The 110,171-nt window shown below is 39.7% G+C and overlaps 1 protein-coding gene across 4 annotated transcripts; it reads left to right on the forward strand.

Annotated features, from left to right (window-relative positions):
* Positions 1-239: 239 nt before the first annotated feature.
* OSBPL11 (oxysterol binding protein like 11) lies at positions 240-93,681 on the forward strand. Of its 4 annotated transcripts, none has more exons than XM_057739056.1 (13): positions 240-400; positions 25,214-25,282; positions 31,889-32,064; positions 32,903-32,982; positions 34,561-34,737; positions 40,537-40,738; positions 45,086-45,231; positions 49,914-50,054; positions 56,457-56,955; positions 60,638-60,824; positions 70,195-70,377; positions 85,938-86,091; positions 91,903-93,676. In XM_057739056.1, exons 1-13 carry the CDS (start codon positions 267-269, stop codon positions 91,966-91,968), a joined length of 2,214 nt encoding a protein of 737 aa, XP_057595039.1. In that variant the 5' UTR covers positions 240-266; the 3' UTR covers positions 91,969-93,676. The 4 variants fall into 4 exon arrangements, with proteins under 4 accessions (XP_057595039.1, XP_057595043.1, XP_057595040.1 ...); XM_057739059.1 differs by lacking the exon at positions 240-400 and adding an exon at positions 879-900 and having other exon boundaries at positions 91,903-93,675; XM_057739060.1 differs by lacking the exon at positions 85,938-86,091 and having other exon boundaries at positions 264-400; positions 91,903-93,681.
* Positions 93,682-110,171: the final 16,490 nt, after the last annotated feature.

The raw sequence follows: 110,171 nt of genomic DNA on the forward strand, positions 1-110,171 counted from the left end.
GCGCCCTCCCCGGAGCATGCGGCCAGGCCGCCGGGCGCGGGGACGCTCGCTGGCCGCGCCCTCCCCGGGGGAGGCCCGCGCCTGAGGGCGGCTGTTCTCCGCGCCGCCGCCGCCGCCGCCGCCCCCGGAGGGCGTCCCTCAGGGCGCCTCGCGCTGCTCCCGCGGCCCGGGGCCCCGCCGCCCCAGCCGCCGTCTCGGGAGGCAGCGCGGGTCGCCTGCAGGTCGGAAGCCGCTGCCCAGGGTTGTCCCCTGGCCCGGGAGGGAGGATGCAGGGCGGCGAGCCCGCGGCGGCCGCGAGAGTCCCGGAGGGCGAGGGCAGGCTGGAGGGCGCGGGCGCCGCGCTGACCCCGAGCAGGAGCGGCGGCGGCCGAGGCGGCGGCGCCAAGGGCTGGCAGTACAGGTGAGGCGCCGTCCCCGCGCGGGTCCGGAGGCGGGAGGCGGGCCCCGCAGGTGCTGAGGGCGCCCGTCCGCGCGACGCCCCGCACTTGGACGGGGTGGCGTGCAGCCGTGCGTCCGTTCAGCGGGTGTTTGTTGGCGGCCTTTTGGAGACCAGCGCTCTGGAGTTCATCTTCCCTCTGGCTGGTTTTCCTGTGTGCTGCTCGTGCGCACGGAGGCCGCCTCCCTGTTAACTCGGCTCTCTCCGGAGGCCGGCACGTGCGGGCGCCCGGACGTGTCTGTCCGGCGGGGGCGGGTTCATTCCGTCCGCTTTGTGAGTGAGGAGGGGAGAGGTGCGTGAATAACCTGAATCCAGGGGCGAAAAGACAGATGCTGGTGCCTCCGATCCTCTGAACTCGGGAGGTGTTTCGGCGTTGAGTTGATCAGGCCGCTCACACCTCTGTCTTTGGGAGATTTTACTTGGATTGATTTTCATCGGTATGAATGAAAAACAAGGAAGAGGAAGTGAGTACTGGAGAAGCAATGGTAGCTTTATTTTTTCCTTTTGATATGTAAAGGATAGGTGGAGATAACCATCCAGAATCTTTTTTTTCAAATTGAGGAATGTTCGACCCCTAACATTAGGTTAGGTTCAGGGGTACAGCGTAAAGATTCAATATCGCTATGTATTGTGGAATGATCACCACAATAGATCTAGTGAACATCTGGCACCACACAGAGTTAATTTTTTTTTTTTTTTTTGGATGAGAACTCTCGTAGCAACTTTCGAATGTTTGATACAGTATTATCAGCTGTAGTCACCATGCTGTGCATTACATTTCCAGGACTGATTAATTTCATAACTGGAAGTTTGTACCTTTTGATCACCCTCACCCATTTCACCCACCCCTGCCTCTGGCTACCCTCAATCTGTTATCTGTATTTATGAGTTTTGCTTTGATTTTTAGATTCCACACGTAAGAGAGATCACACAGTGTTTGTCTTTTCTCTGTCTGACTTATTTCACTTAGCATAATGCCCTCTAAGTCCTTCCGTGCTGTTGCAAATGGCAAGATTTCCTTCTTTTTTTATGGCTGAATAATAATATTCCATTGTGTATATATACCATGTTTTCTTTATCCATTTGATGGACACTTAGGTTATTTCCATGCTTTTGCTATTGTAAGTAATACTGCAGTGAACATGGGGATGAAATATACATGACTATATTAATATATAGAAACAAAGTGTAGAAGGTTATAACTTTTTTATTGGTAAGTGATTATACAACAGGAAACTATATTTAGTTGCTGTGAGATGTCTAGGCTCACTTTTGGAATGCATGATGCTTTTTTTTTTGTGGTGTAAGACTAACCATATAAAATTATCAGTGACTTGGTAGGGCTATTTTGATATGACTTAAGGAAGCAAGATAAAGTAATATTTCATGTAGCCATAGGTCAGTCTTCTGGTTGATATCCTCAACTCTTTGAAACCCAGTCTTAACTGAATTGAAAAGTGAAACAGGTTTGATACTGTCATAAAGCCATATACTTTACTTGTATACTTTACTTATATACTTTGATTCAGGACCCTATTATCCCTTACTTAGGGTATTATTTAATGGTTATATAATTTTCAAACTAGACTGTTGGAAGCACAAATGAAAAAAGTTATCTGGGGAAGTATAACAGGAAGTGACAAGTGACAACATAGAACATTCAAAGATTTGAAAAATTAACATGTAAACTCAGCTATATTACTTCCTAGTAATGTAATCATAGTTACAGTAACCTTAAGTCATCCAGGAAAGCACAATCTGTTTAAGAAGGCAGAGAACTGTATGATATAGTCGTGAACAGTTTCAAGGAGAATAGCTAAAATTAAAAAAAAAAAGCTTAAGTATCTGGAAAATTCAGTTATGTGGAACTCTTCACCAAGGATGCAGATATATAACACATTACTGCATTTACATACTGACATATCTTTTTACTTAAAAGAGGCTTGTTCAAGGCTAATCCTCCAGCCTGCCTCTCAGTTGAATTTATCCCCTTGTCCTCAAGAACATCGATCAAACAATTTTCTCCATTTTCCAGCATTGTTCCTTCTTCCCTGACTTCTTCCTCTGAGGCCCCAAATCTCTGGACTTTAGAACAACAACAGCAATAATGAAAACTAATCTAAATCTTTTCTTCTTAAGAACAGTTTACACTCAACTGCCTCCATTTCCTTAACCCTCATTTATTGTTCAACCCATGACAGTTGGCTCTGTCCTTACCAAGCATATGAGTAAAAAATGATGTTTTCATTTTTATGTTTTTTTAAAAATATTTATTTATTTATTTTTGGCTGCATTGGGTCTTCGTGGCTGCCTGTGGGCTTTCTCTAGTTGTGGCGAGTGGGGGCTACTCTTCATTGTGGTGCAAGGGCTTCTCATTGCGGTGGCTTCTCGTTGTGGAGCATGGGCTCTAGGTGCACGGGCTTCCATAGTTGTGGCACTCACGCTCAGTAGTTGTGGCTCATGGACTCTAGAGCTAAGGCTCAGTAGTTGTGGTGCGTGGACTTAGTTGCTCCGCGGCATGGGGTATCTTCCTGGGGCAGGGATCAAAGCTGTGTCCCCTGCATTGGCAGGTGGATTCTTAACCACTGCGCCACCTAGGAAGTCCCCAATGAATGTTTTTAGATTCTTATTCCAGTTGATATCTCTTTAAGTGTACCTGTTATTATTCTTTTCTTGACTTTTTTGGCATTACTTTCCCTTGGTTTCTCCTTTATTCCTCTGTTGTCTAATTGCTTCTTTCTCATTTCTTTGGTTGGCTCTTTTCCTTTGGAAGCGGGTGTGATACTTCATCATCCTCTCTTCTTAAGCTCATGTTTTTGGCCTGTTATCTCATCCTGTTCCATGGCCTCACCGGCTCTCTCTGGATCTTGAGAGCCATAGAGCCAGCTGCTTACTTGTAATTTGCTACTGTCCCATTTTTAAAAATGGAGCTTTCAGGTTGTCTTAGGAAGTGGTTGAAATTTAGTAAGGACTGTGTGGTTCAGACCCTGGGCTTTATTTTGCAGACTTAGAGAATTAATTAGCATAATGCTTTCAAGGTTCATAAATGTAGCATATAGCAGTACTTTATTCCTTTTTGTGGCTGTCTAATGTTTCATTTATGAATATACCACGTTTGGCTTATCTGTTCATAGGTTGCTGGACATTTGGCTTGTTTCCATTTTGTGGGTATTATGAATAATGCTGCTTTGAGCATTTGTGTTCAAGTTTTGTGTGGACATATGTTTTCATTTCTCTTGGGTATATAACTAGGAGTGGAATTGCTAGGTCATATGGTAACTGTTTAACTTTTTGAGGAACCATCAGACCATTTTCCAAAGCTGCTGCACCCTTTTGCCTACTTATTAGCAGTGTATTAGGGTTTTAACCTCTTCACATTCTCATCAACACTTGTTATTACCTGTCTTTTTGGTTTTAGCCATCCTAGTGGATATGAAATGGTATCTCATTGTGGTTTTGAATTGTATTTCCCTGATGATGAAAAATGTTGAGTATCTTTTCATGTGCTTACTGGTCATTTGTCTGTCTTTGGAGAAATGTCTCTTCAGAGCTTTTGGCCATTTTTTTTAATCGAACTATAGTTGGTTTAGAATATTGTGCTAGTTTCAGGTATACAGCAAAGTGTCAGATATATATACGTATATATATGTATATACACATACATATACATACATACATACATATATCAGATTCTTTTCCATTATAGGTTATTACAATATATTGAACATAGTTCCGTGTGCTATGCAGTAGGTCCTTGTTTATCTATTTTATATATAGTGTCTGTTAATCCCAGGCTCCTAATTTATCCCTCCCCCCTTTTCCCTTTTGATAATCATAAATTTGTTTTCTTTGTCTGTATTTCTGTTTTGTAAATAAGTTCATTTGTATCTTTTTTTAGATTCCACATATGAATGATATGATATTTTTCTTTCTCTGTATGACTTATTTCACTTAGTATGATAATCTCTAGGTCCATGTTGCTGCAAATGGCATTATTCTTTTTTATGGCTGAGTAGTATTCCATTGTATATATGTACCACATCTTCCTTATCCATTCATCTGTCTGTGGACATTTAGGTTGCTTCCATGTCTTGGCTATTGTAAATAGTGCTGCTGTGAACATTGGGGTGGATGTATCTTTTTGAATTATGGTTTTCTCTGGGTATATGCTCAGTAGTGGGATTTCTGGGTCATATGATAATTCTGTTTTTAGTTTTTCAAGGAACCTCCATACTGTTCTCCATAGTGGCTGTACATTACCACCAGCAGTGCGAAAGGGTTCCCGTTTCTCCACACCCTCTCCAGCATCTATTATTTGTCGAGTTTTTGTTGATGTCCTTTGACCATTTTTAAATTGGATTATTTATCTTTTTTATTATTGAATTGTAAGAGTTCTGTATGTGTTCTGCATACAGTTCTCTTATGAGATATATGATTATGATTTGCAAATATTTTCTCCCACTCTGTGGATTGTCTTTTCACTTTCTTTTTTTTTTCCCCTCCCCTCCCCCCCCCCCCCCACCACCACATGCCTTGTGGGATCTTAGTTCCCCCACCAGGGATCAAACCTGGGCCCATGACAGTGAAAGCACTGAGTCCTAACCACTGGGCAGCCAGGGAATTCCCATCTTTTCATTTTCCTGATAAAATAATTTGCAGCACAGAAGCTTTTAATTTTCATGAAGCACAATCTGTTTTTTCTTCTTTTGCTTATACGTGGTGTCACATTTAAGAAATCATTGCCAAGTCCAAGGTCACAAAGATTTGCTCGTGTGTTTTGTCTGAGAGTTTTAAATTTTTAACACTTAGATTTTTAGGTCTCTGATTCATTTTGAATTCATTTTTTTTATTATTAATTTTATTTTTTCCTATGTGAAGTATCTGCTTATATCTTTTCATTTTTCTATTAATATTTTCTTACTTTTTAAAATTAATATACTTGAAGTCTATTTTAAAATATTCCATACTAATTAATATTTTTAATATCAATAATTCTTTAAAGTACTTTGTTGATAAATGAGGCATGTATAGTGAAATGTTTACCTTACATACTTGTCCTAGCCACCCAGTTTCCCTCCCTGGAGGCCCTGTCTTTTACTGATTTCTTCACTATAGTTTCAGAAAGTTTATATTTTTTATATAAGAAATATATAACTACATATATTTTAATTTTGTATGGTTAAATATTTTGCTACTATACTTGCTGCAAAGATTTTCCTAGTCTTTGTATTTTAATTTATTACATTTTTCCAGGCACATAGAAAACTTGTGTAAGTCAAACTTACATATTCCTAAATAAATTCCAGGTAGGTTAAAAAATTAAATATGAAACTACCAAATCAGCTTAAAACTACACAAAAACAAATATTCATAAAAATAATTTTCTATAATTCACAGTGAAAGAAAAAAAAATATGTGAAATAAGTGTGTTGTCTATCAATATTATTGTGTTACAAATTACCCCCAAATTTAGTATATTGAAACAGCAGCATTTTTTGTGTCACAGTGTCTGTGGGTCAGTAATGTCTGCAGCGTTGCTGGGTGCTCTGGCTCGGGGTGTTTCACAAGGCTCCAGTCATCTTGAGGCTCAACTGGGAAGGATCCACTTCCTGGCTCATTCATGTGGCTCTTGGCACAATTCAGTTCTTTTGGCCTGTTGGAAACAGACCTCAGTTCCTCATGAACTGATCACTGGTGGCCTCCTTTGGTTCTTGGCCACATGGGCCTCTCCATGGAGCATCTTGCTACTGCCAGCTTGTTTCTTCAGAGTGAGGAAGTGAGAAGAGAGTGGTAGCAAGAAGGAAGTCACAGTCTGTCTTAACCTAGGCATGGAAGTGAAGCCACATCACTTGTCACTATTTATTAGAAAAAAAGATAAGGTTCAGCCCACACAGAGGTGTGAATACCAGCAGGTGGGGATCAATAGGAGCCAGGCAAGAAGGTGCCCATCAAAAATGTTATTATGAATGGACTTAAGATTGTCATCTATGATTGAGGTAGCTGTGATGAGTACACAATTGGAAGTTTGTCTTGAAAGCTGAGAGCTGGGGGCTGAATTTGATTGTTGGGGAACAAGAGGAGATACTTAGAGATCAGTTGCAGTGACCTAGACAGTGAAATAATAAAGGGAAGGTGCCAGTAGGCTGGGAAAGAAGGAAGTCATTGGAGGAAGAGTGACAGACCTTGGTGGGTGATTGAGTGATTGGGTGGAAGGTAGTGGTGAAGGCAGGAAGTAAAGATTGACTTCAGTTATCCAGATATAAAACTTTGAAAAGTCTCTAGGAGAAGCAGATTTCGGGGAGTCAAGTGATGCAATTGCTTTTAGATATGTTGAGCTTAAAGTTGTCAGCATGTTTCAGTCACCTTAAAGATATGGGGCGTTAGAAATGAAGATAATTGCCTTTTAGTATCCAGTATGTTTCACTTCCCTTATCAGTTAATCCTCTTGGATGCCCAGAAGATAGGGCGTTGTTATCCCCATTTTATAGTTGAAAAAAACATCAAAATGAGTTGGCCAAGGTTATATAGCTAAGTGCAAGAACTTTTATTCCTAGGTAGTTATTTTCATAAAGATATTAAAAGTAGATGAGCTTTCTAAAGGCATGAATAATTATTGATAAGTAATTAGTTTAGAACATGGTGGTTTCATCGTTTACTAGTGTTTTAACTCATGCAGCAGATACTTTTGAGCCTTTCCCATGTGTGAAGCCCTCTATTAGTTAATTCCAAATTAATCTGTGCTCTCAGAACAATGAAAGTAGGGACCCCAAGGCTTAGTTTGGGAGGGTCATGAAAAAGAATCAGAAAAGGGAAGAGCCTCAACCACATTTGCAAAATATATCATGACGAACTTTTTAAAAACCAAAGCTGAGAAGTGATTTATTAGATTAGCCTTAAATTTTCTTCTTTCCAGAGTAATTTCTACTCATATGATTTATATTCACTGTTTAAAATGAAAATAGATTTCTTAATTCTAGATCCTTCCTTCCTTTTTCATAGTAAATGTTCAAAGTTTATAAAATGTGCATGTTTCCATTATTTTTCTTCATGTCAGCTTTTAGAAAAATTTACAGATCTGCAAATCTGCTACTTGTTTTTTTAAAGTGGACCAGAAGAGAACTACCCACAGGAGGAACCAAGAAGCAGATTGGGGTGTGTGATGGGCCTGCTTTTTCCTGTTTTGGGCTCTGTGCCAGCTGAGCACTGTGAACAGACAGATCTCTTTCCCTCATTATGAGATAGTATGCACTTCAGTAAATGGGTAGACGTCTGCAAAATATAGTATAGAAATAATTTTTGTGGTCAGACTTGGTATCTTCCACTCTCAATACTCTGTTACAGGGAAAAGTATTCATTTACAAACAGGCAAATGATATTTGCCTGAATATAACCTAATGTTTGCTGTCTTTGAGATTTTACCACTCCTTTTGAAGTGATTTGAGGAAAAAGTCATTAATGTTTGCTTTTTTTTCTTTGCTGGGGTTAAAGGGAAGTTGAATATATATTTCTGTACCCTAATTTTTGTTTTCCTTGTCTGAAATCTGCTACAGATGATAATACAAACAAGGGAAAGACAACTTATAAACATGAAACTGAAAAGAATAAAATATTGTTCCAAAAACCTAGTGAGAACTATACCACACCTTGAACAAGATTTAATTTGTTGTGGTATACTATAATTTCTTATATTTTTGCTTTACAAGTTTAAATATAGTCCATTTGAGTTCATAGTTTCCTAGAAGTTATACTGTATTAAACTATGCAAACAACTTAATATTAGAACATACAAATTAGTCTTTTTAGTATTTTCTGAATAAGTCACGTAATTTAGGTCCCAGAGGTAATTGTCCATCAAACAGATTTGTGGGAAATTATGTCTTTTGTTTTTGGTTTTGAAAATAGTAGAGATAACAGGGCCCATGATGTAATGGTTAGCACTCTGGACTCTGAAAATAGTGAAGAATATTCTTGATATAAATAATAGTACTTTGAGAGAGGGAACATCTTTCCTAGCTAAGAATCTTCCACTGTACTGATTTTGTTAAATAAAAGTATTTGTGTCCAGACTTGTTCAGGTTTAACTTAAAAGTAAATTGCCTGATTAAACAGTCACATTAGTGTTTTGGCATTACCATCTGGTTTTAGGACAATTTATAGAGCAGTTTAGTTTGCTGGTGAAAGAAAGGATTTTCTTTTTCGTTACTTAGATATTGTGACAAGGCATGATTTCTCACTCGTTGTCTCCCTGTACTTGAGTTTGGCTGCCTGTGCGATTTGCTTCCATTGCTATTCTTGAGGTTGGCTGGTGGGTCCCTGGAGGGGTAGACTGAAGTCTGTGTTTGCTACTCGCTGTAGCTGGAAACCCTAGTCAGAGGGATAGAAGGGACAGGAAAGGGAAAAGAACAAAGAGGGAAAACAGGGACAGAAAAAGGACATAGCAAAGAGAGACAGAGGGAGAGGGAGGGAATGAGGGAGGGAGGAAAGGGACAGAATAAAAATGATGTAAATGGTGAGGTGAAATGCCACCAATAGTTGCTTCTAGAACAGGTTTCCTTTCCTACTGCCTGAGCCTATGCAGTCAGTTCTGTAAAGAATAACTTGTTTATCAGTTTTGTAGATGTTTCACATTTATAACTAACATAAGTGAAAAATATTTTTAATTTAATTTTGGGAAATAAGTAATATGTTCACTTGATCCAAAAAAATACTGAAAGGTGTGCAATGAAAATCTTCCTTTCACCCAATCCTCCACCTGCTCAGGACTCCTCCCACTTAAAAATAGAGAATACACACTCCTGGCTTCTTGTGTGTGCTTTTAGAGATTTTTTTAATATAAATTTATGTATTGATTGGCGGTGTTGGATGTTCCTTGCTGTGTGCTGGCTTTCTGTAGTTGCGGAGAGCAGGGGCTACTCTTTGTTGTGGTGTGTGGGCTTCTCATTGCTGTGATGTGTGGGCTTCTCATTGCTGTGGCTTCTCTTGTTGCGGAGCATGGGCTCTAGGCATCTGGGCTTCAGTAGTTGCGGCACACAGGCTCAGTAGTTGTGGCGCATGGGCTTAGTTGCTCTGCGGCATGTGGGATCTTCCCGGCCCAGGGCTCGAACCTGTGTCCCCTGCATTGGCAGGCAGATTCTTAACCACTGTGCCTTTGAGAGATTTTTTTAAAAAAGGTATCATACTATATATATGTATATGGTATTAGTTCAGGCTGCTGTAACAAAATAGTTTACTCTGAATGGCTTAAACAATAGAAATTTATTTTTTCACAGTTTTGGAGGCTGTAAATTTTGAGATCAGGGTGCCAGCATGGTTAGGTTCTGGTGAGGGCTTTCTTCCAGGTTTGCAGATGACCTCTCTGTGTCCTCACATGGCGGTGGCGGGGGAGGGGGGCATTCTCACTGTGTGCACATGTGGAGGGGGAGGGAGAGAGAGAGGGAGGGAGGGAGGGAGGGAGGGAGGGAGGGAGGTGTGAGAGAGCTCTCTGGTTTTTCTTCTAAGGGCACAAATCTCACCATAAAGGCCCTAGTCTGTACCTAAGTATCTCCCAAAGGCCTCATCTCTAAATACCATCACATTGGGGGTTAGGACTTAAACGTGAATTTTGGAGAGAAACACTTCAGTCCACCTTTAATAAGTCCCCTATTGGTGGACATTTAATTTGTTTCCAAAATTTTGCTGTTAGGGATAAGGCAGCAGTGGATAACTTGCTCGTGTCATCTGCAAGCATGTGAACGTTTCCATGGGAAAACGCCCAGGAGCTGGAATTACTGAGTCGATTTGTAATTTTGTCAGTAGTTATTATCAGATTTCTCTTCATTGGAGTGTACAGTGGCAGTGATTGAGTGCCTCTCTCCCAGCACCTTAGCAGTGTAATATGTTATTAGATTGGCAGAAATCTAAAAGTTTAATAGGTTAAAAAATGGTATATCAGTGTAGTTTTAATTTGATTCTTTTTTTTAATTGCGAGTGAGGTTTTAGTGTAAAATTCTGAGTGGGATTTTTTTTTCCAGAAAAATTTAGCATGTTTATTTATAGTTGTAATAAAGTTGAACTGCTGAAACTTGTTCACCGAAACATTTTGACCTGCATTAACGCTTTATGTCCCCACATTTATATTAAAAATTCACACACAAATGAAAATGGAAAAACTGCCAATACCTGATTTCTGTCCCCTAGTTTTCCACTTGCAGTCATATCCTTAAGTACCTTTTGACCCGATGGGGAGAAAATATCTAACGTTTGGAACTACCAATAACAGGAAGAAGAGAATTTTTTTTTTAAGAATGAAATGTTTCCCATCACAGTGGATTCTTAAGCACGTTCTCCATGTATGTGGCATGCGAGCTGGATGTCTTTTGGCACAATTGTTACACGTTTGGCGTGGATAGCACACAGGTTGGTGTCTTCAGAAAGGCCAACCAGATAGGCCTCACTTGCCTCCTGCGAAGCACCCATAGCTGCACTCTGGAAGTGCAGATCTGTTTTGAAGTTGTGAGCAGTTTCTCACATCGGAGGCTGGAAGGGAAGTTTGCGAATCAGAAGTTCAGTGGACTTCAAATAATGTCTAATTTCAAGGCGTGCCACAGTACCAGCCTGTAACAGTGAGGTTTCTTCACTCCTGCAGTAGAGTGCGGAGTCCTGAGAGCAGCCTCTGTAGCCATGCTTCCTAGGTGTTTTACCGCTGGTCGATTTGCGAGCGGTCTGATTTGTACACACCGTGGTATAGAGACCTCTTTATTTACCTCCCTTCTCCTTTGGCTGGAGTTTGGTGAGCTAGAGGTAGTGCTGGCGTTGGAGAGCCACAGCAGCCTCTGAGTGGGGCTTTATCCTGTTTTGCCATCATTGTAAATAGTGGATCATTTATCATTATAAGTAGTATCATTGTGAATAGTGAATCAATTTAAATCAGCAATTTGGAAAATTCTATACAAAATATACTTATGCCTTTAAAAAATTTTTTTATTGTACTCTTCATAGCTCAGAGACATGGTTTCATCTTAGAGTACACATTGTATAAGTTTTTTTTTAATTTCACATGATTTTATAGCTATACAAGATATGGAATCATTTGATTATACAGATTTGTAATTGGGAGGTGATCTACTTCCCAGTAGTAATAGGGAGTTTGAAGATGTGTATATATTATATCTCCACCAAAAATTATGATGAAACTTACAAAAAAAGATTTTTATTTATTTACTTATTTTTTGGCCATGCCATGCAACATATAGGATCTTAGTTCCCCGAACAGGTATCGAGCCTGGGCCCTTGGTAGGGAGGGTGTGGAGTCCTAACCACTGGATTGCCTGGGAATTCTGAAATTTTTATTTTATTTAAGTAGTAGAATGAGCTTTTAAAATTTTCTGTATTTTTAAATTTAATTAATTAATTTTATTGGCTCTGTTGGGTCTCCTTTTGCTGTGCACGGGCTTTCTTTAGTTTCAGCAAGTGGGGGCTACTCTTCGTGGTGGTGTGCGGGCTCCTCATTGCCGTGGCTTCTCTTGTTGCGGAGCATGGGTTCTAGGCGTGTGGGCTTCAGTAGTTGCAGCACATGGGCTCAATAGTTGTGGCTCACGGGCTCTAAAGCGCAGGCTGAATAGTTGTGGTGCACGGGCTTAGTTGCTCTGCGGCATGTGGGATCTTCCCGGAGCAGGGATCGAACCCATGTCCCCTGTATTGGCAGGCGGATTCTTAATCACTGCGCCACCTAGGAAGCACCTGTATTGTTTTTTTGAATAATTAATATTTATAGGTTCTTAAAGGAAAAAAAAAACTTGAGTGTTTGAATTTGTTGTTACTTAGGTAATGTAAAATTTTCATAGGAAGTATCAACATTGCTTGATGCTTCTTGTTTGGTTGTCACCTTTTTCCCTCCTTTTTAAATTCAGATATGGAGGAAGGGAAATGCTTTTCTGCTTTTTCCCTTTACTTTCAATTTAGAAAGAATTAGCACAAGGGAAAAAAAAATTTTTTTTCTTGAATTATGCTATACAGGTAAACATTAAATATCACTCTGAGTGTGTTTTTGGAACTAAGTATAGTTTAAAGCTAGAAAGAGGTACTTACAAAAATGGAAGGAGAGAATGGACATACAGATAGGGAGGGTGGCAGTAGACTTTTAGCACCCTGCTGTTTTCTTGGTCTGTGGTATCTTGGTCTCATTGAATCTACTGCGAAGACCTTTTTGTTTTGGGTTTTTTTTGGCTGTGTTGGGTGTTTGTTGCTGCCCACGGGCTTTCTCTAGTTGTGGCGAGTGGGGGCTACTTTTTGTTGTGGTATGTGGGCTTCTCATTGCAGTGGTTTCTCTTGTGGTGTGCAGGCTTCAGCAGTTGTGGCACGAAGGCTCAGTAGTTGTCGCAGGTGGGCTCTAGGGCACTTGGGATTCAGTAGCTGTGGCGCACGGACTTAGTTGCTCTGCGGTATGTGGAATCTTCCCGGACCAGGGATCGAACCCGTGTCCTCTGCATTGGCAGGCGAATTCTTAACCACTGCACCATGAGGGAAGTCCCTACGAAGACCTCTTATACTCTATGGGGAATAAGTAAATGCTACTATGTGAATAAGATATTGTACTAGAAAAAAATTTTTACTTTTCTCTAAAAATTATAAATGTGAAGTATGATGTTGCTCTTATTTGCAAACTTTACTTTTGAAATTACGATTTTCTGTTGAGAAAAACTTTTAGAATTTTGAGTAATGAGCAGTGTACACACATTTTAGATTGAAAGGGTTATCGGACTAACTCATGAGAAACCTGAGGCCCAGAGAAATGAAGTGGTTTGGTCAGCATCGTTCATGGTGTTATTCAGTGGGAAGCCAGAACTAGATCCTGTACCCATCCCTTCTAGGTGTGCATTCCACAGTATAACACAGCCTCACACTTAAGCTCTAGAAACTTAATTTTGAACGTAAGGGGTATTGAAAAGCCTGCTAGTAATGTCTGAAAGTCCTGTTTACAGGTAAACGCTTCACACTATTTTTTGTTGGCAAACAGTGGTGCTGTAGGCTGATGTGAGGAAACAGGCCCTTTTTTGTATTGAAAGGTGGGAGTTACTTTGGTTGAAGCCTTTTGGAGAGCGGGTTGGCAATATCTGTAAAAATCAAAAATGCATGTACTTTTCACCTTGCAATTTCATTTTTAGCAGGTGTACTCAAAGATGTGTATAACTAGGCTTGTTTCAGTATTGTTTATAATAGTAAAAGCTGGGAAGCAAATGTCCATCACTGGGGGACTAGTGATACTGTTGAGCAGTGGATTACTGTGCAGATCCTAAGAATGCATTAGATCCATATGTGTCAAAATGGAACCTTCCCTAAGAAAACTGTGAAAAAAGCAAGGTATAGTGTATGTAATTGCAACTTTTTTTTTTTAATTTATGTGGCTGCTCTGGGTCTTAGTTACGTCATGTAGAATCTTTGTTGTAGTGTGTGCGATCTTTAGTTGTGGCATGCAAGCTCTTAGTTGCAGCATGTGAGATCTAGTTCCCTCACCAGGGATCGAACCCGGGCCCCCGTCGTTGGGAGCACAGAGTCTTAGTCACTGGATCACCAGGGAAGTTCCTAATTGCAACCATTTAAAAAAAATATAGTGAAAGTGTGTGTGTGTGTGTGTGTGTGTGTGTGTGTGTGTGTGTGCGCGCTCATGTGCACATCTGCAGGTACGCATAGAATATCTCTGAAGAGATACACAAAAAGTTGAGGGAAGTGCTTGTCTCCGAGGAGGGGAACTGGTGGCTGAAAGACAAGGTTGGATAAGGATCTTTTCTCTGTATATGTACGGAATACTCATTAGGAGACAGTTCTTAACGGAGCTCATGTTTCTTCCTATCTTGTGAGCGGTGGTACTGACTCTCCTTTGTTCTTTACTGTTTGTTTCAGAAATATTTGTATAACAAACAGTCTTGGAAGATATAGTATCTCCCTCCTGAGTCAAAGTCAGGTTTGTTTTACTGTCTCCTTGCCATGGAGGTCAGGTGGGCTTACTGGCCTTGAAAGGTTTGAGTTTGCCACGCCCCGTGGTCGTTGTCTGTGCTGCAGCCTGCCACGTGTGCGGGCACCTCCTGCCCTCTCTGCATTGCCTCATGTGATGGGGCTGATCATCTGTCTGCTGCTCTCACTGTGGCTGCTGAAGTCGTTCGTCTGGCTTAGGAGTTTCATGTATCCTGCCAGCATCTGTGAAACTGGCCAGTTAACTTGTCAGCTTACAGATAGGGTGACGTCTCAGACCCTTCATAGTTCTTGAGAAAGTATCTACTGGAAAAAAACAAGAATTATTTTTTTAAATAAAAGAAGTAGGAGACTCAGGCTTTTTAGGTTGCATCATTCTGACTTGAAAATGTCAGACTAACAAAGTAAGACAGATCTAGAGAACTGATCTAGAAAATGAACCCTTTGCCTGCAGAGGAATCGACTCCCTGGAGGAGGAGAAAACCTATATTTGTTGCTCATTTACCATATTGAAATGTACTTCAAATATCTTTGGGTTGGAATATATTTTCTCTCCTTTCCTCATTATACATCTGAAGTTAGATGTTCTTATCCGCATTTACAGATGAAGACACATAGGGCCAGATAACTTGCTTGCCTAAGGTCCCACGGGGATGCAAACCTGTGTTTGTCTGTGTTACGTCCATGCCCTTCCCGTTATAATAAACAACTTGCTAACTTTCTGGAAGTGATAGAATTGACTTTATACTTTTCAATGTAGAAGTTTCTTCTGTCCAGTCTTCAAGTGGCCAGCTATTTGCATGAGGGATTTCCCAAATGTAGTTGTCTGTAACAATCAGATTATATATTGGACTTTCTCTGTTTTGGGTCTGTATAGGCAAACATTTTACAGCTCTGTTTCTTAGACGTTCTTCGTGAAATCTCTCTTAACTGTCCAAGGCAGTAGGTATCTCCAGTGGATGCAGTTTGTGACTTAAAGCAGCCCATGGCTGATAGAACTTTCTTGGGAGTTACCTGTATTATCTTCAAAATTCATGAAGATTTTATATTTTATCTACTCTGTAATATGTCTGTTACTGGGTTTTTCAGAGGTCAGTAGATAATATCATGAGTTCAGGACCAGTTGGAAAAGAGGACATCAGGGATCAGACAGGATGCAATCACATTGTCAGGTAGGGGCTTGCTCGGTGGCGCAGGGGTTAAGAATCCGCCTGCCAGTGCAGGGGACACGGGTTCCATCCCTGGTCCAGGAGAATCCTGCATGCTGCGGAGCGCCGAGGCCCGTGCGCCGCAACTGTTGAACCTGTGCTTTGCAGCCTGTGAGCCACAGTTGTTGGGGCCGTGTGCCGCAACTACTGAAGCCCGTGCACCTGGAGCCCGTGCTCCACAACCAGAGAAACGGCAGCAGTGAGTGTCCCGTGCACCACAACGGGGAGTGGCCCCCACTCCCGGCAACTGGAGGGAGCCCGAGTGCAGCAGCGAAGACCCCACACAGCCAGTAAATTAAAAAAAAATTGTCAGGTTATTTTTTATTGTGGTACAATGTACATATCATAAAATTTACCATTTTAACCGTTTATAAGTATACAGTTTGGTGGCGTTAAATATATTCACACTGTTATGCAACTGTTACCTCGATTCATGCCAGAATTTTTATCATCCCAAACTGAAACTCTGTACCTAATTAAATAACTCCTCACCCACCCGCATCTCCCAGCAACCACTATTCTACCTTCTGTTTCTGATTTTGACAAATCTAAGTGCCTCATATAAGTGGTTTGTTCTCTTTCTGACTCACTTCACTTAGTATGGTAACCTCTAGTCCATCCATGTTGCTGCACATGGCATCATGTCACTGTTTTTAATGACTGAGGAATATTCCTGTGTGTGTGTGTGTATCACATCTTTGTCCATTCATCTGTCGATGGACATTTAGGTTGTTTCCAAACAACCTAAATTGTAAATAGTGAATTTACAATTGTAAACTGTAAATAGTGCTGCTATGAATGTTGGAGTACATGTATCTTTTTGAATTATAGTTTTCTCTGGGTATGTGCCCAGGAGTGGGATTGCTGGATCATGTGGCAACTCTATTTTTAGTTTTTTGAGGAACCACCATACTGTTCTCCATAGTGGCTGCACCAATTTACATTCCCACCAACAGTATAAAAGGGCTCCCTTTTCTCCACACCCTCTTCAGCATTTATTATTTGCAGCCTTTTTGTTAATGTCCACTCTGACTGGTGTGAAGTGGCGTTTTGATTTGTGTCTCTCTAATAATTAGCAATGATTAGCATCTTTTCATGTGCTTATTGGCCATCTGTATGTATTTAGAGAAATGTCTGTTTAGGTCTTCTGCCCATTTTTTGATTGTGCTGTTTGTTTTTTTGGTATTGAGCTGTTTGTATATTTTGGATATTAAGCCCCTGTAGGTCACATCATTTGCAGATGTTTTCTCCCAGTCTGTAGGTGGTCTTTTTGTTTTGTTTGTGGTTTCCTTTGCTGTGCAAAAGCTTGTTAAGTTTGATTAGGTCTCGTTTGTTTGCTTTTGCTGTTATTTCTATTGCCTAGGGAGACTGACCTAAGAAAACATTGGTATGATTTATATCAGAATGTTTTGGCTTTGTTCTCTTTTAGGAGTTTGTGGTGTTTTGTCTTATATTTAAATCTTTAAACCATTTTGAGTTTATTTTTGTGTGATGTAGGGGTGTGTTCAAGCTTCACTGATTTACATGAGACTGTCCAGACTCGTTTCTACCTTTTGGCTGTTGTGAACAATGTTTCTGTGAACATTTGTGTACAAATATCTGTGGACGTTCTTGCTTTCATTCTTGTGTGTATATACCCAGAAGTGGAGTTACTGGATCATATAGTGATTCTACATTTAACTTTCTGAGGAACCATGATACTGTTCTCCACAGCGGCTGCACCGTTTTCCAGTTGCACCAGCGATGCGCAAGAGTTCTAATTTCTCTGCATCCTTACCAACACTTGTTATTTTCTGTTTTGTTTTGATTTGAATAATAGCCATACTAATGGGTGTGAAGAAATTGTTTTGTTACTGGAAAAACTGACTGAAGAAAGTGGCTTTAACATGGGAAAATAGGTTAGCTGATATTTCACCCTGGAATTAGTCACGCCTGTCCACCTAGTCACGAGCAGGTTCTCTCTGTCAGAGCAGATGAGGATATCTTCTCTGGGCAGGCGGGCAGACGCAGAGAAGAGCGCCCCGAGTGAGTGGAGCCGTTCCCTCGTGCCCAGCTGGGGAGGGAGTGAGGGGAGGGCTGGGGGGAAGCCTCCCCATGGGAATAGGTGAGGCAGGAGTAAGTTTCTTAACATTTATGTGAGGTTTGACATTAAAAATGCTTTAACTTCTTGCAGTCAAACAGATTTGCTCTAGAAAGAAAGTCCAGTTTTACCCTGTTTTCCTAGCCACCCAGCCCAGTTTTGGGCACGTGTAACCTAATTTGAGAACGAAGGGCTTATAGGAAACACAGTTCTCTATCGCAAAAGAGCAGTGCTCATATGGTTACAGTGGAAAGTTTTAAAAATTTTAATCTGGGGCTTCCCTGATGGTGCAGTGGTTGAAAATCCACCTGCCAGTGCAGGGGACATGGGTTCGAGCCCCGATCTGGGAAGATCCCACATGCCTCGGAGCAGCTAAGCCCGTGCACCACAACTACTGAAGCCTGTGTGCCAACAGCCCGTGCTCCACAAGAGAAGCCATCACAGTGAGAAGCCCACGCACTGCAAGAAAGAGTAGCCCTGGCTCTCCGCAACTAGAGGAAGCCCGTGCACAGCAACAAAGACCCAACACAGCCAATAAATAAATAAAACAATATAAAAGAAACAAACAAAAAAATTTAATCTGTATCTGTTAATAAGTGTAAATAGCTCTGTGTCTGGACTGTCCCATCTAGTCAATATAATTGAACATTTAAAAAATATTTGAATTGATTATAAAAATAATATATTAAAGTTGGATAATATGAAACAGTAAAGAGAACAAATTAAATCATCCATAATTCTTCTATCCAGTGATAACGACAGTTACTGTTTTGTGTACTTTTGTTCTGTGCATATATTTTACACACTGTATAAAATTCTGCAACCTGCAATTTTAGTGCTCTTAATAAGTGTTTCCCCATGTTGTTAGAATCTCATAAACATTCTAATACTATTCTGTGATATTTCTTAACCGTTTTCTTAATATCATTCATTTAGCCTGTTTTTCTTCCTTTTTCCTCTCCATTTCCTTTTTTCTCCATTTTATTTTTTTTTACTATTATAAATAGTACTGCAGTGGACATGTTTGCCTACGTTTCTAATCATCTGTCTGGATACGTAGAAGTGAAATTCTTGGGCCAGCGAGCGTTAACATTTTTAAGACTTTTAGCAGAAGAAAGGGAGTCTCCCTTGACTTGTATACCTTTTGGTATAGATTAAGACACAGTAGAAATTAGAATTTGTTTTATCTGGGATTTATTTGAGTATACGGGCTATGAATTGAGCTGTTACTGTTGTGTTGTATTTTTGTTTTTTTGCAGGCTACTCAGTTGTCTTGTGGTTTTATAGAAAAATTCTGCTTCTCTTTTCCCATTGCTTAATTCTTTCAACAGAGATGTATTGAGCACCTGTTTATATCCCAGGGTATACACTAGGTACTGCAAGGAGCATCTTTTTGCAGCAGCAGGAGGTACATGTGTTGCAGTCCTTCCCATCTGTTGTCAGCTGCTTTTTCCTCAGCTAAGCAGGCGGCTCCCTCCCTTCGTGCTATTTATGTTGCAAGGGAATGAACTAAAACTAAGCCTTTTTGGAGGACAGTTCTTGCCTAGTAGAAAGTAGGAATTTTGAACTGTGGCTTGACTGGCACCTCCTCTGCTACAGCTTGCATACATTTGTGCCCATAATTAAATGCCTTAAGGTATCCAACTTTAATTCCTGTACCTGGGTTCTGGAGCCCACCTCTCCCTCACTTCCCTCTATCTCTCTCCTGAAGTTGTGAGCCTTTTTCTCTTGACTATATCCTACCTATTGGGCACTTAGAACTACCCTTGCCTGAAACCCACATCGCCTCAACCACTTCTCTTTCTCCCAGTCTCTCTTCAGTTACTGCCAGCTGGTTCTGCCTTCATGATTGCATTGAACTGCTATCTCTTGGTTGTTAAATCTTTTTTTTTTTTTTTTTCTCCATGCCTTGCGGTTTGTAGGATCTTAGTTCCCTGATGGGGATGGAACCCAGGCCCACGGCAGTAAAAGTGCTAAGTCCCAACCACTGGACCACAGGGAACTCCCGTGGTTGTTAACCCTAATAGAAACTTCTCAGTCTTCATCTTCCTCCACCCCTCAACAGAATTAAATATTCTTGACTGAAGACTTACTGGGAATACTCCTGGTTTTCTTCCTACTACTTGGCTACTTCGTATCTCCTCTTTGTACTCCTTTTGCCTTTAAAACTTTTCCTTAGGGTTCTCTCCTAGACTCTGTCGCTTCTTCTCATCATTTTATGATACTTCCTAGGTGGTTTTATTTACTGTCATGGATTCAAATACCAGTTACATGCTTATATGCTGATTACTACCAGAATCTCTATGTTCAATCCAAATCATGCTACCTTATTGGCTGTCTCCCTGTGTTGTGTCCTACAGGTCCCTGAAATTCAGCATGCTAAATTGGGACAAATCCAGACCTTCCTCTGTGATGCCCATTTCAGTGAAGGTGTTCGTATCTACATAGTTGTGCCAGCTGGAGAGCTGGGTGTTGCCCTTTGTCCCTTCTCTCACTCTTACTCTCCTTCTCATTTCACACCTGATAAGCTAAGCCCTGTAGTTTCAGTCTAATCACTATTGAATCCTTTGTGTTTGTTTAGTGAATCCTGTGTCTTTAACAGACTACCCTTTTCATTTGTATGACAGCTAAAAACAGAGCCCCAGAGGCTCATTGTTTTTTTTCTTCAAGGAGATATGTTTTTCTTATATTAGGTGATGGATTTGGGATGGAGAGGAATCGCCTTTTTTATTTCCCCATCCTTTTCAGTGGATTTTCAGAGTGCTTTGCATTTAAAAGGTGCTGAGTAATTGTGTTGAACTGAAATAAAGCGATATGAAACTTTTCAAAAAATAGCTTTATTTTAAAATAAAGCTTCTACATATCTTAAGTCTGATAAAGAAAGGTTAAGAAATGTGTGTCATAGTAATGGTGATTTAGAAACTGAAACAGTCATTGTTAAGATACCTAGGAGGTGGTCAACCGCAAGTTAAATAGAATAATGCCACTTGACGTACGTTAATCAGCTGTGTTTGTAGACTGTCAGCTTCTAGTGCTAATTTCAATAAAATGTTAACAAGATCAGAGTATACCCAGTTTGTGGAGTGGTGGGGTTGCTGAAGGACTGAAGAAGACATTAACTTTTTCATAGCTCATTTTCTGCTTCACAGAACACAGACTGTTAGTGTGAGGTAATCATCTATGTGGTGTACTCCCACTTGAACAGCTAGGTTTCATTCATTACCAACAGGTAAATCTTCTGTTGAATTCACACATTTTAAATGAGAGCAGAGCACGCGTGTTACAAGTACTCCATAAAGCTCAGTTGTGGGGAAGGCGAGCGACAGGTGTTCACTCACAGAGCTCTTACGCCGGCCCAACGTCAGCTGTCAGCTGCTTGCCCGGATGAGAGAAGGAGAGGATGAGGGAGGGACGTACGACCAGCTGTTCCAAGAAGGGGATGTTCTTAAACCGGTTCTTTGTAAGCTCAGATGTCTGTTTTCTGTGGTAAAAGCAGGCCAGCACTTTATAATTACATATTTGAATGTTTCTTTTGAGGCTGGCTTTATGCTACTACCAAATGAACCATGTCAGTATCCCTCTTGTGATTTTTGTGAGAAGGTTAACTCTTTTTAGATATAAGCATCAAAAAATACTAAAAACATTAAAAATTGAACATAAAACATTACTGTGGAATATGAAGATATACTTTTAAAAATATTTTATTTTTTTAATTTATTTTTGGCTGTGTTGGGTTTTCATTGCTGCACACGGGCTTTCTCTAGTTTCGGTCAGCAGGGGCTACTCTTTGTTGCGGTGTGGTGGCTTCTCTTGTTGCGGAGCACAGGCTCGAGGCACATGGACTTCAGTAGTTGTGGCACGTGGGCACAGTAGTCGTGGCATGCAGGCTTAGTTGCTCCTTGGCACGTGGGATCTTCTCGGACCAGGGCTTGAATCCATATTAGCAGGTGGATTCTTAACCACTGAGCCAGCAGAGAAGTCCCTGAAATTACACTCTTAAAAATTCATTGATAGTCATTAAATGACAGATATAAATAACTAAGATATGACCAAAATGAGGAATACCTTTAATGATATGAGGGACTAAACAAAAATAAGGGACATGAGGCTTTGAAATGAAGATTTTGTTTTTCTCAGTTGTAGATAGATTATTTGAAGTTTCAAGAAGGCTTCTCTGCACAGTTCACATATCCATTTGAAGAATATATGTAGTCCTAGAACCAGAGGAGTTGAACTATAACTGAGCTGTAATGTTTTTATTGCATGCTAATAGCTGTGAAGTGATTCTTACCAAGTAATGAAAGCTTGGTGCAGAAACTAGGTTAAAGAGGAAAATAAAAAATGGTGAACTATGGAATATCTGGGTACTTGGGGAAATATTTAATTTAGGTTGTGTGACATCTTAGGCCTTTTGTGGATTGGTACAGAGTGTAAATAACTTTTGAGGTTATGACGCTACAGGACAGAATAGACAAAGTGTAAGGTTTTTTTTTTAAATGTAGATATAATTGATATATAACATTAGTTTCAGGTACACAATATAATGATTTTTTATTTGTTGCAGAATGATCCCAGTAAGTCTAGTTAACATCCATCACTACTCATAGTTACACTTTTTGTTTCTTATGATGAGAACTTTTAAGATCTGTTCTCTTAACAACTTTCAAATATACAATACAGTATTATTAACTATAGTCACCATGCTATAAATAACATTCCCAGGACTTACTTATTTTATAACTGCAAGTTTGTGCCTTTTGATCACCTTCACCCATTTTGTTCACCTCCCACCCCTACCTCTGGCAACCACTAATCTGTTCTATCTGTGAATTTTGGAGTTTTTTGTTTTTATTTTTAGATTCCATGTATAAATGAAGGAATAAGTTTTGTGGACAAGAACAGTTCAAGACAGCGAGGCTCTGTGTTAAATATCTAAAACAAATGGAGAACTCTTTGGGAAATTATTTTTGGGCCGAGTCCAGGGGCATTGGGATTCTGTGGCCTCCAAAAGCTGTTAAAGCCCGAAGCCTGGGAAAAATGTGAGTGCCAGACTAGAAAAGTATCTCTCCACCTTTTCAAGTACCATTGGGAACTGAAAGAAATAGCTTTGCTGTGACCTAGGGCTGGAAGTAGGGCAAACATCCAATGTGTTGGGTTTCTAGAGAAGAATCCTTCCTCTAGATGTGGGTTTGAGGAATTCTGAAATGAGGATTCAGATGGTACTATCAATTTTAACATGACAGAACACATGTATAATTATCATAACTTTGGGTTGGCATTTTAGAGGCTGACAGCCTTTGTCTTCTTGAGATTAGTGACCTTATGAAACCAAAAGGACTTGAGCAGTTTTAGTAAACGTTGTTTGCTAGGCTTAGAATGGAAGAAAAATACAGGAAAAAAAAATGTATACTCAGTCATGGGATCAGTTCTTTATTTTCAGGTTTGATCTTTATTTCCAAGCACTTTGAAGGAGTGAGATTAGAAAGGCAACCAACTATTGAGTTTATCCCTGAGGCATCCTCCTACTTACTCTCCAGTGATAACAGCTACTAGAATCTTATAGTCAGTTTGGTCATTTTGTTGTGTGTTTGTGTGAGAGAGTATCTTTATCTCTTTTCTTTGTTTTTTAAAAATATTTATTTATTTATTTGGCTCCATTGGGTCTTCACTGCTGCGTGTGGGCTTTCTCTAGCTGTGGCGAGCAGGGACTGCTCTTCATTGTGGTGGCTTCTCTTGTTGCAGAGCACAGGCTCTAGGCGCATGGGCTCAGTAGTTGTAGCACGTGGGCTCATTAGTTGCAGCACTCGGGCTCTAGAGTGCAGGCTCAGTAGTTGTGGCGCACGGGCTTAGTTGCTCTGCGGCATGTGGGATCTTCCTGGGCCAGGGCTTGAACTCGTGTCCTCTACATTGGCAGGCGGATTTTTAACCACTGTGCCACTAGGGAAGTCCCTCTTTATCTCTTTTCATTTGTCATTCAGAGAAACCTAAATCTTTTTTTTTTTTAAGAAATTTTATTTTAAATTTATTTATTTTATTTATTGGCTGCGTTGGGTCTTCATTGCTGCACACAGGCTTTCTCTGGTTGCTGCGAGTGGGGGCTGCTCTTCTCTTGTGGAGCATGGGCCCTAGGCACGTGGGCTTCAGTAGTTGGGGCACACGGGCTATAGTTGTGGCGCATGGGCTTAGTTGCTCTGCAGCATGTGGGATCTTCCTGGAGCAGGGCTCGAACCCGTGTCCCCTGCATTGGCAGGTGGATTCTTAACTACTGCGCCACCTAGGAAGTCCCAACCTAAATCTTTTAAAAATTTTGTTCTATTAATTGTGTTACCTCTCTCGTGATTTTGCTTTTGATGTCCGTGTTTTAAAGGTTGCCAGTTGTCTTATACTTTCCATTTTCTAGGTGCTGGTTTGCTGAAATTTTACCAAATAAGCTCTGTGATTCAGGGATAGTAGAGAAAATAAATGTTTAATATCTGTTGAATCTTATAGTGTAAAGTTAAAACTTCAGAGTAGATGAGTTTAAAAATAATTCTTAATGTAAATTACAGAATGAAGCCCATATATCAAAAGGATGCATCAGTGTAGGTGTAGCTTTATTATCTTTTCATAAGTATAAGGCACCTTAAAATAAGTATAAGGGAACTTAAAATAATGGAAAAGAACTATTGATGAGATACCGGCATTTTCTCTCCTTTTTAAAAAATATTTATTTATTTAGTCTGTATCAGGTCTTAGTTGCAGCATGTGGGCTCAGACTTCTTGGTTGCAGCATGCAAACTCTTAGTTGAGGCATGCATGCAGGATCTAGTTCCCTGACCAGGGATTGAACCTGGGCCCCCTGCATTGGGAACACAGAGTCTTACCCACTGGACCAAGATACTGCATTTTCTATGAACCACTATAACAGAGCGTATCTAATAAATAGAAAAAGGGGCAGGAAGTAAAGACACTCAATACAGGTCCCAAGTAAATCTTCCCAGGGCAAGACTTGCCGAGAGTACTTTACGTCATGTCTGTCTGGGATGGGAGAGTGGGAATGAGGTGTCATACTCGTCAGAAACAGGATCTTCATTTTGGAAGCCCAGAGAATCAAAGACATAACATGTCCCACCCAGCGAGGAGGCATTATTAGACCTAGAGACCTTTTTCAGTTTATTCTAGAACCATAAAACTGGATTTTCTTTGCTTAGCATTGAATTGTTATAAAATATTTTTATTTATAATTATACTTACAGTATGTTTGTTTCCTATTTATGTAATCTTATACTTATGTAATGATTTTATATTTGAAATATTGTATAGTAATTTATGGGGGTTACACTTATTTTGAAGAACTCTGGTAAAATAATGTCCCATGGAAATGAAATATGGGGGATTAAGTAGTTCTACTTGTTAACCTATGAATTTTACTTCTGAAGTAAGTTCGAGGCACTTGTAGAAAAAGGTATGTGTCTACAGCTATTTTTTAAGTTGTACAGTTAACTTCCTGGGATTTCTTCTAATTTTCACTGACTTTGGCACTCTCTGATCTTTTTGAAACAGTGATCACATGGAAAACGTGTATGGCTACTTAATGAAGTACACCAACCTCGTCACTGGGTGGCAGTACAGGTAAGTGTGAGTATTCTGTCGCATCTCTCTCCCAGGAGACCGGAAATGGGGCTGATAATTTTATATTCTTGTGTTACTTCAGTACCAATATGGCTGGGAAACATGTTAGAGAAAGATTTACCATGTGTTTTCTAAAAGTCTGATGACTTTCTTCTCCCTTTTAAGGGGTGGGAGTGGTTAACGTCTGTCCAAGATGCAGCTTCCAGATGCCTCAGAAGTTAGAGTCACTTGGCCACTTGCCTTGTGCGTCCTTGCAGTGGTGAAGCTTTTAGGGTGGTTTGTGTTAGGTGCCTGCTCAAGATTCTCAGAGCTTCTCTGGGACCTTGGAGAGTTTAAATAACCAGCCCAGGTCAGACAAGCAGTCAGTAAGTGGCAAAGCCAGCTATCTTAAATACTTTGTGGAATTGGTAGTTGTGGGGCAGGGGTTTAAACTTTTTTCTTTTTTTTATTGTGGTAAAATAAACATAACATAACATTTACCACTTTAAACAGTTTTAAGGATACAGTTCAGTGGCATTAAACACATTCACATTGTTGTGCAGCCATCAGCCTCATTCATCTCAGAACTTTTTGCATCTTCTCAGACTAAATCTCTGTACCTATTAAACAATAATTCCACACTTCCCTTCCCCTGAGTTCTTGGCAACCACTGTTCTACTTTCTGTCTCTATGAATTTGACTACTCTAGGTGCTTTATATAAGTGGAATCATACAATATTTGTCCTTCTTGTGATTGGCTTATTTCCATTAGCGTAATGTTCTCTAGCTTCATCTATGTAGCGTGTGTCAGAATTCCTGCCTTTTTAGGGCTGAATCACACTCCCTTGTATATGCCACATTTTGTTTATCCGGTTATCTGTCAGTGGACATGTGGGTGGCTTACACCTTTTGGCTGTTGTGAAAAATGCTGCTGTGAGCATTGGTGTGCACAGTATCTGTTGGAGTCCCTGCTCTCATCCTTTCGTGTACGTACCCAGAAATGGAATTGCTGGGTCACATGGTAATTCTGTGTTTCACTTTTTGGGGAATGTCCATGTTGTTTTCCATAGCAGCTGCACCATTTTACTTTCCATCCACACCAGCAGTGCACAGGGTTCCAATTTCTCTACATCTTCCCGACACTTGTTACTTTTCTGTTTTTTGTGGGTTTTGTGTGTGTGTGTGTGTGTGTTTAATAAATAGCTGTCCTAATGGGTAAGTGCTATCTCATTGTGGTTCTTAAACTATTTAAAAGCGATAAAGCTTGACTTTGAACCCAAATAGTTCTGACTCCCAGGTCTATGTTATTTGCATTATAACATGATGCTGCTTATTCACATGTCATTTGGAGACCTCTGCTTTTGGTTGTGGTGGAATAACTGGAGCTGAATTTGCCTTTTACCTTAAACAACTAGAAAATGGGACATAGTGTATGAAAGAATGGTTTTCAGACATGTAACAAATAAGCAAAGCACTGTGATGAATATGTGATTGTTTAAAAGAGAAGGTATGTGATTGTTTAAAAGAAAAGGTAGTTTGGGCCATGTTTAGTTTGAAATAACAGTAGGGCTTTTGAATAGGAGTGATATGCAGGAAGGTGGAGGTCAGATGAGAGGTCAAAGCTGGATATGAAAACATAGAAGGCAGTTATTCCAGTTGAAGTGAAAAGGGTAGTTCTCTAAGGTTCCAACCTTTTATTTTTGTAAAAGAGGTCAGAGGCAAGGGAGCCTTTCCATTTTGCATTTTCCCACCTCAGTTTTTATGTAATTTTTGGAGACCTATACATTTTTTTTTTTTAAATATGTATATATATTTGTTTTTTGGCTGTGTTGGGTCTTTGTTGCAGCACACGGGCTTTCCCTAGTTGTGGCAAGCGGGGTGGGGTGAGGGGGCTGCTCTTCATTGTGGTGCGCGGGCTCCTCATTGCGGTGGCTTCTCTTGTTGCAGAGCACAGGCCCCAGGCTCACGGGCTTCAGTAGTTGTGGCACACAGGCTCAGTAGCTGTGGTGCACGGGCTTAGTTGCTCTACAGCATGTGGGATCCTCCCGGAGCAGGGCTCGAACCCGTGTCCCCTGCATTGGCAGGCGGATTTTTAACCACTACGCCACCAGGGAAGTCCGAGACCTATACATTTAAATGACATATAAAATATATTTTTAAATTCATGTCACTTTGCTTTTAGCACTGTTCTTTGTTCTCTCTCTCTTTTTTATAAATTTAATTAATTATTTATTTATTTATTGGCTGTGATGGGTCTTCATTGCTGCACACGGGCTTCCTCTAGTTCTGGCAAGTGGGGGCTACTCTTCATCATGGTGTGCAGGCTCCTCATTGCGGTGGCTTCTCTTGTTGCGGAGCACGGGCTCTAGGTGCGAGGGCTTCAGTAGTTGTGGCACATGAGCTCAATAGTTGTGGCTCACAGGCTTTAGAGCGCAGGCTCAGTAGTTGTGGTGCACGGGCTTCGTTGCTCTGTGGCATGTGAGATCTTCCTGAGCAGGGCTCGAACCTGTGTCCCCTGAATTTGGCAGGCGAATTCTTAACCACGGTGCCACCTAGGAAGACCTGTTCTCTTTTTAAAAAGGGAAATAGGTTAACTTTTCTCCTCTTGACTTTCAACAGCTTTCATTCATATTATATTATTGAATATTATTGAGAGTGTCTCAGATGTGGGACAGAGTAGTTAGAAAACTCCAAAATGCACCCAAGCATATAAGATTTATTATATGTTAAAGATGGCAGTTCAGGTCAGAGGCAGCTTGAGATGATGGGAGAAAGGGGCAGGTGTTTGTATCATAGCATGAGGGAACCCTCCAAAAAGATCCATTGGCCACTGGTTGCCTGGGAGTTAGCTGAGAGCCAAGCAAAGTTCTAGCATAGGGAGGGGCACTGCCTCTGCCCATGCAATCCCTCTAGCTGTCTAAGAGGCTAGTTTTAGCAGCAGCAGAAAGTGTGGAGATGAAGACAACCCATCCCTGTTTGCCGCTGAGAACACAGAACCTTTTACCAAGTTGTCCCATCATAGAGGTCTCAGCTTGTCAACTTGATTGCTGCAGGACCACTTTAGAAAAGACTTCCATTTTCTGCCACCCTGGCTGGAGGCTTGTGACACAGCAGCGATATACTGGGTTCTCGGCATGGAATGTACAGATTGAATGATAAAAGAGGAACAGAGAGGTTAAGACCATGTTAGGGGACCTTAGACTCAGAGCTCAGTTCTTTTGGCAGGCCTCGCCACTTTCTCCCTGTGCTGCAGATAAAGCTTAAGTAACAAAAACACCGCACCTGTGCCAGGTATTCAAGGCAGTTTCCCTGAAATCCATTTCTTTTTGACTAAGAGCAGCTTAGAGCAGCTTGGAGAAGTCCAGCAGGGCATGCTCTGTAAAGAACCACTTGCTTTGGAATGTAGTGCCCTAGAAAGGAGCAAGACTCTTCAACTCTAATTCCTGAAGGTGAGATCATGTCCCACTGGGCTTAGACGTTCTATACATGCTCAACACTGAAGCCTAGAATGGTCAGAGCAAAGCATATGGGTGCCTTTCCATCCAGAATCTTCACTGAAGTTGATTTTTACCATCATAAGACATACTTCCAAATCAGAATTTTTTTTAGATTAAAGTTCCATTTGATGATACTTCACCTTAAGTTGTAGGCTATTCAGAAAATTAGTCATGTTCTCAAAGTGGTAGTCTTTGTTATTTTGAAATTGAAAAAAAAACCAGTTATTTTTCCTTTAACAACTTAGGTGACTTTTCTGCATGTAAAGATAGATGCTGAATCTTAAGCCTTTGTTTCTACATTTCTTCAGCTTCTTGGTTAGGCCAATTTGTTAAAAATACTGTAATCAAGAGTCTCATACCCTTCTGAGCAAATAGCTTTACTGCGTTTCCTCACCATGTGGATTGTCTCTCTGTCCCCAATCTATACATCTTGTAAAATAGCTGCAGAGATGGGGAGAAGGAAGAACATTTGAATTAACTCACGTATGATGAGAGGCAGCCCAGAGTGGGTCCATAGCATCATCTTGGTGGTAGAAAGATAATCAGTTATTACCAGTCCCTCCTTCTGTATATCTAGGCGAGTACTTCCCATGTCATGTTTGCGGTAATGCTTTTGGGATAAGAAATACGTGTTTGGGGACTTCCCTGGTGGCTCAGTGGTTATGAATCCACCTGCCAGTGCAGGGGACACAGGTTCGAGCCCTGGTCCAGGAAGATCCCACATGTGGCGGATCAGCTAAGCCTGTGTGCCACAACTACTGAGCCTGAGCTCTGGAGCACACGAGCCACAACTACTGAGCCCATGTGCTGCAACTACTGAAGCCCTTGCGCCTAGAGCCTGTGCTTTGCAACAAGACAAGCCCCGGCAATAAGAAGCTCGCACACTACAATGAAGAGTAGCCCTGCTCTCTGCAAGTACAGAAAGCCTTCATGCAGCAACGAAACGCAGACAATAAATAAAAAATAAAATTATTTAAAAAAAAAAAGAAATAACACGTTCACAGCAAACTTGAGATTTCCAACCATATTATCCTCTAAATTATCTTCGAATTGACTGCTTATAAGAGAAGAGAGCAGTCTTTTCTCCTTTGACTGTTTAAAATGAATTGTGCTTACTGCTTAGGGCAGTAGGAAGAGATTTCTTTCTTTCCTTGTTTCCTTCTTTCGTTCCTTATTTCTGATTTGTCTGTTTGTTCACTTGTTCCTTGTTCATTTGTTGAAGTGTACAACTCAGTGGTTTTTAGTACATTCAAGAGACTGCTTTCTTGCTAAGAGACCCCTTCCATTTACTTGAAGAGTATTTTGTAGTAGATTCATGACTTAGTCTGTTCGGGCTGCTGTAACAAAATGTCACGGGCTGGGTAGCTTATAAACAGCAGAAATTTATTTCTCACGGTTCTAGAGGTTGGAAGTCCATGGTGCCAGCATGGTCAGGAAAGGGTCCTCTTTTTGGATCGCAGACTTCTCATTGTACTCTCATATGGCTGTAAAGGGGCAAGGGAGCTCTCTTGGGTCTCTCTCTTTTTCTTTTCTTTGGCCACACCACACAGCTTGTAGGATCTTAGTTCCCTGACCAGGGACTGAACCCAGGCCCATGGCAGTGAAAGCGCAGAGCCCTAACTGCTGGACTGCCAGGGAAGTCCCTCGAGACTCCTTTATAAAGGCATTAATCCCATTCAGGAGGGTGTTACATCTTTATGACCTGATCACTTCCCAAAGGCTCCCATCTTTTATCATCATTACCTTAGGGGTTAGGATTTCCACATGTGAATTTTGGTGGGGACACATTCAGACCATAGCAGATTACTAAGGACAGATCATACATTTTAGAAATTTAAGATGATTTACTTGGTTATTTTGTGTTAATGAGAATAATCCCTTCAAGTCTTAGGGAAAATAATGTTAAAGAGTCCTTTTAAAAATGGGCAGAAATGTGAGGGGCAGTTGACTAAGTAGAACTACATACAGTCAATAAACGCATGAAAAAATGTTTAACTCCTCTAGTAATTAAAGAAATGGAAGTTTAAAACTCTGAAAACTATTAAAATTAATTTATCAAGTATCATCAGAATATGTGAACATAATTTTAAAAATCACAAGCTTGCTAAAAGACAAATGAGAAAAACAATAGTCTTGCTTTCCCATCTTCCTTTTCAAGCAACCACTTTTGACTTGTTTTACTTGCTTCTTATTGTTCCTTTTTCTTCCCCTGAATAAAAGGCTGATTCCGTTCTCTCCCAGTTTGGTATAGTTGATGTGGTTGCTATGTTGCTTAAGACATTATCTTCTAGGAACTTGAACTGGATCAAATTGTCTACCTGGTTCTGTTACAGAACACACTAACATGTAGAATGCCAAATTGCTTTAAACCCAAACATTAATTTTTTGAAACAGAAACTTTTTAGGTTTTTTTTTCCCTAAGGAAAAGAAATATTGCACTACTTAAAGTGGAATCTGAATTAACATATTTTCTAAAGTAGTTAATCTAAAACCAAATCAGAACATCAAATTCTTTTCCAAAGTGTATCAGTATTTTATCATTTAGTTTCAAGTTCCTTATGTTTCTGCATCTCCAGTTGCAGCTTTTTCATTTTTAAACAGGATAAGTAATCTTTAGTTGTGACCTATTTAATGATATGTTCACAAAATCTTAATACTTTGGCATTATTTTTATTGTTATTTCACTGATTAAATCTTAAATCAGATTCATTTCTTACCTAGCATTTATTAACTTCAGAGCTCATGCTTTGATTTGTTTCCAGTGATTTTTAAATAAAAATTCTCACTACAACTTGTCTTTGGGCAACTTACCCTCCCTATTAATTCTGGAGAGAAATCTTCCTCTGAAAGGATACTGTATCTTTGTTTCCTTTTTGCATTGTCTAGTATGCCTGTTCCTATTAAATGCCTCTTTCACAGCTGAAGGTTTTATATCTTTTATTAAACTCATTCAACTTTTCAATAACATTTACTGCTAGGAAATTCATTCTGGTGTTTCTAAGTACTTCTTGAGATGCTTTTGAATTTTTTTTAATAGCAAAAACTGAAAAGTGTGTGATTAAAATTTGGTTTGCTTTAGTTTACTAGGGGAAATATTTTAAAATTATGACCTTTTTAAAAATCATTACAGGTTTTTTGTTTTAAACAATGAAGCTGGGCTGCTGGAGTACTTTGTGAATGAACAGTCTAGAAATCAAAAACCCAGAGGTACTTTGCAGCTTGCAGGAGCTGTCATATCACCCAGTGATGAGGACTCTCACACCTTCACTGTGAATGCTGCCAGTGGGGAGCAGTATAAACTCAGAGGTACGGCTGAGACATAAGAATTAATAGTGTGATTTTCTTCTCCTGCTTCCCTGCTTTCATTTAGGTTCTGGAAATAGAAACTGCTGTCATTGGTGATACAGACAATATTTTAAACCTTGGAATTGCTTTAAGGTTTTATGAAATCTGTTTTAATGAATGAGTTTTTTTAAGTGGCACAGCGAACAAGTCGGTTTAAAATTGGCCTCTAAGAAATTTGTGTAGAGGGAATCCTGATTTCTGAGAAATCTAAAACATAGACTTCTTTGAATTTTTTTTCTGTCTTCCAGGGATGTGTGTTTTCTTGAGTTGGTTGGTATGCTGTCTTTGTGGCTTTTAGTGACGAATGTACGTAACTGGGATTCATTAAAATGCTCATATTCATTAAAATAAAGCATCACTTCTGTTTAGGTAAATTTAATTTGTACAGAAGTTTCTGTTTTTTATTTAATTAGTACACATAAAGTATATCGATAATCCTAATTGAGCATGCTTCTAGAGATCCAGAAGAGCATGTTGAGTACACATCAAATGCTTAATAAAGGTTATTTCTTTAAAGAAGAGCATATTTTTATGAGAAAGTTAAGACATGCCAAGCCTCATATACCCACCTAGCTGCACGCACCGTATGCTCTTCATGAAACATCCACATCCAGCTACGGTGCAGCCTTACGAGGTGGATGCTTGTGTCTTTCCTGCCTCCCTCTGGTCAGGGACATTTGCTCTAGGGAGAGTAGGACGAATCCCTGATTTTCAGTTGTCTGTTCGTCACGCGATAGACAACTAACTGTATTCTAAAAGTAAACATAAAAGTGAATGACTTGTGAATACTTTCTCTCAGCTGCAGATGCTAAAGAGCGCCAGCACTGGGTCAGCAGACTGCAGATCTGTACACAGCACCACACTGAAGCTATCGGCAAGGTATGTGGCTATGATATTAATGCACAAAAAGGGAACAAGATTTTTTAACTTTATTTTTTTACATTTTAAAATTGGGATACTATTCACATACCATAAACTTTATCCTTTTAATGTACACAGTTTCATGGTTTTTACTGTATTTACAAGATTGTACAACTGCTGCGGTCGGCTAATTCCTGAACATTTTCATCACCTTCCAAAACCCCGCGTCCATTCGCAGTCCCTCCCCGCCCTCTCTTCCCCGTTCCCTGGCAAACATCAGTCTGGTTTCTGTCCCAGTGGGTTTGTTTCTCCTGGACATTTCACGTAGATGGAATCTACAATGTGTGCATTTTCTCGTCTGGCTTCTTACAATAAGCATGATGTTTTCAAGTTCATGTCACTGCACGTATCATACTTTATTCCCTTTTAAGGCCAAATAAAACTCTGTGGTGTGGATGTACCACATTTTGTTTATGTGTTGCTCAGTTGATGGACATTTGGATTGTTTACTTTTTTTTTTTTTTTGGCCATGCCACATAACGTGTGGGATCTTAGCCCTGCAACCAGGGACTGAACCCGGACCCATGGTAGTGAACGCGCCAGGTCCTACCTACTGGACTGCCAGGGAGGTCCCCGGGTTGTTTACGTTTTGTGGCTGTTATGAATAACACTTCTGTGGACGTTTGTGTTCAGGTTTTTGTGTGAACACATGATTTCCGTTCTCTGGGTTATTCCTAGGAGTGGAATTGCTGGGTTATATGGTAGTACTCTGTGTAACTGTTTGAGGAACTGCCACTATTTTTCAAAGCAGTCAGACTATTTCATGTTCTCACCAGCAAAACATGAGGGTTCCAGTTCCTTCACATTCTTACTAAGACTTGTTACAGCCCTTTTCTGCAATTATTATGGCCATCCTAATGGGTGTGGAGTAGAATTTCATTGTGGTTTTGACGTCATTTCTCTAATGGCTAATAATGTTGAGCATTTTTTAATGTGCTTATACACCACTTGTGTGTTTCCTTTGGGATGTTTTATTCTTTAAGATGAAAAGGAGGGTCTCCATACTTGAAATCTGAGGTTAGAAGTGTGTAAAAAAATAGTATACAGGAAGCATAGTTGAAGGATTCCATAACCACTTTTTTTTTTTCTCCCTAGTGTTTTTTTCCCCATAGCTAAATGTTATGAAGTTGTGATTTAGGCCTATAGTATTCAAGAAATCCAACATAAAAGCTTTATTCATGCTGCAAGATTCTAATCATTGGCAGTGACCAGAAAGTGCTAGTTTGTTTCAAAGATATTTGAATGTTACATTAGAAAATTTATTATATTGAGTATTGTTGAGTATATTTTTTGCTTCAGTCATGCTGTTTAAAGATCTGAAATTAGAAATTTCTTGTTATTCTAATATATTCTAACGTGGGGGAAAAAAAAAAGTTTTTGACAGCACACACCTGGAATTAATTTTCTAACTAAATTACCAGTTTGCTATGGGATGAGTGAAATACTTTGAAGGTCTTAAATTTTATCATCTTCAGAACTATTCTTGTAGTCAATTTTGAGGTTAAAAAGGAGTGACTTTCTTTGTTTATCTAATAGAATAATCCTCCTCTGAAATCACGGAGCTTCTCACTTGCATCTAGTGGTAATTCTCCTATATCCCAGAGGAGACCAAGTCAAAATGCCATTTCCTTTTTTAATGTTGGACATTCCAAACTACAATCAGTGAGCAAAAGAGCTAATTTACCTCCAGACCATCTTGTGGAAGTCAGAGAAGTAAGTATAAATTGAAATCAAGTTAAAATGCATAAAATAATCTTACCTGCTTGGTTTTGTCACAAAAAATTTTAAAATCCTGTTTCTGTCTTCTGTGGCCCTCCATGTTTAAGTCATAAAGATTCCCTGATTCTTTAGGTGTACCCAAGTCTGTCAACTAGGTTCTAAGTACACTGTCATCTTTCAAAAGCCTGTATCTTTCATTTCTCCGGTAGAAGTGCAGTCTCCTTTAATGTAAAGTTGATGATTGAAAGGGTTATTAAGCCTAGTGGAAAGACTATATGGTCAAACAAGTGACTATTTTTTTTAACTGGTACATGTAAATAGAGAATTTCAAACACACAAAAATAGAATAATTAAACCATGGTGTTGTGTTATCTCACCATTTTCTTCATTCTCTTTCAAACTGAGTACCAAATAAGTCTACTTAATAAAGGATGCAGTTGTTAGGTTCTTAATAATCCAAGTGTTGTTTACTGAGTTAATTTTGGTGGAGCTTATAAATATCTATGTAGTGGATTGTGAAAATAGTATTATAAATCACACCCAAATGATTTTAGGCAGGAAGCTGGGGAGAATGTTCCCTCTGTCAAGTTATTTGGGTTGCATTTATAGATGAAGAAATTGAGATTTAAAGAGATGAGGTAACATCCTTGAGATAAACAAACACTAGCTTTTGACTCACTTTTTGGTCCTGTTATAAATGTGACAATTATAAATACCTTTTTTCATAAAATAATACATTTTTAGTATTTATGTTGATATTCAGTCTGTTGATAAATATTGGTTTGTGTCTTTAAGGAAATCAAGGTACTGATATATTAATCTACAGTGAAAGAAAAGGAAATATTAAAAGTGGTTAAGATAACAAGAGATAAACAAAAACATCTTGGGGCAGACTTGTATCATACTGTATTCCTTAAGCCTTTAAAATGAGGCTGCCATGAAATTTTTGGAACTCTTTGCACATGGCTAGTGATGGGCACTTAAGGGTTCTTCAGAGATGCTGATAATGTTCTGTTTCTTGTTCTGGGTGTTGGTTACATGGGTGTGTTTGGTTTATGAACATTCATCAAGCCTTTACACTTGTGAGAAGGGTACTTTTCCATCTGTAATACTATGTCAATATATGTATTTCAGTAAAAAGTTAAAAACAAGCAAAAAGCATGTAGTTGAGGTTGTCATGAATTATGGTGCATATTTTCAGGGAAAAGGAACCTTTTTGTATTTGAGATTTTAGCTGTCTGTGGAGACCTCTGCTTGGCTGTGGTTGGGTCTTTATGACCTGTTACACTGAAACCATTGCCATATCTCAGCTTCTCTTCTACTGTGATGACTTTAATCACCCATTCTTCTCTTTCTTGCTCTAATGGTTCTTTCGTTATTCTCACCCCCAGGGGTAATTTCTTATAGTACCCACACTATAATGTTCTGTGTCTTTAAATATACCTTTCATATCATTGTGATAGCATATTAATATTTAGCATGTAACTGACACTTGTGTGTAGGGAGCGTACGTTCTCAGAGTTTCACAACTACCTCTTTAGGAAGGACAGGTATCTACGTACAGAAGTGACTAATTTAATGGCAGCTTTCTTGAATTATGGCGCCAGTAATTATCCTAGGATTTGTGTGTTGACCGGTGTTTGGCAATCTCTGTGCCAATGCGACATACAACAACAGCAGCAAAAAGTTTTAGTTGAGTGTCTGTGTCTTCACTAGGTTGATGTTTTTGCTGTTAAGAACTCAACAGGTCAAACCATAAGATTGTAGCTTTATTAGGAACATTTCTGTATTCCAACAGAATAATTCTATTTGTGAGGAAATAGTCCGTTTGGAGAGTTTATACCATTTTCTGTCCTCCAGACAAGTATTAAATACCTCTGGAACTACTTTTTCCTTTAAAAATTAGCTAATTGCCAGTTATTTAAAATCCTCGTAATCTGGTCTCTAGATGCATAGTTTCCTAGCCTTGCTTATGGTGCTGTGCATTAAAGAATCTTGTTTCAGTTTTGTGGCTTGGATGTATTTCATTGTGGGAGCTGTAAATGCTTTATGAAAGCAAGGGCCCTTGGAAAGTTTCTGAGCCTTTGCTAAGTAGTTTTGATCCAAGACAGTGACTGAAAAGATCTGTGTTAAGGTGAAACCAAAGCCAGCAGTTTTCACAAGTTGAGAACACTTTTTAAAAGCTTCTTATTTCGGACTAATTTTAAATTTACAGAAAAGCTGCAAAAGTATTGTGGGATTTCTGTGTATCCCTCACCCCAGGTTTCGTAATGTTGCCATCTTTTTTTTTTTTTTTTGGCACATGGGCTTAGTTGCTCCGCGGCATGTGGGATCTTCCTGGAGCAGGGATCGAACCCGTGTCCCCTGCATTGGCAGGCAGATTCTTAATCACTGCACCACCTAGGAAGTCCCTGTTTGCTTTAGCTTTTAAATTTATTTATTTATTTATTTATTTATTTATTTATCGACTGCATTGGGTCTTTGTTGCTGTGGGTGGGCTTTCTCTAGTTGTGGTGAGCGTGGGCTACTCTTAGTTTCATTGTGCAGCCTTCTCAGTGCAGTGGCTTCTCTTGTGGAGCATGGGCTCTAGGCGCACAGGCTTCAGTAGTTGTGGCACAGGGCTCATGAGTTGTGGCTCATGGGCTCTAGACTGCAGGCTCAGTAGTTGTGGATCTTCCCGGCCCAGGGGTCTAACCCGTGTCCCCTGCATTGGCAGACGGATTCTTAACCACTGTGCCACCAGGGAAGTCCCCAGGTATGCTTGAGTAGCAACTGTTTCCATCAGCAATACTAGCACTTATTGTGACTAGTTTAAGAAATCTGACAAGTACAAAGTTAGTATTTGCTCATAACATTGCTGGAAGCAGAGAGGAAGAGCAGTTATATTAAGGACTGCTAGACCAGTGAGAGATACAAAAGAGACGTAATAGAAGCTTCCCATTTCTAATTACTTGCCAGGAAGTTCTTGTGAAGTGAAAAAACAGGGTCAGCATGTAACGTGGTCCTCAGCCTGGAACAGGTTTGGACACGGTGCAGTGGGGCTATAGGCATAAACAGAACAGCCGCTGGAATTTTGGAGCTCGTGCCTCAACTAGTTATACAATTTTGGCTACAATTTCTTATCTGCTTTCTGCTCTGTTTAATTAACCATAGAATTTGTTTTCATTAGACCAGAGGTAAGCCTGATGGATCTGTTTGGCCCCCTTTCCTTGGTCTCCATCCCAGTTCTTCATTAACCTTCTAAGCATGTATCCATGTATAAAAGAGCCTGACACACAGTTTGCATCTTGTAATTTTAATGTAACCACCTCCTGGATCAAAAAATTAAATATTACCAGCACCCTAGAAGACCCTCCATCCCCTCTCCATCACACCCTCCTCACTGTCCTGACTTCTAATACCATAGATTTATTTTGCCTGCTTTTGAAATTTCTAAAACTGGAATCAAATAGTATGTGCTTCTTTGAGTATGACTTCTTTTTAGTTAGCATATATGGAGAGTTACTTATGTGTTGAATGTAGCAGTTCCTTTCTTTTCACTGCTGCATAGTACTTACTATATGGATACACTTGAATGTTTTTTATTCGTTCCAGTGTTGATAGACATTTGAGTTGATGAACATATATACAAACACATTTCTTGGTTATGTAGCGAAGAATGTAATTGTTGGGTCATGGGTTATATTTATTTAGCTCTCTATATTTAACTCTGGTAGATATTACTGAACTGTTTTCCAAAGTGTTTCTACTTGTTCATAATTTTGGATTATTGGGAGTTTGTCCTGGCATTTATATACAAAAACATTTATACACACACAAACGGTCCCCAACTTAAAATAGTTCCATGTACGATTTTTTTTTTTTAATTTATTTATTGGCTGTGTTGGGTCTTCGTTGCTGCACACAGGCTTTCTCTGGTTGCTGCGAGTGAGGGCTACTCTTCATTGTGGTGCGTGGGTTCCTCATTGTAGTGGCTTCTCTTGTTGTGGAGCATGGCCTCTAGGCGCGTGGGCTTCAATAGTTGCAGCACACGGGCTCAACAGTTGTGGCTCACGGGCTCTAGAGCACAGGCTCAATAGTTGTGGCGCACGGGCCCAGTTGCTCTGTGGCATGTGGAACCTTCCCAGAGCAGGGCTCGAACTCGTGTCCCCTGCATTGGCAGGCGGATTCTTAACCACTGCGCCACCAGGGAAGCCCCATGTACGATTTTTTGACTTTACAGTGGTGCGAAAGTGATACACATTCAGTAGAAACCGGTCTTTGAATTTTGAATTTTGATCTTGCGCTAGTGATGTGCAGTACGATACTCTCTCCTGACACTAGACAGCAAGCCACAGCTCTCAGTCAGCCTCCTGGTCATAGGTAACCAACACACTCGTAAGCATCCTGTACCCAGACAAGCATTCTGTTTTTCACTTTCAGCATGGTAGTCAATAAATTAAATGAGATTAAATAAAACTTTATTATAAAACAGGCTTTATGTTAGATGATTTTGCCCAACTGTAGGCTAAGGTAAAAGTTCTGAGCACACTTAAAGTAGGCTAGGCTAGGCTAAGCTATGGTGTTCTGTAAGCTAAGTATATTAAATGTATTTTGACTTAAGATATTTTCAACTTAGGATATTTTCAGTTTAACAATGGGTTTATCAGGGCCTAATGCCATTGTAAGTGCAGGAAGATCTGTATAGATACTTTGTACCCACACTTTTCATTTAACAAGTCTTTTTTTCTGGTAAGGGTGTCTGTTTGATCCAGTACTGCACATATGTTTTCAGAGGCTATTTCATGTATGACACACTTGATTTGCTTGGTAGGATCATTTTGCATCTCTCTTTCACTAGTCCTCAAATGAACTGTATTAAAAACTGTCTGGAACAGAGCCTCTAAAATCTAGAAGAGTCTCTCCACTGTAGAGTTTCTGTGTGAATTAAAATAATTTCCGAAAGGTGGAACCTTCTGCTCACAACTGAAAGTCATGAAGCATAATAAACTCAGGGTTTTTCTTGTTTGTTTGTTGTTTCTTTCTTTCTTTTTTTGGCTGCAGCATGAGGTGGCATTCAGGGTCTTAGTTCCCTGACCAGGGATCAGACCCACGCCCCCTGCTGTGGAAGCACGGAATTGTTAACCACTGGAGCTCCAGGGAAGCCCCTGCATTCAGTTTTCATTTTAAAAATTGGGTTGCTCAGCATTGTGTTATTTCATTGACTCCGTTGGAAACTATAGATAGGCCTCCTAATGAAAGAGTGTAGTGAACTCTTTCAGTGGGAAAAGCTACATGCAGTATTTGCTCTAAAATCAGCCTAATGGGAACCAAAAGTTAGAATGGGAAAGCAGAAGCATGTAAGCCATCATGATCTTACTGTAGGCTCAAGTTGAGCCTGTCCAGAGGTGCTATAAAAAAAGTGGTTGAGACCCCAGACTGGGAATTATTTTTACTTAGGAGTAGAATAGCAAATGCTGCTTTTTAAAGATGACCTGGAATGTTCTTTCTGATGACTTATATAAATTTATACTGTTAAAGAAATTTATGTAAAGGTGACAAGTCTTTTGATCTTTGTTTCTGCCAAAGAAAAAGTGCAGCTGCCGAAGGTTACCATCTTCTGAGAAGCACTATTAAATGGTTATTGAGGATAGCCAAACAAATTGATAATAGATTTCTAGGCCTAATATGTCCTAAAAATAGCAACGGTATATTTACATATTATACAGAATATTGTAATTAAAATGGCAACTCTATGTATACATGTTATACAGAAATTATGAGTGGGACACACAGAATTCTTGTTTTCCTTAGATGATGTCTCATGCTGAAGGACAACAAAGAGACTTAATTAGAGGAATTGAATGCCTTCCTGCTTCTGGCCATCTTAGTTCCCTGGACCAGGATCTCTTAATGCTCAAGGCTACTTCCATGGCAACTATGAACTGCTTAAACGACTGCTTTCACATTCTCCAGTTGCAGCATGCGTCACATCAGAAGGGTTCATTGCCTTCAGGTAAGTTATTGCTTAAAGGTAGGACTTAACGTTGCAAGTCGAAACATGGGAAGGGACGAACTGCATTCTTTGTAATTCTACTCCAGGAAATCTCAAAATGAAACGAATAGAAAAGCAGCAAGTCTCTTGGTTTTCAATTATCACAGTAATGTTATACAGAGTCTTTTTTACTGTGTCCTTTTTAAGTCTAAAACCGTTTTAGGTCTCATATAATTAAATATCCCTCTAGAGACCTCAGACTCAACATGTCAGAAACTGAGCTCAAAGCTCACGTCTTCTATATTTCTGTTAAAGTTGGTACCAACACTCTCTAGATGAGCGAAGCAGAAACACTGGGATGATTCCCTGAGTTTTGCTTTGTCCACTGTTCATTATTCCATATTCAGGTATATATGTTAACATCTAGGGCTTCCCTGGTGGCACAGTGGTTAAGAATCCACCTGCCAATGCAGGGGACACGGGTTCGATCCCTGGGCCAGGAAGATCCCACATGCCATAGAGCAACTAACCCCCTGCTTAACAACGACTGAGCCTGCGCTCTAAAGCCGTTGAGTCACAACTGCTGAGCCCAAGTGCTGCAACTACTGAAGCCTGCGCGCCTCCTGGAGCCCGTGCTCCGCAGCAAGAGGAGTCGCCGCAATGAGAAGCCTGTGCACCGAAATGAAGAGCAGCCCCCACTCACCACTAGAGAAAAGGCCACGTGCAGCAATGAAGACTCAAACGCAGTCAGAAGTAACAAATAAATAGTCTTATCAGTCACCTTTCAGTTTACAAAATAAGATGTTCATCTAGTATTTGAGAGCACCTGTTTGTTGAAGTTAATTTACTGAGGAAAAGAATGTTATAGCATGGAATAACAAAATGAGTTTTTCTATTAAATGAGACGAGTAAACTCATCATTTAAAAAATTAAAATACAGTTGACTTGTAACATGGTCTGAGTTTAAAGTGTTGATTTCATACATTTATGTATTTATGTGCCACCAAAGTGTTAGCTAACACCTCAGTCACAGCACATAATTATCTTCTTATCCAGTGAACTCTCCTTGCTTGTGAAAGAAAGATATTTTTGAAAGATATTGAGACTTTGTGCAGGAAGAAGTTTGCCAAGTCAGATCTTGAAATGAATAGGGTATGAATCCCATCCTCCTGTGTGCCTGAATTCAGTATTTCAAGCTAACGGTGACAGGCTAATGGCAATTAGAGACATAGGTCAGGGCAGTATTACAGCTGCCAGTAAGTTCTGTACGTTCCACTTAAGGAACTCACAGTCCACTTGAGGAAGAAACATGTAAATAGTTAACTATTAAATGTAACGTGCGTTTAAAATGGGCACAAAGTACTATGGGAGAACATATGAATGGACTAATACTTCTGATAGAAAAGTCTGGAAAAGGCACAGAGAGGCTAAGAAAACCGATAAGCTTAGGTATGCGAAGTAGGGGAGAGGGCGTTCCAAAGAGACAGAAAAGCCTAAATTGTGAGCTGTGAACGTGGGCTGTTGCCTTAGAGGAGTTCTAAGTAGTCCAGTGTACATTTTCTCCAGTTATAAAGCAACACACACTCATTATAAAAAATTTAGAGGGCTTCCCTGGTAGCACAGTTGTTAAGAATCTACCTGCCAAAGCAGGGACATGGGTTCAAGCCCTGGTCCGGGAAGATCCCACATGCTGCGGAGCAACTAAGCCCGTGTGCCACAACTACTGAGCCTGCGCTCTAGAGCCCATGAACCACAACTACTGAAGCCCACGTGCCACAACTGCTGAAGCCTGTAGGCCTAGAGCATGTGCTCTGCAACAAGAGAAGCCACCGAAATGAGAAGCCCGCGCACCGCAGTGAAGTGTAGCCCCCGCTCTCTGCAACTAGAGAAAGCCTGTGTGCGGCAGTGGAGACCCAATGCAGACAATAAGTAAATAAGTAAATAAATAAATAAATAAATTTTAAAATAAATAAGTAAATAAAATACTCGATTAAATGCCATGTAATTTTTTAAATTAGAATTTCATTTGTGTGGTTTAAATTAATGGTCTTATCTTTAAATGATTGCTTCATGATTAATGAAACATGCACAATATAAATTTGTATTTTTTATTAATTAATTAATTTTATTTATTTATTTTTATTGGCTGTGTTGGGTCTTCGTTGCTGCACACAGGCTTTCTTTAGTTGTGGAGAGCAGGGGCTACTTTTTGTTGCAGTGTGCAGGCTTTTCATCACGGTGGCTTCTTTCATTTCAGAGCATGGGCTGCAGGCACATGGGCTTCATTAGTTGTGGCACATGGGCTCAGTAGTTGTGGCTCACGGGCTCTAGAGCACAGGCTCAGTATTTGTGGCGCTCAGGCTTAGTTGCTACAAGGCATGTGGCATCTTCCCGGACCAGGGCTTGAACCTGTGTCCCCTGCATTGGCAGGCAGATTCTTAATCACTGTGCCACCAGGTAAGTCCCTAAATTTGTATTTTTCAATTAAAAACGTGAAATGGGCTTCCTAGATGGCTCAGTGGTTAAGAATCCACCTGCCAATGCAGGGGACATGGGTTTGATCCCTGCTCCAGGAGGATCCCACATGCCTCAGAGCAACTAAGCCCGTGCGCCGCAACTATTGAGCCTGTGCTTTAGAGCCCGTGAGCCACAACTGTTGAGCCCATGTGCCGCAACTACTTGAAGCCCACGCACCTAGAGCCTGTGTTCGGCAACAAGAGAAGCCACGGCAGTGAGGAGCCCATGCACCACAACGAAGAGTAGCCCCTGCTCACTGCAACTAGAGAAAGCCCGTGTGCAGCAACGAAGACACAACACAGCCAATAAATTAATTAATTTTTAAAAAATACGTGAAACACATTGTAAACTTTATATGTGTTTATTGTAAAAGGTATCCTCCCATATCACTATTTTTGGGAGCACAGATTTGTGGGTATATGAAGGAATTAATTAACTAATATCGGTATTTCTCACCATAAATTGCCATGTTTTCCAAATTGGGTCTGTAGAGATTTATTCTAAAGTCACTTGAGAATGGAAATGTAACTGTGAAAAAAAAACTGGATTATGTTCCCACTCAAATTTTCAGATGATCCAAGAAATGAAATCTAAATAAAAATTAGTGTTTAGTCCCATGAGGTCTTAATGTATGTTGTGCCGCGGGACAGCAGTAATTATTGATTTAGAAAGGTCCTGAGACCAAAGGATTGGCTTGATTAATTAAGAGTTTTGTTATGGTTTATCCACTAAGTGGTCTCTTAAAACAGATCTCAAATTTAGTGTTGATGTGCATTTTATTTTGAGAAGTAAGGAAATCTAGGTACTGATATTAAAAATAAACATTTCAAGGTAGGAACAAAGTGGCTTCGCTTCTCTGTAATTTTGAAGCAGGCCCCGTGAACTTATCTAGGGCTTTCCCCCAAAGTTGAGCCCCCGCCCTGTGCCAAGTGAATCTGAACTGTGTCAAGGCAAGATGCCCTGGTAGCCTGATAGGTACTTTGTAGTTTATTTCTGTACAGAAGCCTGGGGTTTTGTTACAGACAAAATAAATTCCGTACTGCTTTTCACTTCTTCTGCGGTGGACTGAGCACCCCTTGAGGTAGCTTCTGTGAAACCCAGATCAGCCTCTGAAATCAAACGGAACGTTTTCCATTATTGATTAGGCATAGAATCCACTTTGTTAAACTAGGTGAGGGTAAGAAGAGACATTTGAGCCATTAATTGAGAAGATGACAGGTCTCTGAATGTGACCACTGTCTTTCTCTAGGTCAGCTATTATTTATTCAGTAGAAGAGCCTTTCACTTTAAAAGTATATGGAGCTTTTTTATATGATTAGAAAAAAACATACTGGACATGTATTGCAGTTCTTAAATTAGATCAAGGGGGTTATCTTGATTGGTTAGAAAATTGCTACTGAGAATAAAGTTCAACCCCAAATTGAAGCAGATGTTACTGTATCACAGTCCCAGGCTCTAGGCTTCCCCTGTAACTGTGACTTCCGTTAGCCTGTCTGCATACTTCTTATTCCTAGAGGGACAGGGTTCATGCAGAAAGGCCAGAAAATCAGCTGTTAGGGTGGGAATACACTTTCTGACTCACAGATTTGCCTAAGAAGTGAGCTTAGTCCTGTTCAGGGCTGATTCCTTTAAATGGCACCTGATACCAGGTTGCAGGTTGCGCTGTTGTAGAATACCCAGTCGTGATGCCATGCTAATGAGACCCAAGTCCCTGTCTTGCACAGTCTCTTCACAGGTTGAACTGCTTTTAGTCTTGTAGGCGCAAAAGAAAATTGTTTAATAAAATACACATTTGCTGAACTTCCCAGATTATGAGCAAGTTTCAACAAAAGTTTTCTCTTACTTCATCAGGAACGACAATCGAGTGGTTAGAACCAAAGATACCTTTATCAAACCACTATAAAAATGGAGCTGACCAGCCCTTTGCAGCTGAGCAGAGTAAGCCAGTGGCAGTCCCAGAAGAGCAGTGTGTTGCAGAATCTGGACTATTAGCAAGGGTAAGGTAATATGAAAATACAGTTTTGGAGTAAAAATTAGGAATCACTGGAAAGCATCTTTTCATTGTCAGATGTGCAAATCAGCATAACGAGAGCATACTCTAGACGTTCTGCTTTAAACTGCATTGGCTTTGGAAGGAGTCTGTTGTGTAAAACTTGTACATATTGTGTTTTCCAGGTTAAATTATATGCTCTTTTTAGTTTTAGTTTATTTTTGCTTTCTATAAATATATTTAAAAATTGAAATCTGCGTGTTTTTCTTTTTCTGAAAAATAGCTTTTCTAATAGATTACTTGCATGATACTTATCTCTTACATTTCTTAATTTAACATTATTTACTAGATGTTTACTAATAAGTTTATAAGTTTAAAAGTTTACTGTTAAGATTTTGTTGATAGTAAGCGCTTTACCAAACCAATTTTTAAAAGTGTTAGTCTATTGAAAATAGCACGCAGTCTTAGGGTTTAATATTTTTACAAAGTAATATTGATTCCACATTTCTCAGAACCTAAACAGTGCTTTCTTCTATTCATAGTTCTACCACTGTAACAAATCATACGGATTTTTTTGCCTTTTGAGTTTACATCTGTTATTTTTATGATTATCGTAATTACATAGATAGTTTTGTTTTAAGCTCTTTTTACTTGATACTTCTCATAAGTATTTTTTTTGATATGTTATTCTGGCCTTTATAATAAAAGTTTTTAAAGGTTGAAGTAGGCTATTGAATGTCTAGGTTGCTATTTTTTGTTTTTGTAAATAGTGCTATATCATTTTGTCTACTGCTTTATTTTTTTTCTCCCCTTTATTTGGATTATTTCTTTAGGTTCTGTTCCCAACTAGAATTACTGAGTCAAGAGTAATGCACGGTTTGTGGTTATTTGTATATAATAGCAAATTACTGCTTAGAGGAAACATATGACATAGGGACTTCCAAAGCTGCAAAGGTCTTGACTCAGTGATGCAGGCACTGGCAGCAGGGTGGGTGGGAGAGAGGAAAGAAAAAACCTTTTTTTCCCTATAGCTTTCTGACTAATTCATTTGTGGAGTCAAGCAGTTAGTAAGTATTCATTGAGTTATCTACTATGTGACAATTCCAACCTTAAGAATTAGAGGAAACACAAAAATAGAAGACAGTTCTCTCAGTGAAGAGACTTAAAATCTATTTAGAGTCACAACATATATACACTGAAACAATGAGATGATAACAGGAAGCAGTATTTTTTTTTTTCATCTTAATTGGTATCATTTACACTGTTGGAATGTGGGCATTCAGGGAAAGAAGAGAGGTGTGTGAGTAGAATGGATGAGGAATGCTTTGGAGAGAAAGTGGAATTGAAATTGGGCTTTGAAAGGAGACAAGATTTGAAGAGAAGAATAGTAGTAAGGGCATCTCAAGATGGAGGCGTAACAAGCAGGGATACTAATTTCGGAGAAGGCTTGCCTGATGATTTTGAACCCAGGTCCTGCGATTACTGACATGTGGACCAATTGATTAACCATGCTTAGCTTCCTCATCTGTAAAGCAGGAGTAGTAATACCTTATAAGCTTGTTGTTAAGATAAAATAAATTTAGCAGAGCATCTGGTTTATGGAAAACAACCCCAGGGTTGCTGGATTTTACAAATCCAGAGGACTGTTCGTGTTGCATTCTATGTGGAATGGATATCCCTGGAGCACCGCTCTGTAGAGTACAGTGTAAGCTGTGCCCCAAGGGATGTAAAACTCACACAGAAGAGTTTAACATGGTAGACAGTGAGATCATGGGCATGGGAGGGATGCAGATTGTTTAAAAAGATGGGTGTGTGATATGACTCGGAATTAAAATGTGGCTAGAAGACGGCTGTGGGAGTAGAAGTGAAGACAAATGAATAGGTAATGTGCATTTCAAATGAAAAATCAGTTGAACTTGAGATTGACTGGATATAGGTTTGGATCAAAGATGACTCCAAGTGTTTGAACCTAATGTGGTGACATTTACAAAGCTAGCAAGATCAGGAAGAAAGAGCTTTTTGAGAGAAAAGGTTTAGAATGTTTTATGAATGTGTTGAATTTTATGTGAGAAGAGGGCATATGATTGTTCATGTATATATATGAAAAGGAACTGGAAATGATGAAACCAAAGCTTTGGAGAAAGATTAGGACTAGAGATATAATTTACAAGTGAAAAATTATAAACTATAGGTCATATACTCCAATATTTTCGTTCTTCTGAATGAGAATACAAAGTGTATTGGAGGTCAGGATAGAGGCATATGTTAGAGATGGGGCATAGAGGTGGAGAGGAGAGGATCGTTGAATTTCCAAATCTTTCGAAATGATGCGTAGACCAAGTGTAGACCTAGTGTAAGTAGAAAAAAAGTGCATAGATTTTTTTTTTTAATTACAAAAGACATTAGACTCCACGCACGCATACCAGAAAAGACCGAAATTTTTCGAACATTTCACATCTGCCTTCTTTGAAATATGAATGTCAGTGCACGCTAGAAACATATATTACAGTCGTGGAAACTTTGCTTTCAAGTGATAGAGGAGGTAGACCTCCGTGAGGCTGGAACGAAGCCCCCAGGTTCTTAGGGCCCAAGTCAGGAGTCAGGAAGACAGAAAGTGGGGTTAGCATGAGTTTTGTGGACTGTTGGGGCTCTCCTCTGCCATGCAGTCTCCAGATGGTAGGAATTCCTGGAAACGCAGCAGCTCTTGCCACTGCATTTGCTAACCATGCTGGGTTTGTAGGGATTTTACACGTTTGAGCATGTTTATTTGAATTTTGGTAATGCTTTTTTTTTAAGCTTTTCTTTAAGAAAGGCATGATGATCTCTAAGAAGAGGCATTTCAAAAAGAAAAGAGAGCTTCCACATTCTTCCATTCACATCACGTTTTAGAATCAGTATTTAATCGTGAATAGAATTCCTTTTTTCCCCCTATTTTAATAAGTGGTTTGACTATTTTTATAAAAACAACAAAAACTTTATTCTTTTAGTTTTACTACCAGATTATGTTTTATCTCTTTAATATCATTTTCATTAGAGGAAACCACGAAGTAAACTTTGTGTATAATAATGTTTAAGGCTATATTTGCATTATTAATCTGTGTCCTAGGTTCTGACCTCAAATGTAATAGTATCTTTCAGAAGGCTGGAGAACATTATTTAATCAGGATCTGTTAGTTTTTCCCCCGTCCACATTTCTAAAATGAAAAATTGTTATATTTGGTGTTCATATACAGAAGGAAGGATGATCAGTTTTCCCCGTTTTATGAGTAAACATTCACAAGTATACTTAAACTATTTTGTGTAACTGAGTTAGGGTAGATAACAGGAACTACTTCCTGACAGACTTGCCATTGAAAAGGGGAATTGAGAAACTTGCCTTTGGGATCTTTCCTCAAGATCATAAGAACAGAAATAATTCTGATATATATATATAAACAGTTGTTGTGTTGGTCTCTGAAGAAATGAACTAGACCATTAATTGATTTATCAGAATTTGAGCTAGTAAAGATTTTCTTGGTAGAAGGGAAGAGGAAAAAGGAGAAAAACAAAGGCAAAAGAATGACCAGAAACCCATTATTCTTTAACTCTGTCACCATGTTTTGTATTTTGTTTTTAATATTATGAGAACATTAAGTTCTTGATTTATGCCTCATTAGGATTAGTTTTCTTTGCCTAGCTATATAGAACAGACAGGCTTCTTGTTTGATAGGATTTGGTTATGGGAAGAGAAAATTAAAGGCAGAGACATTAACAGAATCATTTCCTTTTTAAAACCATCGTAACTGAAAAATGTAATATAATACCAGAGATATTATAATCCTGGAGGCTCTCTTGCACAGAGGTAATGAAGGCGGTACCACTGAAAGAGATGGGACACCATCTCCACATAAACATGGAAAGTGACATCTGATAAGATTATAGAATCTTGGGATTTGAAACTTTTATTTGTTTAAATAGAAATCATAAATTCGGTTTCTCTTAACCAGTTATTTGGAGCTAAGACCCTGTTGAGATAAGAGTAAACATCTTTGGTTCTTCAAGGGGTTGTTTTATTGATTGAAGAACCGTGCAGAGAACTTTTTGTGGCAATAAGACTGCATAAGCAACTACAGGGTTTCCATACCTGCACCTAGAATTCTCTTCATCCCCAGAGTTCCTTCCTGACAAGTCCAGGGATGAGTGAATATCTAAATTCAGATTACAGAAGTTAGACTTGACGTGTACAGTCACTTTAAAACTTCTGTAATCTGAATTTAGACTTGACACATACAGTCACTTTAAAACTTTACTTTTATAGTGTTAGCTTAAAAAGAGGGCAAATATTTAATTCTTAAAACATCTTAAATTATAGGTATGGTAGGGTCCCCAGGCAGGGGGTCAAAGCCTGCAAAGCCTAAGTTTCAGATGAGACATTTTTCACTCTTTCTGAAAAATTTTCACCAAATATATGTATTTTATGTGTGATACTTATGACAGAACCACAATATGTTCAGTGTCAGTGATAATGGGTTTGTTGAAGGAAATCTGTTCCATGGCCAAGTGATGGAAGTTGTATTTTCAGAAAGATTTTTGTCTGTTCTCAGATCCATGTAGGCCTAATATAAATGTCTTTGTCTGATGTTTATACCTTTATTCGTAGTGGATATTAATAACTTGTAACAATAGACTTTTGCTTTCTTTTGCATCAAGGAACCGGAAGAAATAAATGCAGATGATGAGGTGGAGGACACTGCTGACGACAAGGAGGACGACCTGGGAGCTGTGGAAGAGCAGCGCAGTGTTATCCTGCACCTCTTGTCGCAGCTCAAGCTGGGCATGGACTTAACAAGAGTGAGTAACGGGATAAACAGTCTAAAGAGGTCATCAGGTCAGGACTATGCCTGTAATTGTTCATGTTGTCAGGGCTTTTTTTTTTTTTTCCAGCTCTTTATTGGAATATAATTGCTTTACACTCTTGTACCAGTTTTTGAGGTACACCAAAATGAATCAGCTGTATTCATGCATATATCCCCATATCCCCTCCCTCCCGCAACTCCCTCCCACACTCCCCGTCCCAGCCCTCTAAGGCATCACCCATCATCGAGTTGATCTCCCTGTGTTATACAGCAACTTCCCACTAGCTGTCTATTTTACAGTTGGTAGTGTATATATGTCTATGCTACTCTCTCACTTCGTCCCAGCTTCCCCTTCGTCCCCCCCAACCCCGTGTCCTCTAGTCCGTTCTCTGCATCTGCATCCTTATTCTTGCCCTGGCAGGGCTTTTTAACCTTTATGAGTTGGTTCCTTAGTCGCTTGATCAGCATTTCTTATTTTCGTAAAAAATGTGATGGGTTTTTCGTGCAGCATTAAGTCACATGGCAAAAAAGACCTAGTCTTATTTCTGTACAAAATAAAAGGGGCCCATTGGGATACAGAATTGGAACATGTAAAGAAAAGGACAGAAGCCCACAAAACCATTAAAGTCACTGATACCTTCTGCTTTACTCTTACTTCCCATGGTGGATAGTGCAATTATATTTGGGTATAATCTGTGACAGAGATCAGCAGACATTTTCTGTAAAGGACCAGAGAGTGGATATTTTTAGCTCTGTGGGCGTAGATCTCTTGACTCTCAAACAATGTGGGGGTCAGGGGCGCCAGCCCCCCACGCAGTTGAAAATCCACATATGATTTTTACTTCCCCAACTTAGCTACTGATGATCGGTTGTTGGCTGGAAGCCTTATGAGTAACATAAACACTCAGGTAACACAGATCGAGTTTCTGTGTATATGTGTTGCTAATACTAGACATCAGAGATGAAACGCTAGTGTGAGAAAACTTGTTTATTTACAGGTATAAGGATTCATGCATTGATAATGAAGTAGCAGCAACATAATTGCTTCATGGTAGCGTGGCCTGCACAGTCATGATTGAATTGTTATAAAATTTTTATGACATACAGTAATTCAGTCCTCTTCATGATACAACATTGGAAACATTGCCACTTTTTTAAAAAAACCCACATATCTATAATAATACACAGTTTCTGGCATTGTGAGAGAGTTGCTGTACTTTAATGTAATTCTTTGAAAGCAAAGTTATAAGAAAACGAACATATTTTTCATTTTATATTACATATCACTCACCTTAAGCCTGTGTAAGGATAGACTGTCCACTTCAGTACAAATCTTGGCATGGTATATTTTTGTATATTTATTGGAAAAAATCCATTTGTAAGTGGACCTGCAGTTCAGACCCATATTGTTCAAGGGTCAGCAATACTCAGCTCAGCCTTCGTCGTGTGAAAGCAGCCAGAGGTAGTGTGTTGGGTGGACATGGGTGTATTTCAGCAAAAGTTTATTTACACAAACAGGAGGCCAGATTTGGCCCGAAGGCCATAGTTTGCAAATCCCTGGTCTACAGGCTTGCTACTTTAAGTGTGCCCTGAATTAATTTGATGGTGGGAGTCCTTTCACTATATATGTGTATATCAAATCACTACAGGGTACACTTTAAATATCTTACAGTTTTATTTGTCAGTTATGCCTTAGTAAAACTGAAGGAAGACAGAAAGTGTGATCTGAAGGTCAGTAGCATCACCGTCCCCTGAGAACCTGTTGGAAATGCATAAACTCCGCCCCCAGTCTCACCGTTAGAGACCCAGAGTCTGCACATAGCAGTATGTACATACACATTAAAGTTCAAGAAGCACTCATCTATAGTTTTTAACTTTAGGCCATTCTTCTCCATTCCCAGTTTTTCTAATCAGTGTGCCTTAATTTGTTTTAACAGTGAATCCATGACATTGATTTAAAAAGCCAATAACGTTCAAAACCTATGTATGTCAGACATTTACTACTGTAGAATTATATACTTTGAATTACTGCTGACACTACTTTGCATTAGTGTGGAATTTCAAAATTGACTTCAGGAGGTATATTTCAAATTGAGGTTTTGTTTTTTTTTTTTTTTTTTTTTTTTTACACACACAACAAATCAAATTGAGGTTTTTGATGCCAGTGAAGGTAGTGAAAATATAAATTAAAAGGTTGTTTGAGTCCAATGAATTACTCACCTGAAAATGTAACTTAACTATAGAAAGCATTTTGCCTCTAGCATTCCCATCGAAGTATTTCAAAATCAAAAACACATTTCTTGCTTTACTGAAGCTTGTAGTAATTATAGGAGGATTTTTAAGTAAATTGATTGAATTCATAGCCTACTAAAAGCAGACATTTTAGGAATAGATAAAAACCCATTTAACCATTCACCTTTCATCTAATCTTAGTATTTCAACTGGATATCATTTTTATTCTAAAAATATTTTTATATCAGTGGTTTAGAAAAGACTCTTAGTTGTAAAATTGGTTGAAATGAACAGTCATGTAAGGAGTTTGTTGGCTATTATGGTATTTGCTGTCCCTTAGTAGATTTAGGTTTGTAGTAACCCAGATGGTAAAGTCTCTCTTGACATGAGTAATGAATTTAATACAGTTGCCCCACACTTGTGCGTTGTTGAGAAATTACGTGTATTTATATATGAAATCATTAACATTAACTAATCACAAGTTATGAACATAAAACATTTAAAAGAATGGTACTTTTTGATCAGCATTACAGAACTTGGTGAATGAACTGCAGTGACTTCTGCCTCCTGTCTAGCAGTGACACTGATACAGCAGATGTTTATCAAGCACCTCTTATATTCCAGACACTGTGCTCGGTGCTGGGACTACAGCAGCCAAGACGGTAGCCATGGCCCTGGCCTGCACGCTGTGATCAGGAATAGCCTTTCCCCCCCCTTATTTTGTTCTTTTAAAAATAATATTATGGAAACATGTACCATAATGTTTATTGCAGCACTATTTACAATAGCCAGGACATGGAAGCAACCTAAATGCCCATCAACAAACGAATGGATAAAGAAGATGTGGCATATATATACAATGGAATATTACTCAGCTATAAAAAGGGATGAGATGGAGCTATATGTCATGAGGTGGATAGACCTAGAGTCTGTCATACAGAGTGAAGTAAGTCAGAAAGAGAAAGACAAATATTGTATGCTAACTCACACATACGGAATCTAAAAATGGTACTGATGAACTCAGTGACAAGAACAAGGATGCAGATGCAGAGAATGGACTGGAGAACTCGAGGTTTGGGAGGCGGTGGGGGGTGAAGGGGAAGCTGAGACGAAGTGAGAGAGTAGCACAGACATATATATACTACCAACTGTAAAACAGATAGTCAGTGGGAAGTTGTTGTATAACAAAGGGTGTTCAACTCGAGGATGGAAGATGCCTTAGAGGACTGGGACGGGGAGGGTGGGGGGGACTCAAGGGAGGGTGGGGGGGGAGTCAAGGGAGGGAGGGAATACGGGGATATGTGTATAAAAACAGATGATTGAACTTGGTGTACCCCCCAAAAAATAATAAGTAAATAAAATTAAAGAAAAATATTATGAATTTAGTATAATTAAAGTCTTCAAAGAAAGTTTTTGGAAATAAAAGGAAACAAAATCTGTAATTCTACCATTCCTAACAAGACAACTGTCACTTTTTGAGATTTCTTTCAAGTTTTTCTTTGTGTAATTATACTGTATGTCCAATTTTGTAATATTTCTTTTTTCAGTTAATATCTTTTCTTTGTGAAATGTATTCCGTGCATGGAAGACTGAAGAGAACACATATAAACAGCTTAGAGAACAATGGTAAAACAAGTACCCGTGTGCCCAGCTCTCAGATTGTTACAGAGCCCTGCCCGGTCTCGGAAGCCAAGTGCCCCTTGCAGTTGTAGTCCTCTGCTTTTCCCTAAATGTAACCACTTACTTGTCTCTTGTGTTCATCATCCCCCTCTTCCCTTTATCGTTTAGACACGTATATATGTGCCCCATAACAATGTTACCTGGTTTAGGGAATTCCCTGGCGACCCAGTGGTTAGGACTCCGCACTTTCACTGCCGAGAGCCCAGGTTCAGTTCCTGGTTGGGGAACTGAGATCCCATAAGCCGTGTAGTGTGGCCAAGAAAAAACATAAAAAAGAGTGTTTTTAGTTTAGAAGAAAGTGAATAACGAGCACAAGCTTAGTTGTATATTTTCTTTATGTTCCTAATTAGAGGTGTTCTTAGAGATCTGGAATTTCTTGCATTTCTGCTCATGATTAAGTGTAGGGGAACGAAAAACCTGACTTTAAGTTTCGAACATGCTTTCCAACATTGAGTATTCTGAATTTGTTGGGGAACCTGGTGTTAGTATCATTAGTTTTTTCCTCTAAGGTGAGTCAAGTTACCCCAGAAGAAAATTCTTCTAATTTCTTGCTTGGTAGGTAAAGCAACTAGGAGTTAGGGAGAAGAGGGCTAGGTTGGAAGGGTCTTAGTGTCTAACATTTAATTCATATAGGGTTACCTTGTGCCCTTTTTTTAAAAATTTAATTATTTTTCTTTTTATTATTGGCTGCGTTGGGTCTTCATTGCTGCATGCAAGTCTTTCTGTAGTTGTGGAGAGTGGGGGCTGCTCTTCACTGCAGTGCACAGGCTTCTTATTGCAGTGGCTTCTCTTGTTGGGGAGCACGGGCTCTAGGCGCTCGGGCTTCAGTAGTTGCGGTGCATGGGCTCAGCAGTTGTGGCACACGGGTCTTAGTTGCTCCATAGCATGTGGGGTCTTCCCGGACCCGGGCTTGAACCGGTGTCCCCTGCATCGGCAGGTGGAAGCCCCACCCTGTGTCCTTTTATCATATGGTATCCACTCAGATGAACATCCCTGATGTTCCCTAATCTGGAGAATAAGCCACCCTGATATACTCTCCAGAGAGTAAACCTCTAGACTTTGGCTGAAGTGCAGGAGGGTCAGTGACCAACAGTGTGGAACTGAGAATGGGCTTTAGGGATCTAATTGCTTTGCACACGATTTCACTTAGTCACCTTTATTTTAGGATTCTTGTAAACCCGCAGATCCAGAGGTACCTGTTGCTGTCTGTTCCTGAACCTTCTCAGGAATCCATAGTGTAAACTACTGCTTAAGAGTCAGCTTTCTGGTTGACAGCTCCCAAATTTTGTTGCTTTTTGTCTACTTTCCTGGTATCTCTAGGTTAGTGTTTATATTTATTTAATAAAATTTTAATGAGATTTCAATAGAAGGTAAAATTAAGATGCATGTGTTCAGTGTACCATCTGAAACTGAAATGTCAGTGTCTTTGGCATCACTTGTGTCATCTTCATAACCGTCTGTTAAAGTAATTACAATACTCCATTAAGAGAAAATTCCGTATTTCACTAGACCCATAATTAAAAACATAGGCTGTATTATTTTATTTTCACTTGTATTTTTCCTTCATTCGAATTATTTCCTAAGGCTAGATTCCTGGAGAAATAATTACTAGGCTAAATGGATGTGAACATCTTCAGGCTCTTGAAAAAATATTACCAAATTGTTTTCTCAAAGAGTTGAGCCAGTTTGCAGTACCTCTCCAATTCTGCTTTAAATAAAATGTTTAATCTTCCTTATGCTTATCTGGCTTTAAATATCAAAAACTCTCTTCTTGGAAATAGTTCTCTTGTGCTTAAAATTAACTATAAAGTGTAATTTTTGCTTTGGTCCGTGATCTCTTTAATCTGTCCTGAAGGGCTGGCATTTATTGCCTCTTATATCTCTTATCTTGGTCAGTCATCCACAGTTTATTTTTAAAGTAGGAGAGGAAAAAAAAAGTCTTGGCTAATATTTACTTTGAACGTTACCACCATTTCCCTTATGATACTTTTATCCAGTCTAGGAATTTGAAGATTTTTTTTTTCTTTCACCTGACCCTCTTGAAGTCCTGAATTGGTGTTTAATCTTAACCATTGGGAAAGGCTGTTTCCTTTTAAGCATGCTTATTTTTTAATGAGATGAATTACTTGTCTTTTGTGACTTTGTTTTTTATACCCATCTAGCACGAAATGTTTTTAGAGAGATAAGACTGTTTCTCCACAGATGCATCAGATCTCTGAGAAGACCTAATTAGGAATCTAAAGAGCAAAATAAAGAAACAGACTCGAAGGAAACAGAAATCTCACAGGAGAATAGAGGAAGGTCCTCACCTTTATCTTCTAACCCTTCTGTTGGATTTTAATTTTTGCTGTTATGTTTTACATTTTTCTGAATTTTCTTTATCAGAAAGCGTTCTTATTTAATGTCTGCAATGTCTTCTCTGTCCTTGAAGATGTTAATTACTGATTTCTGTATTGCCCCCTTTGGTTGGTTTGTCTTGTCTTAGGTGGTGCTTCCTACATTCATCCTAGAGAAGCGTTCCCTGTTGGAAATGTATGCAGACTTCATGTCTCATCCAGACCTGTTTATAGCCATCACTAACGGAGCTACAGCTGAGGACAGAATGATTCGTTTTGTTGAATACTACCTTACCTCATTTCACGAAGGCCGTAAGGGAGCCATTGCTAAGAAACCGTACAATCCTATCATTGGAGAAACATTTCACTGTTCCTGGAGGATGCCAAAACGAGAGGTGGCATCCAGTGTCACTTGCAGCTCTTCCACCCAGATGGTCACAAATCATGCTCCTCCATCAGAGGAGGCTTTGAGCCAGGTGGGATCAGACTGTTACACGGTCAGATTTGTTGCTGAGCAGGTTTCCCATCATCCTCCAGTCTCAGGATTTTATGCAGAATGCGCAGAGAGGAAGATGTGTGTAAATGCGCACGTCTGGACTAAGAGCAAATTCTTAGGCATGTCGATAGGTGTGACAATGGTTGGGGAAGGTGAGTAGAAACATTATCCTCCAGTTTTTAATATCAAACTATAACCTTAAATTTGGGGAAGCTACATAAATCTTAATTATAAATTTGAACTGCTAGTGTACTACTTTTTCCCCCCAATTTGTAGTATGTTTCAGAATGCTGGTGGAGGGAGGGGGCGTATCTATCAAAAAATATAAATTTTTTTAAACTTTTTTTCTGATTTTAAATGTAGATTATTTTTATTATAGAAAATTTAGATAACTTAGAAAAGTATCAAGCAAAAAACAAAAGTATCTCTAATTCCTCCATCCAGAGATAGATAAATTTAGCAAGTATTTTGTATTTTTACATTGTCTATATGTTCATACTTTTAGTTTTGTAAAATTAGGATTCTCTCTGTAGTTTTGTGTCCTCCTTTTTTGCACTGAGTATTCATTTTCCAAGGGTATTCATAATGCTTTAAAACGTGTTTTTGTTGTTATAAACAGCACTCAAGAAATATTTTCTGGGTAAGCCTATATCTACATTTTTTATATTTCATAGGAGACATTCATAGAATATTTTAAAATATATTGCCAAACTTTAAATCAACTCCAGCAAATGATTATGAAAAAACAATTTAAGGAAATAAAATGTTTTGGGGCTAAGAATACAAAAAACAAATTAACAACAAAAATCTCCACAGAAGTCATTGCAGTTAATGAAAATATAGTGGCTTGCCATTTTACTGTTAAAGGAACACTCTTGTACATAGGAGAGTTTGCTCTAAATATAAACTTACAGTGTAAGCATGGCATCATTAAGCCTATGACCCTAACATTTTGAGATCGTGTTATTTTAACGTGAAGAAAATATTTTATCCCCTTTTTAAGCTTTCCTCATCTTTAACACCTTTTGTGCTATGAGTCTTACCAGTTTGAAACTAATCAAAACTTTTATAACATTATAAGATTGTTTATTAGTTAAAAAAAGTTTGTTATCTCCAGTTATAAGCGCCATCACATTAACCGTAGGCTTTTCACAAATCCGTTTACTTATTTTAGAGATGAAAAACCTGAAATCTAGAGGGGATGGGGTGTGTCCAGGATCACAGAAGTTAAGGCATAGTCAGATTTAGACCCTCATTCTTTGACACACTCTCCCCGAGGACGGTTACTCTTACCAGTTCATGAAACAGTATCTGGTGATAGTAGCCTCTCCCGCTCCAAGAAAGGAAATACCTCAAGAAATGAGGAAATGCATTAATATCTTAACCATGCATTAATTGAGGAGGTATATGATAGTTATTTTTTGATTATTTAAGTGCCAGTTATATATTCATGGATTTGCCTTTTTAAAATTAAATTGCTATTGACACTCTGAACTGAAAGTAAATTAAATCAGAGAATGGAGCATCTGACAATTTATTTTGCTCCTGCTAGCAGCTTATTTTTATTTAAAAGTAGGGGGGGAAAGAAAAGTAGAGGAGGGGACTTCCCTGGTGGCGCAGTGGTTAAGAATCCGCCCACCAGTGCAGGAGACACGAGTTCGAGCCCTGGTCCAGGAAGATCCCACATGCAGTGGAGCAACTAAGCCCCTGCGCCAAACTACTGAGCCTGCGCTCTAGAACCCACGAGCCACAACTACTGAAGTCCAAGTGCCTAGAGCCCGGGCTCTGAAACAAGAGAAGCCACAGGAATGAGGAGCCCGTGCACCGCAATGAAGAGTAGCCCCTGCTCACCGCAGCTAGAGAAAACCCATGTGTGGCAATAAAGACCCAGTGCAGCCAATAAATAAATTAAATACATAAATTTATAAAAAAAAAATAAAAGGCGAAAATTCTAATTATCAGATGAATGAGATTTTAGAATTCTTTGAATCTCAGTAATCCTAACTAGTCTTATGTTCCCATTCACTGGAAACCGATTCTGTATTTCTTAGACCTTAAGTTCCATAGTGAATGTTGCTTATGTTAACTATATTCCTAGAAATCAAAGATCACGAATCCAGTTTTTTGGTTTGTTTGGTTTTTTGTTGGGTTTTTTTTGGGCTGTGCTTCGTGGCTTGTGGGATATTAGTTCCCTGACCAGGGATCGAACCCAGGCCCTTGGCAGTGCAAGCTCGGAGTCTTAACCACTGGACCACCAGGGAATTCCTATGAATCTAGTTTATAAGGCCAGATGTTTCTAGAAAAGTACATGATATCCTTTCCAACTTAGAATTAATCAACAGTTATTATTAAATACTTGAAAGATAACCAAGTATGTTATATATGTCTCTTGACAGCTCCCATTATATATAAATATGTTACATGCAGAACCATGTTTCTTTTCAAATGGCTCAACAGTTCTTGATTTACTGTTGCCCATTGTGAAGACTCTTAAGGGCAATACAAAAAATAGCTGGTATCGCTTTATGTAAAGTAGACTACTTTAGAATCTCAGTCTATTTGTTTATCCTAAAAATTGACTATATTAAAATATTTATCATAGTTTTTGCCCTTATTTGAGAACATTAAGAACACAGTACTTGAACTTCCTTGGTGGCTCAGTGATTAAGAATCCGCCTACCAATGAAGGGGACACTGATTGGAGCCCTGGTCCGGGAAGAACCCATATGCTGTGGAGCAGCTAAACCTGTGTGTTACAACTGCTGAGCCCATGTGCCACAACTACTGAAGCCCGTGCACCTAGAACCCACGCTCCACAACAAGGAAAGCCATTGCGTTGAGAAGCCTGTGCACCACAACGGAGAGTAGCCCCTGCTCGCCACAACTAGAGAAATCCCTTGCACAGCAGTGAAGATCCACTGCAGCCAAAAAATAAAATTGATTCATTAATTAATTAAAAAAAAACCCCAGTACTTAATGAGCATTCATTAAGAGAGAGATGCCATCAGAATTCAGAGTCGTAGTACATATCCAGTTCAGTATTTGTTTTTATGGTGAACTAGGAATGAGTTTAGGTTAATATTGTAGCTCAAGTCTCTTTAATTATCTAGGATAGACTGATTATTCATTTATGTAACCACCACCCTTTTTTTTGTCGTTACCCTTTTTATATGTTTGTTAAAACCATCTTTAATATAGCATCACTTAATACACAACAAGCCCCATTAGAATAATTTGTGTTTGAAAATACCACTTCTAACTCCTATAGCTTCATCTTAAATATTTCAGAATTTGGCATACAAAATTATTATAAGGATCTTAGTTCATATCATAAAATCATAAAATTAGCTTAGAATAGAATGAAGAACTCCCCCCCCCCCCCCGCCGCACTCCCCCTCCCCCCCCCATGCCATCTGAGATTAAGGTCTGTGACTCTAAAAAGTTATTAGTACTAACTAATGGTCAGATATCATGATGCTACAGTATAGCACGGACTTAAATTCTGACTTAAGGTTTTATTTTATTTTTAAGAGCATTAGAGGGAACTCTTAAACTGTTTCCACTGTAACATTTTCTGGTCCCATGAACCCCAAAGGGATAATAAAATCGTAATGAAAGTAACCTTGATTCCGCTGTTACCAAGAATTGTTGTCAGATACAATTGTAACTGAAGCTAGTTTCATCCAAAGCTAAAAGAATATTGAGCAAAATTATGATGTTCATTTACCAGGCGGGAGAAACCCTTAATATGGATTTTTCATAGCTGTCTGTCTTTTTTTTTTTTTTTTAATTTTTTATTAAAGATGTTAACCACCTTCATATTTTCAAATTCAGGAATCCTCAATCTACTGGAGCATGGAGAAGAGTATACGTTTTCTCTACCTTGTGCATATGCCCGGTCAATTTTAACTGTTCCTTGGGTAGAACTGGGTGGCAAAGTCAGTGTCAACTGTGCAAAGACTGGGTATTCAGCCAGCATCACTTTTCATACTAAGCCATTTTATGGTGGCAAATTGCACCGGTAAGAATATTTTAGTGATATCTGGCTCTTATTGTATCCGTTTGATCTTGTATTATAACTCCTTATTCTTTTTCTGCTTTGTTTTATGTGAAATGGGATTGGATTTTTATTCATGTTTATTTTTTGTTTCATATATCTGGTTTTTGAAGGCATTCTGGAAACCATGATCTGGTTTTAAAAATAGTGACAGATCTATCTACTCTTGTAAACTGGGAACTTCTAACAAATGGATATGTAATTTCTGGCACAGTTTCTGCCTTTAAAGGGATTTAGACTTGGATCTGGACCTCAGTAGAGGTAGTACTGCTACAGGTTAGGATGAAAATACATCTAATCCTAAGAAGTAGTTCGAGAAGCACGGTGGTGGAAGCCAGTATCTTTAGACACCAGTGTTGAATGATGGCTGTGTTCTGAGTCCGTCTAGAAATTGGCCTATAGTGGCTCGTTGGTCTCTGCAGCACTCGTCCGGATCACCCAACTGCATGAAGACAAGTTTTCTATTAGGATCCTCAAAAGGATACTGACTCTTTTCTAAGCTTTTGGTGTCTATTCTGACTGTCCTGAAGTAGGGATAGTTTTCTTTTTCTACAAAGCTTTTATTGAAGCATAACATGCATGCGAAAGTATATAAGTTGATTTGGGGCCATTTCAGATAGTGCTGCTAGAACTTTGGTGAATGTGTGTATGAATTTCTGTTTGGTAGGGACCTAGGAGTAGAATTGCTGGGTTGTAGGGAATGAAAATTTAACTTTATTACTGCCAAACAGTTTTCTTACATGGTTATACTGAAATGCACTCCCTTCAGTCATGCATGAGACTTTCGATGCATATAGCTGTTTCGCTTCTTCACTGGACAGCTGGTACTCAGCCATCTTAGCAGTGGAAAGAAAGATTTATTGGCTCCCAGGCATTGAATAGGCCTTAAAAAACATGGATTTCAAGAACACTGAAGCAGAGAATTAAAAAAAAATTACAGATCACCCAAACAGAACCACTAGAGATTGTCAGAATGGTTGTCTTTTATCCTTAGAGAAGATAGTAATGTGGTTCACACTTTGTTATACATGCTTCTACTTACTCCTCTCACCATAGTAATCACAGGATTCAAACTTTACAATTAGAAGGGACTTTAGAAGTCACTACACCAACATTTGCTAGGTGTCTAAATCCCTTTGCAACATACCCGATAACCGATTTGTTCCATGTGTTGGTACATTGTCATTAGCACAGAACTCACAATGCATGAGGCAGCCTATTCCACTTCAGACTGCCCTTATTTATGTGAAGTTAAAGTTGAAATCTGTATCCCTGTAACATTCCTGCACTGGTGAAACCATTTTTCAAAGTATATAATTGAGTAAAATGCTTAGGGGAAGCAACTATAGTGGTGAATTTTCCAAACCCAGCACTTTTTATTGACAGTGATATTGATGAATTTCTTTCTTTTTTTAAGTTGAAGTATATTTTTGATTTACAGTATTGTGTTTCAGCTGTACAGCACAGTGATTCAGCATTTTTGCAGATTATATTCCATTATAGGTTATTAAAACTAATGGATATAATTCCCTGTGCTGTATAGTATATCCTTGTTGCTTACCTGTTTTATATATAGTATCAATAGTTGGTTAATCCCATACCCCTCATTTGTTCCTCCCCCCTTCTCCCTTTTGGTAACTACAGGTTTGTTTTCTGTATTTATAAGTCTTGTTTCTGTTTTGCATATACATTCATTCGTATTATTTCTTGGATTCCACATATAAGTGATACCATATAGTGTTTGTCTTTCTCTGTCTGACTTACTTCTCTAAGCACAGTACTCTCTAGGTCCATCCATGTTGTTGCAAATGGCAATATTCCATTCTTTTCTACGGCTGAGTAATATTCCATTTTAAAAGATATATATTACATCTTATTTTTTCTTTTTTAAAATATTTGTTTATTTATTTATTTGGCTGCTCTGGGTCTTAGTTGAGGTGTGTGGGATCTTCAGTTGAGACATGCAGGTTCTTCGTTGTGGCATGTGGGATCTTTAGTTTCAGGATGTGAGATCTTTAGTTGCAGCATGCGGGATCTTTTAATTGCGGCATGCAGGATCTTTTAGTTGTGGCATGCGGAATCTAGTTCTCTGACCAGGGGTCGAACCTGGGCCTCCTGCCTTGGCAGCTCAGAGTCTTAACCATTGGGTTACCAGGGAAGTCCCTGCATCACATCTTCGTAATCCAGTCGTCTGTTGACAGGCACTTGGGTTGCTTCCACGTCTTGGCTGCTGTGAATACTGCTTCTGTGACTGTTGGGGTGCATGTATCTTTTAGAATTACTGTTTTCATTTTGTCTGGTTATAAACCCAGGAGTGAAGTTGCTGGATCATATCTTTGAGGAAGCTCCATACTACTTTCCATAGTGGCTGCACCAATTTACATTCCCACTAACAGTGTACAAATGTCCCTCGCCAACAATTGTTATTTGTAGAGGTTTTTCTTTTTTAGCAATTAAAAAAAATTTTTTTATTTCATATTGGAGTATAGTTGATTTACAATGTTGTGTTAGTTTCAGGTGTACAGCAAAGTGATTCAGTTGTACATATACACATATCTATTCTTTTTCAAATTCTTTTTCCATATAGGTTATTACAGAGTATTGAGTAGAGTTCTCTGTGCTATACAGTAGGTCCTTGTTGACTATCTACTTTATTTTTTTTAAAGCTTTTCTTTTAAATTAATTAATTAATTTATTTTATTGGCTGTGTTGGGTCTTTTTTGCTGTGCACGGGCTTTCTTTAGTTGCAGTGAGTGGGGGCTACTCTTCGTTGTGTTGTGTGGGCTCCTCATTTCAGTGGCTTCTCTTGTTGCGGAGCACAGGCTCTAGGTGCATGGGCTTCAGTAGTTGCAGCACATGGGCTCAATAGTTGTGGCTCACGGGCTCTGAAGCGCAGGCTCAATAGTTGTGGTGCACAGGCTTAGTTGCTCCGCGGAATGTGAGATCTTCCCGGAGCAGGGATGGAACCCGTGTCCCCTGCATTGTCAGGCAGACTCTTACTCACTGCGCCACCTAGGAAGCCTGACTATCTACTTTATACGTACTATTGTGTACATGTTAATCCCAGCCTCCTAATTTATCCCCACCCCCCCTTCCGCTTTGGTAACCATAAGGTTGTTTTCTAAGTCTGTGAGTTGATGATTAACATTGTATTTGGATTTCTTTTTCTTTTTTGTGTGTGTATCTGTTGTAGGTTTTTGGGTTGCAGTTACCGTGAGGTTTTGATAGAGCAGTCTGTGTATACACAAGATTGTTTTAAGTTGTTGGCCTTTCACATGCATTTCCAGCATCCTGCATTTGTACTTTCCTCCTCTCATGATTGCTAGCTTTGATAACATATTTGTGTGTGGATGATTTCCCACCTTTGCTGTATGTTTACTAGTGAGCTTTCCCATTCATAATTTTCTTGTTTCTAGTTGTGGCCTTTGCTTTTCCATCTAGAGAAGTTCCTTTAGCATTTGTCATAACGCTGGTTTGGTGGTGCTGAATTCTCTTAGCTTTTGCTTGTCTGTAAAGCTTTTGATTTCTTTGTCGACTCTGAATGAGAGCCTTGCTGGGTAGAGTGTTCTCGGTTGTAGATTCTTCTCTGTCATCACTTTAAATATATTGTGCCCATCCCTTCCTGCCTGCAGAGTTTCTGCTGGGAAATCAGCTGATAACCATGTGGGGATTCCCTTGTATGTTATTTGTTGCTTTTCCCTTGGTTTTAATATTTTCTTTGTCTTTAATTTTTAAAAATTAATTAATTAATTGGCTGCATTGGGTCTTTGTTGCTGTGCACGGGCTTTCTCTGTTTGCGGCGAGCAGCGGCTACTCTTTGTTGTGGTGGGCAGGATTCTCATTGTGGTGCCTTCTCGTTGCGGAGCACAGGGTCTAGGCATGCGGGCCTCAGTAGTTGCGGCACATGGGCTCAGTAGTTGTGGTGCGTAGGCTTAGTTGCTCTGCGGCATGTGGAATCTTCCCAGACCAGGGATCGAACAAATGTCCCCTGCATTAGCAAGCAGATTCTTAACCACTGCGCCACCAGGGAAGTCCCTGTCGTCGTTTTATTGTTATTATCATTCCTGAAACATTTGAGAGTTAATTAACATCGTGACACTTTACCCCAAAATATTTTAGCAAGAATTTCCCAAGAACAAGGAAATTCTCTCACACAATCACAGAACAGTTGTCAAATTCAGGAAATGTAACATTGATACAGTACCATTATCTAATGTGTAATCTATATTAAATTTTTGTCAGTTGGCTCAGTCATTGGCAATGTATTTTCTCCTTACCCAGGATCATGCATTGCATTTTCTTATGTCCCTTTAGTCTCATTTAATCTACAATATTTCTTCAACCTTTCTTTGTCACTTATGACACTGACGATTTTTAAGAATACCAGCCAATTTTATTGAATGCATCTCAGTTGGGGTTTGTTTTTTGTTTGCTTTGGGTGCAAGTTATACATTTTTGATAATGCAATATGAGCAATGTTGTATCTGGAAGTGATATATTGCAAACCTATATTTTAAAAAGATCAGTCTGGTGGCAGATGAAGATTAGATTGCTGATGGGGGTGGAATTAGAAATTGGAAGATCGGTTAGGCATTCAGAATTGACAGACTTCAAGGAGTAACTGACTGGATATAGGGGAGCATCCAGGATAACTTTGGATGATGTCGGATTCTCTGCTGCTTGTAACAAACCTCTGTAAAATGTAGTGCTTAACCAGCAGTTAGTTGTTACCTCTGCGGTTCCGTGGGTGGCTAGGCTCAGCTGGGTGATTCTCACAGGCATCTCTCATGTGGTTGTAGCTGGACGTTGCCTGGGGCTTCCGTTAACTAAGGGCTTGAGCCGGCTGGATATCCAAGGCAGCGCAGTCACGTGGGAGGCAGGAGCTCTGGCTGTTGACCAGGGGCTCAGCTGAGGCTGTAACTCAGAGGGACTACGTGTGGCCTTCCCAGGTGACTGGAGCTTCTCCCATCTTTACAGCTGGGCGCCTGGGAGGGAGGGAGCATCCAAAAGCAGGCATTCCAAAAGCCTTACTGGCTTTCCATACCTGGTTTTCATACTTTGACTTTTTTTTAAAATAAATTTATTTATTTATTTATTTACTTATTTATTGGCTGCATTGGGTCTTTGTTGCTGCACACGGGCTTTCTCTAGTTGCTGAGAGCAGGGGCTACTCTTTATTGTGGTGCACAGGCTCCTCATTGTCGTGGCTTCTCTTGTTGTGGAGCACAGGCCCTAGGCACATGGGCTTCAGTAGTTGCGGCACAGGGGCTCAGTAGTTGTAGGTCACGGGCTCTAGAGCACAGGCTCAATAGTTGTGGCACACGGGCTTCGTTGCTCCGTGGCATGTGGAATCTTGCCAGGGCAGGGCTCGAACCCATGTCCCCTGCATTGGTAGGCAGATTCTTTACCACTGCGCCACCTAGGAAGTCTGACTTTTTTTAAGACTCCTAATTATTTTATTTTATTTTCTCATTTATTTATTTATTTTTATTGGCTGTGTTGGGTCTTCATTGCTGTGCATGGGCTTTCTCTAGTTGCGGTGGCTTCTTTTGTTGTGGAGCACAGGCTTTAGGCACGTGGTCTTCAGTATTTGTGACACTCAGGCTCGATAGTTGTGGCACATGGGCTTAGTTGCTCCACAGCATGTGGGATCTTCCTGGCCCAGGGATCGAACCTGTGTCCCCTGCATTGGCAGGCAGATATCTAATTTCTTTGAATTTCTTACTTAAATTGTCTTCTTTTTCCCCTTCATACATTTTTACCTATCCACAAGGCCAAAACGTTGGATCTTTTTGTTACTTGGAAGTACACTTTTGGTCGACTCCAAAGTTTCCTCAGTTTTTCCACTCTGATTTCCCTTAAGACCAGTGGTTTTATCTAATTTCTCATTTAAAAGATTCATAGTAGAAACTGACTTCTCTATTTTGATATCTTTTCTTCTTTGATTTTACAGAATATTTTAACTAAGGCTCTCTTTCATGGCTTTATTAATAGCCATGCCTCCCTTTTCAGACATAGCCTAGTTTTTTACTGCTTTCTGCAATCAGGCAGACACATTATCAGCTGTCTGCATTTGGTATAAATACATTATCTTCCGCTTGTCTTTCCTTACTCCCTCATTTTCCACAGCTATCTCTGATGGAGCCAAACAGGCCTAGTTAAGTACTTCTCATGTCCTTGTCCATCTCCCGATCCCACTTTCCACACTCCCTTTAGGATGGTGATTTTTTAAACATACGTCATGGTATAATGTCAATAAGATTATGTTAACCAACTGCTAAGTGGCATACTTTTTTGCACACTGAAGATATAGAAAAGAAAAAAGACGATCTCTGCCTTCAAGAAGCTTTTAGTCTAATAGAATCCAGGACCCTGTCTTTGGAAAACATTTGTAAGACTCTTAGGAAAGACTCGTGTATAACAGACAGTTAAAAATGAAGTCTTATTATAGTAACTGTAGTGATGGGAAAGGACTTTAATGCTGTGCAGCTGGGATGAGGTAATTACTGTATCCGAAAAGGCTCTTCTTCTACAGGGAAACAAGAAACCTGATGCTCAACATGCTTCTGCTTGTCTGATAAAGGAAGCTGATCGCTTTTTTTCAGGAGAGACAAACTACTTTCCTGCTATTAAAATTTGAAGGGATTTGTTGCAAGTATTCTTATGTAGTGGCATTGAGTAACGTAACAGGACAATGTTGTCTTTAGTTGTTCTGCATAAAATGTAATTACCCTTCATGTGGTATTTCTTCTATACACGTCAATAAAACCCAAAGCTAAAGTCTTAACTTTCAATCTTTAAATAAATTTTTTTTCTATGAAGCCAAGTTAATATATCCAGTGATTTTTCTGGTATTCTAAATAGCTATAAAGACAGGGTCTAGATAATCTAACAAGTCAACTTGAGGACTTCCCTGATGGTTCAGTGGGTAAGACTGTGCTCCCAAAACAGGGGGCCCCGGTTCGATCCCTGGTCAGGGAACTAGATCCTGCGTGACACAACGAAGATCCCATGTGCTGCAACTAAGACCCGGCGCAGCCAAATAAATAAATAGATAAATAAATAAATAAATAAAAGTCAACTTGATGTCGTTTTTAGGAAGCGAGAGAGTAAATGCCACGTTTGTTATCAATTATCCTCACTTTAGAGATGAGTAGGATGGCAACTTAACATTTTATTAACTCTGTGGTAAATATTTTAAAGGCAAGCATATTCTGTGTCATTATTTGGTACAAGACCTAGATTTATATGCTTTAGGTATTTAGGTATTCATTTACATATTGTCCATGATTGCTTTCCTGCTACAGTGAGAGAGTTAAGTTGTGACAGAGACAGCCTGGCCCATGAATCCTAAGGTATGTACTTTCTGGTCCTTTATAGAAGTTCACCAGCCCTGCGTTAGACTGTTGAGAAGAATTGTTATAAGCACGTGAGGCGCGGCCCCTCCTCCTCCCGTGCTGCTCTTGCAGGTGCCTCGTGGCCTGCCTCTGGCCCGTGCGGTTCTTGTTCCCTGCCGCAGGTCTCGTCACAATGCTCTTGCTGTGTAGCTGCACTGAGAGCAGAGGCCCCAGCACACATGAACAGACCTAGGGCTTGCTCCTTTTTAAGTGGAAAGGTTTGAAGGAGATAATGGTAACTTGAGAGGTTGTGGCAATAAAAGACAGATGAAGTGAGAGAGGGATTATTATTCCTCAGTTCGCAGGCATGGTTCTGGGTACGTGTGGTTGGAAGATGGAAGAGGCGAGTGTTCAGCGTCATCTCTTCATATTCCGTTAGAGAGAGATTTTTAAGGAAGGACACAGTGTTGGCAAGTGGGATCAGAGAGGAAACATGGATGTCACAAAACAGTCAGACAGACCCCCTTAGCGTACAGTTATATAAGCTCAAGTGCTTTGAGGTGTAACCCAGAGTTCCCACGCCTGCTGTGATCAAGCAGGCTTGCAGTCATGGGGTTCTTGGTGTTCAGTGAGCTGCAGTTATGCCTAAATTTTGATTTTGAATGTTTGGTCTGCTCTTGGATTCCAAACCCTTATATACCTTGATCTCTAAGATCTGGTTCATTTGCTTATTGGCTCCTACACCTCTGCCTTGAGCTCTGAATTTGTAGACCATTCACCTCTCCTCATTAAAAACTATGGGCTCCCTAAATTCAACCAGACATCCTTCTGGTTCCCAGGCCCTTGGCTTATATCAGACAAATGCTGCTTGTGATTCCTGAGCTGTCACCCGAACCTGGGCTTTGGTCCTTTGGATCCCCGCGCCCCCCCCCCCCCCCGCCGTATTATTTTTAATATTTATGTATGTATGTACTTTTATTTTGGCTCCACTGGGTCTTAGTTGTGGCTTTTGGATTTCTTAATTGCGGCATTCAGACTTCTTAGTTGCAGCATGCATGCAACTGGGGATCTAGTTCCCCAACCAGGAATTGAACCTGGGCCCCCTGCATTTGGAGCTTGGAATCTTATCCTGTGGACCACCAGGGAAGTCCCTGGATTCCCTTTTGAATCCAGATTAACCATAATCCCTGGTGTACTGACCAGACCCTAACATTTGCCCACTATTCTCTGAGTTCTGAACCTCTGTCTAATCTGACTCTGTTGTTGTGTCCAACAGGGAACATAAAGTACTTCATTAGAAATAATTAGACGTGTTTCTCTTCCAGCCTTCATTTGAGCTGCATCCTATCTGTCTGTTGATAAACCAGCCAGATAACTCTTCATTAAACTTTCAACAGCATAGTGCTTGAGTTCTTTCAGAGTTTTGTGTAGATAGTGATAATTTTTGTATACCAGTGCTTTTTGTCAAGAGAATTAAAAAAAATTTAATGTCTTTTTTTCCCCTACCTCTTATTTATTTGACTTGTTTCTATATTTAATTTAAAATTAAGCGTATGTGGTTTTATACAGAGTTCGTATATCCAGAATTTCAAATATAGGAACTTTGAAGTAGGACTAGTTAAAAAAAAAAGTTGAATAGACTGTAGTGTTGTAACATTTTTAGACTGTAATAAAAAAGAAATGTTAATATTTTTATATTCCTACTTAGTTTTAATGTTACAATAGTTGTTTGTAGCAAGCATTTAAAATATCACACTTCATCATCATTTATCTAGTTTGATTCCTAGTATTCTTTCTAAAATTATTTGAAAAACTTATCGCGAAAACTATCATGGATTTACAAAGAGTCTGACTCTGGCACTGACAAATTGAAGTGAGCTGTGTAACTAATGTAAACAGAATTCACAGAGTACATTCTTAGGTTTCAGAATCCCTAAGAAACAAGTGTAGTTTTACTTATTAGAGCGTATCTTTTTTTTTTTTATGCCTGCTTCTAGGGTTACAGGTGAAGTAAAGCACAACATCACCAACACTGTTGTTTGCAGAGTACAAGGGGAATGGAACAGTGTTCTTGAGTTCACTTACAGCAGTGGAGAGACAAAGTACGTGGACTTGACTAAATTGGCAGTGACAAAGAAAAGAGTACGACCTGTGGAGAAGCAGGACCCATTTGAATCCAGGTATGTCATCCTTGCATCCATCCTGGAAAGAGTCAGAAACTCTAGATGTTAATCTAAGACTTTTCACTAACTTCCAACCCCAGGCAAGTCACTTCACCACTTTGCATCAGCTTCCTCCTCTGTAAATTGAAAGTGTTGGTCTGATCTGATGCTCTTAAACCCCGTACCAGCTATGACATTATGTGATACAAAGTCACATTTTAGTAAAAATACAACATTTGTAAACTGGGCAAAAATATTGACATTTAGTAGTCAAAGGATTACATTCCTTATCATAAAAACTCTTAGAAATTATTAACAAAAAGATGGGTACCCCAAAAGAAAAATGGGCAAAGAGATAAAGAGGTAGTTCAAAACAACAGGAAAAGAAATGCCCAATAAGAAAATGAAGAATTGTTCAGTGTAATTAGAATTCAAAGAAATACAAATTAAACAATAAGACAAATTCATTATTTAAAATGGTATCTCTTTTGGGAAAAAGTATGAGCAAATAGGTATTTTCATATTGCTGGTTGGAGAGGTAAACTGGTAACAACCTTCCTAGAGGGTATTTTGGCGATATGTGTCATCTGCCTTGAAAAGTAGATGACGTGGATCTATATGTGCTAATAAGGCGGTCTCCAAAATGTGTTGGCAGTGCTTGCTTCCAGAGAGGAATACTGGGGTCTGGAATAAGAAAGAGACTTACACTTCACAGAGTGCCCTTTTGTACTGTTTAAATTTTATATCATGTGGAAGTATTACTGTATCAAATACAAGGAAGCATTAAATATCTTAAGATCACATAAATGAAATCAAACAATTTATAAGCAGATGTGTAAAGGGATTTAATACCCATTGACCAAAAACTCAGGTTAGGTCAAAAAATAAAACAATAATGATTAAAAGAAATTCTTCTATGGATGTATTTAGGATTTATTTAGGAGAGTTTGTCACGGTTTCGTATGTGGACCCCTGGGGCCCTTGAGATCTGTACAGGGGGTGTGCAAGTTGAAAAAACTTTCATAATAATGCTGAGATATTATTTGTCTTTTTCACTCCGTTGCACTTGCATTGGTTATGCAAAAGCAGTGGTGGGTAGCCCTGCCGGGCCTTAGAACCGATCGAGCAGCGACACCAAACTGTACAAGCAGTTGTGGTATCCCGCACAGCCATGCAATTGTTTTTCTTTTCAGCTTTGCAATTTTTTTTTGGAGAACTTTTATTGAGATACAGTTAACAGACAATAAACAGCATATATTTAGAGTGTATAATTTGGTGTCCCAATCTCCCAATTCATTCCCCCCCAACCCTCCCCGCTTTCCCCACTTGGTGTCCATGTGTTTGTTCTCTACACCTGTGTCTCTATCTCTGCCTTGCATTTCCTCTTTCATAGTTGTTAGTGTTTGCCTTATGTATTGAGGTGCTCCTATATTGGGTGCATATATATTTATAATTGTTATCTCCTCTTCTTGGATGGATCCCTCGATCTTTATGTAATGTCCTTTATTGTCTCTTGTAACATTTTTTATGTTAAAGTCTATTTTATCTGATATGAGTATCGCTACTCCAGCTTTCTTTTGATTTCCATTTGCATGGAATATCTTTTTCCATCCCCTCACTTTCCATCTGTATGTGTCCCTAAGTCTGAAGTGGGTCTCTTGTAGACAGCATATATATGGGTCTTGTTTTTGTATCCATTCAGCCAGTCTGTGTCTTTTGGTTGGAGTATTTAGTCCATTTACATTCAAGGTAATTATCGATATGTATGTTCCTATTACCATTTTCTTAATTGTTTTGTTTTTGTTTTTGTAGGTCCTTTTCTTTTCTTATGTTTCCCACTTAGAGAATTTCCTTTAGCATTTGTTGTAGGGCTGGTTTGGTGGTGCTGAATTCTCTTAGCTGTTGGTTGTTTGTAAAGCTTTTGATTTCTCCCTTGAATCTGAATGAGATCCTTGCTGGGTAGAGTATTCTTGGTTGTAGGTTCTTCCCTTTCATCACTTTAAATATATCATGCTACTCCCTTCTGGCTTGCAGTATGTTATTTGTCGTTTTTCCCTTGTTGCATTTAATAACATTTCTCTGTCTTCAATTTTTGTCAGTTTGACTACTATATGTCTTGGCATGTGTCTCCTTGGGTTTATCCTGCCTGGGACTCTCTGTGCTTCCTGGACTTGGGTAGCTATTTCCTTTCCCATGTTAGGGAAGTTTTCAACTATAATCTCTTCCAGTATTTTCTCGGGTCCTTTCTCTCTCTCTTCTCCTTCTGGGACCCCTATAATGTGAATGTTGGCGCGTTTAACATTGTCCCAGAGGTCTCTTAGGCTGTCTTCAGTTCTTTTCATTCTTTTTTCTTTTCCGCAGCAGTGATTATCACCATTCTGTGTTCCAGCTCACTTATTCACCCTTCTGCCTCAGTTAATCTGCTATTGCATATCTCTTTTTGTTTGCTCTTTAATTCTTCTAGGTCTTTGGTAAACTTTTCGATCTTTGCATCCAGTGTTTTTTCAAAGTCCTGGATCATCTTTACCATCATTATTCTGAATTCTTTTTCTGGAAGGGTGCCTATCTCCTCTTCATTTAGTTGCTTTCCTGGGGTTTTATCCTGTCCCTTCATCTGGTACAAAGTCCTCTGCTTTTTCATTTTCTGTATCTTTCTGTGGCTGTGGTTTTCAGTTCCACAAGATGAAATACTGCTGATACTGCTGTCTGCCGTCTTGTGGAGGAAGCTATCTAGGAGACTCGTGCATGCTTCCTGACGGGAGGGACTCCAGCTTTGCAATTTTTTAAATGCCATTTTCTTTTTAAAATGTCCTTGAAAAGCAGTACAGATTATTAGTTTCGTTATATCTGGAATATTGATTACCTGTCTTAATATTTTGCATGAAAAATTTGGAGTATACATAAAGCACTGTGTTAGATAATAAAAAAGGACAGTGGTTAGCTGGAGGAAGAGCATGTGTGCAATTGTTTGAGTTGCAATCAAGTTACCCTCTCTTGAAACAGCATTTCTACTTAAATAATTGACAAACTAAGGCTTTTCTAATTTTAATATTGGGCAGACATTTTCTTTGTAGATGAATGATGTGAACATGGCACTTCAAGGAAAACAATTGGCAATATTTTTTGCTAATAATAAAATTTAAATGGAAACAATTTAAGTGTCCACTGACAGATAAATGGATAAGGAAGTTATGGGAGGGGGAGGGTGTATAAAATGGAATATTATTCAGTCCTAAAAAAAGAAGGAAATCCTGCCATTTGCGGTAACATGGATGGACCTTGAGGGAATTATGTGAAGTGTCAGAGAAAGAACAAATACTGTATGATCTCATTTATATATGGAATCCAAGGGAAAAATAAAATCACTGCATTTCTGTTGGGGAATGTAAATTGGTGCAGCCACTATCCATACACCCCCCTGTTCACTGCAGCATTATTACAGTAGCCAAGATAGGGAGCAACCTAAGTGTCCATCAGTGGATGAATGAATAAAGGAAATGTCTGTCTGTCTGTCTGTCTGTCTGTCTATCTGTCTCTCTCTCGCTCGCTCTCTCTCACACACACACACACACACACACAGAAATATTATTCAGCCATAAAAAAAGAATGAAATCTTGCCATTTGAGACAACATGGATGGACCTTGAGAGCATTATGCCAAGTGAAGTCAGACAAAGACAAAATACTTTATGACCTCACTTATATGTGAAATCTTAAAAAAACAAATAGCTCATAGAGACAGAGAACAGAGATTGGTATATTGCCAAAATGGCAGAGGTGGGCAGCTGGGGAGTAGGTGAAATGAATGAAGTATGTCAAAAGGTACAAACTTCCAGTTTTAAAATAAATGTCAGGGGGCGCAGTGGTTAAGAATCCTCCTGCCCTGGTCCAGGAAGATCCCACATGCCGCAGAGCAACTAAGTCCATGTACCCGAGAGCCACAACTATTGAGCCCACCTGCAGCAACTACTGAAGCCCGTGTGCCTGGAGCCAGTGCTCTGCAACAAGAGAAACCATTGCAATGAGAAGCCCGTGCACCACAATGAAGAGTAGCCCCCACCGCTCACCGCAACTAGAGAAAGCCTGCATGCAGCAGTGAAGACCCAATGCAGCCAATAAGTGAAAATAAAGAAATAAATTTTAAAAAATAAAAAAGTAAATACCGTGGGGATGTAATGTACAGCATGGTGGCTGTAGTTAATAATAGTGCACTGCATGATTGAAAGTTGCTAAGAGAGTAGTTCTTAACAGTCTTCATCACAAGAAGAAAAGTTTGGTAGTTATGTATGGTGATGGATGTTGACTAGACTTATTGTGGTGAACCTTTCACAGTAAAATACTAAATCATTATGTTGTACACCTGAAACTAATGTTACATGTCAACTACACTTCAATTGAAAAATTAATTTAAAAAATTCATAGGACAGAAATATAGATCAATGGAATAGGATAGAAAGCCCAGAGATAAACTACGGTCAACTAATCTGTGACAGAGGAGGCAAAGATATACAATGGAGAAAAGGCAGCCTCTTCAATGAGTGGTGCTGGGAAAATTCGTCAGCTACATGTAAAAGAATGAAATTAGAACACTCTTTAACACCATACACAAAAATAAACTCAAAATGGATTAAAGCCCTAAATGTAAGGTCAGGCACTATAAAACTACTAGAGAAAAACAGAGGAAGAACACTCTTTGATGTAAATAACAGCAAGATCTTTTTTGATCCACCCCCTAGAGTAATGGAAATAAAAACAAAAATAAATAAGTGGGACCTAACGAAACTTCAAAGCTTCTGCACAGCAAAGGAAACTATAAGCAAGACGAAAAGACAACTCTCAGAATGGGAGAAAATATTTGCAAACGAATCAACAGATAAAGGATTTTTTTTAAGTATTTATTTATTTTAAATTTATTTATTTATTATTTTTTGGGGGGGTACACCAAGATCAATCATCTGTTTTTATACACATATCCCTGTATTTCCTCCCTCCCTCGACTCTGCCCCCCCCCAGCTCCCCCCCACCCTCCCCATCCCAGTCCTCTAAGGCATCTTCCATCCTCGAGTTGAACTCGCTTTGTTATACAACAACTTCCCACTGGCTATCTGTTTTACAGTTGGTAGTATATATATGTCTGTGCTACTCTCTCACTTCGTCTCATCTTCCCCTTCACCCCCCGCCCCCCCCAAACCTCGAGTTCTCCAGTCCATTCTCTGCATCTGCATCCTTGTTCTTGTCACTGAGTTCATCAGTACCATTTTTAGATTCCGTATATGTGAGTTAGCATACAATATTTGTCTTTCTCTTTCTGACTTACTTCACTCTGTATGACAGACTCTAGGTCTATCCACCTCATGACATATAGCTCCATCTCATCCCTTTTTATAGCTGAGTAATATTCTATTGTATATATATGCCACATCTTCTTTATCCATTCATTTGTTGATGGGCATTTAGGTTGCTTCCATGTCCTGGCTATTGTAAATAGTGCTGCAATAAACATTATGGTACATGTTTCTTTTGGGATTATGGTTTTCTTTGGGTATATGCCCAGTAGTGGATGACTGGATCATATGGTAGTTCTATTTGTAGTTTTTTTAGGAACCTCCGAATTGTTTTCCATAGTGGCTGTATCAACTTACATTCCCACCAACCGTGCAGGAGAGTTCCCTTTTCTCCACACCCTCTCCAACATTTGTTGTTTCCAGATTTTGTGATGATGGCCATTCTGATCGGTGTGAGGTGATACCTCATTGTGGCTTTGACTTGCATTTCTCTGATGATGAGTGATGTTGAGCATCTTTTCATGTGTTTGTTGGCCATCTGTATGTCTTCTTTGGAGAAATCAGACAAAGGATTAATCTCCAAAATATATAAACAGTTCATCCAGCTCAATGTCAAAAAAACAAACAACCCCATCAAAAAATGGGCAGAAGACCCAAACAGGCATTTCTCCAAAGAAGACGGACAGATGGCCAAGAGGCACATGAAAAGCTGCTCAGCATCACTAATTATTAGAGAAATGCAAATCCAAACTACAATGAGGTGTCACCTCACACCGGTCAGAATGGGCATCATCAGAAAATCTCAGTAAATGCTGAAGAGGGTGTGGAGAAAAGGGAATGCTGGTTACCAGAAGTGTGGGGTGGGGAGTGAAGGGATTAGATGAACTCCAGTTATGAGATAAATAAGTACTGGGGACGTAATGTACAACGTGAAGATTGTGATGAACACTACTGTATGGTATACTTGAAATTTGTTGAGAGAGTAAATCCTGAGTTCTCATCAGAAGGAAAAAAATTTTTTTTCTATTTCTTTAATTTTGTATCTATATGAGAGGATGAATGTTAACTAAACTTATTGTGGTAATCATTTCACAGTATATGTAAGTCAAGTCATTATGCTGTACACCTGAAAGTTACATAGAGTTGTATGTTGATTATATCTCAACAAAACTGCAGAAAAAGGGACTCCCCTGGCATCCCAGTGGTTAAGACCCCTTGGTTCCAATGCAGGGGGCATGGCTTCAATCCCTAGCTAGGTAACTAAGATCTCATATGCCATCGGGCACGGCAAAAAACAAACAAAAAACCCCCCAAAACCAGCCAAACAAAAAAACTGGAGAAAAAAATGAAGCTTTAAAGACAAAAATCAAAATTCTGGAAAACTTGTATCCGTCACAATGAACTGAAAGCTTCCCTGGTAAAGGGTTTTCTGATGAAATTGGCAATGAAACTAATGAATGTGGTTTTTAAAATAGGGTATAATAAAATATGTCAACATCTGGAAGATCATTTTTCAGATGATCAGTGCATGAAATTACAAAATTATACATGGGTAAAAATTCCATTAAAGATGCAAATTAGACCAATGGATTTCCATGTAGCAGAGTATGAAAAATTCATTGACATTTTACAGTTTCCACATTGGAGGTAATCTTTTAAAAACTACCGTTTGGGACTTCCCTAGTGGCACAGTGGTTAAGAATCTGCCTGCCCATGCCTGGGACACAGGTTCCATCCCTGGTCTGGGAAGATCCCACGTGCCTCGGAGCAACTAAGCCTGTGTGTCGCAACTACTGAACCTGTGCTCTAGAGCTCGTACTCCACAGCTATTGAGCCCACGTGCCACAACTACTGAAGCCCAAGTGCCTATAGCCCATGCTTCCAAGAGAAGCCACCACACTGAGAAGCCCACGCACCACAACAGAGTAGCCCCCACTTGCCACAACTAGAGAAAGCCCGTGTGCAGCAAAGACTCAACACAGCCAATGAATAAATAAATTTATTTTAAAAATAAATAAATAATAAATAAAAACTACCATTTGCCAAGTTTTAATACAGTATCAAAGAATCGAGTTATTTGAAATATCTATTAAAATATTCTTCCCTTTTCCACCTATATATCTGTGAGGCCATATTTTCTTTATGTACTTTAAAACATGTATCACAATAGATTGAATGTAGAAGCAGATAAAAGAACCTGGCTATTATTGAACCAGATGTTTGAGAAATACTGCTGTATTCTCTTTGGTAAAGTTTTATTATAGATTTTTTGTCTACATTCCTGGGGGTTCTTGGTCTTTTGTTTTCTTTGGGAGAAAGTTTTTAACCACAAATTTAGTGTCTTTAGTACCTAGGGCTGTTGAGGTTATCTATTTATTCTTGAGCAAGCTTTGGTAGTTTGTGTCTTTCAAGGAATTGGTTCATTTAATTTTTCAAATGTATTGACATGTATTTCATAATATTCCTTATTATTCTTTTAATGTGTGTAGGATCCATAGTGATGGCCCCAAAGTCATTCCTTGTCTTAGTGATAACTTCTTTTCCTGATCAATGTGAATAAAGGTTTATATATTTCATTTATTTGGTTGCACTGGGTCTTAGTTGCGGCAGGTGGACTCCTTAGTTGTGACATTCGAACTTTTAGTTGTGGCATGCATGTGGGATCTAGTTCCTTGACCAGGGATCAAACTCGGGCCCCCTGCATTGGGAGCGCAGAGTCTTATCCACTGTGCCACCAGGGAAGTCCCTAAAGGTTTATTACTTTTACTCAAAGAACTAGTTTTTGGTTTCATTGATTTTTCTCTATATTTTCTTTTTCATTAATTTCTGCTCTTAATTCCTTTTTTCTGCTTATTTTATGCATCATTTCCTCTTCCTTTTTCTAGTTTCATAAAATAGAAGTTGGGTCAGGGTCAGCAAACTTCTTTTGTAAAAGGCCAGAGAATAAATATCTTAAGCTTGATGGTAAATAGTCTCTACCACAGCTACTCAATTCAGCCATTGTAGTGTGAAGACAGCCATAGGCAAGAAATGAATAGATATTGCTGTATTAAAATAAAAGTCTATTTACAAAAAAAGAGCATTGGGGCTTCCCTGGCAGTGCAGTGGTTAAGAATCCACCTGCCGATTCAGGGAGCAGGGTTCGAGCCCTGGTCTGGGCAGATCCCACATGCTGAGGAGCAGCTAAGCCTGTGCACCACAACTACTGAGCCTGCGCTCTAGAGCCTGCGAGCCACAACTATTGAGCCCGTGTGCTTCAGCTACTGAAGCTACTGAGCCTGTGCTCCACAACAAGAGAAGCCACAGCAATGAGAAGCCTGCACTCCACAACTAGAGAAAGCCCACACATGGCAACAAAGACCCAACACAGCCAATATATATAAATAAGTAAGTAAGTAAGTAAGTAAGTAAATTTATTTAAAAAAAAAAAAAGAGAGCATTGGACCATAGTTTGACCCTTGGTTTATATCATTGATTTCTCTTCTTTCATAATATAAATGTTCAGTGCTATTTATTTCCCTCTAGGTCTGCTTTATCTACATCCCACAACTTTTGAATATTATTTATTTATTTATTTATTTATTAAAGTATAGTTGATTTACAGCATTGTGTTAGTTTCTGGTCTACAGCAAAGTGATTCAGTTATAGATACAGTATATACATATTGTTTCCATTATGAATCGTTACAGAATATCCAATATTAGTTCCCTGTGCTAGACAGTAAGACCTTGTTGTTTATCTGTTTTATATATATTAGTTTTATCTGCTAATCCCAAACTTAATTTATCCCTCCTTCACCCGTTTTCCCCTTTGGTAACCATCAGCAGTTCTGTAAGTTTGTGTGTCTGTTTCTATTTTGTAAATGAGTTCGTTTGTATCAAAAATTTTTTTTGATTCCACATATAAGTGATACCATATGGTATTTGTCTTTCTCTTTCTGACTTCACTTAGCATGATAATCTCTAGAGCCATCCATGTTGCTGCAAATGGCATTATGTCATTCTTTTTATGGCTGAGTTGTATTCTATTGTATATAGATACCACATCTTTATCCATTCATCTGTTGATGGACATTTAGATTGCGTCCATGTCTTTTTTTTTTTTTTTGGCCGTATCACACAGCATGTGGGATGTTAGTTCCCCCCGACCAGGGATTGAGCTCGTATCCCCTGCAGTGGGCGTGTGGAGTCTTACCCACTGGACCTCCAGGGAAGTCCCCACTCTGTGTCTTTTGATTGGCGCATTTAGTCCATTAACATTTCAGGTAATTATTGATAGATATGTGTTTATTGCCACTTTGAACCTTGTTTTCCAGTTGATGTTGTATTTCTTCTTTGTTCCTTTTTCTTTTTTCTTTTTGTGGTTTGATGATTTTCTTTTGTATTATGCTTATGTTCTTATTGGTTTTTGTGAATCTATTGTTATGTTTTTGATTTGTGGTTACCCCGGTTTCCAACTATGTTAATCTATCACTATATCTACTAACTTTAGACTAGTAGTCATATAGGCTTCAACACATTCTTTAAAAAAAAAAATCTGCGTTTTCTTACTCTCCGCCTTCGTACTTTATGATCTGGAGGCCCCTCTGCATCTTCACTTGCGCCCTTTGTGTTCATTGCCCTTGTCACTGTTTGCACACGTAGCTGTGCCCCGGCTTATTTACGTGATTTACTTTCCAGTTGTGCTTTTCTTTTTCCTGTAGATTCTTGCTTCTTTTCTGTTTGGAGAAGATCTTTCGATAGTTTAGGATAGGTTTAGTATTGCTGTATTCTTTTTGTTTTGCTTGTCTGAGAGATTCTTTATCTCTTCTCCTATTCTAAATGATAATCTTGCTAGGTAGACTATCCTAGGTTGCAGATTTTTCCGTTTTAGGACTTTGACTATATCATGGTACTCTTCTTCTGGCCTGCAATGTTTCTGTAGAACCTTATGGAGGGTTCCCTTGTTAATTAACTGTTTTTTCTCTTGCTGCCTTTAGAATCCTCTCTTTATCTTTAAACTTTTTCCGTTTTAAATCTTGTTTGAGACCACCTGTGCTTCTTGTACCTGAATATCTGTTTCCTTCTTTAGGTTAAGGAAGTTTTCAGCCATAATTTCTTCAAGTACATTTTCGATCCCCTTTTCTCTTTCTTCTCCTTCTGGGATCCCTGTTATGTGTAGATTGGCATGCTTTATATTATCCCACGGGTCTCACGTATTGCTTTCATTTTTTTTTTTTTTTTAATTTGTCTTTCTGTCTGCTGTTCTGATTGGGTGATTTCCATTATTCTACCCTCCAGGTCACTTACTCATTCTTCTGCGTTATCCAGTTTGCTACGTATTGCCTATAAGCTCAGTTTTTGTCTTGGCAAATGAGTTTTCTAATTTTATTTTATTTTTTTAATTTATTTTAATAATTAGTTATGTATTTACTTGCTTAGGCTCCACCACGTCTTAGTGGCGGCACACGGGATCTTCGTTGTGGCATGTTTAGTTGCGACATGTGGGATCTGTAGTTGCAGCATGTGGGCTCGTAGTTGCTGCATGCCTGTGGAATCTATTTCCCGACCAGGGATGGAACCCAGGCCGCTGCATTGGGAGCACAGAGTCTCACCCACCAGGAAAGTCTTGCCAGGGAAGTCCCACGTTTTCTAGTTTTATTCGGTACGTCTTTAATAGTTTCTAGTTCCTTTTTACAGTAATCTGCGTTTCTGTCTATAACCTTTCTTAATTCCTTCAGTATTTTCGTTACCTCTTTTTTGAACTCAGAATCTGGTGTCCTGGAGATTTCTGTTTCGTGTTTAAGGGGATTCCTCGTGACCTTTTCATTGGGAGTGGTTCCTCTGCTTCTTGATTGTACTTGCATTTCTCTGACTCTGGGTTCAGGAGAAACGATCAGCTGCGACGCTGAAGGGCTGTTTTTCTGTGGGAGCGTCCTGTGTAGCCTCTGCGAGTCTGACGTTTTTGGTGCCGGGGCTGCCTTTGGTATGGACACCTGCCACAGCTCTCCTCAGCGCGTGTCGTCTGTGCCCCTTGATAAGGGGGTGTGATTGTTGTTGTGGTGACCAGAGCCTGCACTGGATGTTGAGCAGGGCCTCCTCTTTGTGACAGCCCTGTTGGGGGCAGGGCCTGCTCCCCAGTTGTTGGAGTAGACACCCCCAGATCTGTTTCTGATCTGTGGGGTGAGCTAGGCAGGACGGGCGCCTCCCAGTGGGAGCGGAGCCCCTGAGGAGTCCTCTGCAGGAGCTCTTCACCGGGACGTGCCCTCTGTGGTGTCGCCCGTCCCCCGTTGTGCAGGCTCACCGAGCACGCTGTTTTTGGCACTGCCCTCCGTCCGTCCTCAACCGTGGGATTTCAGGCAGTCAGCCAGGTGTGCCTCAGGCTCCGTGCTCACAAGGCCGCGAGCGCAGATCCATGGGTGTGGGGCGGCTGAGTGAGCGCCACCTCCCGGCCCCGCGCCTGGCGCGCGCCTGCACAGCCTGCAGCTGCTGTCGCCGGCCCCCCCCAGCCCCCCCCAGCCCCGGGAGCACCAGTAATCCTCTCAGATGTCCTGCAGACACTGGGTTTATTTTTACAGAGCCACCCATGGCGTATAAATTTGCAGGTCACACAGCCGCTGGGACATTCAGATCTCAGCCCTGCTTCTAAATTTGCGCAGTTCCTGGGAATTGGCTCAGAATTTCAGCCCCACCTCCATGTGTGGCTGTGTGCTCCCACAGCTCGTAGAGGCAGATCCACGCCTGCTGTGCACACACAGGAAAGGAGGCTGCTGTGACGGGGCCCACGCCTTCCTCCGCACTCACGTGTGGACAGGGGGTCTTCAGCAGCGGACCTGGGCCCCTTCCTGTGCACGTCCCTGGGTGTGGCTTTGGCCACAGTCAGCCCCTTCAGGCTGTCTGCGCACTGCCAACCGCGGTCCGCTCCGCAGGTCCATTCTGCCGCGCGAGTTTCAGCACGCAGCCCCCGCACACACCAGCAGACCTGCATCTTGGGCTAGGGGATGCAGGGAGCTGGCCCAGGACCTTCCGTGCAGGACTCTTTCTGTTCTGCACGCCGCACGCTGGCGACTGCACTCTCCTCCAAGCCTCTGAAACTCCCTTTCTGTCCCGGCTCATCTCCTGCCAGTGAAGGAGTTTCCCAGGGTGAGGGACCTCTCCTCTTTCACAGCTCCCTCCCAGGGGTGCAGGTCCCTTCCCGATCCTTTTTTTTCTTTTGTCCTACCCAATTATGTAGTGATGTTTTTTGCATCTTTGGTTGTACGAGATCTTCTGCTAGCATTCAGCAGGTGTTTTGTGAGAATTGTTCCACATATAGATGTATTTTTGATGTATTTGTGGGAGGAGGTGACCTCCACATCCTTCTCTTCTGCCATCTTGATCTGTTCTCCACCTTTTGAACTTTTCATGTGTGTTTTCTGATTTCCCTTGTGGGTTTTTTCCTTTTTTCTTTTGACTCATGACCTTATTTAGTAATGTGTTGTTTAATTGCCAAATGTTTGGAGCTTTTCCGAATATCTTCTCAGTATTCATTTCTACTTTAATTTCAGTTTGGTCGAAGAATGTACTTTGTATGGCTTCAATCCTTTAAATTTATTGAGCTTTGTCTTATAGCACTGCGTGCATTCTTCCTTGGTAAGTATTTGTGTGCACTGATAGGAATGTGTGTCCTGTTGATGTTAGGTGAGAGTATTCTGTAAGTGTCACTTAGGTCGAGTGGGTTAATAGCATTTCTCTAGTCCTGTGTATCTTCACTGATTTTCTGTGAACTCCATCAGTTGAGATCAGTTACTGAGATCAGTTTTTGAAATTACCAATTTTAACTGAATATTTTTATTCTGTAAGTTTTTGTTTGAACCTTTGTTGTTTGGGCCATACACATTTAAGGTTATATGTCCTCTTCTCAGCCACGGTAATGTGGAAGCATCCTCCAGCTTCCTGGCAGAGAGGAGCCACGCTGTGTTTCCACAGGATGCTGACCGTGAAGAGACCGCACATCCTCCTGCTGCATTTTCCGCCCCCTCGGTCGTAATGAAATGATCCCCTATTCGTGGTCATAGTTCTCGCCTTGAATTCTACTTTAATATTAAAATTGCCACTTAAAAATATTATTGAGGTGGGACTTCCCTGGTGGCACAGTGGTTAAGAATCCGCCTGCTAATGCAGGGGACACGGGTTCGATCCCTGGTCCGGGAAGATCCCATGTGCCTTGGAGCAACTAAGCCCGTGCGCCACAACTACTGAGCTCTAGAGCCCATGAGCTGCAACTACTGAAGCCCGTGCCCCTAGAGCCCATGTTCCACAACAAGAGAAGCCACCGCAAGCAGTCAACAAAGACCCAACACAGCCAATAAATAATTTTTTTTAAATGGGATTGAAAAAATATTATCGAGGTATAGTTTATGTGTCATAAAATTCACCTCTTTCAAGTGTACAGTTCAGTGATTTTTGCTGACTTGTCTGGACATTTCAGCTAAGTGAAATCATACAGTTTGTGACCTCTTGTGCCTAGCTGTTTTCACTTACCATGTTTTTGAGGTTCATTCATGGTGGGCCGTGTGTCGGTAGTTCATTCCTTTTTGTTACGGAGTCGCATTCTGTTTGATACCACGTTTTGTCTGTCTCTTCACCAACTGGTGGACCCTGCCAGTTTTGGGCTCTGATGATTAACACCACTGTGGACATTTTTGTGCGTATCTGTGTGGACATGTTTTCAGTTCTCTTGGGTAAATACCTGCACGTGGAATTCCTGGTTTGTGTGGTAGGTTTAATGTCTAACTTTTCAAGAAACTGCCAAAGTATTTTCAAAATGGCTGCACCATTTTACATTCCTGCCAAGAACACACACGGTTCCAGCTCTCCTCATCTTCATCAGCGTTTGTTAATGCCTGTCTTGTTTAATGTACCCATTCCAGCTGGTGTGAGATAGTATCTCATTGTGATTTTCATTTGCATTTCCCTCATGGCTAATGATGTCGAGCATGTTTTTATGTTCTAATTAACCATTTGTATATCTTCTTTGTTAAAATGGTTGCTTATAAATTTCACCCATTTGTTAAATTGGATTTGTTGTCTTACTGTGTTATAGGAGCTCTTTGTAAATTCTGGACACACATCCTTTATTGGATGTGTGTTTCATAAATATTGTCTCCTAGTCCCTTGCTGATCTTTTCATTTTCTTAATGGTGTTTTTTTTCGGTAATCAGTTTTTATTTTGATGAGGTGAGATCATCAGTGTTTTCTCTGATCTTATTCTAAGTTTTATTGGGAGGTGAGGTCCCCTTTCTGTATGTGGCTGTCCAGTTGTCCCCGCACGTTTGTTGAGCAGACCGCCACTTCCCCAGAGAGCCGCCTCGGCAGTTTTCTTTTGCTTGGAGCGTGCTGAGCTGCCCGCCCCCGCCCCCAGCCCGCGCTGTGCCTGCCCGCTCTCTAGCGGCTCCGTCGGGGCGCTCGCAGGGCTCCCCGCATCTGTCTGCCTGCTCCCAGGAGTCACTGTCCTCTGCTGCCTTTTGTTCCATGTCTGAAAACCATTGTTTCATTTTGTTTTGTCTGGTTTTGTAGTTGATTAAAAGTAGGAGGTAGGACGTCCTAGATGGCGCAGTGGGTAAGAATCCGCCTGCCAATGCAGGGGACACGGGTTCGAGCCCTGTCCCAGGAAGATCCCACATGCCGTGGAGCAACGAAGCCTGTGCGCCACAACTATTGAGCCTGCCGTCTAGGGCCCGTGAGCCACAACTGTTGAGCCCATGTGCCGCAGCTCTTGAAGCCCAAGCGCCTAGAGCCCGTGCTCTGCAACGAGAAAGGCCACGGCAGTGAGAAGCCCACGCACCACAACGAAGAGTAGCCCCTGCTCGCCGCAACTAGAGAAAGCCCGTGTGCAGCAATGAAGACCCAACACAGCCAATAAAATAAATCAATAAATATATAAATTTATAAAAAAAAAAAGTAGGAGGGTAAATCTGGTGCCTGTTATTTTATCATGTCCAGAAGCAGAAGCAGTCTCTTCTATTTCAGCTTTTTAAAAGTTTATTTCTCTTTTTGCTTATTATTTCCTAAGTTTTTTGAAAATAAAAATCTTGGTTATATAACTTGGGAAAATATAAATTACTTCTAATTTAGAAAAAAGCAGAAGCAGCCATATCTTGGATATTAGCCTCAGCAGCACAGTATCAGTGTTCTTGTAACTCATGTGTGTGAAATTATAGATCTGATTCAGGAAATGTAATTTATTAAAATTACTGTTAATTTTGAGGGTATCCGTCCTATTTAATTATCTATTTTGAAGAATGTTTGTTAAATGTGTGGGTTTCTGATTCCAGGCGATTGTGGAAAAATGTGACCGACTCTCTGAGAGACTCTGAAATTGAGGCGGCCACAGAGCATAAGCGAGCCCTGGAGGAGCGCCAGCGGGCTGAAGAGAGGCATCGCACGGAGACAGGCGCGGCTTGGGAAACCAGATATTTTATTAGAGAGGTATACCTCCTACATGTCTTCAGACCAAAACTCTGTATCTGTTTGGTGAGAACTGTAGCTTAATAGGCTTTCTTGAGTTGTCACTTGTATATCTTTATTTCTAAAATAGTCCAGTTTAACCATGAGCTTTTTATGAACTTTTTATAATTTGTTAAGGTAGACTAGTTTACCAGCAATTCAGGTGAAATAGATTTGGGGATTTAAATTGGCTACAAAATGCTAACATTAATCTTTAATCTCAATAACAGAATATGCAGTTGACACTTTGTTGCCTTTTGTACCACAGTGAAACTCTTGTTCACTTCCCGAGACCACATTTTAAGGGATGCATGAAAAACTTAAGTGGCCACACAGGGGACAATGAGAAGTGTCTAGACAGAATCTTCGCAGTGTTTAAGGAAAAAAGAACAATGTAGGGGATGTCTAGCCTGGAAAACAGGAAATCGGGGCCATTCATTGTAACTTTCTTCAAATATAGGTAGGCTTATCATGTAGAAGTTTTTTATCAGCTCGAATAGCAGACTTGAGCTAGGCGAGACTACCAGGAAGCATTTTGAGCTTCACCTAAGAAAGAACTGTATAATAATAAAAAATATCCAATAATAAATGTACATTTTATACTAATGTGTTCCCCATCACTAGACTCATGTAAGAGACCATGGCTTATATGGAAGAGTTTATTTCACTAGTTTTGCAGTTAAGACCAAATGTTTTCTAAAGTCTTTTCTAAATTTAAAGGTTTTGTTTTATTTTGTTTATTACTTTCTGGTAGAATTCAGAGTAAGGTGAATATTGGATCAGAGCCGATGCCAAGAAAAGTTTTTTTGTCCATAGACATAAGGAAATTCATTGACTTGTAATATTGGTCTGTCAGGAAAGAATCTGGAAAAAACAATTTGAATGTGAATTTTCCATAGCTGTTACCCTTAAAAGCCCATAGTTTATTGTAGTAGTTTCATTGCTTTAATTTTTCTCATCTTTGGGTATGAAATATAAATACCAACTGTTTGCATGGATAGGAATTCAAGGGAAAGTACTTTACATCTCTTCATTTTTATATGAAAAGGTAAACCTTTGTAACTACTATGCACAATTATAGTCTGATAACCTTGGATTTTTTCCATTTCAAACTCGCTAAGAAAGCATACCAGGAGCAGATTCTAAAAAGGAGAAATTTTCTAAGGGAAGACTTCTATTAGTCATTAAAAATGAACTCTAGGGGCTGAGAGCAAGAAGCTGTAATGGATAAAAGATGCAGCCAATTTTGGGTTTTTATTTATTTTTAATTAATTAATTTATTTTAATTAATTTATTGGCTGCATTGGGTCTTCCTTGCTGCACATGGGCTTTCTGTAGTTGCAGCAAGCGGGGGCTGTCTTTGTTGTGGTGTGCGGGCTCTTCATTGCAGTAGCTTCTCTTGTGGAGCACGGGCTCCAGGCTTGCTGGCTTCAGTAGTTGCTGCACAGGGGCTCAATAGTTGTGGCTCACTGGCTCTAGAGCACAGGTTCAGTAGTTGTGGCTCATGGGCTTATTTGCTCCACAGCATGTGGAAGCCTGGCCCAGGGATTGAACCTGTGTCCCCTGCATTGGCAGGTAGATTCTTAACCACTGCGCCACCTAGGAAGTCCCGATGCAACCAATTTAAAAAATTTTTGAAAGATAGGCCTCCTGGTTCTTGCAACTAATATGATATATAAACATGCTACTTCTCATTTATTCTTTATTTGACAGATATTATTAAGAGCCTGCCACTCAATCCCTTTATTACACTTTGTGATGTTAGATAGACAGATATAGAAAGTGGCAGCCAGCGACTTCCCTGGTGGCGCAGTAGTTAAGAATCCACCTGCCAATGCAGGGGACACAGGTTCCATTCCTGGTCCAGGAAGATCCACATGCAGTGGAGCAACTAAGCCTGTGTGCCACAACTACTGAGCCTGCGTGCTGCAACTACTGAGGTCCACGTGACTAGAGCCCGTGCTCTGCAACAAGAGAAGCCACCACACTGAGAAGCCCTTGCATCGCAACTAGAGAAAGCTTGCATGCAGCAACAAAGACCCAATGCAGCCAAAAAAAAAAAAAAGTGGTAGCCAGATATAGCAATTGTCTAATCAAATAGTGAATTTCTTTCTGCCTAGATAAGTCTTAAGTGACTGCCTGATAGAACAGTAGATTGGAGATGCTGATTCAGGTTTGGGCCCCTTTAGCTGGTAAGATGTAAGATGGCTTTCTAAATGGTGTGCCATGGCAGAGTGGTACAGCAGCTGATGAGTTAGATTTGTGTCATATATATATATAATTAATAAATTTATTTATTTATGTATTTATTTATTTATTGGCTTTGTCAGATCTTCATTGCTGCATGAGGGCTTTCTCTAGTTGTGGTGAGTAAGGGCTACTCTTCATTTTGGTGCTCGGGGCTCCTCATTTTGGTGGCTTCTCTTGTTGTAGAGCACAGGCTCTAGGCACATGGGCTTCAGTACTTGTGGCACACAGGCTCAATAGTTGTGGCCTAAGGGCTCTAGAGGACAGGCTCAGTAGTTATGGCACACAGGCTTAGTTGCTCCATGGCATGTGGGATCTTCCTGGAGCAAGGATTGAACCCATGTCCCCTGCATTGGCAGGCAGATTCTTAACCACTGCGCCACCAGGGAAGTCCTGTGTCATATATTGATTGCCTGAGCCCATGGGGCAGCCACGTCACATCCTGTATGACGGGACCATAGCTTGTGCTGTAAGAAGCACTGCAAAGTACAAGTGAGGCTGAGGAGGATGGTAGCTAGCTGACGCTGGTACCACAAGGTTTATAACAACTTTCAAGCTTTTGCCAGCAGGTATGACTCTTTGCTGAGAAGATCCTATGTTATTGAAAAGTCGATTTTATCTCCCCACTGGTTCTAAACAGAGTGCTGGGCATGTAGTAGATGTTTCAAATGTGTTGTTATGAGTAACAAGAGCTTTTTCACTTGTTTGGTACTTTCATTATTTCTGTCAAACCAATTATAGACCAGTTTGGAGTTGGCTTTAGTTAGGTGGAGGAGTATAGAATAGATTCACTTGGTGTAAAAAGAGGAATTAGAGTAACCTGAGAAAGTATAGATGAACTTACAGTGTTTCTAGTATCGTTTGATAATCCCCAACTTCTTTTCCTGACCATTTCTCATTGATGTTTTTAAAATATTAACTAATTAATTAATTAATTTGGTTGCACTGGGTCTTGGTTGTGGCTTGCAGGCTCCTTAGTTGTGACACATGGGCTTCTTAGTTGTGGCATTCATATGGGATCTAGTTCCCTGACCAGGGATCAAACCCGGGCCCCCTGCACTGGGAGTCTGGAGTCTTATCCACTGCGCCATCAGGGAAGTCCCTCTCATTGATATTTAATTTATTAATCTTCCGTTTCCTCCCTTTTGTGCTTATACACATCCATCAGGATCTATTGGTTGTATCATCTTTAGTGGATGTTTAAAATTTCTTAAGACATGTATAAATGCAGGCAGGAAGGCTTTTGCAGAACAGAGGACCATGTTGGAGTCAGATGTGCTAAGTTTGAACCCCAGCTCATAGCCTGGATAGTTTATTTACCACTTTTTTTTTAAGAACTTTTATTGAGATATAATTGACATACAATAAACTGCATATATTTAAAGCGTGCAATTTGATAGTTTTTTTCTTATTAGTGATGCATATATGGCAATCCCAGTCTCCCAGTTCATCCCCCCCCCCCCCCCCGCCGCTTTCCCCCCTTGGTATCCATATGTTTGTTCTCTACATCTGTGTCTCTATTTCTGCCTTGCAAACTGGTTGATCTGTACCATTTTTCTAGATTCTGCACGTATGCTTAATATACAGTATTTGTTTTTCTCTTTCTGACTGACTTTACTCTGTATGATGGTCTCTAGGTCCATCCATGTCTACAAATGTCCCAATTTCGTTCCTTTTTACAGCTGAGTAATATTCCATTGTATATATGTACCACATCTCTATCCACTTGTCTGTTGATGGGCATTTGGGTTGCTTCCATGACCTGGGTATTGTAAATAGTGCTGCAGTGAACATTGGGGTGCGTGTGTCTTTTTGGATTACGGTTTTATCTGGGTATATGCCCAGGGGTGGGATTGCTGGGTCATATGGTAATTCCATTTTTAATTTTTAAGGAACCTTCATCCTATTTATTTACCACATCTAACTTCGGTTTCCTCATCTGTAACATGTAGGTAATTATACAGAAGGTACACTGAGAAGAACTCTGCCCCTTCCTGGGTGAAGTTGGGCAGCTGCTTTCGCTTCTCAGAGCTTCACTTCCTTCATCTGTGAAAGGAGATGGCCAGGCAGCACGCCCTCACTTGTGCACTGGGTTCTGCGCTGCGGTTGGCAGCGGCTCCTGTGTCTCTGTGTTTCATGACATTTATCAGCCAGGCGATTTAACTTCGCATAGCGATTCCTGTTGTTAAAGGGAAATTATTCTGACACATTAAAAATGGCAAGGAAGACTTTATTCAAGAGTATTGCGATAGAAGAGAAAGATTGAACTCAACTCTGAATATGGTGATAAGTGGAAAGTAGCCAACAGGCAGGATGAGGGAGTGGATGGAAAATTACCGGGAGGAACATGGTCAGATGTGAAGGATGGTGGGTCAGCGTGTGATTAGATCAAAGGTGGGAGGAGAGGAGTTTCACTGGATGTCAAAGATGAAAGGATTCTTGATCAGCTGGTTCATCAGGATTTTTTTTGCTAAAACTGGGTTCAGCAGGCATCTGATGAGGCTTAGTCAAGAAGAGAGACAAAGGTGTGTAACTTAAAGTTTGGTCAAGAAGAGAGTCCTTGTCACTGTGAGCCACGCAATTGCTGGCCATAAGTCAGTTTTGGAATAAGGTAGGGTAAATATATATTTTTTTAATTTTAAAGTGTTTTGGGGTTTTGTTTTTTGATGTGGACCATTTTTAAGGTATTGAATTTGTTACATTATTGCTTCTGTCTTATGTTTTGGTGTTTCGACTGTGAGGCGTGTGGGATCTTAGCTCTCCGACCAGGGTTAGAACCCACACCCCTCTACACTGGAAGGCGAAGTCTTAAGCACTGGACCTCTAGGGAAGTCCCTAAAAATTTTTTTTAATGCAAATAAATTGAAGGCGATGTAGGGGTTACGAACAGAGGTTCAAATCTGACTGACTTCACCTCATGGCATAAACACTGAACTTCAGTCTTAGCTACTGTGACCTGAAGTCTGCCAGGCCCTCACCCCAAATGCTGCTTCATGCATTTGCTGTGGCACTTTTTTCCTCACTTGGTCTTCTCCTGTCTTTAGCTCACTCTTTGACTGACTTCATCTCCTTTTGGTATCCTCCTATCCACAGGAACCAGGGAAAACTAATCGGTGAGAGTCAGGAAAGAACTAGAAAACAGTGCTCAGACACTGGAGAGGCCAGACGGGAGGCAGAGAACAGCTAGGACCGTGGTGACCTGGTGACCTTCTCCTGGGCCCCGTCTGCTGCCTATTGCTCTTTGGGTGTGGCTCAGTCTGCAGCATCTTGGCAGAGTTGGCAGAATTGCCACAAATGACTTCTGCAAAATAAAATATTCATGGAGCACAAACGAGTGCTTCCCAGACCAGAACTGCTCACCTAATACTAGCTAGGCCACATGTATTGTTTGATGTCTTAAGCACAGAGACTTTTTCTTCACAGACTCTTGTTTTTAAATATGAGAACGGAATTCCATTTCAGTGAAGGCATTGCATCTAGTTTTGGTTACTGATTCTGAAAATAATAGAGGAATGGTTCTTTAATTTATTTTTCTACTTGTTTCAGGGAGATGGCTGGGTTTATCACAAACCCCTTTGGAAAATAATTCCAACAACACAACCAGCAGAGTGACACACACTGTCTAAGACTCGAACAAGTGAACTTCTCTGTTTACCCTCAACTCTCCCCGAATGGAGTCATTGCACTGAGTAACCTGCTTCCAGATTGCACAGACTGAAACTAACCACCCGTGAATGTACAGTTAGGGCGCCGTAGAACCACAGCAAGACCAAAGTGTTGAGGAAGCACGATGGACCTCTCACCAGGCTGTGCATGTGATGTGAGCAATATCCTCTGAAGCCCTGTCACCTGAGTTATTCGATGGTTAATCTTTTATCCAGTTCCTGCTCCAAAAGCTAAGTTCGAATCCCCTGTTTTTGCATGGGGGCAACGGATAAACACAACAATGAGAATTCAGTGATTTTGATTTCTTTATAGTGAAAATTGAAGTCTCTTTTAGAGTTTGTGCTTTGCTTTCTGTCAGTAACTGAAGTACTGACTACTCTTACAACAAACCAAGAGGAGGAAGAAGATGACCCAGAAGTGGCTTCAGCCATTGTGCCTGAAATCAGTGTTAAAAAAAAAAATCAGCTAGGTTGTCGTAACAAGGCGTTCTGTTCCTTCAAAGAGACTGTGTGCCTGTGTCTGAGGAACTTGTCCATTATCCACCTCTGTTGGAACTCTTTTAAAAACTATATTTATAAATTGGTTAGAATTATAACCATGGAGAATATTTCTTCTGAGCATTTTAATATACTTGAAAACAACATTGACTTGAAAAATTTCAGAACATTTTTCAATACCTAGTTTTATTAAATATTATACTTGAGAGACAGTTTTTTAATAATGTGTTCATGTCAGTATGATGAGATTTTGGCCTTTCTCAAGAACTGAGGCATTAAAGAACAAGCAAATATTAAAAAATAAAACTGTACTGTTTTCCTTACCTTTTTTTCACTTGTAGGTTAATATCCAGTATTACGTGCTGTCCCTCTGGGATAAGTACGCTCCATCTTACCTCTGTTCACTCAGAGTTTAAACCAACGATTCATGTTTGTCAGTAATTCACAAGTTACATATGTGACTAAGTGCATGTATGCTATGGTTTTGTTTTCTTTTCAAGGAAACGCAAATGCTGAAGAAAGAGTATGAAATAAAAAGATATCAGGAAAAAAGATATCAGGAAGTTATATTCAGGTACAAGTCTTTTTTTTAAATAAGTATTTTATTGAGGTTGAAGAATTGCTGGCAATTAAAAGCATAGTCCTGATTATGGCTTCATCATTCACTCAAGTATTTATGGAGCACCGACGTCCGGCGCTCAGCGCTACCTTAATTTTCCGAGAGTGGTGCCTTACCCTGTTTCTTCTGATGTGGTCTTCCAATCAGTGCGTGTACCATATACATGTTATTCATCAGCCATTGTAGGTGGCTATATCTGTTACATCATCATAAGAAGTTTAAGCTTTGTGCTCTGACAAACTGTGTTTTATTGAAGGGGCGTTAATAGGATGAAAACAGAAAAATAATTTTTTCCAACAAATTGTAAATTATAAGAAAATAATTGGTTTATGTACAACCATTTTAATAATTCCCTAGTTCATTTTTGCTGTGAAATGCACTGAAAAATCTCAAAATGAGTTATAGTTCATGTGTTGGGAAGATTAAAAAATAATAAAAGTAGAGAATAATGATGCCTTTGTCTGTTTCATGAATGGAGAGAAATAGAAAGTTTACATTTAGTGGAGTTCTTGCCCTGTTCACTTGAGAAGGACATTGATTTTAAATCCTTACCTTCAGGAATCTCTTAGGGAGGTAAGGCAGTAAATTTAATAATAATTTTTTTAATTAAAATGTTTTAATTTTACTACTTTTAAATAAACTGAAAATAGAGAACAATATAAAATGAAACTATAGGTTTTTGTTTTATTCTTTGAACCATTTGAATGCCCACTTATTTCTTTTTTCTTTTTCTTTTTTTAGGGGTAACCATGCCAGGTTAAAAACTCCAAAATTTTCGATGAGGAGAATTTGGAGGTTAGTGAAATAAATGATATAGCAAGAGTAGGTGGGGGCTTCCCTGGTGGCGCAGTGGTTAAGAATCCGCCTGCCAATACAGGGGACACGGGTTTGAGCCCTGGTCTGGGAAGATCCCACATGTCGTGGAGCTACTAAGCCCGTGCGCCACAGCCACTGAGCCTGTGCTCTAGAGCCCGAGAGCCACAGCTGTTGAGCCCATGTGCAACAACTACTGAAGCCCATGCACTTAGAACCCGTGCTTCGCAACAAGAGAAGCCACTGCTCTGAAAAGCCCACATGCCACAACAAAGAGTAGCCACCCCTCTCGCAACTGGAGAAAGCCTGAGCGGAGCATCAAAGACCCAACGCAGCCAATTAATTAATTAAAAAAAAAAGAATAGGTGGAAATGAATTAAGATATCTGTACACAGGGCTGAATACAAAATTTGTGGGCTCCAGTACAAAATGAAATTCAGAGGCCCTCACTGAATGCCCATTTATTGCTTTGAATTTTTGAACCATTTTAAGAATTACTGAAATATGATTTTTTAAAATTCTTATTAAAAGTACATTTAGGAGTAATTGAACTCTCCCCACGTTGCCAAGAATCTACACCTTGTTAATATTTGGCCAGGGAAACTAGTCTTTGTAGCAATTATATCTCTTTTGGGCCAAAGTATTTTTTTAAATTAATTAATTTATTTATTGGCTGCGTTGGGTCTTATATTGCGGTGCACAGGCTTCTCATTATTGTGGAGCGCGGGCTCTAGGCATGCGGGCTTCAGTAGTTGTGGCACGTGGGCTCAGCAGTTGTGGCTCAAAGGCTCTAGAGTGCAGGCTCAGTAGTTGTAGCACACGGGCTTAGTTGCTCTGCGGCATGTGAGATCTTCCCAGACCAGGGATCAAACCTGTGTCCCCTGCATTCGAACCCATGTCTCATGCATGGCAGGCAGATTCTTAACCACTGAGCCACCAGGGAAGCCCTGGGCCAAATTATTAAAGGTACACTTTCCTCCTGGCTATTAGGAGTTGTATGTTAAGAAGTCCAAGACTAGAAATGAGAAAAAGAGGATATCCTGGCCCTTGGATTGTGTGTTGGGTGAGGTATGGCACCTACATATTGATTCGCTGAGCTCTGTGCAAGTTGTAACCAACATCACCTCTAATACCTACTTGTCACCAAAAAGAAGAAGAAGAAAAGTATTGAGTCCTTTCACTCCACAACAACCTGCAGATTGGAAAGTCAGGGATGCTGTTCAGACTCTACAGATGAAGAAATTACTGCTCAGACAGTTTAGTGCTCACTTCAGGTCACTTAGCTAGACCTTCATTCACTCAACAAACACCTGCTAAATATTCCTTTGGGGCTGGGTGGTGCATCCGACTCTGATGTGGCAAATACTCTCCCTATCCTCAGAGACTTAGATGAGGGAAGAAACTAAAACTTAATTCCTGAGAATGGGATGTTGACACAGGCAAGGCTATTGGTCTTTCCAAATCTCAGAAAAGCATCAGTGGTACCTAGGTAATGTGGAAGGCAGAGCTTAGGAAGGAACTGAAAACAAGAGGGTTGGTTCAAAGTCTGCATAAGAAGCCCCAAACAATGCGTCCAGGCGACTAACCCTTATTCTACCCTACAAGAGACTCTGGAGGGATTGAACCAGAGAGGTTCCCAATTCAAGAACACAAATAAGTTGGTTAACTGAAAATAGAGAACAGGTTAAAAGTCTACATACTTAAAAGTGAGATCTGGACTTCCTAGGTGGCGCAGTGGTTAAGAATCTGCCTGCCAATGCAGGGGACAAGGGTTCGATCCCTGCTCCAGGAAGATCCCACATGCCGCGGAGCAGCTAAGCCTGTGTGCCACAACTGTTGAGCCTGCGCTTTAGAGCCCGTGACCCACAACTATTGAGCCTGTGTGCCATAACTGTTGAAGCCCGAGTGCGTAGAGCCCGTGCTCCACAACAAGAGAAGCCACCACAATGAGAAGCCCGCGTACCACAATGAAGCATGGCCCCCACTCAGCACAACTACAGAAAGCCTGTGTGCAGCAGTGAAGACCCAGTGCAGTCAATAAATAAATAAATTTATTTATTAAAAAAAAATTGTGAGATCTCTCAGTCCCTTCCGCTACCCCATTCCCAAAATATTGGCAGTCAGGCTTATACCTTTAGGCGAGAGACTAAAAGATCCTTTTTAGGAGAATGACTCCGGGGTGGGGGGGAGGGTGGAGAGAAAAAGCCCTGTGATACATTTGAAGGGTCCACCAACAAAAAGCTCAGCTGACAACCCTGTCAGTTACTTCACAGTAAAGCCAAGTCAGCAAGTTCTCCAACATAACCCTCCACCCTTTCATCAACACACTACACACATCCTTCCTCCACCACTGTATATATAGACAACATATGACATTTTAATAGCTAAGGACCACAAGACATTTGAGGAAAGCTTCCAACATGAATAAAAAAGAGATCAATGCAAATGGGAAAAGAAATTAGAGGAAGCAGATAATTCAGGAAGTCGGGGAAAATAACTTCAGAAAAAATTGAATCTTCAGACAGATGAGGTGATCTTACTTCCATGAAACACGAAGAAAATGCTATTTTTAAAATGGACTGTTCAGCGAACAAGCACAGGTCTTGGAAATTTTAAATATGATAGTTCAAATTAAATATTCAGATATTCTAGAAGATAAGAAAAAGCCCTCAGCAAATAGGACAAAAGGACAAACAATGGACAATAGGAGAGAAATGATACGAAAATGAGAGAAGCAATCCAGGAAGTCTAACGTGTAACTAGTGGGGATTCCAGGGGAAGAAAACCAGTGGAAGGGATGCTACCATTTTGATATGTATAGGTGTGTATGTGTGTACATATGTTTATGAAAATTCCTTAGAGATGAGTGATGTGAATCCATTTGAAAATGCCGTGAATACCCGGCACAACAGAGAAAAAATGAAAGCCCAAACCAAAGCACATCATTTTGAAATTCCATAACACTAGGGATGAGGAGAAGATTCTAAAAAAGAGAATGGCATCAGCCATGTCAATAACATCACTGAAAGCTAAAAGACAAAAGAGCAATACTTCCAATTTTGCTTAGAATTTTATCCCCAGCCAAAAAACAAATCTGACGTGCAAGATTTCAGAAAAATTTTATGCCAGCATTTCCTTTTCTGGAAGCTCTTAAAGTACATGCTCCAGCAAAACATGAGAAGAGGTGAAAAACAAAAAAACAGGAATTGGAGAAGATAAGAGATCATGAAAAACAGAAGATTCAACAGAAGTCAAAGAGAAGCATCCACTCTATGATAGCCAGACAAGTAGCCCCCACGAGCTAGCTCCTCTAACAGCTATTATATCTGTGCACAGGCACTGACTTTAGAACGTTCTTTGAACCAAAATCTATCTCACTACAAGGATGTCATTGGTCTCGATTCTCATGAAGTTCATATAAGATGAGAATGTTTTAAGTTGTACATTGCAATACTTAATATATTTGATTACTATATATCAGTTCTCCCAATTTTAATATTCTGGGGTTATTCAGCCGTTCTTCATATGATGGTGTCTCATCTCATGATCAGTTTCCTAAGAATGCACCATATATCAATGTCATGTGGACTACTTCCACAAAGCCAGAATATTGCAAGTGGAGTCTTGTTTTAGACCCACGGATCTTTCATCTTTTTCACAGCTTTGTCAGTGTATGATGGATGTAAAGTATACAATATGATGAGTTTTGACTTATGTCTCTTGACACTCATGATAATGAAAACATTTATCATTCCCAAAAGTTTACTCTTACCCCCCTGTAATCGCCCCTTCCCACCTCTCCCCTTTCCCCACCTCTTTCCCATTTCCAGGGACTACTTGTATAAGATTCCTCTTATAAGGACACTTGACATTGGATTTAAGGCCCACTAGGATAATGCAGGAGGGTGATCTCATCTCAAGATCCTTAATTACATCTGCAAAGGACTCTTTTTCTAAGAAAAGTAACATTCACAGATTCCAGGAATTGGGAACACACCAGTCACCAATGGTGAGTTTTGGAGATCACCATGCAACCCACTACATCACTCATCTGCTTTGTGTCACACAGATTAGTTCAAGTTTTCTAGAATTTTATGTAAACATCATCAAACAGTATGGTCTTTTGGGAGGGGGTCTGGCTTATTCCATTCAGCTAATTATTCTGCCGTTTATCCATGTTGGTTCGTGTGTCCATAGTTTATTCTTTTTTGTTGCTGAGTAGTAATTCACTGTTTGGAATACCCCACCATTTGTTCATGCGTTCACTGGCTGATAGACATCTGTGGCTGTCCTCGGCGTCTCATCCCCCCTCAAGTGGAAAAGAAGAAACTCCTTCTCTACCCCTCCAGGCAAGGAAATGGCTGTTCCCCTCAGAAAAAGCTGATTCAGGCGCTCTCTGCCCCTCAGTCAGAGTTCGGGACTAGAGCTCTGTCCAGCCACCTTCTGCGACGGACTGCTTGTCAGCAGTGACTGTGGGCAAGTTGAAGTGCCTCTCTGGCCTTCCCTGCCCTCATCAGGAAAATGAGGGGGCTGGATGAGAGGATCTCGGAGATGATTCCTTGCCTGTGATCTCCAGTTTGGGCAAGTTATAGCAGAAGTTCCGAGTAGAAGATTCCAGCTAAGCCACAAGTGTTAGACACTGATTCGTAGTGACATTTTCTCACTAATGAAGCCTTCCTCTCCCCTCTCCACTTATACTGTCTGTAAGAAACAGTGTAAATAATTAAAGCCACAGCTAGGTTAAGATAATAAAATGGAAAAAAGATCCACCGTGCAAACAGTAAGCATTATACAGCTGGTGTGACCATATTGATATCAGACAAAATAGGCTTTAAGACAAAGAGGATCAGCACAGAGGCACGTCACAATGATAAAATGTCAATTCCATTAGAAAGACAAGTCATAAGTGTGTACGTGCCTAATAGACAACTTCAAAATATATGAAGCAGATGTCACCCACACTGACCCTAAAATGAGAGATTGGGTGGGGTTGGGGTTGGTTGCTGGTCAAGGAGAAGAAGGGTGTAGTTTCAGAGGAAGAAGAAGGTGACCTTCACAGACCCTGGGGGGCTGACCAGACACAAGAGGAGGACCCTGGGGAGGGGAGGACAGAACCCAGATGATGGGGAGCAAACAATGGATGTTTCACGGAGGTCCTGGGCTAACACAGGAGCGCAATACATATTTGTTAAACTCCTGACAAAGTGGAAGCCTAAATCATGCTATTCCGTATAAGACTCTGAAGTTCCTCTGGCTGCATGAAGTGAGGAGTGTGTCCACACAGAGGGTGACTCAGCCTTAGAGCCGCCCTGGCTGGTCACCGCTTCCCCTGAGGCTTTTCCCATTCAGGGCCTCCCCCAGGGGGTTCCTGGGGTGGGTATCCTTCTGTTTGAATCAGAAGAACGGGGAGCGCCTGTACCTGAAATCTGCATGGCGTTCGCCTTGGGCTTTCCCAGACTTTAGCCAGAGGAGTGACTTTGCCTTCATAATCCAAGGAAATGTGCTTCTCTGGGGTTTTAGGTGAGGAATCAACCCTCGATTTCTGCCAGTTGCCTCCTTTTCCAGAAGAATCTCTCTCCTTCCTCTCCCCGAATGCAGAGCAGTGTGGCCCAAAGGCTTGGATACTGGGTATCCTATAAACCTGGATTTGAATCTCAGGTCTTCCCCTTATTTGCTCGCTGTGTGACCTTGTCAAATATTACCCTAGCCTGCTTCTTCCTCTGTGAAGTGGGGAAAATAATGCCTGCCTTGCAGGGGCATTTCATGAACATGTATGTAAAGTGCCAAGCACAAAAAAACTGCAAGGTAGGCTGTCCAAAAGATGGAACCATTAAAAAGCTCTAGATACTACCTCTTTTCCCACCCCGGCTCTTAACATAAACACTCGTTATTGTCTCTTTATCAAAAAGAATTTGTTGGTAGTTCCCTGGTGGTCCAGTGGTTAAGATTTGACACTCTCACTGCTAGGGGCCCAGGTTCCATCCCTGGTCAGGGGACTAAGATCCTGCAAGCCATATGGCAAAAGAATTTGTTTCCTTGTAGGCAGCTGCAAGGGTAAGATATATTATCTAGTGGATACAAATATCAATTTTTGAGAAATATGTAATTTTGTAATAGAGCAGAAATAATTGGTCAGGTACAGTCAGAGCTTAAATGAAATTTTCTGCAAATCTTCCAGTGCCTATTAAGCCTAAGGAAATAACTGGTTGGGTACACAAAGATGTTATATAAAAAGATGGTCACTGCAGTGTTGTTTATAGAAGTAAAGCTTAGAATCAAATTGTAACTGTAGAGGATTAAAGATTAAATAAATTGTAGTAATTTTTTACAGTACAAAATTGTTTGCAATTTGTTTTACAACTGCGTAGCCCTTAAGAAGATTCTGTAGAAATATATTTAATTGCTTGGAAAGGTGTTCTTGCCGTACTAAGTGAATAAAATAAATTATAAAATAGCATTGTAGTATGGTTCCATTTTTATTATATATATGGATATTTGTTTTTTTAATTTTTAAGATTTTTAAATACATTTGTATTGGTGTATAACTACTTTACAATGTTGTGTTAGTTTCTGCTGTACAACAGAGTGAATCAGCTCTATGTATCCATATATCCCCACATCCCCTCTCTCTTGAGCCTCCCTCCCACCCTCCCACCCCACCCCTTTAGGTCGTCACAAAGCACTGAGATGATCTCTGTGCTCTGCAGCAGCTTCCCGCTAGCCTTCTGTTTTACATTTGGTTGTGTGTGTATGTCAGTGCTGCTCTCTCACTGCGTCCCAGCCTCCCCTCCCCTGCTGTGTCCTCAAGTCCGTTCTTTACATCTGCGCCTTTATTCCTGCCCTGCCACTAGGTTCATCAGTACTGTTTTTCTAGATTTCATACATGTATATGCATGGTATTGGAATGGATATATGTTAAATGTGAAGTGTTTATCTCTGGGCATTGGGAGCATGGACAGCTTTTATTTTATTTTTATGCATAACTTTTATAACTTTCTCACGAAGAACATGTATTATATGTATATATGATAAGGGGAAATGATCATCCAGTCCCTTTTATCCTTATTCTAGACTCTTCAACACCCTTTTGATTTTCCACATTTGGTTTTTTCAAGGTCATCTCTTAAGAAGATATAGGAACAAAGTTATATCTAGGTGAACAACTTAAAACGGATATCAGGGACTTGTCTGGTGGTCCAGTGGTTAAGAATCTGCTTTCCAGATCAGGGGACATGGGTTGGATCCCTGGTCAGGGAACTAAGAACCCACATGCCCGCACACCACAACTTAAGAGCCTGGATGCCACAACTAAGACCCCATGCAGCCAAATACAAAAAAAAAAAAAAAAAAAAAGATATCAAGGCAGGCTTGAATTTTTTTTTTTTTCCCACACAAAAAAGGGGTGTGAATGAAGGGGAAACAGGTGCCCCTACTCTGTTTTAGGGTTTTTTGTTTGTTTTGTTTTGTTTCTCAAAAAGGAATCACTTTATTTTCTCCAGTCTCATTCAAATGTATAACTGGATTGTTCTTACACACACCGTGATATTTACACACAAAATCATTTTCTTTATTATTAACAGTTCAATGATAGCCTTACTTGAGTTAAATTATTGAAACCTTCAGTTAGCTATTATCAAAATTAATTTTAAAGACCCTTGTGTGATCAGGTTCTATATAAGTCACATGGGATTACGCATGAACTGATGCCATTGTTAGTGCTGAGGCGAACGACAATATTGAGTTTCAATAAAATACAAAATTGGAAGAAAAATACAAAAGATAACCACCTTTGCAATTGCAAGAACAATAAATATTAATCATTCTAACATGAACATACTTTACAAAGAGTCATTTTACATTGGGAAAGTCCAATATTAAGAGGTAGAATTTACCAGGAGATGTCAGTCATCTTTACTGTGAGATTACATTTTATCCTAGAATGACTTGCTGATATGACTTCTCAAGTTTATAAATTAGTTATTTCTTTAGGATAAGGCCAACGAAGTCAAGTTTCAAAGTAAGTATTCTCCATAAGGAAACAAAGGAACCATTAATGAACATTAAAATATAACCTTAATTAATCTATATATTTGGTCAAGAGGTAGAGCTAGAAATGGGAGAGACTATGAAGCAGCAAAATTTTAATAAAATGTAATGATTTTGAAGAATAATTACTAATAAATCTATGGAAGAACCTAAGTTCTATTACAGGCATTAGGGTCCTTAGATTGTAGGTCAAATTTGAGGGTTTCTAGGTATAAAAATAAATTTCATCCACTTTCCAATTTTACATCATCTAGGTCTAAGTTTTTCTTTTAATTGCAAAAACCATGCAATTACTACTGTATGTGGAGTAGATGATTTGGAGACTTATTATTCTAAATGGTATAGTTTAGCAATTCAAAGTATGAACTATAGATTCACCTGGAATTTGAATCCTGGTCCCATGTCTTACTAGCTGTGTTACCTTGGGCAAGCTGGAAATACTTTCTTTCCCTCTGTTTCCTAATTTACTGAATAAGTAAGATAATAATACATACCTTTTATGGTAGGCATCATAACAATTGTTGTGATAATTCCAGGAGCTCATCCATATAAGACACAAAGTAGTGTGGGGCTTATCTTGAACACTTAACAAATATTAACTATTTGCACAGATGTTCTATTCATTCCTAGAAAGCTCTGAAAAGCAGTTTGAGTTATGTTCTGTTACTTTGCTGAAATTACATTCTTGAAATTGGCATTATTTTTACATCTCTCTCTTATTTTATTCTATTTTTTTTCAAAGAATGTTTTTCTTTATTTTGTGTGCAAGAATCTAAGTCATTTTATAGCTGCCCAAAAGTTACAAATGCAGATCTATTTTTAAAGAATGGTTTTAAACAAAAGACCCTGAATAGGCAAAGCAATTTTGAGAAAGAAAAATGGAGCTGGAGGAATCAGGCTCCCTGAATTCAGACCACACCACAAAGCTACAGCAATCAAGACAGTATGGTACCAGCACAAAAACAAATATAGATCAATGAAACAGGATAGAAAGTCCAGAGATAAACCCATGAATACATGGTCAACTTATCTTTGACAAAGAAGGCAAGAATATACAATGGAGCAGACAGCCTCTTCAGTAACTGGTGCTGGGAAAACTGGACAGCTATATATAAAAGGAATGAAATCAGAACACTCCCCAACCCCACATACAATAATATATAAATTCAAAATGGATTAAAGACCTAAATGTAAGGCCAGACACAATAAAACTCTTAGAGGAAAACATAGGTAGAATACTCATGGACATAAATCACAGCAAGATTCTTTTTTTTTTTTTTTTTTTTTTTGGGGGGGGGGTACACCAGGTTCAATCATCTGTTTTTATACACATATCCCCGTATTCCCTCCCTTCCTTGACTCCCCCACCCTCGAGTCCCCCCCACCCTCCCTGCCCAAGTCCTCTAAGGCATCTTCCATCCTTGAGTTGGACTCCCTTTGTTATACAACAACTTCCCACTGACTATTTTACAGTTGGTAGCATATATATGTCTGTGCTACTCTCTCGCTTCGTCTCAGTTTCCCCTTCACCCCCTGCCCCCTCCCATACCTTGAGTTCTCCAGTCCAGTCTCTGTATCTACATCCTTGTTCTTGTCACTGAGTTCATCAGTACCATTTTTAGATTCTGTATATGTGAGTTAGCATACAATATTTGTCCTTCTCTTTCTGACTTACTTCACTCTGTATGACAGATTGTAGTTCTATCCACCTCATTACATATAGCTCCATCTCATCCCTTTTTATAGCTGAGTAATATTCCATTGTATATATGTGCCACATCTTCTTTATCCATTCATTTGTTGATGGGCATTTAGGTTGCTTCCATGTCCTGGCTATTGTAAATAGTGCTGCAATAAACATGATGGTACAAGTTTCTTTTGGGATTATGGTTTTCTTTGGGTATATGCCCAGTAGTGGGATTACTGGATCATATGGTAGTTCTATTTGTAGTTTTTTAAGGAACCTCCAAATTGTTTTCCATAGTGGCTGTACCAATTTACAGTCCCACCAACAGTGCAGGAGAGTTCCCTTTTCTCCACACCCTCTCCAACATTTGTGGTTTCCAGACTTTGTGTTGATGGCCATTCTGATTGGTGTGAGGTGATACCTCATTGTGGCTTTGACTTGCATTTCTCTGATGATGAGTGATGTTGAGCATCTTTTCATGTGTTTGTTGGCCATCTGTATGTCTTCTTTGGAGAAATGTCTATTTAGGTCTTCTGCCCATTTGTGGATTGGGTTATTTGCTTTTTTGGTATGAAGCTGCATGAGCTGCTTGTATATTTTGGAGGTTAATCCTTTGTCCGTTGTTTCATAGGCAACTATTTTTTCCCATTCTGAGGGTTGCCTTTTAGTCTTGTTTATGGTTTCTTTTGCTGTGCAAAAGCTTTTAAGTTTCATGAGGTCCCATTCGTTTATTCTTGATTTTATTTCCCTGATTCTAGGAGGTGGGTCAAAAAGGATGTTGCTTTGATGTATGTCATAGAGTGTTCTGCCTATGTTTTCCTCTAGGAGTTTGATAGTGTCTGGACTTACATTGAGGTCTTTAATCCATTTGGAGTTATTTTTGTGTATGGTGTTAGGAAGTGTTCTCATTTCATTCTTTTACATGTTGCTGTCCAATTTTCCCAGCACCACTTATTGAAGAGGCTGTCTTTTTTCCATTGTATATTCGTGCCTCTTTTGTCAAAGATAAGGTGCCCATATGTGTTTGGGCTTACTTCTGAGTTCTCTATTCTATTCCATTGATCGTCCTTTCTATTTTTGTGCCAGTACCATACTGTCTTGATCACTATGGCCTTGTAGTATAGTTTGAAGTCAGGAAGCCTGATTCCACCAACTCCATTTTTCCTTCTCAAGATTGCTTTGGCTATTCGGGGTCTTTTGCGTGTCCATACAAATCGTAAGATTTCTTGCTCTAGTTCTGTGAAAAATGCCATTGGTAATTTGATTGGGATTGCATTGAATCTGTAAATTGCTTTGGGTAGTACAGTCATTTTCACGATGTTGATTCTTCCAATCCAGGAACATGGTATATCCTTCCATCTGTTTGTGTCGTCTGTGATTTCTTTCATCAGTGTCTTAAAGTTTTCTGCATACAGATCTTTTGCCTCCTTAGGCAGGTTTTTTCCTAGGTATTTGATTCTTTTTGTTACAATGGTGAATGGGAGAGTTTCCTTAATTTCTCTTTCTGCTCTTCCGTTGTTAGTGTATAGGAATGCAAGAGATTTCTGTGCATTAATTTTGTATCCTGCTACTTTACTAAACTCATCAATTAGTGCTAGCAGTTTTCTGGTAGAGTCTTTAGGGTTTTCTATATATAATATCATGTCATCTGCAAAGAGTGACAATTTGACTTCTTCTCTTCCAATTTGTATTCCTTTTATTTCTTTTTCTTCTCTGATTGCTGTGGCTAAAACTTCCAAAACTATGTTGAATAATAGTGGTGAGAGTGGACACCCTTGTCTTGTTCCTGTTCTTAGAGGGAATTCTTCCAGTTTTTCCCCATTGAGAACGATGTTGGCTTTTGGTTTGTCATATATGGCTTTTATTATGTTGAGGTAATTTCCTTCTATGCCCATTTTCTGGAGAGCTTTTATCATAAATGGATGTTGAACTTTGTCAAAAGCTTTTTCTGCATCTATTGAAATGATCATATGGTTTTTATCCTTCAAGTTGTTGATATGATGTATCACGTTGATTGATTTGCGTATATTGAAGAATCCTTGCATCCCAGGGATAAACCCCACTTGATCATGGTGTATGATCTTTTTAATGTGCTGTTGGATTCTGTTAGCTAGTATTTTGTTGAGGATTTTTGCATCTATATTCATCAGTGATATTGGTCTGTAGTTTTCTTTTTTTGTGACATCTTTGCCTGGTTTTGGTATCAGGGTGATGGTGGCCTCATAGAATGAGTTTGGGAGTGCTCCGCCTTCTGCAATATTTTGGAAGAGTTTGAGAAGGATAGGTGTTAACTCTTCTTGAAATGTTTGATAGAATTCGCCCGTGAACCCATCTGGTCCTGGGCTTTTGTGTGTTGGGAGATTTTTAATCACTGCCTCAATTTCCGTACTTGTGATTGGTCTGTTCATGGTTTCTATTTCTTCCTGGTTCAGTCTTGGAAGATTGTATTTTTCTAAGAATGTATCCATTTCTTCCAGGTTATCCAATTGATTGGCATATAGTTGCTTGTAGTAGTCTCTCATGATGTTTTGTATTTCTGAGGTGTCAGTTGTTACTTCTCCTTTTTCATTTCTAATTCTGTTGATTTGCATCTTCTCCCTTTTTTTTCTTGATGAGTCTGGCTAATGGTTTATCAATTTTGTTAATCTTCTCAAAGAACCAGCTTTTAGTTTTATTTATTTTTCTTATGGTTTCTTTCCTTTCTTTTTCATTTATTTCTGCTCTGATCTTTATGATTTCTTTCCTTCTGCTCACTTTGGGGTTTCTTTGTTCTTCTTTCTCTAGTTGTTTTAGGTGTAAGGTTAGGTTGTTTATTCGATCATTTTCTTGTTTCTTAAGGTAGGACTGTATTGCTATAAACTTCCCTCTTAGAACTGCTTTTGCTGCATCCCATAGGTTTTGGGTTGTTGTGTTTTCGTTGTCATTTGTTTCTAGATATTTTTTGATTTCCTCTTTGATTTCTGTAGTGATTCCTTGGTTGTTTAAGAGTGAATTGTTTAGCCTCCATGTGTTTGTATTTTTTGCAGTTTTTTTCCTGTAATTGATATCTAGTCTCATGGCGTTGTGGTCTGAGAAGATGCTTGATATGATTTCAATTTTCTTGAATTTGCTGAGGTTTGATTTGTGACCCAAGATGTGATCTATCCTGGAAAATGTTCCGTGTGCACTTGAGAAGAAAGTGTAGTCTGTCGTTTTTGGATGGAATGTCCTATAAATATCAATTAAGTCGAGATGGTCTAATGTGTCATTTAAAGCTTGTGTGTCTTTATTGATTTTCTGTTTGGATGATCTGTCCATTGATGTAAGTGGGGTGTTCAAGTCTCCCACTATTATTGTGTTACTGTCGATGTCCCCTTTTATAGCTGTTAGCATTTGCCTTATGTATGGAGGTGCTCCTATATTGGGGGCATAGATATTTACCATTGTGATATGTTCTTCTTGAATGGATCCCTTGATCATTATGTAGTGTCCTTCCTTGTCTCTTGTAATAGTCTTTACTTTCAAGTCTAATTTGTCTGATATGAGTATTGCTACTCCAGCTTTCTTTTGACTTCCATTTGCATGGAATATCTTTTTCCATCCCTTTACTTTCAGTCTCTATGTGTCCCTTGGTCTGAAGTGGGTTTCTTGTAGGCAGCATATAGAAGGGTCTTGTTTTTATATCCATTCAGCCAGTCTGTGTTTTTTGGTTGGAGCATTTAATCCATTTACATTTAAAGTGATTATTGACATGTGTGTTCCAATTACCATTTTCTGAATTGTTTTGGGTTTGTATTTGTAGGTGTTTTCCTTTTCTTGTGTTTCCTACTTAGAGAAGTTCCTTTAGCACTTGTTGTAAGGCTGGTTTGGTGGTGCTGAATTCTCTTAACTTTTGCTTGTCTGGAAAGCTTTTGATTTCTCCCTCAAATCTGAATGAGATTCTTGCTGGGTAGAGTATTCTTGGCTGTAGGTTTCTCTCTTTCAGGACTTTCAGTATATCCTGCCATTCCCTTCTGGCCTGCAGAGTTTCTGTAGAAAGGTCAGCTGTTATCCTGATGGGTTTTCCCTTATATGTTGTTTGTTGCTTTTCTCTTGCTGCTTTTAATATTTTTTCTTTGTGTTTAATTGTTGTTAGTTTGATTAATATGTGTCTTGGTGTATTTCTCCTTGGGTTTATTCTGTATGGGACTCTCTGTGCTTCTTGGACTTGGTTAATTATTTCCTTTCCCATGTTGGGGAAGTTTTCCACTATAACCTCTTCAAATATTTTCTCAGACTCTTTCTTGTTTTCTTCTTCTTCTGGGATGCCTATAATTCGAATGTTGGTACGTTTAAGGTTATCACTGAGGTCTCTGAGACTGTCTTCTAATCTTTTTATTCTTTTTTCTTTTTCCTGCTCTGTGGCAGTTATTTCCCCCATTCTATCTTCCAACTCACTTATTCGTTCTTCTGCCTCAGTCATTCTGCTGGTTACAGCATCTAGAGTATTTTTAATTTCAGTTATTTTGTTATCCATTGCTGTTTGTTTTTCTGAGTTCTTATGAACTGTTGCTTGTACTTTCTCTATTTTGTTATCGAGATTTTGTATCATTTTTACTATCATTACTCTAAATTCTTTTTCAGGCATTTTTCCTATTTCCTCTTCATTTATTTGCTCTTGTGGGTTTTTTTCCTGCTCCTTTGCCTGCATGGTGTTTCTTTGTTTCCTCATGGTTGTCCAAACTTTTGGGGTTGCTTGTCCTGGCGATAGAGGTGTTTATAGAAGACTGTCCAAGCCTCAGACTAATGTCCAAGTATTGGATTAAACGAATATTAAGTTGTTTCCCGAGGCTTCCAGGGAAAGAGAACGCTGGCCGGAAGCAGCGGTTCTCCAAGTCTAGGGTCTAGTAGAGCAGCACTATCATCACCTCAGCAAGATTCTTTTTGACCCACCTCCTAGAGTAACAGAAATAAAAACAAAAATAAACCTAATGAAACTTAAAAGCTTTTGCACAGCAAAGGAAACCATCAGCAAGATGAGAAGACAACCCTCAGAGTGGGAGAAAATATTTACAAAGGAAATAACTCAAAGGATTAATCTCCAACACATACAAACAGCTCATGCAGCTCAATATCAAAAAAACAAACCCCATCCAAAAATGGGCAGAAATGATTTCAATTTTCTTAAATTTACCAAGGCTTGATTTGTGACCCAAAATGTGATCTATCCTGGAGAATGTTCTGTGTGCACTTGAGAAGAAAGTGTAATCTGTTGTTTCTGGATGTAATGTCCTATGGATACCTATTAAATCTTTCTGGTTTATTGTGTCATTTAAAGCTTGTGTTTGCTTATTAATTTTCTGTGTGGATGATCTGTCCATTGGTGTAAGTGAGGTGTTAAAGTCCCCCACTATTATTGTGTTCCTGTCAATTTCCTCTTTCATAGTTGTTAGCATTTGCCTTATGTATTGAGGTGCTCCTGTATTGGGTGCATATATATTTATAATTGTTATCTCCTCTTCTTGGTTTGGTCCCTTGATCATTATGTAGTGTCTTTTCTTGTCTCTTGTAACATTTTTTTATGTTAAAGTCTATTTTATCTGATATGAGTATCAAAAGAAATCAGCTTTCTTTTGATTTCCATTTGCATGGAATATCCTTTCCCATCCCCTCACTTTCCGTCTGTATGTGTCCCTAGGTCTGAAGTGGGTCTCTTGTAGACAGCATATATATGGGTCTTGTTTTTGTATCCATTCAGATGGTCTGTGTCTTTTGGTTGGAGCATTTAGTCCATTTACATTCAAGGTAATTATTGATATGTATGTTCCTATTACCATTTTCTTAATTGTTTTGTTTTTGTAGGTCCTTTTCTTCTCTTGTGTTTCCTGCTTAGAGAAGTTTCTTTAGCATTTGTTTTAGAGCTGGTTTGGAGGTGCTGAATTCTCTTAGCTGTTGCTTGTCTGTAAAGCTTTTGATTTCTCCATCGAATCTGAATGTGATCCTTGCTGGGTAGAGTATTCTTGGTTGTAGGTTCTTCCCTTTCATCACTTTAAATATATGGTGCCACTCCGTTCTGGCTTGTAGAGTTTCTGCTGAGAAATCAGCTGTTAACCTTATGGGAGTTCCCGTGTATGTTATTTGTTGTTCTTCCCTTGTTGCTTTTAATAATTTTTCTTTGTCTTTAATTTTTGTCAATTTGACTACTATATGTCTTGGCATGATTCTCCTTGGGTTTATCCTGCCTGGGACTGTGCTTCCTGGATTTGGGCTACTTCCTTTCCCATGTTAGGGAAGTTTTCAACTATAATGTCTTCCAATATTTTCTCCGGTCTTTTCTCTCTCTCTCTTTTCCTTTTAGGACCCCTATAATGTGAAACAGATGCCCCTACTCTGTTTTAGGGGTTTTTTTTTGTTTGTTTGTTTTAAGGAAACCACAGATAGCACTGTGGCCTCCCCTCAGGTGATTGCTTTGAAAAGCCCGGAGCCGTTTTCCTTGTTCCAATTGTTAAAAACAAGACAACAGGCCCAA

The sequence above is a fragment of the Hippopotamus amphibius genome, chromosome 6, assembly GCF_030028045.1.
Source record: "Hippopotamus amphibius kiboko isolate mHipAmp2 chromosome 6, mHipAmp2.hap2, whole genome shotgun sequence".
Classification (NCBI taxonomy): Eukaryota; Metazoa; Chordata; class Mammalia; order Artiodactyla; family Hippopotamidae; genus Hippopotamus; species Hippopotamus amphibius.

What these genes read in the sequence shown, in the direction of transcription:
- OSBPL11 (XM_057739056.1), top strand. Translation starts at nt 267, where the DNA reads ATGCAGGGCGGCGAGCCCGCGGCGGCCGCGAGAGTCCCGGAGGGCGAG. An exon ending in ATCTTGTGGAAGTCAGAGAA is followed by an intron (nt 34,738 to 40,536) that starts GTAAGTATAAAT and finishes TGTTTTCCTTAG; the next exon opens with ATGATGTCTCATGCTGAAGG. An exon ending in CCAGATATTTTATTAGAGAG is followed by an intron (nt 86,092 to 91,902) that starts GTATACCTCCTA and finishes TACTTGTTTCAG; the next exon opens with GGAGATGGCTGGGTTTATCA.